The sequence below is a fragment of the Carassius carassius genome, chromosome 28, assembly GCF_963082965.1.
Source record: "Carassius carassius chromosome 28, fCarCar2.1, whole genome shotgun sequence".
NCBI classification, from domain to species: Eukaryota; Metazoa; Chordata; class Actinopteri; order Cypriniformes; family Cyprinidae; genus Carassius; species Carassius carassius.
Window position 1 is genome coordinate 12950911 of NC_081782.1, and position 143616 is coordinate 13094526.

At 37.0% G+C, this 143616-nt stretch overlaps 10 protein-coding genes across 17 annotated transcripts; 7 read left to right on the forward strand and 3 right to left on the reverse strand.

The window, feature by feature from the left end:
• The first annotated feature begins 690 nt into the window (after positions 1-690).
• Positions 691-12669, forward strand: LOC132107986 (amyloid protein-binding protein 2). The gene is made up of 13 exons (XM_059514390.1): positions 691-1080; positions 2388-2476; positions 2765-2916; positions 2998-3121; positions 3211-3379; positions 3460-3549; positions 3632-3699; positions 3803-3908; positions 4001-4125; positions 7029-7114; positions 7302-7492; positions 7658-7823; positions 9070-12669. The coding sequence occupies exons 1-13, from the start codon at positions 943-945 to the stop codon at positions 9330-9332; spliced, it is 1767 nt and encodes a 588-aa protein (XP_059370373.1). The 5' UTR covers positions 691-942; the 3' UTR covers positions 9333-12669.
• A 217-nt stretch (positions 12670-12886) lies between these two features.
• On the reverse strand, positions 12887-15471 carry si:ch1073-145m9.1 (uncharacterized). Of its 2 annotated transcripts, none has more exons than XM_059514391.1 (7): positions 15413-15471; positions 15208-15299; positions 14939-15034; positions 14196-14308; positions 13982-14105; positions 13599-13771; positions 12887-13504 (listed from the first exon to the last, which is right to left on the reverse strand). In XM_059514391.1, the coding sequence occupies exons 2-7, from the start codon at positions 15245-15247 to the stop codon at positions 13442-13444; spliced, it is 609 nt and encodes a 202-aa protein (XP_059370374.1). In that variant the 5' UTR covers positions 15248-15299; positions 15413-15471; the 3' UTR covers positions 12887-13441. The 2 variants fall into 2 exon arrangements, with proteins under 2 accessions (XP_059370374.1, XP_059370375.1); XM_059514392.1 differs by having other exon boundaries at positions 15208-15302; positions 15413-15439.
• A 1083-nt stretch (positions 15472-16554) lies between these two features.
• Positions 16555-78695, forward strand: LOC132107988 (ubiquitin carboxyl-terminal hydrolase 32-like). 3 transcript variants are annotated; one of them, XM_059514394.1, is made up of 34 exons: positions 16555-16776; positions 28007-28134; positions 48392-48497; positions 49046-49164; positions 51175-51334; positions 57803-57934; positions 58193-58300; positions 58491-58606; positions 58977-59039; positions 59831-59914; positions 60074-60135; positions 60560-60662; positions 60904-61087; positions 62015-62193; positions 62776-62916; positions 63828-63987; positions 67804-67958; positions 68272-68353; positions 68499-68573; positions 68981-69119; positions 69404-69509; positions 69604-69777; positions 70536-70710; positions 70787-70938; positions 71024-71135; positions 72344-72540; positions 72621-72805; positions 73863-73949; positions 74045-74165; positions 74641-74832; positions 75640-75883; positions 76004-76425; positions 76515-76607; positions 77897-78695. In XM_059514394.1, exons 1-34 carry the CDS (start codon positions 16719-16721, stop codon positions 78068-78070), a joined length of 4788 nt encoding a protein of 1595 aa, XP_059370377.1. In that variant the 5' UTR covers positions 16555-16718; the 3' UTR covers positions 78071-78695. The 3 variants fall into 3 exon arrangements, with proteins under 3 accessions (XP_059370377.1, XP_059370376.1, XP_059370378.1); XM_059514393.1 differs by having other exon boundaries at positions 16556-16776; positions 60904-61093; XM_059514395.1 differs by having other exon boundaries at positions 16557-16776; positions 60904-61093; positions 63828-63945.
• Positions 78696-80594: 1899 nt separating this feature from the next.
• On the forward strand, positions 80595-89188 carry LOC132107990 (fibroblast growth factor receptor homolog 1-like). 2 transcript variants are annotated; one of them, XM_059514396.1, is made up of 12 exons: positions 80595-80810; positions 80893-80960; positions 81119-81206; positions 81349-81547; positions 81690-81828; positions 81937-82035; positions 86961-87121; positions 87231-87368; positions 87439-87550; positions 87635-87734; positions 88571-88670; positions 88756-89188. In XM_059514396.1, the coding sequence occupies exons 2-12, from the start codon at positions 80951-80953 to the stop codon at positions 88804-88806; spliced, it is 1197 nt and encodes a 398-aa protein (XP_059370379.1). In that variant the 5' UTR covers positions 80595-80810; positions 80893-80950; the 3' UTR covers positions 88807-89188. The 2 variants fall into 2 exon arrangements, with proteins under 2 accessions (XP_059370379.1, XP_059370380.1); XM_059514397.1 differs by having other exon boundaries at positions 80595-80727.
• A 327-nt stretch (positions 89189-89515) lies between these two features.
• LOC132107991 (sigma intracellular receptor 2-like) lies at positions 89516-90801 on the forward strand. The gene is made up of 3 exons (XM_059514398.1): positions 89516-89745; positions 89837-89981; positions 90138-90801. Exons 1-3 carry the CDS (start codon positions 89572-89574, stop codon positions 90410-90412), a joined length of 594 nt encoding a protein of 197 aa, XP_059370381.1. The 5' UTR covers positions 89516-89571; the 3' UTR covers positions 90413-90801.
• LOC132107992 (intraflagellar transport protein 20 homolog) lies at positions 90674-92960 on the reverse strand. Of its 3 annotated transcripts, none has more exons than XM_059514400.1 (5): positions 92860-92960; positions 92236-92387; positions 92018-92103; positions 91834-91937; positions 90674-91364 (listed from the first exon to the last, which is right to left on the reverse strand). In XM_059514400.1, the coding sequence occupies exons 2-5, from the start codon at positions 92360-92362 to the stop codon at positions 91283-91285; spliced, it is 399 nt and encodes a 132-aa protein (XP_059370383.1). In that variant the 5' UTR covers positions 92363-92387; positions 92860-92960; the 3' UTR covers positions 90674-91282. The 3 variants fall into 3 exon arrangements, with proteins under 3 accessions (XP_059370383.1, XP_059370384.1, XP_059370382.1); XM_059514401.1 differs by having other exon boundaries at positions 92236-92383; positions 92860-92937; XM_059514399.1 differs by lacking the exon at positions 92860-92960 and adding an exon at positions 92553-92832.
• Positions 92961-93191: 231 nt separating this feature from the next.
• On the forward strand, positions 93192-95916 carry rad1 (RAD1 homolog (S. pombe)). The gene is made up of 6 exons (XM_059515123.1): positions 93192-93415; positions 93925-94138; positions 94217-94325; positions 94423-94681; positions 95339-95437; positions 95622-95916. Exons 2-6 carry the CDS (start codon positions 93944-93946, stop codon positions 95794-95796), a joined length of 837 nt encoding a protein of 278 aa, XP_059371106.1. The 5' UTR covers positions 93192-93415; positions 93925-93943; the 3' UTR covers positions 95797-95916.
• Positions 95917-106263: 10347 nt separating this feature from the next.
• On the forward strand, positions 106264-114945 carry bbc3 (BCL2 binding component 3). Its single transcript, XM_059514402.1, has 4 exons — positions 106264-106477; positions 107930-108167; positions 110705-110901; positions 113907-114945. The coding sequence occupies exons 2-4, from the start codon at positions 107942-107944 to the stop codon at positions 114006-114008; spliced, it is 525 nt and encodes a 174-aa protein (XP_059370385.1). The 5' UTR covers positions 106264-106477; positions 107930-107941; the 3' UTR covers positions 114009-114945.
• Positions 114946-117536: 2591 nt separating this feature from the next.
• sae1 (SUMO1 activating enzyme subunit 1) lies at positions 117537-128682 on the reverse strand. Its single transcript, XM_059514455.1, has 9 exons — positions 128426-128682; positions 128055-128166; positions 127560-127733; positions 122266-122411; positions 122083-122182; positions 121866-121971; positions 120118-120262; positions 118711-118780; positions 117537-117901 (listed from the first exon to the last, which is right to left on the reverse strand). The coding sequence occupies exons 1-9, from the start codon at positions 128524-128526 to the stop codon at positions 117809-117811; spliced, it is 1047 nt and encodes a 348-aa protein (XP_059370438.1). The 5' UTR covers positions 128527-128682; the 3' UTR covers positions 117537-117808.
• Positions 128683-129916: 1234 nt separating this feature from the next.
• Positions 129917-141530, forward strand: zc3h4 (zinc finger CCCH-type containing 4). 2 transcript variants are annotated; one of them, XM_059514404.1, is made up of 14 exons: positions 129917-130212; positions 132926-133157; positions 133687-133794; positions 133996-134227; positions 134480-134625; positions 134957-135077; positions 135172-135308; positions 135401-135502; positions 135698-135809; positions 135929-136038; positions 136134-136579; positions 136667-136998; positions 137223-137465; positions 138768-141530. In XM_059514404.1, exons 1-14 carry the CDS (start codon positions 130133-130135, stop codon positions 140384-140386), a joined length of 4020 nt encoding a protein of 1339 aa, XP_059370387.1. In that variant the 5' UTR covers positions 129917-130132; the 3' UTR covers positions 140387-141530. The 2 variants fall into 2 exon arrangements, with proteins under 2 accessions (XP_059370387.1, XP_059370388.1); XM_059514405.1 differs by having other exon boundaries at positions 134957-135053.
• Positions 141531-143616: the final 2086 nt, after the last annotated feature.

Below are 143616 nucleotides of genomic sequence, written 5' to 3' on the forward strand. Positions count from 1 at the left end.
AATACTTTTTAAATGTTTTTTTTTTTTTTTTGCAAAACTTGTACATTCAAAAGCAGGGCAGCGAGACATAAATACACTCCAACAAGAAGCAAACATAAAATAAAAAACAAACATTCTGGATTTGCATATCAAATTATAGATTTACTGATACATTAAAGTGTAAATAATGTAATAAACTTACATTCAATACTTTTTATATGTAACTTTAGGACTATGGAAACAGAGCACAACGCGTCATAATCTGAAGACCACGCCCACAGGGCACGGCATTTTTGTAAAAGTTGCTTAAATATATTTTTTAAGATTTTTTTCTCTAAGGCCTAGTCATGGCTTAAACTAAACCCCGTTTGTGAAACCGAGTCTTAGTAGTAGTAGGAGTATCCCAGTTCCGCGGGAAAACCGAGGACTTGGCAACACTGCGGCGGCCGTTATTTTGAACTACATTAGAGTTGCCAGGTTTTCACGACAAAACTCGTACAATTGCTACTCAAAACTAGCCCAGTCTCTTTAGAGGGGTGTCCCGGTAAAAATCGCGTTCCGGGGGTAAAATACACCTTTTTTGCGAGGTTATCCTGGTTAAATTCGCATTCCGGAGGATAAATACCACGTTATTTGGGTGGGTCGCATCCATAGACTGACTTGCACTGAACTACAGTCAAATGCGCGTTCACTGCGAGCTGAGCTCTGGCTCTACGTCATCGCCCAAAGTGCCATAGAGTGGGCGGGGCATCTCGATCGGGGATGAGCTTTAAACATGAGAGCATAACCTTAGGGTTGTGTTCTCTATCATAACAGTCCGTTTCGATCTCAAAAAGCGCTTCCAGCTGCGGGGGTGTATGAGGAGCATCAGAATAAAGAGTTTTAGCTCGATCAGGTAGCGAAGGAGGTGAAGGTAGGAGTGGAAGAGGGGGGCTGTGGTTGGATTTAGTGAAAGAAAACAATATGGCCGCGGTGGAGCTGGAATGGATCCCTGAGACCCTGTACAACACCGCTATCTCGGCCGTGGTCGACAACTACGGCCGATCGCGACGGGATATCCGCTCTCTGCCTGAAAATATACAGTTTGATGTGTACTACAAGGTAAGAAGAAAAGCGAATGGGTTCAGTGCGGAACAAAGATCAAAAGCATCTGACACTTTTTACTAGCAGCTCGGCTAACAAAAACTGTAGCGAGCTCTCAGTGGAGCGCTTGTTAGGAAGAGGCTCGAGCTACAAGACGATTTAGCCGTTCAGGTACTCGGTTTTGAGAGTCCACTCGTTTCTCTGTGGCAGTTTGGGTGAAGGCTGGTTGAAGTGGACACTATGTTCCAGTTATCTTAGCATGTACCTTATCTAACTTTACTGCTGTATGAGATACAGCTCTGTGGGTCAAGACTAATTAACTATATAACACCGTGACATCTATCTCTATTTTACCCTGTTAACCTTATTTATGGGTACGAGCCCAGTCTAATATGTTTTTATAATGTTATGTGAGTATTTAAACCATAACCGTGTTTTTAACGACTTCATAAGACAACTGACATGTGAAACTTTATGTGGTTTGAATGGTTTGTCACCAACCACTGTGAAAAGTATTAATTAAGACACTTATTAGACATAATAATAGAGGCTTGTAACCCTTAATAAGGTCCCTTGTATTAAAATGAACTAAAATTAAAAATACTTCTGAAACAAATATGAATTGTATTTAATGGTAATTTGAACGTATAGCTTATTAATACATTATTTAAAAATCTAGTTGGATCTTTTAATATCATTGAATGCACCATGAGCTTATATGAACTAAAAAGTTTTTTTTTTCCATACAAATATTATTGTTAGTTAATGTTAGCTACTGGTTTTATGTAATATACTTTATATTGTACTTTTTCTAGTTATGCCAAGTTCTAAAATAGCTTCTTGGGTAGAAATTGTGAGTACACAAATATTTAAAAAAGATTCTTATCCTTAAACCTTTTTTTTTTTCAGTAAATCAAGTAATACTGGTGAAGTTATGGGGCTTTTGAATATTATTGTGGACAGTTTGGGGCCCTGGAGTCAAAAAGGCTAATTTAGGATGATCATAGATTTTAGCCTCAAACAGTAAGGGTTACATTACTCTGTTGAGAAGATAATTTAACCATTTAATCTTTGCATTATGTTTTTCACAGCTTTGTACAGTCAGGCTATTTGGTTTCAAATACCAGATGTGCCATATCACAAACAAAATGTTTTTGGAACATGTATTGGTCTTGCACAAACTCTTCCTGATTGTACATTCTGTTTTCATAGTGGCTACTTTTCCTGGTTTTCTGGTTCTTGGCACCCCCAAGGGAAGACTTGAGTTGTCTTTGTGTCACATGTACAATAGGGTCAGCAGTCTCACATTTCTTCATGTGTTCCAGCTTTACCAGCAAGGCCGTCTCTGCCAGCTGGGAGGGGAGTTCTGTGAGCTGGAGGTCTTCGCTAAAGTCCTCAGGGCCTCTGACAAAAGGTACTTGATAATCAGTAGTGTATTATATGTAAAGTGTATTGTGTATATTTGCATTATATGAGCCATCCTGCTTTCTAGATATTAGCTTTGATTTAAAAACTATATTGATCCACCAGTAATAATCTTATATGAATTATATAGTATTTGACATTGCTTGAAGTTAAAGAAACATCCCTATGCGATCACCCTAAAATACAACTTATATACAGTATATGCATGAAAAAAATATTTTTCATAAGCCTCTATTGATACTTCTATGAAAGACTAAGTACATATTTTCTTTCCCAGGCACCTCCTACACCACTGCTTCCAGGCTCTGATGGACCACGGTGTAAAGGTCGCATCAGTCCTGGCCAACTCTTTCAGCCGCCGATGTTCATACATCGCAGAGTCCGACGCGCATGTGAAAGAGAAAGCTATACAGTTCGGCTTTGTTTTAGGTATGGCTCGTGTGGCTCACTTTTCTGCTTTCTCGGCTTGTGATAACAAGCTGTTGCAATAATACTTTGCTTGGATATCAGGTGGCTTTTTATCAGATGCCGGCTGGTATGGAGATGCAGAGAAAGTCTTCCTGTCTTGTCTCCAGCTGTGCACGTTACATGATGAGGTTCTTCACTGGTATCGTGCAGTGGAGTGTTGTGTGAGGTGAGTGAATGGTCAGCTTGAGTCTCTTCTAGCTCTAAAGGGTGAGTAAATTGAATTAGTATCTTATTAATGTGGAATTTGTGTGCCAGGTTGCTTCACGTGCGTAATGGCAACTGCAAATACCACCTGGGAGAAGAAACTTTCAAACTGGCCCAGTCTTACATGGACAAACTAGCCAAACACGGCCATCAGGCTAATAAGGCTGCCCTGTATGGAGAACTGTGTGCCCTGCTCTTTGCCAAAAGCCACTATGATGAGGTAAGTCCCATTGCAAATATCCCAGAGGTCTGCTGAAGAATGGCTGCTCTACAGCTCAATGTGTTCCTAATGTGTTTCAGGCTTATAGGTGGTGTATAGAGGCTATGAGGGAGATCACCGTTGGCTTACCTGTGAAAGTAGTAGTTGATGTTCTCAGACAAGCCTCTAAGGTCAGTGATTGTTTGATATTTGAGTTTTTCTAAATATATGTGAACTTCTTTTCCATTAAATAATGAATATTGATCCCTGCAGGCATGTGTTGTTAAGCGGGAGTTCAGGAAAGCTGAACAACTGATAAAACATGCCGTCTTCTTGGCGCGGTGAGCACTGTCAAGCGTAGTTCTTTTTTAAACGTGTGGTGTTGAAATTTTGTTCTGTTTGGCAGCAATGAAATGCCTCTGTCTTTGCAAATTTTGTTTTCAGGGAACATTTTGGGCACAAGCACCCGAAATACTCCGATACACTACTAGATTATGGATTTTATCTATTAAATGTGGATAATATCTGTCAGTCAGTGGCCATTTACCAGGTGAGCCAAAAACAAAAGTATGAATAAAGGATTTTCTCATTCTTTGAAAGATTATTTTTGATGTACTTGTTATTGATGTGTTCTACCTTCAGACTGCACTAGATATTCGGCAGTCTGTGTTTGGAGGGAAGAATATTCATGTTGCAACTGCACATGAGGACCTGGCGTATTCGTCCTACGTCCATCAGTACAGCTCTGGTAAATTCGACAATGCACTGTGAGTATCTCAATCCCGTCCTGGGCACATTAGTTACATGTTCAGAGAAAGAATGATTTTATATAATTTTAAACCATAATTGCATCTGTGTCTGTTGGGTATATGGACAGTGCAAGGGTTTTGTGCACCATTCTTGCACTCTAGATTTAGAGCAAATCTATTGCAGATGATTGATGGACCGATTGACTCTCATGAGCTGGTTCTTTTAAAGAATCATAAACAAAATCTCAATTGTTATCCGTTTGAATCATTCAAAATGAATGTGTCAGCCAGATATCATCAGTATCATCATTAACTGGTGGTTCATGTGACTAAGTAGTATTTTTTTAAAGTAATGATATTTATACATATACAAATATACACAAACATATATACCGTATTTTTCGGACTATAAGTCGCACCTGAGTATAAGTCGCATCAGTCCAAAAATACGTCATGATGAGGAAAAAAACATATATAAGTCGCACTGGACTATAAGTCGCATTTATTTAGAACCAAGAAGAAGAGAAGAGAAAACATTACCGTCTACAGCCACGAGAGAGCGCTCTATGCTGCTCAGTGTAGACTACAGGAGCACAGAGCAGCATAGAGCGCCCTCTGGTGGCTGTAGACGGTAATGTTTTTCTCTTGGTTCATGTAAAATTTATTTTGAAAAGTAAGTCGCACCTGACTATAAGTCGCAGGACCAGCCAAACTATGAAAAAAAGGTGCGACTTATAGTCCGGAAAATAAGGTGTGTATGTATATATATATATATATATATATATATATATATATATATATATATATATACACACACACACACGCGTCCTTCTCAAAAAATTTGCATATTGTGATAAGTTCATTATTTTCCATAATGTAATGATAAAAATTAAACTTTCATATATTTTAGATTCATTGCACACCAACTGAAATATTTCAGGTCTTTTATTGTTGTAATACTGATGATTTTGGCATACAGCTCATGAAAACCCAAAATTCCTATCTCAAAAAATTAGCATATTTTATCCGACCAATAAAAGAAAAGTGTTTTTAATACAAAAAAAAGTCAACCTTCAAATAATTATGTTCAGTTATGCGATCAATAATTGGTCGGGAATCCTTTTGCAGAAATGACTGCTTCAATGCGGCGTGGCATGGAGGCAATCAGCCTGTGGCACTGCTGAGGTGTTATGGAGGCCCAGAATGCTTCGATAGCGGCCTTAAGCTCATCCAGAGTGTTGGGTCTTGCGTCTCTCAACTTTCTCTTCACAATATCCCACAGATTCTCTATGGGGTTCAGGTCAGGAGAGTTGGCAGGCCAATTGAGCACAGTAATACCATGGTCAGTAAACCATTTACCAGTGGTTTTGGCACTGTGAGCAGGTGCCAGGTCGTGCTGAAAAACGAAATCTTCATCTCCATAAAGCTTTTCAGCAGATGGAAGCATGAAGTGCTCCAAAATCTCCTGATAACTAGCTGCATTGACCCTGCCCTTGATAAAACACAGTGGACCAACACCAGCAGCTGACATGGCACCCCAGACCATCACTGACTGTGGGTACTTGACACTGGACTTCAGGTATTTTGGCATTTCCTTCTCCCCAGTCTTCCTCCAGACTCTGGCACCTTGATTTCCGAATGACATGCAAAATTTGTCCAAAAGTCCAGTGCTGCTTCTCTGTAGCCCAGGTCAGCCGCTTCTGCCGCTGTTTCTGGTTCAAAAGTGGCTTGACCTGGGGAATGCGGCACCTGTAGCCCATTTCCTGCACACGCCTGTGCACGGTGGCTCTGGATGTTTCTACTCCAGACTCAGTCCACTGCTTCCGCAGGTCCCCCAAGGCTTCTCCACAATCTTCCTCAGGGTCCGGTCACCTCTTCTCATTGTGCAGCGTTTTTTGCCACACTTTTTCCTTCCCACAGACTTCCCACTGAGGTGCCTTGATACAGCACTCTGGGAACAGCCTGTTCGTTCAGAAATTTCTTTCTGTGTCTTACCCTCTCGCTTGAGGGTGTCAATGATGGCCTTCCGGACAGCAGTCTTACCCATGATTGCGGTTTTGAGTAATGAACCAGGCTGGGAGTTTTTAAAAGCCTCAGGAATCTTTTGCAGGTGTTTAGAGTTAATTAGTTGATTCAGATGATTAGGTTAATAGCTCGTTTAGAGAACCTTTTCATGATATGCTAATTTTTGGAGATAGGAATTTTGGGTTTTCATGAGCTGTATGCCAAAATCATCAGTATTAAAACAATAAAAGACCTGAAATATTTCAGTTGGTGTGCAATGAATCTAAAATATATGAAAGTTTAATTTTTATCATTACATTATGGAAAATAATGAACTTATCACAATATGCAAATTTTTTGAGAAGGACGCGTGTGTGTGTGTGTGTGTATATATATATATATATATATGTATATATGTATATGTATATATATAATTTTTTTTTTTTTTTTTTTTTTTTTAAATAATATTACAAAATAAATAATACTTTTGTGGGACTCTTTGCTGCAAAAACAGAATTCTTTAGGTAACACTAAACACTACCTAATAGGTCAGAGGCAAAATAGCATTGCTGTTTTTTTTTAAAGAAGACAAACATTCTTATTAGATCAGCATGAAAATATGAAAATTGAATTGGTGTTGTGAGTCACTTCTTCAAAAGCAAGCTGCCACATTGCTCTATTCATACCCAGACAAAACAGTATTTTGGTTGCAACTAATCCCATATGAACTTTTATACCATTTTATTTGTCCCTCCAGTGTTTATGGAATCCATGACACAGATGACCAGTAGTTGCCCTAAACTTTAACACAATTAAGATGTTTTTGTAGAACTGTTTTGTCTTGTGTTTTTTTTTTTTTCATGGAAGTGTTTATCGAATAACATGAACCCATTTCATACTTTGAATTTTGCTTTTAGATTCCATGCAGAACGTGCCATAGACATCATAACTCACATTCTCCCTGAAGACCATCTGCTGCTGGCCTCATCCAAGAGGGTGAAAGGTGAGACTAGCACTTTGAAAAGCTTTCATAACTCTTCTCATTCACAGCTGCATTACTAGAATGACAACATTAAGATGGCCCTTGACAGTTAAGTAGTATTATCTTTTCACTCATCATCCATATTTATTTATTTCTTTTAAATCACATTACGTCAAGCTAATTTGTATATCTGCTCTTCCATCTTAAGCCCTAATCCTGGAGGAGATCGCCATTGATTGCCATAACAAAGAAACCGAGGAACGCCTCCTACAGGAGGCTCATGATCTGCACCTCTCCTCCCTGCAGTTGGCCAAAAAAGCTTTCGGAGAGTTCAACGTTCAGACGGCAAAACACTACGGGAACCTGGGCCGCCTCTATCAATCCATGCGCAAATTCAAGGTGTTTATTTATTCTTCCTTTTTTAAACCCGTAGTATAAGTAATAGTGTATCATTGTGCAAGCTGTGTGTTTTTGTTTTCTGTTGTGTAAGCTTAACTCAGCTTAGAGTGCTTTTGAGGTCGCTCTTGGGCTGACTGAACTTTAATGGTGTGATTTGTAATGCAGGAGGCAGAGGAGATGCACATCAAGGCCATTCAGATCAAGGAGCAGCTGTTGGGACAGGAGGACTATGAGGTGGCTCTGTCAGTGGGACACTTGGCCTCGCTCTATAACTACGACATGAATCAGTATGATGATGCAGAGCGTCTGTACTTGCGTTCCATCGCTATTGGTGAGGGTTACGTTTGTCATTAACACATTTTGGGTGGGGAGTGCATGATATCTGTACCATCAGTTTCTTTTTGTAAATTATTCATATAACTTAATATTGTATGTATAATACGGACAAAAATTGACTTGGAATGCTCATTTCCACAGTTTTTACATTACATTTATCTTTGCTGTCATCTAATGCTTAAATTGAAAACAGCTTTTTGAAAAGATTAACGGTTTCGTTTTTTTTTTCCTTTTTCTTTTTTTACATTTAATTTATAATTTCAATTCATTTTTATATTTTAATTTAAACAGTGTTTATAGTTCAAAACTATTCAAAACTGGAAAAAATTAATAACCATGTACGTTGTAATGCCTAAATACTAGTGATGCACCGAAATGAAAATTCTGCGCTGAAACCGAAAATTTAGGATGCACTTGGCCGAAAACCGAAACTGAAGCCGAAAATGGCTTCTTTTAAAAACGTATATATATATTGCTTGGATTTAATGGATCTGAATTGAAGCTTTTGTGACAAGCTTTTTTTGATTGTGACAGCCCTTTGACATGCTTAATCTTTGATAGGCAGACGCGTGATAACAGCTCGACCGTGAGTGAAACCTAAGCGCTTGCTCACGGATGGGAGGGGCGGGTGACATTCATTTTCGGTTTACGTTTTCGGCTGTTTTTTTTATTTTCGGCGGCCGAAATTTCGGTGCACCCCTACTAAATACACTTTAAAAATTAAACTGTTCGTTTCAAATAATACTGAATTGTAATATCTGCCATTTTTCATGAAAATAATTATGAATCTGTATTTACCACAATTTCATAATCTTGCATTCATAATTGTGGATCATTTATTGTACTGTTAAATATGATTTTATGCTCGTAAAGGCTGCATCTATTTGTTCAAATATATAGTAATATTGAGATAACTTATAAAATTTTAAAATATCCGTTTTCTATGTTTGTGTATTTTAAAATGTTTTTTTTTTCTTTGATTGCAAAGCCAGCATAGCATCATTACTCCAGTCTGCAGTGTCACATGATCCTTCAGAAATCATTCTAATATGCTGATTTGATCTGCTCAAGAAACATTTCTTATTATTGTCCGTGTTGTGCTGCTTAATATTTTAGTGTAAACAGTAATATAGTTTTACTAACCTAAAACTTTGGAGCAGTAATGCTTGTCTTTTATCTTCACATGTAGAATCATGTTCTTAACCTAAACATAATATCCACACATCTGTTGTTTCCTTCAGGCAAGAAACTGTTCGGGGAGGGTTACAGTGGACTGGAATATGACTACAGAGGCCTGATAAAACTGTACAACTCAGTTGGAAACTACGAGAAGGTCTTTGAATACCACAATATTCTGTCCAACTGGAACCGTTTAAGAGACAGGCAGTTTGCGGTAGCCGATGCGCTGGAGGACGTCAACACGAGCCCCCAGGCCACAGACCAGGTGGTCCAGTCTTTCCTGCTTTCCCAAAGCCACGGAGCCGGGCGTCCCTGCTTGGCCTAACGGCCTGGAAGCCCACCTGAAACCTAGATGTGCACACCCACCTCCATTTCACACCCTCACACCCAGTTATTCACAAGTAGTCCAGGCGGGCAGGGAGTGTGATTATTAACTTGTACGATAATTCACTTGTACCAGCATCTCCCCGAGGCCCATTTCCTGAAAATGGGAGAAAAACCATGACATCTTTGCAACCATGCTAACACTCATGATGGAAAAGCAACCATTCGTCGAATTCATTCACTCTCCTTTGAAGAACCCGACCATTCCTTGAATAAAAAAAAAACAGCGCAGTCCGACAAAGACGGAAAACTTCCCCACTCTCTATTCTTTTTTTTACATTTTATTTTGTATTTGAAGGAGAGTCGCTCCACACTACAGGAATATTTTGTTTATCACCACATTGTCTGTTTGTGGAGGCAGTTGTCGAAATCGTTCATATAACCGAGTGAAGGAACATCCGTGTCCCCATTAACACGAGGATTAGAGCTTGACTTCATTTGATGCAAAGCTTTGCATTTGAGGATTACCTGTGTGCTCTCTGGAAAATGAGACCAGCCATGTTACATTATGGACCATTGTTTATTTTTGCTTTTTTTAATTATTATTAAGAATTCATGTCACGTGTGGAATTTACGGACCAGTGAGTTTATGATTGCTCTAGATACCTTGTTTTACCTTTCTCTTCTGGTTTTGTATTCCCTTAGTACTGACATAGCTTATTTTAAACTGCCAATAATTTATATGCAAGGTATGCTACAATTTGTAGGTGTAACGTTGCAAATGGATGAGCCAAAATGATTTCTTTTCATAATAATAATACATGTGCGACCATAGCTAATTGCCATAATATTAACTAAACCAAGTGGAAGGACGAGTTCACAAAGCTGGCTTTCTGTCACAGCGGAGCCTTATTCACGCACACACACACACATGATATAAGCTGAAGCAGTGATTGTTACGAGACCAGGTTTCCCAGGTCGTTGTTTTCCTTTCAGAGCTGGGCCCCGGGTGGCGTAGATTAACACCCCTGGCCCACTGCCAGCTGACTGGACACACCGAGAAAAGGGCTGAGCACAGCACCTGTCATTGTGAGAATGCTCCCCTGCTAGGGAACCTGTGGTACAGTGCACAGGGGTGTGAATCCACACACCATTGTGTAGTAGCTGTGCAATATTTGCTGAATGCACCTGTACCACTCCAAATCCAATCAGTCTGACTCATTTCACTGCCGCTCCACTTTAGATCCATATCCAAAACACACAGACTCCCAACCAAGTTGACAGGAAGAGCATTTTAAGTTTGAATGAGGACCATTCAGATTAAATTGGCATCCATTTGTCACACCTTCATAGTGAACTCCTTGCTGAAACAAAGCCTTGCTGCGGTCCAGTCATGTAGAATGTGCTTTCAGTGTCTCACCACATTTTAGCTCCTAGCCAGCAGCACCAGGACCCCAGATCGAGCTGAAGTCCCAGCCTTAGTCTTAAAGGACTCAGCTGGCTGGGATCTGCTTTGTCAGCTGTTTCTTTTTGAGTAGCTTGCTTTGAACGAAACCTCCACCTGCAGCTTTTCAAAAACCTTAAGCCCTGTAAACAGAGCAGTAGATTAGCGCATTGTGACTCCCTTCAAATCCCTTTATTGTTATGTTTGAGGTTTTATAGTGAAGAATAAGGTGGTCTTAAAAAAGAAAGTCCACCTAAACATTACATTTCTGTCATAATTTGCTCAGCCTCATGTCATTCCAAACCTGTATGCATATTTTTTTTGTGCTGTGGAACATAGAAGATATTTTGAAGAATGTTGATAACTGAACCGTTTTGATTTCCATTGACTTCCACCATATGGACAAAAGTAAATGGGAACTGTAAATATTTTCTTCAAAGCATCATCTTTTATGTTTCACAGAAGAGTGAAAGTCATACAGGTTTGGAAAAACATGAGCTTGAGTAAATGATAGAATATTCATTATTGGGTGGACTATTCCTTTAATATACCATACTTGAGGCAGCAAGGTAAGGACAGGAATTTGCCTTGGTTAGAGAGATGGAATATTCTAACAAATAAACTGTGATCTTGCAAACTTTGTAAGTGCATTTCCATTGACTGTGTGCTGTAAATGGTTCCCATATCAGATGATGAGTTTAGGAATATGAACATCAAATGTGAAAATAATGCACATGGGAAACAAGTAAGCTTGATGGATGCTGAATGAATTTATAATGTAGCTCGGATTGCTTCCTTCTGAATGTGGATTCAAGGGCTTATCTGTCAACCTCGAAGTGGTATTTCATGGTTCGAGAGATGGTTGATCATCGTTGATCAAATCCAAACTGCTTCTCCATCTGAATAGGCCACAGTTCCCCCCCAAAAATCAAAGGTGCTTCTGGGTCAAACATTCTCTATTTTTGCATGTTTCAGTAAATGTATATAGATGTAGATGCATAGCTACAAGTGGTTATTGTCCCAGTGGTGAGCTCTATAGTGACAGAAAATTAAATGTACACTGAGCAGTTAATAAATGTCCCATGAAATAAGAGAAAAAAAAAAGAATGCACTTGGCAACTCTGAAGTGTTAAACTGATCACAGAAATTAATAAATAGCATCCTCTGACAATAAAAGCAATCCTGTCACTTCAACTTTTCTTTGAAATCTGCCCTCAGAGAGTTGGAGAATGTAATTAAAGGTTGATAACTGATGCAGTGGGGCTTTTTATATGCTAATTATCTTTATGAAGTCCTCAGACGTGATTTAGCCAAAGTGCGGTTTCAGATGGACGATGGCGATCCTTGAACTAACAACCTATGAGTGGACGTGATCTCTTAGGACCTTCTTTTATTGTCTATATTCATTGGAGAAGAGAAGAGTTTTTGATCAAATCCAGTGACTCAGAGGAAAATGGTGTTATTTAACATTGAAACTGACTGTTACCCTGGAAGTGTGAGTAACCTGTGCCACAGTGAGCCTCTTCTTGGATACTCTTCAGTCATTGGCTTTATGTAACGCACCCTCAGTAGTCTTCTGTACACTGTACATCTGTAACCACCAAATCATTATTAAACTCATTTGTATCCACTATTGTGAAAATCTGTAACTACTTCTAACACAAAAAAACTATATAGAGCTGTCTAATAGACTATAACGAGCAATACTGCTTCTGAAGTATTAAAGTTGCTTTATTTTTTGCCTTTACATGATTATTCCTAACCTGTTTCTGAAGCCAGTGTGATATGTTGAGTCTATGAGTTGTATGACTGCAACAGGATCCTACAAAAACCACTCTTTTGGATGGATTGGTGACTAAACAAAAAAATTAAGAATAAAAGACTGTACTCAACATGTGTACGTCTGGAAAGATATTTACTCACTTTTTCACTATAGTCATAATTAATGACCAGATATTTCCTTTTTTAAAATCCCAAATTACTGTATCTGTCCTTGAAAGATTATTAATGTAATTTATATACACTACTGTTCGGTTTTTATTTTAAGAAAGTAATTTTTATTCCGCAAGGATGCTTTATGACAAGTGACAGTAAAGACAATCCTACAAAAATATATTTCAAATTAATACCTTTTATTCACACAGCTGTTGATTATTTTTACAGTTTTGCATTTACCAGATGATTATGTCTAGGCACATTTTATACATTTTATCAGTTCATGCATTTCCTGAGAATCAGACTCATGATCTGACTGGTACTAGTGCCATACATTGCTGTTTGAACTGCCGAAACAATAAAGTCCTAAAAAATAAATACAAGTGCAGTTTTTGCATCAAGAAAATCTAAAAAACTATGTAACTCTTACAGTGCAAAAAGCCTCCTTTCCTAAAAACTGCATCTAAAGACTCTTAGCACATATATAGCCAGAGTCCTTTAATGCAGTGTTAAGGAAAGGAAGCTTTTTTAAGGGTTTTCAAGAAAATATAAATAAATCCCTGCCACATTACTCCCTAGTAAACTGTTTTTTCTTTTCCATAAATTACATTCAATAAGCTCAGTAACACAAATAGTGTTTTTTTTCAGCTGCTTATTAGACCAGAAGCCTCATAAAATATGAATTTCAGTCTGAAACCCTTACTATATCCTAAATAAGCCTTTAGAGATCCCTAGTTCTTCTTTTCTTCCTCTTCATCCAGTAAAAACCTCAAATGGGTTACGATGCACCACATCTGCAAAATAACATTAATAGTAGTATTTACACATAAATGCCTTAATTGTGACAGTAAAAGCACATTAATAATGCTGAGTAAACATGCTCCTCACTTCAACTGCAAAGCCCAGTAAGCGTCCTGCCGTCAGCACCAAAATCCCCAGAATCTGTAGCCAGTTTGGGGCAAAGAGAGTCTGCGACAGCACCTCATACTGGTAGCCATACAGCCACACAGGTAAAACATGAAGCCCTGCTATTGTCAGGATGCCCAAAGGTGTCTTGAAGCCTGCAACAAGAATAACGGCATTCTTCAGGGCTTTTCACAATTAAAATGGGTCATTCTTAACCCAACGTAAATGGGGTTTATAAATTACAGCTGTGAAACTTTCCTCTAAAAGTGGGGTTTAGAATGACGATGGAGTTAAGTGCAATGTGAAAAAACATATGTGCTTTCAAACATTTTACAGTTTAAAAAGAAAAAAATAACTTTCTATACCTTTTGCCATCACTGCCTGGACCCAAACCGGGCTCTCCGTGAACGAGTTCTTCCATTGGGCACCTCTGGCATTGTGGTTGCACACAAATACACACCACTCCATTGAAGACACCAGCCAGCCCCACTTCACAAGCACAGAAAGCAAAGTCATTCAAACTAATAGGAATATGTTCGGGACAAACATACTGTACATACCTCTGCTGTCTGAACATACATCATAAAGCATGTTCCAGAGCATGCCACGTCCTACATTGTCAATGACCACATCCAGCCACGCTCCAAACCTGGAGGTCTGCTGCAGCCGGCGGGCCACCCAGCCATCCACCCCTGGCACAAAGATAAAATAATAAATCAAAAAATGTGGTTTCTAACATTCTTTAAATATACTTAAACTAATAAGTGAACAGGTAAAAAGTTTTGTCAAAACTCAGCAGTGCATAAGAAGCTCCTGGCTTTCCTTCAGAGTAAAAACTATGATGCATGTTACATTCTGCACCTGCATATTTTTAGCAGAATATATTATGTAAATAATAAGTAAGGAAGTACAGTTTTATTTATGTAGCATAGAAGAGAGTAAAAAAAAAACCCTAGTGTTTCTGGCCATTGTTGAGCAGCCTTTTTTATACTTGCTGATATTATAGTATAATATTATAGCATAATAATAGTGTAATAATATCCGATTTAAAAATAAAGGTTCCAAAAGGGGGGTTTCAAAGCGATGCCATAGAAGATCTATTTTGGATTCCTCAAAGAACCTTTCAGTGAACAGTTTTATTTGTAACTTATTTATTTATTATTGTGAAGAACCTTTGATTAATAATAGAATCTTTTGTGCAATGGAAAGGTTCCATGAATGTTAAAGGTTCCTCATAAAACTATATGCTAATAAAGAACCGTTATTTTTTAAGAGTGCATGTATTTATAATTTCCCTAGCTTTCATGTAATTAATTACCTACCATCCAATATAATTGATAACACATACAAGGGCACAAAACTCCCTGGGTCACTATACAGAATCCAGGCAGTGAGAACAAGAAGAATCCGGATATAACCTATAAAAACAAACATTTTACCTTAGAATTAGCAAAATACCATAAATAGAGTGCATTAAATATAGGCTGTGTCGTAAATGTAGTTGGAGTGTTCGAATATTTGTGATTCTTTAAAACGAATTCTGCTACTGCAACAAATACACGGATGACATATATTGATTACTCTGACTCACCAATTACATTGGGTACATAGAAATAGACATGAACCCCCATATCACAGGTGCTCCTCTCTGCTGCTTCTGCAGCCGCCGCCGCGTGTCACCGTCTTCTGTGTCGGACACAACACCTATCTTATTTAAATGACTTCATATGAGCAGTAGTACCTAATTAAAATGTCTTTATGATCATAAACATTTATATCGCTGCAAAAGAGTTCACCTCTTCTTTAGGTGTCACATTTATGTCAGGGCAGATAAACAGGACTCTCTTCCGGCTTTATGACAAGTTTTATTAGCGTCATTCGTGCTGCACAGACGCTAGAGGCCATGGGAGGGCGCTAAAAGATAAGAGTCTGAAAGATTGTATGTATGTGTGAAGCTTAATTAAGATTAATGAAAGGTTGGCACCAAATGTGTACTTGTACAGAAGGGTATATTTGCATTAATTACTTGTCAGAACTGATTATGTATAGATAACACATTCCTAAAAAAATTAAAAGACCAAACCTGTGTTGTTATTGATTGTTGCTGATTTTAACGTTTTCGTTAAGTGAAATAAAAGCGTCTGCTAAATGATTAAATGTAAATTATAAAGTACGAAACGTAAGAACTAATAAAAATGACAAAAGCACATAACAAAATTACGAAACCTTATACTAGAATTATAATCAAAACAAAAATATCAAATATAGGTTCAACTATATAGCACTGTAAAAAAATGTGTGTGTATGTGTGTGTATATATATATATATATATATATATATATATATATATATATATATATACATACATAAGGAAAAGAATAGTAAATAGCCCAATACTAGGCCACAATAACGCTAAACGTTACGAAAAAGGAATTTACTTGCAAGAAGATTCTAGATAACATTTTTAAGTAATTTTAATACTTAAAAATAAACTATTTGAGCCAAAACGTTTTTAAACACTTAATATCACATTTTAATTATATTTCGGTGTGTGATAAAATTAGTAGAAATAGCTGAAGGCTTCCCAGATCAAAAAGAAAAAAAAAAGAAAGAAAAAGACTTGACAACCAGGAAAAAGCTACTGGCCTATAAAAAGTCATAAATTCATTATTGACCATTTTATTCCCATATACACAATGTCATTGGAAAGTAAAGGAATGGTGTTGTTTTTCTGATGCAACAACGGTGCAAATTGGTTAAACTGGCTCCTCACAGCCAATATCTAAAAATCTAATATCAAGAACGGAAATTAAAGTCAACGGCACATCAGCCACATCTGGGCGCAAAGGCGTCGGTGCTGCGTTTCTTGCGCAAATCTGACGCTAATACGCCCCCTTTGCTCTGATTGGACAAAACTCACGTGATCGAGTATGGAGGCGTCGGCGTTTAGACGCGTCACTCGTTGATAACCCTAAACTCTACCGCTTGACTTGATAGGAACACCATACTGAAAAAGAGAAAAAAACAAAACAACGGAAAACAAGGCAACAAGCACCGGTCACACTCTGCGCATTTCTGCCGTTGCCATGAAATGAGGGTACCATGGGCGCCAAGGAGTCACGGATAGGTTTCCTTTCGTATGACGAGGCCGTTAAAAGAGGTAAGAGGTTTTGAGCTTCAGCGATTAACGGCGGTCAGTCAGTTACGCGGCAGCGCTAAGCTAGCGTTAGCAGCGTTAGCCAGCTACTTAAGCCTACATTTTAACTCTTTCTGCGAGCTAAAACGCCTTAACCTGTCGTTTCACAGAGCTGTTATGTGAAATAGCGGGTGTAAAGGGGCTTGGGGGGACGAAGGTGGGGCTGTTTTGACTTGTCTTTGTGTTAATGGTGTAATGTTGCTGTCAGTGACTGCGTCCCAAAACCTAGTGAGCTGTCTACTTAACGTAGATTCTTCTGCATCATATTCGCGTTCATAAGATGCCCCAAATCGCCTGACAGTGCACATCACACTTGGTTTTGACACACAGCAAGTGTCTAACTAGCAGCCGACTGGAAGTGTAACTAATCTGGGCAGTTCAGGAGCGTCCATACTGACAAACAGCTTTCACTAATCTGTCAACATTTCTCAACACCCTGTTCTTATTTATCATGTAACCTATCGCATTTTATCAGCTCACTGTTCCTAAGAAGAGAGTGGAAGTGCTTGTCCTGACACAATGAAATCTGAATTTTGCAATCGCTACTGACCAGTGTATTCCCACTCCTTTACCTTTGGTTATTATTAGGACGTTCAGTGTTATTTAAGGGTCATTTTCACTTTCACAGGGAAGTGGATGCTCTTCAAGAATGATTTAAGAAGTAATTGAGATATCATTTAAGTCTTGAGTTAAGTGAAGATTTTAATAAAGGCAAATTAATGACAGGTGGATGACCCCACAACCAAGGATGTAAACAAATATTTAAAGGGATAGTTTACCCAAAAATGAAAATTTTGTCATCGTTTACTCACCCTAATTTTATTCTAAACCTGACTTACTTACTTCAGTGAAACATAAAAGAAGATATTTTAAGAAATGTCAATATTGTGGAAGTCAGTTGGGAATCAAAATTGTGAACATTCTTCAGAATATCTTCTTATATATTACACAGAAGAAAGCCATACAGGTTTTGCATAGTTTAGGGTCAGTAAATGATGTCAGAATTTCCTTTTTTGGAGGGAATTGTGCATTTAATACTGGCGGGAAGCAAGGATAAATTTGAGAGTTTGTTATTGAATCTTAATATTAAAGAGAACCCTTAACTGTATTCGGTGGTTACCACCATCAGATTTCATTTTAGACAATATTTGAATTTGTTGACACCTTAAGGTCCAGCCATGTTTACTGTTTATTGGCAAATTTTTATCAGTGATATTTAGTCAAGAGGCACGAATTGTAAATACAGATTTGCCACATTGACCATCAGAAAGCTACTTGGTTTGAAAGTTACTCTGTGTGAGCTGTTTAATACATGACAATATTATTAAGAATAAACCCAATATTAGCCCATGAAAAACCCATGTTTAAATTGCAGTATAGCGTGTAAATTCATCACTGACATGGCATAAACATTACATTGGATTTGCTTTCTTAATACCAAGGCAGTACGCCTGGTTTCTGTTTAAGATTGTGCAAGTGAGGGTATATTTTGAGCATCACATTCCTAGGCTGCATATGCATTATGTCAGTATACTCTAGTATTTTTCTGGCAGTCACAATCACAGGTGTAACTGACTGCTCCAGTGACCTGACCACAAGTTTGGTTTCAGGTTTCTGTGTATTTACGATCCAATTTAGATTTCTGAAACTAAGATCTGAATGTCAGTGTAGTCTGATGCTAACAGGCCTGATGCTGCTGTGTTTATGTGTAGTGATAGGGGTGTTGTGAGCAGATACTGGCACCTGAGATCAAGTGCGTCAGCAGTGCTTATCTTTCCACACCTTGATGAATAAGCAGAATTTAGCTTTTGCTTTGCACAGGCATTATTTGCATCTTTGTTTCTCTTACCAGGAAACCACAGGCCAGGATTTACATTCTGGCCAAACCTATTACAGATACAGAGGAATTTCTTTTGCTCTGTGCTTCTTGTTGACATAATTGCTGATATAGTGTTTCACAAGCTAAATAGGGTGTCTTGTGAGTCACCTGAGAGTGTTGAAGGGTTAAAATGGTGTGATTATCATCGTACAGCACTGTGTGTGTGCGCCTTAATGTGTGCACGAGTGTGTTAGTGGGAAGAGAGAGTTAGCTGGCCCTGAGCCCGTTAGTAGAGGTAGAATTACTCTAATTGTTCCAGCTGCACACACACTGTGGTGGCACATTTATTGGAGCTTTTTTGTGCCATGCTGCCCAACAGCCAATGTTGCTGACATCACTTCGTCACAATAACATAGTGTTAAGGAGGAATGGCATTCACGTCAGCATTTTGTTGTTTTCTTTATTAACGGCTAGTTCTCGATCATGTAATAGTTTTCCTCAAATCCATCATTGTTTATCATGTATTGTAGATAATTTAAATGATAGTGAGGGCTCCATTAAATTACCTGACCTCAATAATAGTATATTTGTGTATTGTGATTGGCCAAACACCGCAAGCACTCGTCGGAAATGTTTGCCCCTTTCCATAATCGCGAGCTTCATCTTTCAAAATAAATGTTAAGACACAAAAGACGCCCTCGTCCTGAACGCCTTTCAACTTGCACGTGTCAGTGTTTATGAATAGATTAAATGAAACGGTACAAATTTAATCTTGACAATCTATGTATCATTATAAAGATCTAAGCCTCAAGCATCGATGACAGATCGCAGTTTTTCAATGGAAAGCTTATAAAGACTGTATTTGCTACATTTGTGTAAGCAGTACACATAAAAACATGAGCAATGAAAACGCTGTACATACCAGATCCGTCGTAATAAGGAGTCATAAACACATCCACAGCTGTAAATCCCGGTTTAGTTAGAAAGGTAAGGGTCCACTGAACGACATCTCATGGAGCATGTTTAGTCCAACGAAGCAACAACGTTGTAATATGGATCATAATTCCTTTGTTTATGTTTCAGTTCTTCAGCAACAGAACTGTTTGCGTCCGTTATGGAATAACTCACGTTTGGAAACTGCGTCTTGGTAGTAAAAACACGGCACGGTTTTGCAGCGTACAGTGTCACAAACAGAATGAGGCGATCCACCGGAAAAAAGAATGAATGAAAGATAGTATATTTGAATTTTGTCAGCTGATGGAGGCGGAACTTATAGCGATCACCTTTTTCTTTGTTTCTTTTATTTTTCAACAGTTTTTATATATGTGAGAGTGTGTTTTATGTTGAGTGCAAATCAGCCCAAATCAGCTCGCTATTACTGTATGATCACGGCTATCAAAGTGAACACGTCTATATGAATAGAGAGAGTGGATTATTTACTTTGTGTTATTACCATCTGTATGTGGCCATCAGCACATCAGCACTTATTTGCATCATAATTCATTGTAAATGCTACATTTCTAGCGTTCTCATGATTTTCTGTAATTGGCAAACAAAGTTAAATCTTTTTTTTATTTTTCTTATTATTCTTATTTTTCTTACTCCAATTATTCTTATTGTATTGCTCAAATAAATCACTTACGTCTAAGCTTCTGTCTAGTGTTTTATAATTGAAAAAACTATGCAGTGGTATGTTTACTGACTAAATAGTTTGTAGAAGCCTTCAATACTATTGGGAAATATATTTTTGTATATTTGGGGGATCGGGGGTCTAGACATAGAATTTTTTTTTGCAGGAGTCTCATTTTTCATGATATCTTATTCAGATTTGAAATAGAAATGGCTTTCAACCCATTACTTTTCTAGATTGCTCCAGGACTCATTTCATGTATTTTTATATCAAATAAAGAAAATATTGTAAATGTGTGGTAATATGTGGTAAAAAAAAATTCAAGGCACTTCAGTGTCTATAACTTTTAATATTTTTGAACATTATCAAATCTGGTTGATAAAAAGTAAAGCCCAAAGGGTCTTCTTTCCAAAGACAACAAAATTATGTTTGTAACACACTGAAGTAGGAAGGAAACTGTTACAATTATAAGTTAGGTAGAGCACTTTCAGCTGTGAGTCCCATAATGGGGGGTGCTGGCTAACAGGTAAATAAAGTTCTTAGTTTTACCATCAATTCAACCCGAAAGGGGATAAGAGTCACGTGTTAGACACAGTGATGATGTTCGTATGTGTTTGCAGTACACAAGCCAAAGATGTAGGGATATGCCGGTATCAAATTTTCATGTTGCGATTAATTGCTAATGCTTTTATCATGGTATACCATATTATCATGATATTGAAGTTTAGTTTCAATAAAGTGGTCATAATACAGTATAACAGGTTTAATAACTTTTTTATTTTAACAAAAATAACTGGATATTTAAATACAATAAAGCAATACAGAAAAATATAAAGTGCAAAGGAGCTTTAAAGACTGATAGGTATCACTTTACAATAAGACATCATTAATTAATCTTAGTTAATGTATTAACATTCACAATGAGCAATGGCAGCATTTGCTACAGAAGTTATTAATCATTGTTAAAAAAAAATACATACAAATAAAAAAAATTAAATAACACTGTTTCAACTTCAAATTTTAACAACATGTTATTAAATATCGGAATACCTAAGAATGTTCAGAAGAATTTTTCAATGTTTATGTTAACTAATGAAACCCTAGTGTTAAGCGTGAACAAACAATAAAGAATCAAAACACCCCTGATCTAGGGCATGTTGTAGTCCAGATTAAAATGTAAAAAAAAAAATTTGAAAATGAATAGCCTATTAAGTCTAAATTTTAAATATTTGGTGCTGTGATGAACATCAAAACAAATCCACAAATCTGAATTACTATTTAAATCTATATAAATATGTTTTAGAAAGTAGCACAGCTGCTTTATTTATGGGGTTTCCAGGGTAAAGGCCCGTTCACACCAAGAACGATAACTATAGAGTTTATAGTTATCTATAAAGATAACGATATAAGCGGATGCGCGTCTGCTAATTTAAAATCTGGACCTCATTAAAGCAGGATTGATTCTGATTGGTTGGCAATGTTTTATTCTTCATCAGGGGAAAAAAATCATTCTGAAAGTGATTCCAACGATATCATTTCTCTGTGCCTTTATCGTTATAGTTGTGGTGTGAACTCTGCTATTCTTTAATATTGAGAACGATTTTTAGAACTATATCTTTATCGTTATCGTTATCGTGCTTGGTGTGAACGGGCCTTAAGGGCTGCATTTTCTGCAGTTTAGCACCATCTGCTGGCAGAGAGTGAATGTGCTTTCATTTAGCATGTCTCTCATGTGTTCCCCATGTGTTTCTCATACATGCTTGTTTAAATCAGAGCACACACACGTCTTTCAAGCAGCATACAGTGGTGTTGTGCATTTTGAACAGTTGATAGGAAAAGTATTCTTAAAATGCATCCCAAATTCTGTTCAAATTGCATCAAATTTTCACTATATATTGCATTACAGAATACCGGCATATGTCTAAACGGACGGTTAAGATCGCCGACTCCACTGTGATGTTACCCTGTCTCTCTCTCTCTCACACACACACATTAATTACCTCCTCGCTTAGGTTCACGAAACGGTCATCCATAAAATGCATTGCTGTTCAGTTGTAATATTAAAGATTCCTAAATGCATCTACTTTCGGAAGGCCAAATAAAGTGCTTTTGCTTTCGCCTAGATACACACAGCATCACCCTGACATGACTGCTTCAACACTAACTGCGGTTACTGAAACAATGCCCCCTTTGCATGAACATTTGGGCATTACACAAATATTCCCACATCGTGACATAGACATGTGGAGTCGTGTTAGAACGAGCCATTTTAGGGGGCGTGGCAGAGTCTTAACTTTGATAAAGAATCTCTCTTTGGTTTTGAGACTTTATTCTTGGCAACTTCAGAGATCTCATCTATGCACAATCAGCTTGTAACACTCCAAAAAGAAAGGAAAACTTGGAATCGCATCACATGACTCCCTTAAAAGACATAAATACACAAATAGCCTACATGTCATGATCAAAAAGACCTCTTGTCTTCATTTGTTAGTATTGCTACTGTGTCATTCTTGAAAAGGTTTGCAAACATAATGTACTCTGGTTCATTTGAATGTAATATGAGGGTATCAGTCCAATGCTCATCCTCAAAATTTTTCAGTGACTTTCCTCCCAGATTGAACATTCAATACTGTTTTGTATTGTAAAGGAGTTTCTAGTATCTCAGCCCTGTCGTCTGTAGCTCCCAGTTGTACGGTGAGCCCATGCAGGCATTCCCCTGTCAGCTTGACTGAGAGAGGCTCCTGAGATTCCAGGCCATCGAATCCATCTGAGATAATTAAGTCTCGTCTTCAGGAATTCATGTTTATTTATGATACTCACCTATAAGCGTCAGGCATCTCTTTTGCACTCAGGCCGTCCTCTGAGTCCTCTGTCTCGAATGTAAGGTTGCCACCACCTACAGACCTACATTGGAGCAGCTTACTGGGAACTCAAAGTAGGGCATGTTTCTGAGTAGTAGCGCACTGAAATTAGTTTTACTGTAGGATACAGTGTATTCTGCAGGCTTCCATCAGTAACTCAGAGCATTATGGATCTAGCTGTCTCTCCTCTGAGGGGAAACACTCTGACTGGACGAGGAAAGGGAAAATCAAAGGCTGTGAATGCTTTAACAGTCTTTTTGATTATTATTTTCAAGGTAAGTTTAAATAAACACTAATTCAGTCAAGTATATAGTAAAGGTTGACAGTGTTATTGGAGAATAATTGAGTTAGTGAGTCAGAGGATATAGGTTACTTTGTCTCACTATAAGTACTGTTGCTCATAAAAAGGAAAACTTGAACTAGCCCTTGTGTATTTCAATCTATCTGTGATAAATTTTTTCCACCAACCACAGATTTCACTTTACATGCGTTTATTTTTATTTTATGCTATTTTATTTATGATATTGAATAAAAAAATGATGATATATATATTACAGTAATTATTCTGGAAGTTTAGTTAGCGATTCTAGTGTTTCATCTCCTTCATGCATGCTTTAATTAGCTGCACTGTTGTCTCCCAAGGGAAACCATCCCATGGTTTGCAGATATTACTTTGGCACCTTTGGAGAGAGTAATTTAAGAATTGCTTAATAGAATTGGCTTAATTGTCTCTTAATGACTTCAAAAACTGGTCAGGTTCTCTGTGTATATGCACAGAAAATATCTGCTGCATTAAGCATTGACAGTGTCATCAACTTGTCAGTGGGACATCTGGTATCATGATTGTGTTTATGAATTTGGGATGTCGTTCGCTTCATCTGATGCTTTTCTCCTACAGAACATTATACATAATAATCACACGCCCTCCAGGTCTATTAAAATGCCTGTGGAGAGCCTGCAGAGAAATATTGGTTCACATCTGCTGACCTGTCGACTTTAAAACATCTCAGATGCATCTGCCTATTCCACAGACATGTCTGTGCATTCTGTGTCACATGAAGAGATAGATGCCTCAGTGGTCAGCCTCACCTTTTGCTCTTAGCAGAGTGTCTTTATCTATAGAATGTGGCCTTGGAGAATGAATGTCATTTGGGGATTAAAGGCTTTCTCCTGCTTCATAAGAAAACCAACCTTCCTTTAGTCTTGAGGAATTTTTATGACCCTCAGAGCTCTAAATTGTTTTCTTAGGCAGTATTTTATGGTTCACCCCATGTTACGGCCAAGAATATGCAGTGTGTTTCCTGTCATCATATCTTCGCTGCACAAAATACCCTTTTCTTCCTGGTATTGTGAAGACTGTGACATGACTATTGAGAACATTCTCTGCATAGTGGTGAAGTGATATATTAGCAAGACTGATTACTTGGCTGAAAGGAGTTTATATTGAGACCAATAACATTACTAAATCCATGAAAAATGCCAAATAGTAAAAAAAAAAAAAACAGACCTTGGTGTTAATCACTTTTTTATATGGTCCTGTAGTGTATGTCACAATGCAGGACATTTCAACTTTCAAATAGTATTGGATGTCAACTAGGCCTACGTGTATAGGATGTAAATGGTGTTTCTTTCCATTGAATCATTGGAAGAACCAGTTTAAGTTTGGTTCTTTGAAAAAAAAAAAACGAAGTGGTAAACCATTGGTGAAGCTTTCTGTGATTTGTTAATATCCTCACCATTTGTCTTTAGTGATTTTTAAAAAGTGTTTCTGAGGCAGACAGTTGCATCTCAGAGTGAAAATGCTCTTTTTAATTCCCTTTCGAAAGCCAAGCGTTATGTGTATGAATGTGATTCACCATTATGTGCATCTCTTCAGATCCCTGAAACAGCTCACAGGCTTCATGCAGCTGTTTTAATGAGAGTGTTCTGGCTCAAAGTCTCACTTTTGTGCTGAAATTGTTCTTCGATTCCGTCTCGTCATAATCATAATTGTCATAATAATTTTCAGAATAATTGAAGTCACATCACAATGTGCTCAATCAATCAGAATTAAACTTAGACTGAACCTCGTTGTCACACAAGTAGGGATATGGCGGTATCAAATTTTTTCTGTTGCAATTAATTGCTTTTATCAAGGTATATGGTATTATCACGGTATTTATACAGTATATACAGTATATTTTTCTTATAACTAAAATAACAACATTTAAATAAAATAAAGCAATACAGAAAATATAAAGTTAAGTTTTACACAGATTAAAGTGCAAAAGAACTATAAAGACCAATCTGTGTCACTTTACAATAAGACCTCATTAGTTAACCATTAACATTCACAATGAGCAATAGCTACATTTGCTACAGAAATTATTAATCTTTGTTAAAAAATACAAGTCTTAGTTCATGTTTGCGCATTAACACAGCTGCAACTTTCGATTTTAACAAAGTGTTATTAAATCTTGGAATACCTAAGATTAATGAATGTTCAGAACAATTTTTCGTTGGCAGTTTGTTAACTAATGAATTAACTAATGTTAAAAATTAAACCCTAATGTAAAGTGTGAATGAATTATAAAGAATCAAAACACTTTCAAACAATATCTAGGGCATTTTGTAGTCCAGATTAAAATGAAAAAAATAAAATTTGAAAATAAATAGCCTCTAAATATTTAAGTATTTGGCACTGTGATGAACACCATAGCGAATCCACAAAATCTGAATGGCTATTTAAAATTATTTTAATAAAAGTAGTACAGCTGCTTTATTTATGGGGTTTCCAGGGTAAGGGCTGCATTTTCTGCAGTTTAGCGCCATCTGCTGTCAGAGAGTGGATGTGCTTTCATTCAGTGCATCTCTCAAAGTTCTACCATGTGCTTCTCATGTGTACTTGTTTACATCAGAGCACACAAGCTCTTTCAAGCAGAATACAGCTGTGTTGTGCATTTTGACCAGTTGATGGGAAAATTATTCTTAAAATGCATTCAAAATTCGTAATTATTTATAATATATTATTATTCATGGTATTTAGAAGTGCCCATGGTAACAATATAGTGCATATTCAATACCGTGATATATTGCTTTACCGAATACTGGCACACGTCTACACACAAGTGAAAATACAAGGCACAGATCAACTAAATGAACTTGCTGAATCAGTCAGATGCATTTGTTGAATTCACATTCTGACTCAATTAGTGAACTGCAAGTTAAAAAAAATATTTTCAGTGACATCGGTTTTGAAATTACACAAGATTTGTGAAATTTAAGCCATTATCATTGCTGTTTGTAACAATAACAATGTGTATGTACATTTGCAACCATTTTTTTTATATATATGTATAAAAAGAATCATTTTAGTTAAAAACGAACATATTTATTTTTAGGAAAAAAACAAAACGAAGGGCAGGAGAGCATCTGCTTCCATACTGTGACAACTCCATTGAGTCATCAGTGCATATCAGTTCTCAAATGGCTCTCTGAAAAGAGGGGGCTTTTTGGGGTCACAGTTGCTCTGTTTCAGTGATATGTTAACAACTGTTATTACAATGGAGTGGCATTTGTAGCCTTCTTTTGTTATGGATGTGCTATTTGCTGGATAAATCCAAGCCTCCTCCAAGCCATGGTTCACCCAAAAATTAAAATTCTGTCATTATTTTTTGAAGAGGAATTTTAGTAACTGGACAGTTGCTCATTGTAGCCATTGACTTTAGTATTTTTTCCATCTTCAAAATAAATCTTTAAAATATCAGCAGAATAAATATATTCATGCACGTTTGGAACAACTTGATTAACCATCCCTGAATGTCTATATTAGTGGTATTTCAAAGTCATAAAGCATTTCTGGAAATATCCCATTTGCAGAGAACATTATATTTTGGTTCTCTACTTTTGGCCCTGACCCTGTTATGGCAGAGTCAGATAGAACAGTGCTGTGGTTTATGAGCAGGTCTGTGATGTATTGTGCTAGGCAGTACAAGTTTATGAGTGGCGTGAAGCAGCAGTGGTCTCCTGTAAGTGTCTGAGTTAAATACAGGCTGCAGAGGCGTTGATGTTTTAAAAGGAATGTGTGTGTGTGTGTGTGTGTGAGAGAGAGAGAGAGAGAGATGAAAGCGCACTGGCTGTAGTCCTTCTCTGCCATCATAACTCAACATGCTTTGAGCTAGAGGAGAAATGTGCAAAGATGGCAATGACTTTGACTTATAAGAAGTATTCTCAGCAGCTACCTTTCTCAGGCCTAAGGCACTTTTGCACCAAACATGAATTGTAAAAACGCTTAAGTTAAATAAATGATTAACCACTTGATGCCAATTCGGAAATATAATACGATTCAAAGTTGTTTCTTTTGAGGTCAACAAAGAGCTCAAAGGGATTCAAGGTTGAAACTGGCATGGTGTTCATGTCTCAATTTTTCTACAGTTTCTTGTTTTGTTTTGCTTTTTTATACAAATTAATATTTTTATTCAGCGAGGATGCATTAAATTGATCAAAATGTTATTCAAATGTATTCAGATAGAAAAGAGATATTTTAAGTTGTATTTTGCATATCATGCATTCACAGTTTTTACTGTATTTTTGATTAAATAAATACAGTCATGGTGTGCATAAGATACTTATTTCAGAAGAATTTAAAAATCCTACCAGCTCCAAGTTTTTGAATGGTAATGTATATATTAATTTAATAGCCTAACTAAATTGTTTACACATTTTCAGAGGTTTTATTATTTATTTTATTTTATAGAATTCTTTCAGATATTCAGACATTGTTTTCCAGAGAATGAGGAACATTTAGCATAATTAAATGCCACATGTAAACAAAACAAGTAATTTATAGTGATGATAATCTCATATCCTATACAGCTTTTTGACAACTTCCTGCTGTGTTCACAGTTACCGATGTGGAGCTCAAACGTCTGCGAGATGCCTTCAAGAGGACCAGTGGCCTGTCTGTCTATATGACCCAGCAATGCTTCTACAGGGAAGTACTGGGCGATGGAGTTCCTCCAAAGGTTGCAGAGGTTAGTCAAGCTTTGATAAAACATAAACATCATCAGAATACCTCAAAGCATCATGATCTCTCTCCAGCCACCCACTGATTGTTTCAGTGCTATCTCTTTGCTTTCTAAAGCCCCCCTGTAGTCTAACATTTTGTCCCTTAAAACTCTACTTGACAATCAAAATTACACATTTAAATGTTTTTTTCTTGTGAAAATAATTTTCTCATGCCTTACAATAGCTTGAATGTAACTCTACACCCTTGCCTCATTTACTATAAGTAGATCTATGGTCCTCCTGATCCATGGATAATGACTGATAAAACAGTTTTTACTAGCGGACATCTATAGTGGGTACTGTAACAGTTGTTATAGTTAATTAATTGACAATGTTGTGTTCTCAAAATGCCTTGAAGACTCAAATGCAGCCAAGTTTGTGATTCTTAATTTGCATCCGCGAGCATGCACATGTGAAGTGTGGCCATCTATGCGGGAGAGGTTGGTCTGACTCCATGCTACTTTTCCACTGTTGCCGCGGTTATTATTCAAGTTAGGGGTTCTAAATTCACATTAAACCATGGCTTCATGACGTTTTTGCACCATTGGATATTTTGCATTCTATCTCTATGCATGTCAGATTTGTATAAATGGAGAAAGGGATATGGTAATGATAGGAATCTATGCCTTAACTTGGTTATTGAATTTTGAGATGTAGCAAACCGAGGTCTGTTTTGGGCACATGGTTTGTACAAAAGCAAATAAAAAACAACACATAGAAAAATAAACAACATCATTAGTTGATTTTCACTGCAGGTGGACTTAACAGTTCTGTGATTGATTGGCCTGTTACCCTGTGTTATTAAATAAGACATGATGGTAGGGTTGGACCAGAATATTCGATTATTCAAATATTTGTTTGGTGGGTTGTAGGGGTGTAACGGTATGCAAAAATCACGGTTCGGTACGTACCTCGGTTTTAAAGTCACGGTTCGGTTCATTTTCGGTACAGTAAGGGAAAGAAATGCAAACATTAAACTGCAGGTTGTTTATTACTATAAAAATTTTTTTAACAATTTGTTTACAGTTTTTTTTAAATACTTTTTAATAAAATATATATAAAATAAAAAAAAGAATAAGAAATAAAATACTGCTGCAAAGTTCTCCACTAAATAAAATACTCTCAGTCTCAAACCAATATCATATAATAAAATATAATGAAAAATATAAATAACTATGATCACAGTGCAGCATTACCAATTCCTCAGATTTCATTATTGCGTTGGATTAAGAGCAAAGGTCTGTTTAAATGCCGATGCGAGCTGCGTTTGAATTACAATAATTTTTTTCCTAGTTGTAGTGATGTTCACACTTGCGTGATGCCTTTTGAAAACCTTAGGCCGGTGACACACTGGCATATTGCACCTGTCAAACAAAGTCTATTTTGCCATCAATACTGTTGACTGTGTCCTTTATCAGAAGGCTTTATATTTATGCTCAACATGAAGTATAGATATTGTTGTCATGAAGACAAGATCCTGGTCTGTCGGCGGCCTCCCTCTACGTCACCTACAAAAGGAGCAGCGCTCCAGCGCCGCGTCATCAGGCACGATTCTGGTGCGCTGCTGCTGCAGGTGACATAGAGGGAGGCTGCCGAGAGACCAGGCTCTTGTCTTCATGACAACAATATCTATACTTCATGTTGAGCATAAATATAAAGCCTACTGTTAAAAGACACAGTCAACAGTATTGACGGCAAAATAGACTAAGTTTGACAGGTTCAATATTTGAAAATCGAGAATTATTCATTTGTTTTTTAAATGACATTTATATCTGAATATATGTCAACCTATAGACTTTCAAACATCAAAGTGTCATGAATTAATATGTATTTGTGTACAAAATGACATGTAAACATATTTTCCTATTCTATTTTGCCTGGAAACGCTTCCAACATGCTCGCGTGAAAAACAGGCGCTGGTTCTATTTCTAGCATGCACGCGTTTTCCGCGTGGCTCGAGACGCGCGTCTCACGCAGGCAGTCTGCAAGCTCTAACCTGTTATTAAGATGGGAGCCGAATTAAAAACGGACACGCCACGCAGCTGAGACACTTGCGCCAAGCATCCAATGTGTCGCCGGTCTTATAGAATCAGCTGCAGGGCGGGATTTGCGCTGAACGCTGAGAGTTCCGCCACTTAATATGTCCGTTTGGAAACACGAAAATGTACTTATGTTCCGTGCACAAAATATTGCATTCGGTACACACGTGCACCGTACCGAAAGCCCTGTACCGAAACGGTCCGGTACAAATACACGTACCGTTACACCCCTAGTGGGTTGGCATTCGATTTTCAATTTTAAGATTTAAATTTTTTTTTTTTCGAGCACCTGGCATCCCCTGCGAAATGGTTCTCATTCGACCATGAAAATGAATTTCCCATGAGTGAACGTCATGATTCCAGGGTGTCCGCGGAGTTGTAAAAGGTAGTAAATAAAATTAGCCAAAATTAAGGGCATTAAAAAGTAATAAACGTCATCTGACAAGGTATTACATTTTCGAGCCGAATTTCTTTTTAGATAAATTTTCAGTTTGTGTTAAGTGGAGGCCTTTCTTCTAAAAATTTGCGTGGATTTATTTATATGTTGAGAGTAAGACCTGAGCGATATCATGTGAAGTGTTCATTCGCACGTGCTGAAACAAACTGGGTACCCGGCTGGCTTGCTGTCAAACATGTAAGTGAGCTCGCTTCCATTCAGTTATTAAAACATGGGGAAAGTTTTCGGACCAATTTTCGCAAAAGATCGCAAATTTGCGCAATTGCCATAGCATTTCTGCAGAATTTGGGCTTAGAAGCATCCCGTGACATCATCGCAATGTGAATTCAGTCAAAGAAATGCCTTGTGTTCTCATCAGGACTGATTTACAAGAGCTACATTGGATAAACAAACCGAAAGCAGAACGAATCCGCACTACTAGTTCAGGCTGCGCAGACCGTTTATCTGCCTGAGCCGGAGCTGCAACACCGTTATACACAGTGCTGGGAGATACATTGTGAAGAAAGCAGTTGAACTCACCACAGAATCAACATCTCTGTGAAATCTTGTGAGAAGCAATTCAGCGAAGAATTCTGTTAAAGCTACAGTAATCAGAAACGCCACTGATGTGGAAACCAGGAAAAACATTGTTCAATAAACACAAAATCTCCACCATTCACAATGGATTTAACAGTAAACTACACGGCCAACTTGTGGCAGAAAAGGTCTAATGTTTTCAAGTGATTTTAAATGCTTCACACAACACTTCCCAGCACTTCAAAGCTTTAAGTATTACCGAAGTTATTTTTAATGTGACAATATTTGTTCATCTTTAATGGGTTTCCCCATGTATAAAACTAAAAGTTTCATAATGTAGGAAAGCAAACACTTATTTAAAAATAATAATAAAAAGATATTAAATGACCACTAATAGATGGCTGCATTTCCACTCACTAATATAGCCTATATATTTTTGTATTCAATAAAATAAATTTAGACATTATGAATGACAGTAATAAGCAGTTTTACATGCATTCTAATAAATGTCTATTTGACATCTGACAGGAAACATCTTAGAGATGTACTGCAGATGAACAAGCACTCTTAAAAATACATCTTGCATATGTTAATGTAGACATTAGATGTCTCCGAGATGTACAGTAGGTAGACAGCCTAATTGGGCTTTACCGCCGTGTGTACCGCCGCAGCGTGTTAAAATCATTCGCGAAACTACCGCCAGGTGGCGCAAAGGGACGGATTGCGAAATGAATGTAATTGTAAGATGAAATAAAAGGAAGAAGTAAAACAACAATAACATTATGATATAACATTGTAACGTCTTTAAAAAATATTCAAACATTTACAGTGAGTTAATTTTAAAACTTAAAATAGTCTTAGGCTATAGTCTACTCATCAAAAATTAAAAGAAGACCTTTACACAAAGGATCATATGCATGCTATTGTTATTAAACAGTAAATAAATATAAGGCCCATGTATATATATATATATACGGATAAAAAAACTACTAACACTTTGCATTTTTGAATTATGCCTTATGTGTGACCAAAAATTTAGTATTTTCTGTTTCTGCTGTTCTATCACGCTGGTGTCTCGTGCACATATTCACTGGAAACAGCAGTCATTCACCAGACATTCAGCGTTAGCAGCGGTCCACTTACTCCACATATTGTTAATTATGATTTTTTTTTCCATCGATACTGAAACACGTGTGAACAACAAAGCCTATTTTACCTCATGAATAATACTTAAGCTTCAAATGGGCAACATCACGAATATGAAAACGGATTTCTCCCGAGTGAGAGAATGAGAAAGCCAAACCTTACCTTATGCTTAGCTTTAAATTATTATCATTATTTTGTTTGTTTATAGCTAAGCCTATATTATTATATACTGCAATTATATTTATCCATTAGAATTCTATATTTTTAATTCTTGTTTTGTTCTGATATATTTGTTAAATTTAAAGGATTTGTTGTAAAGTGAAGGGAACTAAATATATCCTGTTTGTACATGATAACATTATTAGGCCAGCTGTTATAATTTCTAAGTGTAATAAAATGCAATTTATACATGAATTATATATAAAAAAATGCAGCAAACAAAAATAGGTGATTAATCCGTTAAAATTTGTTACTCTGGGTTAACAGTAATTATAAGTATAATATACTTCAGAGCAGAGCCTGCATGGGCCTAATCTAGGCTATTTTTTCCATTGCATCTGAAAATGACTTCGTCACATTCACTTCACGCGCTCTGGCGCAGATCCCCCTCTCGCGGTGCTCAGCTGTGGACGATTTCAAAATGTTTGATATAAAGGTTGCTGTCCCATTTTATACAGGAGTTTTTCATGTAAAAAAATCGAATTATATTGTTAGTTCTAATGATATTATTAACACAAGTTCATTTAGGCTATTTAACATGCACTGTGACATTTTATCCTTTTTAATTTATAAACTCCTTGATATTTTAAAGTTAGTTTAATAGTATTTAAATTCAAGTTTAAAAATAAGTTTTAACTGCTAAAAACCAACAACCATACTGCATGTGAATAAATAAAATGCATACTTTTCATAACATTTCATTATTCATAAAATGCATGACGTTTCTGGTGATTGGATTTGTAATTCAATATAATGAGCTCCAAGTTTAAGAATAGCCCTAGACTGGTTCTCTCTCTCTCTCTCTCTCTCTCTCTCTCTCTCTCTCTCTCTCTCTCTCTCTCTCTCTCTCTTTTTCTCTCTCTCTATTTAACAGCATTAGCTCAATAAAATACGTCTTCCTTCAGGTATAATGAATGTTTTCCTGCTTGCTAAATGTTGGGCTCGTGATCAATAAGTTGTATTCGCCTCAATCTGATTCAGTAAAGTCAAACCGCAGACAGTGAAGCTGCATCATTGAGCGCGAGTCCCGTGTGCTGTGAGGCCGGAACAGAGGATTCCGCTTGGTCTTAAAGCCTTCCGCAAACATCCACGATAACAAATAACAATGATTTTCGTAAAATAATGATTAATTATTAATTGATGATTTGTTATTATCATTATGGTCTTGTGAAAATAATAATATGGGCTGTGAGAATATAATGAATACAAAGAGTAGTGCTGCTGAGTGCAGGCATGTTTCAGCCGAGTAACACACTGTTCCTCAGAGCCAAAACACAGACCGAATTCTGTTCAGCTGGAGGGAGTTGGGTTTTTGGGGGTAGTTATGTATGGGTCGAGATAAACGCCCGTTTCACACATACTCTGTCTGCGGTGCGTATGCGATGCGTAATTTTTTACTCACCCATGTTAACGGATTCCAGCGTTCACACTGCACGCGGTTGTGGTCCGTTAATGCATTCCAGGAGCAGTGCGTCTGCAGCAGTGCAGCGATCGTTTACATACCGAGTCTATTTTTGCTGTGCTGCATGCGCTGAATTAAAGTGACAGCGCATTGTTCGCGGTAAAAATGAACATGGATTGACACGGAAATTTAGTCATTTCACAATAAATGTATACTAATTAAAGCCTACTGTGTTTCACACGCAACACATGGGTTTTGACTAAATTTAAAACAAGAAAAAGAGCAACTTTAGAGAAACAAGGCAACATTATATATGCACTTTTATAGAGGCAGAAAAACAAAGTGATTTAAGACCCGTTGGATTGCGTGTAATAAAGATTTAAATGCAAAAGGCACGAGAGTCGACTGTTTCTGTCAGTGGTGAGTTTTAATTTTAAATGTTTGTGATATCCTAACAAGAAAAGTAGGCTAATGTTGTGTTTAAATGTGTTGCAGCTTGTTTCAGCAACTTAAAAACCTAGCAGTCAAATGCATGAGTAATACGTTGTTTATATTTGAATTTAAATATGTCTATGAAAGATTGTTACTGTACTGTGATGAAAGAGTATCACAATGCTGAAAATTTTTTTGATTTTTTTTTTTTACATGATTTGATATCAAAATAATGGACAAATGTTGTTTTTTGTGGCTTAAACAGCCGCGGATCAGTAGCGGACTGCAAACGCGTCCTGTGTGAAAGCACAATGAGTCCCTGCTGCTTTAGCACCACATACGTAACGCACTCGGACTGCAGTCGCACTGCAGACGGATTATATGTGAAACAGGCGAAAGGTGTGAATGTCTTGCTCTTTCATATGGACAGTGTATGAGGCTGTAAGTTGCTGAACCGGTTTATATAGGACTGTTTTGGTTCTAGACAAAAAAATGGTCTGTCCCCACGGAAGATTTTTCTAGTTCTAGTCGTTCATTTGTTATATTCAACTAATCAGAGGTTTATATTAAATTTACATAATCAAATCTTAATATATTCTGTGCTCAAGCACATGCATTAAGTTTGCCACAAAGTACATGCAGAAGTAGCCTAATAATTGTGAAAAATGCGAAATTTTAATTATTTATTAATAAACAAATGTTTTCTTGTCTGCTGCAAGATGAAATTCACAGTGCTGGCTCTCTCCGATAGAGAAATGCAACATTCACAGATTGTTGAATGTTGAATATTAATGCACCCTGTCATTAATGCGCATTAATAATTTTTGCACAAATACTTGCATATGAATATTAATTCACATTTTGCATTACAACGTAAATTATTTTTTACATGCAATTATCCAAAATAAAACCAAACAAGATTTGTAATGAAGATAAAATAAATAAGAATAAAAGCTGCACATCTACCATCACATGTGCAGTGCAAATCTTGCACATATTTTACACACCTGCATTTAAATACAGCTGCATTTTTTTTTTTTCATTAAATAATATGAAAGCAAGTAGGGCTGGGTGATAAATCAATTTTATCAGTTAACTCGAATTTGTAATTTACATCGGTTTGTTTGAATGAAAATCGTTTTTCTTTTTAACATCCACCGACGCACCACTCAGTTCTCCCGTAGTTCTGAGTGGCTCAACCCTCCCCCGCGAGTCTGACAGAGACACGCCGCCGAGCAAAAGGATGAGCTGAGCGGTGTGATTCTGACTGGATCCTCCATCACGAGTACAATTCATGCCAACAGCCCGTAATATAACTGCATATTCAGCAAGAATTCATGTTAAACATATTTAGCTATGGCTTGATCAGGTTATAATGACTGCAATAGTCGAGCGGGATGTTAAAGGCTATATGAGTTAGTTTCTTTTACTGATTATTTTCGGGTTAAAGCATGATTTAAACAGATAAAGCACATTCACACGCAATTGCTTTAGCAATAATGCATTCAAACAAATGTGATCTTACAGTACTACATTATCAGTAGGCTATTTGATTTTGAAATCTTGAAGAAATTAATCGATCTGTTTAGATAAAATAATTGACAAAAATGTACTGTTATTTTCCTCTCAAACAAAATTTGCACAGCTGATGGGCTAGTATTAACAAAAAATAAATAATAATAAAAATAATATATAATAAAAAAATAAATCAATAAATAAAGTTCTTACCAGCATTAAGGTAATAACATTACAGTTTTTTATCATCTTGTCTCAGTTATAAGTTTATATTTGTAAAATAAATTTTCTGTCATTTGAATATTGATTTTAAAATCGATTTAAATCATAAATCTGACTTTTAAAATTTTTTTTTTTTAGGCCATATGCTATCGCCCAGCACTAAAAGCAAGTAAAGAAGGCTCCCTTTAAAATCACTTATGTTGTCAGTTAATGAAGCTCTTTTTTACATCGTGTGCAATTTGTTGATTATAATGAGAGAACTTGAGTTTAATCGTGAGGACGGTTCATTAATCCATCCATTCTTTAGAGTTTCAAAGATTTATCTAAATCGTGCAGGTTTAATTTCGTTTATTGTTTTAGGCTAATTAGGCATAATTAATGTGAACGAAATTATACAGCGCTTCACGTTTAAACATGCAACAATTTCTTAATCAGTTTACAGACAAATGTCTTTTTTCCAAGAAGTTATCTGTCAAAATAAAGGACAGGTAACAAATAACAAAAGTGCATGTTGTTTTATTAAAGGAATTTTAAAATATAAATTAAAATATAGGCACAATAAATGAAAATATTGACATTGCATATTAATCCCTGTAGCCTACCCCCCTAAAATAGGCTACCACTTTTAATGCTCAGATGCAAAGTAAACCACAATTTCTTTTGAATAATATAACACATAATTCATATAATATAATTAGTACTGCACACCTTTTTAAATGTATCAAATCTAAAATATGGTTTAATACCATGTAGCTTAGAGAAAATATAATCACAGGTTCAGGCACAGGCTTGACATTTATCCTGCTTGAATTCGTTCTAATAAATGCACATAACTTCATAAGTACCAAACTTTCATCTGTGAATATTACATTTTAAATATATTAAATATTTTAACTATAACTTTTTCTTTCATTTTCCGTGACTGAAGCCGTCAAATGTAACACATCATTGAGGCAAAACTGACGTCTATTTGCAAAAATGTGCTTTGATGCGCTTGTTTGATAACTTGTGGTTAAAGCGCCACTCAGCGGTCAAAAGCTGCAAATGCACTTTACAAACGCCGCGGCGGCCGTACCCGCGGTGGTAAAAAGGGCCTTTAGGCTGTCTACTTGGTGTACATGTGCGATTAGGGTGAGTGCTTTACTGTCAGGTGACACTAGTGCTGGTGTCCTCAAACGTTAGTCTGGAGACCTACAGTGGTTCTCTATGTCAGAAAAGTCATAACAGTGTTAAAAGAATGTTCTTTGTGGTATGTTTTCACTGCAAAACAATAAGAAATGCTGCAAATATCATCACAAATTTTGAGAAAAGCCACAGTAAAATCAGTCATTTTGATCGCAAAAATCACAAAAAAAAATCGTAAAATCCTGGAGGGACTGCCTAATGTTTGGTAGACCTATATGCTTACATAGTTGTTTGCATTCTAACATTTTCCATGGGGTCCTGCTCCACCTCTCAAATTTACTAAATATGTAGGTCAGTGGTTCTTAAACTTTTCACAGAGTACCCCCTCAGAAAATATTAGGCTTTCGGAGTACCACCATTCTGACTAACATTGACATGGCTTTTGATGGGCATAGTGTTATAGACTTACTGTAATGCTTAATAAGGGTTTAACATGGCTCTGATAAAGCCAAACATAAATTGTAGGGAATTTTGTTTTAATTATTTTATTGTATGTTTAATCGTATCCTGATTACCACCAATAGTGAGCCACAGCTGGAGAACCAATGATCTAACTTTGACAAACAGTCCTGACATATCTATCACTGTCAAATGTAGCCCAACACTTGTCTCATGTTTTACTTTAGGTTAATAATGCTATGATTATAGGCTAAGGTTGTCTAATAAAGCAATAAGCCCTGCGAAGCCATGTTTTCTGCGAAGCTTTGTCCAAAACGATGGACATAGGCCCATTGTGACATTTTGATTAATCCCTCTACTTTACTTAAATGTATCAGCTTAATTTATTTTAATAACACCTATGCTTAATTCACGGCCACCTCTTTTTTAGATTGCTCACACATCAGATTAACTGACTAATGATCTAAGAAGAAGATGTCTCCTTCCTCTTCTGTCTTTATTTCTATTCTTGTCTCTGTGGGCAGTTTTTTAGTCCAGTTTTGATGTTAAGTTATAATGACCTCGTTACATTGTGATGCAATATGTTATTCCATTTGAAAGATGGTATTAAAATATTTTGAAGGTATTAAAAAAGGTAGTAAAAGGTATTAAATTCAACTTAAGAACTTCTGTATATACCCTGGATTCAGTTCATCTGGAAGAGAAGACAAAAATGCAGAAAACCTCAGCTGTGTGGGAGCACTTTAAATTGAGTAAGGACAGGACAAAGGCAGTGTGCCAAATATGCGATTTGAAACTGCCTACCACAACAGCACATCAAGTTTGAAAAAAGTTCTGTGAGTAGTAGGCCAATGCCTATACTATATTGTTGGTGTAAAAAAAAAAAAAAACCTAACTGCTTTTATCCATCATGTTAATCAGTAATTTTACACATGATAAAAACGTGCACTTAATTTGCTTGGAAAATACTTACGAATACAGCAGTCATAAAAAAAGGTACAGTAGCCCAGCCTAATAATAATTTGTGTATATTAAAATTATTAATCTTAACAGACCTGTGTGTTTGGTATCACTAGTGCAGTGTCCGTTCTCGAACCATATACGCCCTGCCCGCGTGGGGTTCATGCTGTTCTGTAGTTTCTTAAAAATGTATTAATTCTGAACATGTTGCATGTCCATATTGCACTAAAATGCGACACTGGACTCCCTACGGTCTGCAGCAACACACCCGCCATGCATGAAGTCAATTGGATGAATGGTTCTCGACATAATAAAAATGCAAACAGACAGATACTCAGCGATTACTGCCCGTGTCTACACTGGACACGACAGTTGTCATGCTGCGCCACGCCGCAACAGCTAAAGTCTGTCTATAAGCGACCATTGAAAATCATTTAAAATTTGTGTCAGTACGTCATAAATAGAATGCAGCAGCAGTTTACTGTCGGGAATTTGTCAGACATTCCGCATCCAGTGTAGACAGCATACTAGGTTCTATTGTATTTTGTCGCACCGCTCGTGTCCAGTGTAGACACATGTTTGAGAAAAGAATATATTCAGCCCCCTCCCTCCGAAGCTTTGGATATTCAGTGTTGATTACTACCGAAGCTTCGAAGCTCAAAAAATGGTATTTGGACTACGGCCCTACATGATGCGCACAAAAGCTTAGATAAACTTTTACAGTATGCAGTTTTCTAATGTGATTCATTGTTCTTTGCATGGCTGCTGTTTGACTAAGCTATTTCCCTGTTTGTGTGCAGTTCAGTTTTGCTTTGCTGATGCTTCAAATACCCACAGTCATGTGGTTACCGATTGTAACCCAGAGAAATGCAAGCTGAAAGGTGGGGCTTTATGGTAAAACATGCACACACATTATCTTCTGACATTTAAAGACTTCCCCATGACCTGACCGCTGTAACCGTGAGTTCATGTGGCCCTCTCTACCTGCCTCCTGTAACTTTACAGGCTGTTCTCTGCAAGATGAATCATTCAGAGATCCCGCTCTATTTCTGCAGAAACACGTCTATACTTGTTGTCATAGGAACTAGTATTTGCAAGCCAGCCTGATTGGTTATTTTCGGCTTGTTTCTGTGTGGCTCTTGGCCAGTTTTATTGTGAATAATGTTTTGGATCAATACTCTAAAAGCACTTTGTGGGGGGGGGGGGCGTATCTCTTTGATGTTTAGTGTCAATTAAACGAAGACCTTAAAACCCTTGGAGGACTTCAGCAAGACTTGACTCTACAGTCAGGTTTGTCAGGTATTATGAACTTTCAGGCATGGCTGCGATCCAATTAATTTTTTTTTTTTTTTTTTTTTTGCAATATAAAGCTGCCACTCATCCAAGAAAAACAGAAAGGAGAGAGATGTAGTTTTGGGTTTATTTTTAGCTCTTTTCCCACAACCTTGTACGGTGACTAATCCTGATTTCTGCCAGCACCTTGCAAAGTTTTTATCAGGTGAATCTTCTGCTAAGATGATTCTTTCTGAGTGTTGCCTTTCTGAATAAATTGAGAATCCTGATTGTCCCACAGTCAGTGCAGTCTACCTTAAAAAAAATCTATATTTCATCAAATTATTATTTTTTAAATCTATTTGAATGAATGAATCAGTGACTCATTCATAAATACTTCATTGTTTCATTTCTAGATCAATCAGCATGAATCTTAATGAATCTCTTGATTGAGTGATTCAATGACATACATTTTTAACTGTGGCTAGTCTCCACCTACTGGCATAATGAATAATATGCAATAATAATCAGGCACAGGTAATCTACTAAAAACACTGGCACAAGGTGGGTTAAAACACGTTTTTTGGGGGCGTTTGATAATGGAGTAAATTCACAGTTAATTTTTAATTTTTATTTTTTTATAACACTACAGCAAACCTTGCATGATTCATCTAAATGCTGTCCCATAAATTTTGCATCTGAAAGAGAGACTACAAATCCATATACACTAATGTTTTTAGATATTCAAATCGGCTAAAACCTTAATGTTCTGGTTTGTTCATACTTGTCAGAGGTTTAATAGAAAAGAATAACCGTTGTCATTAGGGGTGGGTGATATACTGGTAAACATGTTAACCAGTAGAGATTTGTCAACCTGTAGAAATTCAGAATTGAAGTCTCTATCGTGGTTACATTCACACATGACATTGTTGTGCTGTCACTAAAATGTATCTTTTGCACATGTTTTTAAGCATCGCAGTTTAAAAACAAGTGATTTTAAGCCACTGAAACACAGTCAGTACTGAAAGAGAACTAATTACACTTATGTACACGCTGTCTGAGAGGCTGTCTGTTTCTGAGCACTGTCAGACAGGTGCAACCATGTGTAAACCATGCTCATAGTGTGCGGTTGTATTGAACGCAATTATTTTTGCTGCTTTAAAGGCCTTGAATGGTTAAATACACACACTTGTATCAAAATGCCAGTCTTAGCAAGTATCATCAATTTTTATCTATTTGTTCTACTATAGTTTTTTTGTCCTATTCCTTGTAATTAGTTTGTTCTTATTTAACCACTGACTGTTCACTTGTCTTCAGTGAGCTTGGGGTTTTTTTTTTTTTTTTAAATATATATATATATATTATAAAGACCTTATTTAAAGCTACAGCTCATAACTTTTGGCACTCTAGCAGTTAATTAACAGAACAGAACTGCGTACGTCTTGTGGAAAAACATTGTAGCCAGAGCTGCTTCTTTCTGTTTATGTCTGATGAATTACACAGGTACCGGGCTACTCCGCAGCAGAATATTAACAGGTATTCTAGGTGTACCGTAGTGATTCAGGACAAGCCAAAAACACAGTTTGGAAAATCGATTCATGGTGTACTCACTTATAATTATATAAATTTTTTAAATTTTGAACAAAAAGTCATGGACTGCAGTTTTAAAGCAAAAATAACTATATTGGGATATATATCATTATCGTAAAATAAAAGTACCGTATTTTTCGGACTATAAGTCGCACCTGAGTATAAGTCGCATCAGTCCAAAAATACGTCATGATGAGGAAAAAAACATATAAGTCGCACTGGACTATAAGTCGCATTTATTTAGAACCAAGAACCAAGAGAAAACATTACCGTCTACAGCCACCAGAGGGCGCTCTATGCTGCTCAGTATACACAACAGGAGCACTGAGCAGCATGGAATGCCCTCTCGTGGCTGTAGACGGTAATGTTTTCTCTTAGTTCATTTCTCTCGGTTCATGTCAAATGAATTTTGATAAATAAGTTGCATCTGACTATAAGTCACAGGACCAGCCAAACTATGAAAAAAAGTGCGACTTATAGTCCGGAAAATACGGTACTCAAATTAGGGCTGAAACGATTCCTCGAGTAACTCGATTACAAAAAAAGATTTTTTTTACTTTACATTCAGCTAGGAAACCAAAAGCCTCTTTTAATTTATTCTAAATATCACGTCAGGTTCTTTCGCAATGATTTTTTAAATGTGACACAACGCGTTTACGTCACCCACAAAGCGGAAGGAGACAAGCGCTGCGTCCGAAATCGCATACTGCAAGGAGTCAGCAGTGTTTTGATTTGAGGGCGCGGGCAAACGTAAAGAGAACGTCGTGGCATGTGTCCATTGCAAGATAGAGCTGGCATACCACAACTAGGGTCCTATGATTTCCGCGATGTAGAAAACACGGAGGGAATCGCGGAACCCAGTCATAAAAATGGAATTCACAGTTTAACGCGGAATGGCACAGAATTTGCCAAATTTTTAATGAATTAATCAAAAATAGGTCATTGCACTTACATCAAATCACGATATGGACTAATATCTGTAAATATTAAGCCGGGACAGTGTTTAAATATGAATCCTGCATGTTCTGCATGTCTCTGTTAATGAATGGAGCAGAAGCGCGACTTCCTTTTTGTCACACACACTGACGCTCACGTTGATTTCAGCGTCTGCTGTCTCACTAAATAAGGCCGGTGACACACTGGCTGCGTGGCGTGAGCGTGGCGTTTCTGCTGCGTGTCAGTTGCGTGGCGGCTGCTTCGTGTTTTCTGTGTCTTTACACACCAGAACCATGCCTGACGCGGCGCTGGCGTGCTGCTGCTGCTGTAGGTGACATAATAGAGGGAGGCCGCCGAAAGACCAGGCTCTTGTCTTCATGACAACAATATCTATACTTCATGTTAAGCATATATTTATAAAGTAGGGATGGGACGATAACCGGTTTTATTGATAACCGTGATAAAATGTGCTGAAGGTTAGTAATATCGTTTAAAAATGAATTATCATTAAAACCGTGTTTGATTATCGCGGTTTTAATAACTCACTATTAAATCATGTCCAGCCAGCAACAGTCTGACGCAAGCGCAGCGCACAATTTTTTTTTTGTTTTTTTTCGAGAAGGAATGGCGAGTCAGTGACTTTTCTATGCTTTTCTATGCTTCTACACTTTTCATTGTAAGGAAGGAAATGCCACAGAATTTAATCTTTCTTTAAATTAAGTGCATAGAGTTGCTTGTTTTATTAGTTGTTTGTTGATTATTAAATATAAAACTTGCTGAAATGTTTTCAGTGTGAGCATCAACTATTTTTGAACACTTTCATCTCGTTTCAACAAAACCGTGATAATATTGATAATCATGATAATTTTAGTCACTATAATCGTGATATTAAATTTTCATACCGTCCCATCCCTAATATAAAGCCTACTGATAAAGGACACCGTCAACAGTATTGACGGCAAAATAGACTGTTTGACAGGTGCAATATTTGAAAATCAATAATTATTTATTTTTTAAATTACATTTATATATGAATTTAAGTCAACCTATAGACTTTCAAACATCAAAATGTCATTAATTAATATGTATTTGTGTACAAAATGACATATAAACATATTTTCCTATTCTATTTTGCCTGGAAACGCCCTCAACACGCTTGCGTGAAAAATAGGCGTCGGTTCTATTTCTAGCATGCACACGTTTTCCGCGCGGCTCGAGCCTCACGCAGGCAGTCTGCAAGCTCTAACATGCTAACATGGGAGCCGAATTAAAAACGGACACGCCACGCAGCTGAGACACTTACGCAACGCATCCAATGTGTCGCCGGTTTAAGGACGTGAACACATGAACAACATCTCCAGAACTGCTCTGACAGTCACTTCATGAGCAGTTGACCATTGTCACATCACATACACAGAACTATAAAGGTACGTCAACCCGTCAAAATAAGACAAGTATTTGCCAGATATGTATTACTATTGTTCAGCAGAATGTACATAGCCTACTACTAAAAAAAAATCTAACATAATTTTTTTAAGGTTTAAATCACACATTTCTTCCATGTTTTATTTTTAATAGTAAATCCCCTTTGTTTACCAAAAAGTTAAGTTTGCTTAATTTTCAATAATTAAAAGATAAATTAAATTAATGTTTTATGTTTAATGTGCATCTCAGAAAATGCTTTATTTAAAACCCCAACTGAATGGCACTTAAATGCACTTAATTCATCTGTCAACTTTATTGTCATTGTTCACAATACAAATACAGACAGAGAAACAATGGGTAATAATTAAATTTTTATTTTTGATGTATGCATTGCATTGTATGCATTTAAAAAATAAAAATATTTTTTTCTAAAAAAGGAAACTTAGTTGTTCATTTTAAGAGACCCGGGAGTCTTATTTTCTCTTACATAATTAATATTACACTTTAATTAAGCGAAAACACATTTTATCCGATTAATCGATGGAATTTTTGGTAGAATACCCGATTACTAAAATATTCGATAGCTACAGCCCTAACTCAAATCGTGATATAGGATTTTGGTCATTACGCCCACTCCTAGTCATTTAGGAATAAGATCCTAAGGTGTTTGAATCAATATCACAATCTTTCACCAGTTAATTGTGCAACTGTTACTCCACCCTGTCTAACTACGCTACAAAATCAATATTATTCACTTAACCTACATGCACCCACATGTGTATGAATGGCAGATAGTCAGTGTCTGCGTCCCGTGGGTGATAAATCTATGGCTGCAGGTGACATCTCATGATGCATCCATCATCGGGAGGCACAGGCAGAAGGAACCCTGGGCACCCAGTTGCTTATTTCATCGCTGTGATAAGTGGGTCAGTTCCCTTGAACTCAGCTCGCAGCCAGCAATCCAATCACCTCACGCTAATCTTTAGCACCCAGCTTCATTAAATCCCTTGCAGCATCGCACACTTCCCCTCCTTTATTCCTCCAACTTCCTGTCTGTGTGCGTGTCAGCTTCAGAAATGCTCTAGTTGATCATTACCTCAACCTTCAGTCGCTCAGTATTTGTATTACATCAAAGGGCAATGATTACATGCTACGGAAGCGTGCTACATTATTCATTATAAAAGCAATGGCTTCTTTGTTTGTGTATATTATGTATCTGTACAATTTAGTTCTACAAACGAATGAAATTAAACCAAGCCGTTCTGTTACAGAAATAAAAAAATTTGTCAGAATATCAGAGCAGAATACATGCCACCTTCAAAATCGCAGTGATGCAGTGACTTATGTGTGTAAACAGCCCATAAGAAGTGAATGTCTGTACACATACCAGTATCCACCCAGCAAAAATACTTAAAGCTAAAGCAATTAAAATAATCAACTAAATATGTTAAGATGGAGGCTTTGTTGATTGATTTTAACATAATTGTAAACTGCATTCCAGACTTGTGCCGACATCTCCTCCAAAGCCTGAGCCTGAGCACTGACATCCTCTCTGCCCTCTGGCCAAGACTGAAGCCATCTTTGCACAGACAAATCCACACAAAACTGAGGCCAGAGCTGTAGAGATGGATGACAACACAGTGTTCATTAACCAGACCTTAACTTCATTCAGACTTGCCAGCAGAGTCCAGAATTAACACTCCCCCAGTGCCAACTAGTTAAATAGATTTGGGCGAGAATAACTTCCAGTTAATTTACTTTACATTCAGCTAGAATACCAAAAGTCAGAGGCCAAATTTTTAATGTATTTTTTTTTATTTTATATATATAGAGAATTTTCGAATTTTGCTGATATTCGACTCAAATGTTTGGGGGCAGGGCAAAATACATTGAGTCAGTTCAGACATTCGACAGCCATGATTACTGATGCTAACACACAGGGGAAATGTGTAACAAATGCCTCGCAGGTGAAGGTTGTTACCAGTGGGCCCTGTTTGAAATTGTTTAATTTGTATGTTCGTTTATTTTTATTTATTTGTGCTATTTACACAATGTTCAAGTTTTTTAAGTTTGTAGATGTCAAGGTACAGAAACCAAATAATTAAATGTAAAATAGCACTGGATAGTCTTCAATGTAAAAATGAAATATACAATCAAACCTACATTTATTCAGGCACCTTCAACATTTCTCACATTATTACAGTTTTGCTATATATATCAAAAATTATATCTGGTGTCTGAATAATTTTTGGTTTGACTGTTAAAACTACAAAGTAATTCAGTCAAGAGCAGTGAGTGATTTTCATTTTCATTTTCTTGGATTTGCATTACAGCAGCCAGTAGCTAAATTAGGCGCGGTCACTTTAAGAGACGATGAACGCATCCAATATAAAACACATCCCATTTTTTTCCTCAACTGTTTACTTTCACTTAAGAAATAACTGACTGTTTTTTCGAGCATAATTTCCAAGGTGGATATTTTGACATATTTTGTAAGTATTTGTTGGCACAAGAGCAAGAATAAGCAAATTCGGTGTTCAAGAGACGCCTTTCTCTGCATGAGCCCTGAACACCAGAACACCGCGAGTACTGAATTGGGCTCTTTCACATCTTTTTGTTTGTTCAAACTGCGATTTGTATTTGTTCGTTCAGGAGCAGGAGGGACTTCGAGGAGAACTTCGCAGAAGAGAGCTCAGTTCAGTGTCGCTGTCCGTGATACGCGGCTCTCTCTCTTGTGCGCACCGAACACAGCGCGCGAGTAACCAGCTCTGTTCAGCTTTTCCGCATCTTGTGTTTGGATGCTTTAATGTTTAAATCGACAAGCGGTAATGCTTAAAAACACGTGAAAAAGATAAGCTTTCGTGACGATGCGCAGCAGTGGCCCGTCAACTGTCCTGAGCATCTTTTTAGGCTGGCCTCAGCCAGTCGGTTATATAAAATATCAAGGTGAAAGTCATCATAGCTTGCTTAGTATAGACCCAGCTCCCAACCCAACTTTGAGAATAGATTAACGGCGAATTTTTTTTTTTTATCGCCCGATATGAGTCTCCCGTTAACACAGCACGTTAACGCCGATAACGGCCCACCACTAATATAATTATATATAATTTTTTTTTTTTTTATGTTTTTGTATTTACTGGTTTATTCACAAGTTATTTATTTATTATGTAGTAAATTTACTATAATTTAACTAAAAGGTCACGGACATAAATTCGATTTTTATTTAGTTTGTATTTTGTATTGGTGTTTTATTTTATAGTTATGGTTGTGCCTATGTAATTAAGTATTTGCTGGTTTCACTTATTTTTGTTATTTGCAAAAATGTGTGTAAATGTTTCATTGTCTGAAGTTCCTTGACAAGTAGCTAAGGGGAATAAATGGATTTTGTACCCTGCTCACCAGTGAAGCTGCAGTCTAACTTGTCAGTAAAGACTCATATGGACTTGGTCATGTACAATTTGACAGAAGATTGATACCACAGGGAAGGTACCTGTCAGTGTGTGGAAATCCCAGCTTTGACATCACAACATTGCTCAAAATTATAGGAATGATCTTGTGCTTTTTCCCTAGTAAATGTTTGTACTGTATGCTGCAGAGCGCTAGGCTGTGCAGTAGGCATCTGGGGGTGTGAACATTTTAGTTATATGTGGCGTTAAGGGTAAGACATGGTGTCATACCAGGCATAAAAGTGAATTATGTCTGCATGAGATGTCTCTGTGGAATAGAAATAATCAAAAACAGAAAGAAAAGTATTTTACTGGTAAGCCTCCTGCAGGGCCACATTTTGCGGAGATATTTTTTTTATACTGAAACACATTTTCAGTAGCCCTGCAGTGTGGGTAGAGAGAATTTAATGTTTCCTCTGTATTAAACGAAAAAATGTCAGCTGATTTATGGGGAGATATGTATCTAGAGAGCATTATCATTAAAAGTCTGATATTTCTCTGAATCTCAGCGGAAATAAAAAGTGTGAGATAATACCAGGCTGTCTGTATTAAGTGTGGAACACCAGTAGATTTAGTAATAGCGTACTTATGGGAAGGAATGAAGTTTCTTTGTTGTGCAACTGGTAAAATTCAAAAGATGGCACATTTTGTTTCATTTTAGTTGCATGGCTTTGTCCTGTAAATACCTGTAAAAACTTTTTTTTGCTGTGCTTACTGATAAATAACTTTTTCAATGTAATACTTTTATTATAATTATTTATAAACTCAACTTAGTTTGTTGTTGTCTGTATGTCAATGACGTTTGCATAATCATTATGTGCGATTCAATGTACTTCTGCATCGTTTCCTGTGTTCTTTAGAAAGAGGCATTCACACTGACAATGGATAAATCATTCATCTGAGCTCTTGGTTTCTAGAATCCTACTTACCTGAATTTAGTAGTGGAGAACTATTTTCACTCTCATTGGTTGTTGCTGCATTGCTGCTCAGTCGAGTTCCGTGGAAAAATCTTGCATTTTAAAAGGCCATGTTTAATGTGCATCCTTTTCTCATCTGTTATAGGTGATCTACAACTCTTTTGGTGGTACATCTAAAGGGCTGCACTTCAACTACCTGATCGTCGGGCTGGTTCTATTAACAAGAGGACGCGATGAAGAGAAAGCCAAATGTACGTTTACAGAGAGGCACATGGATATCCACTCCCATATTCTACCTATTATATACACTATACATTGTTCTTGCTCATTATTTCAATGATTTTCATAGAAATTAAATGTTCTAAATATTTTTATAAATTCTGTGCATGATGGATTACAGATGAATTACTCTGTGTAGTAGCTTTATTCTCAGGATTTAAAGCATCATTTTGAAATAGCCTTATTTAGCCTTACAAATGTTTGTGTATATTTGTTTGTTTTCCTTGTCACAAAAGGTGCTCGACTAATTCCATTTCAAATAGCAATCTAAACAAGCACACCTCAGCCTCGGCATATTCAGTTATCCAAATGTTATTTAGCTTTGTTTTGCTCCGTGTTTCTGTAGTCAAACTGGTAGCTGCATGCACACTCCACTTCACAGTCTGTTCCCCATAGATGTACTGTCTACTCCGTCACAGTGTCCCTGACAGCTGTGATTGATCTGAGGGTGCAAGACACATTGCCTGCTAGACTTTGATTAGCTGTTTGTGTATGAACCTGCATGTCCCTGTATCCACAGACATCTTCAGCTTGTTCGCTTGTGATTCGGGGACCTATGTGGTCCGGGAGGATGTGGAGAACATGCTGCGTTCAGTGGATGGGGAGGTCCCGCCCTCTCTTAGGAAGTGCTTCACTGAGGTCAGTTCAGGAAAACTAACCTGTGCTAATAACCTAGGTCTTACCAATCTCCTGACTTCTCAGACAAACCATCATGCCATACAGCCATGTAGTGTGTTTTTTTTTTTTTTTTTTCCAGGAAATTTATCTGCATGTTTTTATAATGTTTTTGAAAGAAGTCTCTTATACTCATCAAGGCTACATTTATTTGATCAAAAATACATTAAAAAAACATGAATCTTGCAAAATGTTATTACAATATAAAATAATGGTTTCTATTTTAATAAACTTTAAAATATTATTTATTTCTGTGATGCAAACCTGAATTTCCATCAGTTATTACTCCAGTATAAAGTGTCAAAAGATCCTTCAGAAATCATTCTAAAATGCTGATTTATTATTATCAATGTTGGCAACACTTGTGTGGCCAAATATTTTTTTGGATACTGCGATACTTTTTTCAGGATTCTTTGATGAATAAAAAGTTAAAAAGAACCGCATTTATTCAAAATATAAATTCACAATATAAATCTTTGTTTTCACTTCTTATGAATTCAACACATCCTTGCTAAATAAAAGTTTAAATTGAGATCCAATGTGAAGCACTTGAATCCGGCAAAGAACACAAATGACATTGGGATTTAAACTGTTAACTGTTAACACTATTCAAAGTGTTAAACACTGTGGCCAACGATAGTCAAAAGACTTTTCAATCTACAAATAACCATAATTTATCATAGATTGTAGTAACACTAAATGCACCATGGTATTGTGGCAGAAATGTGGGATATTCATTTGTAATTTTATTATTAATTTAGATGTGTATTAAAGGAGTAATGGAATATAATAACAGTATTTTTTGTGATTAAGCTATAGCATTTGTGCATTTACACTAAATGTATTGTAAAATAACATAAATTTACATCTGTATCCTAACTCAAGCTACTACTACGGTCTACTCAAGCTACTGTCAAATGTGCATTTCTAAGAGACAACAAAATGTAATATTATTAATATTGCAGCCTGCACTGCAAACTGTGCTGATTATACACATTATCCAAGTATGGCTACACAAACCTGTTTCATGATTTGAAGCAATATCACTCATTATAACTTGCACAAACTGAGAGAGTTTTCTATAAATGTTTATTTTATAAAAAAAAAAAATACTGGAAAAGTGTAAGAATTCAAAAGCATTAAGTGTTTGTCATGTTCTGACCATAAAGAGTAGTTTAAAACCACAATTAACAGTCTGGGTTCAACAACTTTCACTTAGGAACAAAAATCTGCCTTTCAACTTATAATAAAGAAATAAAGATTTAAAATTTATCATGATAATTATCGATATCAAGTGATATGAAAAATGTTATTGTGAAAATGGGAAAATTTGGGGCCATATCGCCCAGCCCTAGACTGAACCCAATTTGGTATTTGCTGGCTGATAAATGGATTACATGCCTTTTTAATCCAATCTGTCAGACCTGTGACTCTTGATTGCCAAAATCTATATATACAGCACCGTTTGAACCGTTTGCCCTATTTCAGCTTGTGTTTACAGAGAGAGCTTCCTCTGTGTTATAGCCCTGCTCTAATAATAAGCTTAAAAGGTTGACCGTGCATATGTTGCGGCCAATAAGGTCACATAATTTGCTTTAACATACTTTCCCTTCTTTTTCTCGATTAGCTCTTCTTAAGTTGCACTCTCTTCTCAGCCTTCATGCTTCCTGCTGCAGCATCACTTTCTTGATTTAGGGAAAAGCCACCCAGGGCAGCACTTTTGTTGGTTATCCCTTGGCAGCAGCTTTAAAATTCTCTCTTATCTCTTTACTCAACCCACTTACATAAATGTATCTGTATATAACAGAATTCAGTTCATATTAATAATGAGAAAGCTTCCCCTTCACTGCACAAGGGGAAGCAACTAACATGAAGTCCAACTTCTCAATTCTGCACTCTTACAGTTGGTCATGAGTTCATTAGAGAATTGCACTCTGCTGTTTATTTACAGTGTTTTTGTCTGTTTCTGTCCAGGGAGAGAAGGTGAATTATGAGAAGTTTAAGAGCTGGCTTCTGCAGAATAAAGATGCTTTCACATTCTCCCGCTGGCTGCTGTCAGGTGGTGTGTGTGTGACGTTGACCGACGACAGCGACACACCCACTTTCTATCAAACCCTGGCAGGTGTCACGCACTGTAAGTGTCACTATTTTCTATGAATATTATCTGAACACTTCCTCTCAATAAGCTCTCAAAACTCTGCCTGTATTCTTTGAATACTCTCTCACTCTGGTTCTGCATTTTCTTCTTGGTTATTAAAATGATTTTCAAACAAATTCTAAGCCTTGAACTAAAAGCAGTCATCTCTGAGTTTTGAAAAGCCTGAGAAAAAGAAGGTACATTCGTATACTTTTTTGAGGGACTGAGCTACAATTATAGTAAAATGACTATATATATATATATATATATATAATTATATTTAAAATAACTGTTGAAAGGTTTAGGGTTGTTAAAATGTTGAAATAAGTCTCTTATAATCACCAATTTATTTGATCAAAAATACTGTAAAAACAGTTATATTGTGAAATATTAGTACAAATTAAAATATAGCTTATTCATGTGCTGGCTGAATTCTTTTAACCGCTTTAGATTACTCAAGCTTCCAGTCTAAATTGCAAAAAATGTATATATATACAAATAAGTTGATAGTGTAAGTAGACACAATTAACTCATATATTCTTGTTTTTATGGTAACCACAACTTCTCTGATTGGTAGATAAATGAAGATCTCTTTAAGTATTATGGGGAGTGTAGTTCTTAAATTAGGCAACTGTTGAAAATCACACTAACTTATGGCTTTTGGAGAAGTATATACCATCAGTCTCAGAGCTCATGATGAGTCTGCCCTGAAAGATTTGTACATTATCATAAGACATCGATTTCTCTGTTTGTAGAAATGAATGGTATTTTTGTATTCAGAAGCCAACTTTGATGGCCTCTACTTCCTGAATACTCTCTCACTATTCCATTAGTACTTTCTGAATATGCTCTCAATGCTTTCTGGACTAGCTGCTTACAGAAATATGGGTTTTAATAAGCAATGACTAAAAGGCTATCATTTAAATGTACAAGACACACTGTGTGTCGCTGAAGCTGACAGTCGTCTGCTCTTTAATCGTCCATGATGTAGATGTTTTAGGCAGGTTGCAAGTCTCGTTTTGTCCACTTTCCTCTCCTCCCCGACACACAGGAGGCATCAGCAAATCAGCTGGCCTGTCCTCCACCGGGAAAGAGGCATCTGTGTGAGATAATAGCGAGTGACAGGCAACACTTCCCACTCAGTGAACACACACACAGCATTTGTACACACTCTGCCCTGCTGCAGCTGTCACTGCCACCCAGCTATTAAAACCAGACTGACACGGTGAAGGAAATGGCTGCATTCACTCAGAGACCCCAAGTCTGTACAGCATCTGAGCATAGAGACAATGATTTATTCAGGGGCTGAAGATCCCTCACCCACTTAGTCACTCAGTGCTTTTGCTATCATGAAATCGTAATGTGGGAAGCCTGTGATTTTTTTTTTTTTTAATTTATGAGTGTGCTGCATGACCCAATTGACCCACATTCACAAGTGACCATGCTGTGATAGCCATGATTTCAATTTAGATTGGTGTTTTTTATTATAATAATTATAATACAATAATATTATTATTTATTCATTCATTTATTTTTTACTTGTACAATTTTATTTATTTATTACCTAGTGAAAAAAATACTAAAATGTATTTAAAATACGTTTTATTTTGTGACCCGTGCTGGCAAAATGAGTCGGAAATGCCAGGTTTAATTTTAAGCTACAGGTTAAAGAAGTCAGTTTTAGTCAAATTTGAGGTTTTCACAAAAATGAGTTCATTAAGCCCTCGTCGAGCAATCCCAATGCTCCAAATAGTAATAAAACATCTAAAATTATCTTTTTTTGTACATTTTCTGAGATGAGTACCTTACTCTCTGCTGACTTCTGGACAACCGCTGCTGCTCCTCACCACATGTTATAAAGTGTTGTTGAAAAGTGCAGCATTCCAGCTTTGTGAACATTCATATTGAATCTTCGATGAATCCAAACCAGTGAAATATGATTTTTCAAACCCATGCTTTCGCGTTGACTGACTTTTGCGAAGCGCATGCATAAGACGCACCTTTCCAAGAGCCTGATTTCCTTATTATTACGAAATTTGTCTTGGCAAAATTCAAACAAACATTTTTCACGTAATCAGATCTGACCACATTCAAACAGTTGTACATTTTCTGTACACATTTTTGGAAGTGCTTTCTTTTTTATTCCAACTCATTTCGCAAGCACGGGTCACAAATACATTTTACTATATCCCGCAATTGTACTTTTAGTTTACTAAACAAGTATACTTTAAGTCTGCTTTTTAGGAATAAGTAGTTTTCTGCTTAATGCACTTTAATTGTGTGGAAGTAGTGCTGAAGTAAACTAAGGATATACTGAAGTCTATTTGATTGTGATTGTTATACAGAGATAATACAGTCTTTATTAATAGAGATATTAAAACATATTTTAGGCTTAGTATTAAGCAGTGTGCATTATGCATTAAAGAAATACTCTAAATAAAGTGTAATTATAATTTTATATCCGTAAGTTTGAAGTGATATGTAAATAAATATGTTAATTGATTCGGAGTATACTTGGTATGACAATAAATGTATTTTAAATCATGGCATAGGTTTTTTTATTAATAGGGATTTTAATGACTTTACGTAGGTTTATTTAAATGAAATGAATTTTTAAAAATTATGTCTAATGTCTATCGATCTGTCTGTCATTCTATCTTTCTACCTGTTATTCTGGTTATCGTTGTCTTTATCCTTTGTTAGCCATTTTTAAGACTCTTCTCAATTATTATTTTTGCATTAAATTTAAACAAAGGTAGCTTTGTTTGACTGCAAAAATCTGGATAAATGTGTGTTAGACTGCACTGTAAATGTATCTCTCTTTTTTTTGTTAGGGGGTTTGGATATTTTTACTGGGAATGAGAAAAATTAATTTGACTGATTCAGTTTTGTTCAGATGTTAGAATTGATAATGCTATGCAAGTAGCCAGCTCAGTAGGCTTTGAAACACAACCTTTAGTGCAGGGCAGGAGCAAACCAATATCGACAAGCCTGCTCTGCTTGTGATTTAAAGCAGTTGCCTATAGGTTGCTTCAAAGAGCATACACAGCAGTTGTTTGCCTTTGTCATTAATCAGTTGTCTGTATACAGTCATTATTGGAAAGTCAATTTATTTGCTGTATATTAGTAAGATCCTGATCGATTCTGTCTATTGCGTATTTCTCCATTACAGAATGAATGCACAAGGTTTGGCTTTATTCTTTTCACTGTGTCACAGAGACAAGATACATTTATCCTCAGACACAAGATAGAAAGTAAAAAAAAAAAAAACTAAAGCATGTGATTATGCAAATGGCTCCGTAAAATTTAAATTAGAAGTTTGCTTTGTCAATCAAGGACAGCTTTGGCTCTCCATCTCTAGCCAATCAGAGAAACTACCTGGGCAACCCATGGTAATCTGCGGCCCGCTCCAGATTATCCTCTTAGCTCAGTGAGAGGGCTGTGTGTGTGCCGTTGGTGTGAAGTAGTCATGATCTGTGTGATCTGTGTGAGTGAGTGTGGGTTTATGGGTTCATGCGCCTTCCAGAATATGCCTCACACCAGGCCAAGTGCAAACAGGCAAGAGGCCTATCAGAAAGAAGAAAGTGAAGGCTGGGTGACAGTAATCTGTGAGAAGGAAAGGGAGTTGGATTGCATATGGAAATGGAGAGTAACTGTATTTTGCCAACATAACGTTTGCTATGGTACATGCCATATCTAACATCCAGAGCCGTGACATGTGCTGTGGAATATGGTATGGTTCTTCTGTTGCAACTCTGATCGAGTCGCTCCTTTAGGTGAGTACTAGCATTTGGAGGTGTGTAGTTTACAAATAATGTGTTTATGTAGCTTTATGGAAGCTATATATAAATATAAAAGCTTTATGCTAACCATGTTTTGTTCTCACCTAGGGTGTATTCATTTGATTAAAAATATGGTAATATCACAGTATTACTGTAAAATATTATAAAAATTTAAAAATATCTATTTTCTGTTTTATTATATATTTTGAAATGTAATTTATTTCTGTGATGACAGCTGGATTTTCAGCAGGCATTACTCTAGTCTTCAATGTCACATGGGCAATGATCCTTCAGAAATCATTCTGATGATGAGAAATTATATGCTGATTTGGTTCACAAGTAATATTCCTTTTTTATTATTAATGTTTAAAACAGTTGTGCTCGTTACTATTTTTGTGTTAACTATGAATAATATAATTTTTTTTTTTTGTAATCAATATAAAGTTTAAAAGAACGACATTTATTTGGAATATAAATGGTAGACGTTATCAGATATTATTTCTTTGTCACTTTTAATCAAATTAACGTGTCCTTGCTGAAAAAAAAATAATATATAGAGAGAGAGAGAGAGTGAGAGAAAAATATCTTTAACCCAAACATAGGTACACACTTATGTATTTACTTATGTGCTTTTTTTTTCCACTAATATTTTTTATTCATCGTTTTGGCACAGCTCACTGACAAATGCATTTTAAAAGTATAAATATTCTGTGTCTCAGCCTTGACCTGTAATTTCTCCTCTGTCATGGTCTGTATGTGTTCTGTGCCTTCTTACAGGACAGTAAAGTTTTGACCGCTTCAGAGGCCCCACAGTGTCACGCTAGCCACTAGTAACCAGAGAAACAATGCCATAATGCATTGCACGACCAGAGGATATCACAAGCTATGGCTAGCTTCAAATTAACTGCACATACTGCCTCATATTAAGATGTACATCAACGATCAAGGCTGTTAACATTCAGAATAAACGATGGCTCTTTTCTTATACATACGGCACGTAATAAGTGTTACAGATTATCATTTGCTGTCCAATGCTCATCAGTGAATAACACTCAAGCAGTTATTCAGTTCCCAACAGCTATTCTAAACTAATTATTGTTCTTAGTAATAATAATAACGTTGCTCTGAATAATGATCATTCTTCGTCACTGCATTAATTACGTGGTGTACTGTAATGACTCTTCATTCCAGAGGGAGATCTGTTGTTAAATGTTGTTTGGTGTTATGCTAAATGCATCTCAAATGGGTTTTATGGTTTATATTAGGATTAGAGTTTCTTTAGAAACCACTTGACACTGAATCATTGATGGTGATTTGTAGTGAGTGGGCTCGTACCCCTATAGATCCCTTGTGTTTCTGCTCTTTCAGTTTTCAGCCCTCAGACAGTAAACCTGCTCTCCCAGAGCACTATGGGAAATAATGACTATTGACCCAATCCAATCATACTCCCAGTTGTCCATCAAACCACAGAGGTTTAACTGTGGTGCTGGAGTCTGATATAACAGGGGAGTTTCAGTGTAATCCAGCGGCTGTTCATTAAGATGCCTTTTATTCCTGTCCCAAGAAATCCCCAGGACATTCTCTCTCTTTCTCTCTCTCTCTCTTTCTCTCTCTCTCTTTTTTGTATGGATCTGTTCGCTTATTTATTTATTTATGGAGTGCATTCTCTGAAGTGTATTGTGTTTTGAATGATAGATGTGGAGGAGGCTGAAATGAACATCAGGTTAAACAAAAGATCAGATTTGCATTCCTGTGTTTTGACACTTGTCTTATGTGTGACAGTCAGTGTGGGAGGGGATAGACCAATCCTATTAGCCTAAGCTACAGATTATGGCCAAGCAAGAAGAGTTGACCTAGGTCCTCTTAACCCCAGCAAACTAAAATGACTATTTGTGGTGTTTACAGTGAGTCATGCTTTCACCTAGTAGCTGTTATGTAATCAATCATAAATGTTAATCATCTAATAAGAGCCCATGTCACACCTACAGTCTGCTACAGCTGTGGTTTCTAATTTATTATGAAAATGTTTCCTGTCTATTTTAAGAATATTTCTTCCAAACAATAAACATTTAGTCAGTTAGATTCTGGTAAAGTAGTCAATATTAAGATGGGTCTTTTTATAAAAAAAAAAAAAAAACATAAAAAGGACAGACTAGTGCCATAAAACTGGAGTCTATATGACTTGTATGATAATATATTTCTTTTATTTTTTTCTTAAACCATATAATAGCATTGTATGAGGAAATTGTCAGTGTCAGCAGTATATTTTCATTTTAATTTGAGTTTTTATGTGCTTTAGTCATTTTTTTAAATATATATATTCTTTTAATATTTTTAAGTATTTTATTTAGTTTTATTTTTAGCTCGAATCTTATTTTATTTCAGTAAGTTGCCAAAATTCAGCATTCTCTAATATTTGACATTCACAAGTTATTAATACTTTATTTGATTAAAAAAAAATATATTGTCAGGTGTAGTAAACATGAGGGGGAACAACATAAAGGTGAATAAATAATGACTTTTTTATAAACTGCTAGTTTAATGGCATTATTACGCAGATATATGGGACTGATATTCAATTACACAAGGAGCATATGCTCCACTGATGCTTGACACTTTACACTAAAAGAAATTATTAAACAGAAAATCAGATTTTTGTGTGTGTGTGTTTCCTTTCTTGCAGTAGAAGAATCAGACATTATCGACTTGGAAAAACGCTACTGGCTGCTGAAAGCCCAGTCAAGGACAGGCCGCTTTGATTTGGAAACCTTTGTCCCTCTTGTCTCGCCCCCTATTCACGCTTCGCTTAGTGAAGGTAAGGCATAATTCATTACAGCAATTTTTAAAGATTCTTAAATGCACCGAAACACACAAACACTCACACATACATTCACCTGCGAATCATACGCTTATAACATTTGCGGGTCCCAGAAAAGTCATGGTTTATCTTATTTTAATAGTAGTGGGTCTTTGCTTTTAAAATGTATTGGATCATTTGTGATAAAAGATCTCCAAAGAATCCAATTACACTTTCTGGCTAATCTGAACACTGACATTTTCTCCCATTTTCTAGGCTTGTTTCATGCCTTTGATGAGAATCGGGACAATCATATTGACTTTAAGGAGATATCTTGCGGGCTCTCAGCGTGCTGTCGGGGCCCTGTAGCAGAGAGGCAAAAGTGTAAGTATTTTCTTTCTATCATCCTCTCTTGCTCCTCTTATTCCATAGCAGATGCAGGATTTTTATTTTTATTTTTGAATAAAATCCTTTTGCTTGTTGAAGCCAAATACAAACAGTTAAATCAATATTGCATTATTTTTGCGCAAATGATAAAAGTTTCCCATCTTATTTTCTCCACCTTGTATTGCAGTTTGTTTTAAAGTGTTCGATGTAGATCGGGATGGAGTTCTGTCCAGGGATGAGATCCATGAGATGGTGGTGGCGCTGCTGGAGGTGTGGAAGGATAACCGTACAGACACCCTCCCTGTAAGTGCAGAACAGCTGATTGTCTAATCTAACTAACCTTTTACATCCACAGAAACAGCAATAACAACATGGTACAGTTGAACTAATCTGGTTAACCTTTGTTACTAAACAAATTACTTCCATAGCATTAATAGTCATTATTTTGTTTGTGTATATGCTTATTAGGTGATTAATGCAAATGAGATGCAGTCATGTTGTTGCATATATGCACTAATGTGAGATTAAACATTTAAATGAAACTCTCAGTCAATTCATTATTGATTTGTGCATCCTGAGCTGTCAGTGTGTTTCTTACATCTAATGGAGTTGTTTCATGTCAGTTATAGATTTCATGATGATCTTTCATGATTTATGCTTCTGTATGTTTCAGGAGTTTGATTCCAGCGTGTCAGACATTGTAGAGGACATATTGAAAATGCATGACACAACAAAAGTAATTGTTCTTTCATTTTCATATTGCATATAGCATATCATGATTATAACAAATGCATTAGTTAATACCAATTCTGATTCAATTTTACTTCACTTCCAAACCACAGCGAAAACTAATATACACACCCCCTTTTAATTAAAATCTAAAATTTTAATAGAAATATTATGTAAAATATAATGCTTTATATATTTAATATAAATATAATGTAAGTATTAGCAAATGCAATTAAAACATTGGCATTTAAATTAAATTTACATTTGGTCATTTTAGCAAATGCTTTTATCCAAAGTGATTTACAAATAAGGACAATGGAAGCAATCAAAATCAACAAAAGAGCAATAATACACAAGTGCTATAACAAGTCTCAGTTAGCTTAATGCAGTACACATAGCAATGTTATATATATATATATATATATATATATATATATATATATATATATATATATATATATATATATATATATACAATAAAAAAAGAAAACAAATAGAATAGAAAAAGAATAGAGCAAGCTAGTGTTAGAGGCCTTTTTTGCTTTTGTTAATTGTATAATAAATATAATACAAAAAGATTAGAAAAGTAGTATTTTTTCTAAAAAAAAAAAAAAAAGAATAGAGTGGAAGTCTAAAAGGGACAAATTATTTTTATTTATTTATTTATTTATTATTATTACTTTTAAGAATGGAATTATGATAGAGAGTGCTAGAGTTAGAGGGTCAAAAAAAGATGGAAGAGATGTGTTTTTAGCCGATTAAGATGAAACTAACCTTTATCTTGTGTTTTATTCACAGCTAGGGCACTTAACCCTGGAGGACTATCAAATATGGAGTGTGAAAAGTGCACTCGCCAATGAGTTCCTCAACTTGCTGTTTCAGGTATGATCCTGCTGTTTGTAGCATTTTTGGAGAAAGTAAAAAAAAAAAAAAAAAAAAAGTGTCTAAATGCTTCTAAAATCTGTAAACACTAGTGAATCCAATAATGTATACATGTCTTGGGTCTGGCCTGAAATTGCTTGTTAATCTGTTTGTCATCAGGTGTGTCATATCGTCCTGGGCCTGCGTCCTGCTACCCCTGAAGAGGAAGGCCAGATCATTAGGTGAGAGTAGGACACAGCATTACTCGTTGTCTGCAACTCTGCTTCATTTCAAAAGCGTCCCTACAGGGCACTTTCTCAGTGTTTTAAAACAAGCTTTATGAGGGCCGTATTGTATTTCACTTTCCCATAAGCCTCATGATTAGGCTTTGTCTGTATATAAGCATCCATCATACCTCCTCTGCCTCTAACAGTGTTTTAAACCAGACAGAGATTGAGAACACAGTTTTATTTTCAATTAGATTTTTCAGCAGGACTGATGGTGCACAAAAATATGCTATAAATACTGTATCACATCAGTGTGTCTGTTGTATTGCAAGTTTAGCATTGATGTCTTGTGATGGAAGGAGAGTTTGGTTGGGTTATTTTGGTGCCTGTGTATAAATATGATAGTTTGACTGATTGACTGTTTTGTTTGACGGCACAGGGGTTGGCTGGAGAGGGAGAGCAGACATGGGCTACAACCCGGTCAGAACTGGTTCCTGATCTCCATGCAGTGGTGGCAGCAATGGAAAGACTATGTCAGATATGTGAGTCAGCAAAATGCCTGTTCAGCCTCTACATAACAATGAAAAGGAGTCATATGAAAAATCACTTTCCTTTTCATTTGTTTTGAAATAAGATTATTATAAACATACTGTGCAACTAACTAAACTATGAACTATGATTATAAGTGGACAACAGAAAAGACTAAACTGATTTAAAAATCTTGTTTCTGTCAGGCATCAGCTGGTTCTTCAGTTTTGAAATACAATCTGTTGTGTTAAACAGGATAATAAGTCGATTGTCATGGAGCAGCCGTCAATGCAAGGCAGTGGGATGAGAAGTTCTCAGTCAACAGCACCTATAGACCCCATCTTGTACAGAATTGGAATAGTGGTCCGTTCCCCCAGTTCCCCAGAAGAAAAATTCCCTGATAACATCTCCAGCTCATCGGAGGCTTCAGAGAGCACTGGTAATAGTAAGTACAAACTCAGTTGCTAGAGTGAAAGGGCTAGTTCACGCAAAAATGAATGAAAATTGCTTAATTACTCACCTTCAAGTCGTTCTAAACCCGTAAGACCTTGGTTCATCTTTGGAACACAAATTAAGATTTGTTAAGATTCAGAAGAGAATAAATTCATAAATTTTTATTTTATTTTATTATTTTTTTTTGCACAAAAAGTATTCATGTAGGTTAAACCACTGATTTCACAAGGTCTTTTTTAATGATGTCTTTCTACCTTTCTGGGCTTTGAATGAGGTACAGTACTGTTGCGTTGCTGTCTGTGCAAGATCAGAAAGCTCTCGGATTTCATCAAAAATATTAATTTGTGTTTCGAAGATTAAAAAAAGATTGTATTGGTTTGAAACGACATTAGGGTGTGTAATTAATGACAGAATTTAGATTTTAGGCTGAACTATCCCTTTAAGAGGACAATTTAAGACTCAATGTCTGAGCCTACCACATAAGCTACCATTCAAATGTTTACCATCAGTAAGACTTTTTCTGCTATTTTTTTAAAGAAATTAATACTTCTATTTAGCAAGGTCAAGTTAAATTATGACAGTTAACAGATTTATAATGTTGCAGAGTACTGGAGTACTTGGCTGCTGAAAATTCAGCTTTGCCATCATAGGAATAAATTACTCTTTAAAATACATTACAATAGAAAACAGATAATAAGATTCTAGTAATATTTAAGTTTTTCCTGCATTTGATCAAATTAACTCAGCCTTAGCATTAGAGTCTGCTTTCAAATACCATATTCCAACACTTTCAGCTGTGGTGTTCGAAACAAAGAATAGTAGCCCTAATGGGAAGTGCTCCGGTCCAGTAAAATGCCATAAAGTCTCAGATACAGTGTTTAGCCTCCGTTACACAATGTTTTCACTTCCCCAGGCCTGACCCCACACGCCACTTCCTCTGCCACAGATGTCTGCTTTGCTCGGCAGCACAACATCTCTGACAACAACAACCAGTGTTTCTCCAGCGCCAATGGCCATTTGCCCAACAGCATGGCTGTGCAGAGACCTGGTGCCATAGACAACCAGCCTCTGGTTACCACCGAGCCCATGAAGGTGAGTGTACATGTGCCCAGAACACCCACCAAAACCAGGAAGCCACTGATAATCCTCTTGTCCATCGAAATGACTGCCAAAGTGCATTCAATAGACCTGCAGGGACCTGCTGTTTTTCTTCTATTCTATCTAATTATAGCTTTAGAGTTCAAAACGACACTAAAGTGCCTTTTTGGAAATTGAAATCACCTAGAACAAATTAATCCTGTGATAAATGGTCTGTAACATTTGTGTTCTAGAAAATGAATGCTTTTATGTGAAGCTAAAAGCATTTTTAAATAAAACTACTTGCTTCTGTAATGCCTTGTCACAAACACATTTGCAGTTTTGTATTAATGTAGCATCCCGTATTATCAGGCTTTCTGTACTCAACACCATGCATAGCAGTATTTAAGTCAAAATGAAACCTTTTCGCTCTTATCCGCCTTTTTATCCATCCTCCCACTCTCAGGGTCATCGGAGAAGACCGTGGTGAAGGACTCTTACATCGCCTGTGATTTATTCACTGGAGGTCGACTAGTCGCTACAAGTTGCCATTGCAAATTGCTGTCAATATGAAGTGTGTGACTCTGTTTTGTCCAGGCGCCCACACTGACCATGGAGGGAGGCCGGCTGAAGAAATCCCAACAGCTGGTGGCTTGTCGGGACTTTGAGACGGTGCCAGAGCCGGTATGGAGGGCACTTTACCACTGGTATGGGGCCAACCTCAGCCTTCCCCGACCGGTATGTATGCCATCTCCCATCAGAGGTGCCACCCTGGGTATTTTATTTGTGCTTCTGCATCAGTGAATGTCATTTGCTTTGACTTTTTTGTGTTTGACACACAATATTCCTGATGATGTGACATTTCTTATTGAGTAACCTTCATTGTAAAACGTTAGGACTCATTACAATTATTTGCATATGAAAAATAGCTGTTTTTTAGTTTTTTTTAAATCTTTTTTTTTTTAATATATTCAGACTAAAACTTAATTTAATTTAAAATAAATTTGTTTAAATATGTTGCATGTCATTTATTTAATAATTTTGGCAGCATGTTTAGTTTTTTATATATACTAGTAAAACATAATTATATATAATATTAAAATATAAGAAACATGCACAAACAAAACCAAATTGAACCCTGCGGCTCGTGACGATACATTGATGTGTAAAGACACAAAACAATCAGTCTGTGCAAGAAACTCAACAGTATTTATATAGTTTTTTTTAACCTCTGATTCAAGCAATGTCCGAAGTGTTTGAACACTCTTAAGCACGTCCTCCTGAGCGCGTTCTCAAGCAGTCGCGTGAGGCGTCATCGTCTTGTTGCTTTTATATATATATATATATATATATATATAATATATATATATATATATATATATATATATATATATATATAATATATATATATATATATATATATATATATATATATATATATATATATATATATATATATATATTTAGCCGTGATTCCCATTCATTCCATTATAAGACTGACAGACTACAACGGTCTGTGTTAAAAATCTTCTTTTGTGTTCTACTGAAGAAACAAAGTTTGGGTGAACTGTACCTTTAAGAAAGCGTGTCACTGTATTCAAGCCCAGTGCATCTCTCCATTGTGCTTATGCTGTCTCCTCTTCCTTCAGGTCATCATGTCTACAGTCACAGCTCAACCAGAACTGGAGCTCTTTCCCCGCTACCTCCTGTTCCTGCGCCAGCAACCGGCCACACGCAGCCCTCAGTCTAACATCTGGGTCAATATGGGTATGAGCAGCCTGCGAATGTTCCCTCCACATATGAACCGAGGTAACGTAAGCCTGCAGCAAGAGAGAGGCTACCTCCACTGTCTTGACCGCCTCCTCTAATCTTCTAAAAACACCCAACTCGGTCTCATCAAAATGATCTGTCTGGATAACTAAAGAGCCAAATCCTGATGCCAACACCTAGAGTCATCATCTGAGTTCAAAAAACTGTAATGACAGCTAAATATAAAATGTTGAATAGATACAAAAATATATCCAAATATTTAGTGAAAGTGAAAAAGTATGGTAACCCATACTCGGAATTGGTGCTCTGCATTTAACCCATCCAAGTGCACACACACAGCATTTATGTTTATAAAACAAACAAATGCATATAAGTGATTGTGAAACATAAAATGTAATGAAAACACAGCGCTGGCCTAATAGTGGGCTTCCTTATTGTTGAGCCCTAAAAGTGGTTAGGCGATAGTATAATTTATGAAGTTGTCATGGCTTTGCCAAGCTCAGAAGACTGTTTGGTGTGGGTAATAGGGCTGGACGATATGACGATGAAATTATATTATCGTATATCAACGTATCATTATATTATCGTATATCAATGTCTCAAAAGTATTGTGATGTCGATGTCAAGAGTCAGGTAACAGATGATTATCGACATTATAGAGAGAAAAAAAATACTAAAATGATAATCCTAGTATGTTACAAAAAATATTTTACATAGCCCATATTCACCATACAGGTTATTTTGCTTGCAACAATGAAATAATTTAGTAGGAGTGAAAAAAGCTATTCCAATTTCAGAAACCAGATCAGATTTGTAAGATCAGGAATCAAATTACTTGTCACTTGCTTTTCGATTTCTGTATGCACATTTATTGTTATCTCAAAAGATTCAACTGCAAGAAGACGAAATAGAACTCACTTCTGCACTCGCGCATTGTTTTCTGTGCTGTGCAAACACACAAAAAGCGCATATTATATACACGAACACTGGACTGAGCTCTCTTTCTCGCATTCTTACTGGTGATGCACCGAAATGAAAATTCTGCGCCGAAACCGAAAATTTAGGATGCACTTGGCCGAAAACCGAAACTGAAGCCGAAAATGGCTTCTTTTAAAAACGTATATATATATTGCTTGGATTTAATAGATCTGAATTGAAAAATCACAATATAATAATCAAACTTTTATTAACAGTTACATAACAAAACATAAAATATTTTTAACAATAAATATAAATAATAATTATTCTTCAAGTTTTATGTTCCATCAAATAAAATAGTTTTTTAAAAATTGTGCAAAAAAAATCCACAATTTTGGAGATTTTGCAGAACAAATGCTACATATTGCAACTTTGGTGTCCTCTCATATAGGGCTGTCACTTTTGTGAAAAAGAAATCCTGTTCGATTTTTGAGACATAGGCAAAGTGTTCATTGAATCGTTAGTAAATTGCCTATATTTGGCGTTGATCCGTTTTTCAACGCCAAATATAGGCAAATCCACCGACAACTAAACAGGCATTAGGGCGAACGTAAAGAGGGCGCTTGAGACGCACACAAGTCAGCAATGTGGACTGCCATAACATCAATGAAAAACATTACTGAAGGCTACATTGATATTATGCACTAATAGGCTGTGTGTGTGTGTCAGAATCTGCAGTTGCTGTGTGACGCGCGTTCGCTGCGAGCGTATAGTGGCGAGCTGGACGCGCTCCGAGAGAAGGCCGTTAAAATCGATTCCCTATTTTCGTTTTCGAAACTTGTGTTGGTTGGTCCGATGGATTGTGCAGCTTCTGTGACAAGCTTTTTTTTATTGTGACAGCCCTTTGACATGCTTAATCTTTGATAGGCAGACGCGTGATAACAGCTCGACCGTGAGTGAAACCTAAGCGCTTGCTCACGGATGGGAGGGGCGGGTGACATTCATTTTCGGTTTACGTTTTCGGCTGTTTTTTTTTATTTCGGCCCGAAACCAATAATGCCATTTCGGCCGAAAATTTTCGGCGGCCGAAATTTCGGTGCACCCCTAATTCTTACACATTCGAATGGATAAACACACAAATAATTATATTAAAATATCCCATAAATACTATTGGTTATGTCTTAAAGGGGCATCTGATGCCCATTTTCCACAAGTTGATATGAATCTTTAGGGTCTTAATAAATAGTCTGAAACACAGTTTGGATAAAATTTCTCAATTGTAGTGTAAAAAACTGTTTTTACCCTGTCAAAAACAGCTGTTCTCAGAGCAAGCAGTTTTGTAGCATTTTCCTTTAAATGTTAATGAGCTCTGCTGACACTGCCCCTCTCTTCCGAGCTTCTCTCTGAGGGACTGTTTACTTTAGAAACTATAACGTTTTGTTGCATTTAAATACATTAGTAGTCTCCGCTCACCTGCGTTCGAAGATTTGTCAGCCCAACACAGAATAATATATTGTGGGCGTTGTATTTTGATTAATAAAATAAAAATTATTAAAATTACAATACAAAAATTAAATTTAAATTACCCTGCTTATTGCTTAAAAATAAGTTATTTTTATTTGATTAAAAACATGCCAAGAAAGAACTCCGAACTAGTAGGCTACCAGAAGAGAGAAAAAAACCTTAACAGTTTTACTCCAAATTAGTTTTTAATCCCTGCATGATTTTAGTCATAGGCCTACATGATAAATATCAAATACATTATAGCTTGACTACAAGTTTAAAAACAACACTGCAATTGTTATAATTAAGGAAATTAAACTTGCCATCATGAAATGTGTTTACAGAGGCAATGATGCCAAAAGGAAAGAGAAACCCGGAAAATAGCCATATTTTATTCAAGACATTATTATATGACATGCATTACATGCATCAACATGCATTTATCATTCTTACGATCAACCCCAGAATGTCCAGCTTCACTATGATAAACTTAAAAAAGAGTTCTTTAATTTTTTCTCAACAGTTCTCCTCACAAAACGAAATTAATTTCAAACACAAATTTGATAAGAGCAGAGTGGAAATTATTAGCAAAACCAAAATAACAGCAAAGCTAATGTTTTCTGTTAGATTAAGCACAAACTAAGAAAAGTCAAACCAAACTTTGTGGCAATAATTAAGACCAAACTGAACATGACGTGTGTCTAAGGTGCATGTCAGCAATATTGTCTCGTCAGGGTGTGGTGAAGGTGGGGCTAAGGTAGATGATATTATCAGATACCGCAAAATTTTTAAAGGCGATTATCGGTAAGATATTTTTGACATATCGCCCAGCCCTTGTGGGTAAAGATGAGCGCTCTCTGATTTCCTATAATTGTTTGCTTTGCAATCATACCAACCTTTTTTTTTTCTTTTTGGTCTCCTATGAAATCAATAATTGCTGTGCGAAGCTTATATGTATTTTTATTTGATTCGTTTTTTTACAAGACCGGAATAATAAAAAAAGAATTGACATGATTTTTACTTAAATCACCCAGACTAATGAATTGATGAATGTTCCTTTTGAAAATGACCTTTGCCCTTTCTTGCTGCTACCTTACAACTAATCATCAGTCTGTCAATCAGGTATTGGGGCTGTGTATGTGTGTGTGTTTTCTGTATTGATCTGTGTGCTCCTTGTGACTGGTTGATTTAATAGCATGCTTATTAGAATCTATGGATCGGCTGAAACTTTAAATTTTCTTTATTGCATTAAAATGAAACCATAAAAGTGTTACTTGACAAATTTAGCATAGTAGGTCAAATTAAGTTAAGTTTTTGAATATATAACAACACAGTAGGGTGGAAAATCTCTAAGGGGTTGTATTTGAAACCGTATTAAATATTTTATTGTATGTGACAAAGAGAATGCTAAATGCTGCTTCATTCCCAACTCAGGAAATGTTCCTTCTCCGAACGCCCCACTGAAGCGAGTGCTGGCATACACAGGCTGTTTCAGCAGGATCGGTACCATTAAAGACATTCATGAGTACCTGTCCCAAAGGTTACGCATCAAAGAAGAGGACATGCGCCTCTGGCTCTACAACAGTGAGGTGGGGACCTCCTTAACAGATACTGAAAAAAAGAACATCAAACTCTGATCAAAGACATTCATATGCAAATCTGTCCTCATTATAAAGTTACAGATGTCACCTCACAGCTGTGAGGAAACGCTTCAAAATGAAAATTCCTGTTCTCACAAATTTCCAATTTAATTCCGAATATTTGAGAGGAGCATCTCAAAAATAGCCATTGGTGGTATTGGGGGAGGAGAATTCTGATTATAGAGATCTTTAGGTCTTCAATAATTTATGACCCATCCATTATATTGTATGCTAATCTTGATTTATATTGTCTTTTTATCAGAATTACCTCACTCTCCTAGACGATGAAGATCACACTTTAGAAAGTTTGAAAATTCAAGACGAACAGCACTTAGTCATTGAGGGTATGTCTGTGACATTTATCTGTCTCAATTAAAGTTTTATCTCAATTCACATTTGCTGAGCTGTGTGGATTAAATTGTGAAGCATGCATGGCTTTACTGATGGAAAAAGAACAAATATTAAGATATCTTTACCCCCTCTCTCTAGTCCGAAACAAAGATATGAGCTGGCCAGAGGAAATGTCTTTCATTGCAAACAGCAGCAAAATCGACAGACACAAAGGTAATGTCAGAGGTCTTGGAAAGCGTTGGAAAAAATCTATGCAAATTGGAGGCTGGCCAAGCTATCTACAAATGTCAGAATGTTTATCTGAGTTTGACCTTGCCTAGATGGCACTATAATACAATTCTTTACACCAGTTAATTGTATCAAAGCACATACCAAGTAGATTATTAACACAGAGCTGCAAGCAGCAAGAGTCCAAGAAGCAATTACATAAAGCAACATAGAAGTCATATCAAGAGAGACATCAGCTGTGACACTGACAATGTTGCTGTTGAACTCTATGAAATACTGAGTAATTGAACTTCATGGAGATAGTACTCACGTGGTTGAGCCAGAGCAGTATAAATTTAATCAAACATTTAGTCTCTAATAATTGTGTATACATTTTGTTATTTCTCTTGCAGTTCCTACAGAGAAAGGTGCCACAGGTTTAAGTAACCTGGGTAACACATGCTTCATGAACTCCAGTATTCAGTGTGTAAGCAATACCAAGCCCCTCACTGAGTACTTTATCTCAGGACGACACCTTTATGAGCTTAACAGGTAAGGAAATATGGTCAGTGCTTTTTTTTTTACTCAAATCACTTGTAACTACTAAGTTAATGAGCAGTCACGATTACCATTGTTTTTTTTTTAATTTGTGGGTGAAATCCAATCATTTCAACTGAAATCCACACAATCTGGATTTTTGTGCAAAGCTAAGAAGATTTTGCTCACGTTCGAGTTGGTCATGCCATGTTGATCAGCAGAAAACTACTTGTTTTGAAATTGACTTTTGTTATATATGCCATAATTCTTGACCAATGAGCTGTGTCTTGCCTTTGCAGAACCAATCCAATAGGAATGCGTGGTCACATGGCAAAATGCTATGGTGATTTGGTACAGGAACTCTGGAGCGGCACCCAGAAGAACATTGCACCTCTGAAACTCAGAGTGAGTTGATAACATCTCTATTATCATGAGTACCAAGCCCAAATGTTTCCATTAAAAATGTTATTCTATTTAAAAAAAAAAAATGTTTTTGTAGTGGACGATAGCAAAGTATGCACCAAGATTCAACGGCTTCCAGCAACAAGACTCCCAGGAGCTTTTGGCCTTCCTGTTGGATGGGCTTCATGAGGACTTGAATCGTGTGCATGAGAAACCGTACGTGGAGCTCAAGGACAGCGATGGTCGGCCAGATCATGAAGTGGCCACAGAGGTCAGTTTCATACTACTGTTTTTCTGCCCCATTTTTCTGTGGAAATTAATGGCGCAGACGCACGGTTTTGTTTACAAACATACAGAAGCGCGTGGGACGCTCTTGGTATTTTCAGCCTTTGCATCCTCTTTATATGAGTATGTAAACACATAAACAAAATCTCTAAAACTACTCTGATAGTCTTTTCATGAGCATTTCACTGTTTGAGTAAAACAATTGTCGATAAAAACAGAAACGTTAAGTTTTTCCATCAGCAATCCATCAAAATAAAAGTTTGGTTTAACTTGAAGAAATTGTAACAGAAATATTATGTAATGTAATTATAGTACTACTACTGCTAATAAAGTTATTAAAATGAATATTTACCAGAATATATTTTGCAGAAAAGTTTTAATTACAAATTATTTCACAAAAAAAAAAAAATAATAATTATAGATTATTTGATTATTAATATTTAATGTAATCATTAAAATGCAATCCAGAAAATTAATGGAAAACAGAATTTGGTAAAACAAAATAATAATAATAATCACAAAATGGAAATTTACATTGTTAAACTTGCTTTTTCTTGATTTTAATTAATTTGACATGCTTTTTGATTTAATAAAATATTTTCTAAAGAGTCAAAAAAAAATTTAACGGAAAAAAATTAATTTGGGAATAAATTAAATCTAATGAACCTATATGGGCACACTGATGATACAGTAATGGGAAGCAGTCTCTTCACCCTAATGACATCTGTGTGTTTCTCATCACAGGCCTGGGAAAACCATTTGCGGAGAAATCGTTCTATCGTGGTCGACCTCTTCCATGGGCAGCTCAGGTCCCAGGTGAAGTGCAAGACCTGTGGCCATATAAGTGCCCGCTTCGACCCCTTTAACTTCCTGTCACTGCCGCTTCCTATGGACAGCTCCATGCACTTAGAAATCACAGGTGAAGCCAAGCACAGAGAAAACATAATCCATCAGCAGATATTCCATTCTCACATAAAAGCTTTTTTGACTTGCAGTTATCAAACTTGACGGCTCCACTCCGGTGCGGTATGGACTGCGTCTCAACATGGATGAGAAGTACATGGGCCTAAAAAAACAGCTGAGCGAGCTGTGTAGCCTGAAACCTGAGCAGATTCTACTGGCTGAGGTTCACACGTCCAACATCAAGGTCAGCTCAACTCACCAGAACAACAACACTGTTGATGCAATCAGTGTGGCCTGGCTTTTAAAACAAATGCTTGTCTTTGGTCTAGAACTTTCCTCAAGACAACCAGAAGGTGCGACACTCAGTGAACTGCTTTCTCTGTGCATTTGAGATCCCTGTGCCTGGCTCGCCCACCTCAGTCATGTCTCCAGTTATAACAGGTAACAAGAATTAATTACATCTGTCCTTTTACTCATCCAAATGGCACCCAGATTTAGATGAGTTCGTTTCTTTGAGGTTTGGAGAAATGTGACTTAGCATCATATCACTTACTCACCAATGGATCCTCTGCAGTAAATGGGTGCCGTCAGAATTAGTCCAAACAGCTGATAAAAACATTACAATAATCCACACGACTCTAGTCCATCAATTAATGTCTTCTGAATTCAAAAGCTGCATGTTTATAAGAAACCCATCCATCATTTAGGTGTTTTAACCCTAAAATGTCACTTCTGGCCATTCTGTTACTGGAGAAAGCAATTTTATGGATGGAGGATCTGTATTTTTTTTTTGTTTTTTATAGATTTATTACAAATGTGCAGCTTTTAACTTCACAAGGATTTAAAGGGTTAGTTCACCCAAAAATTAAATTTAGCTGTGTTTTACTCACCCATGAGCCATCCTATGTGTATATTACTTTCTTCTTTCAGATGAATCCAGTTTGAGTTGTATTAAAGATTGTCCTGGCTATTCCAAGCTCTATCATTGCAGTCAGTGGGTGTTATAGTTGAACAGTCCAAAAGAAATTAAATAAAAAGCACCCATCAATAAAAAAAATTTTCACATGCATGCATGAATTCACTACAGGAGGCCTTTGTCCACCCCCCGGAGCTGTCTGAGAACACTTTTTTTTTTTTTTTATATAGATGGGTACTTTTCATTTCACTTATTTTGGACTGAAGCATTGCAACATCTGCTGACTGCAATGATAGAGCTTGGAATAGCCAGGACAGTTTTTAATATAACTCTAATATAACTGGATTCGTCTGAAAGAAGAAAGTCATATACCTAAGATGCCTCTGGGGTGAGTAAAACACAACCTAATTTTATTTTTTGGGTGAACTAACCCTTTAATTGATGGACTGGAGGGTGTGGATTATTGTGATTTATTGTTTTTCAACTGTTTGAACTCCCATTCTGATGGCACCCATTCATTGCAGAGGATCCATTAGTGAGCAGGTGATGTAATGCTAAATTTCTCCAAATCTGTTCTGATGAAGAAACAAACTCATCTACATCTTGGATCACCTGAAGTTGTGTAAATATTAAGCAAATTAAATTGTTTTGGTCCGCTACTTCTTTAGAAGAGAAGTTTTCGCTTTACCATAAACACTCTTATTTGTCATTGACCCATAAATGTCTCTTTTAGAAAAACCACCTGTGGCTAATGGGACAGCAGGGAATAATCACATTGGAAAGTCTGGCCTGATTCCTAATGGCATGCCAAGCACAGTGGTCCCCTGCACCGCAGAGAAGCCCCTCGCCAATGGGATTCCTAATGGTCATGCCGTGCCAGTGCAAGACAGCCCCTTCATTGGCTACATCATTGCCATGCACAGAAAGATGGTGAGGATTTACTGATATATTCACTGTTAGACTTCACATGATGGTCATAAGCATCCTAAGTGCAAGGTCTGTCCCCTCAGATGCGGACAGAGCTGTACTTCCTGTCCTCTCAGAAGAACAGGCCCAGTCTGTTCGGTATGCCGCTGATTGTGCCATGCACAGTTCACACGAGTAAGAAGGACCTGTATGATGCCGTGTGGATCCAGGTGTCCCGACTTGCAAGCCCTCTACCCCCACAGGAAGCCAGCAACCATGCTCAAGACTGGTCAGTGGCATCTGCAGCTCACAAGGGTTATGTTGATGATTAGTTTGGATATTTGCCAAAACAGGTTTGAATTGCGCTACCATTCAAAAATGTAAGGTCTGCAAAATTGATAAAAGACGTCTTTCATTCTCACCAAGGCTGCATTTATTTGAATAAAAAAAAAAAGTTATATTGTTTCATATTATTACAATACTTATATATGTTTAAATTGTGTTTGCCATGAAAATAGCCTAAGATACTGACATGGAATTAAATAAAAATATACTAATATTATTACGATGTAAAATAATGGTTTACAATTTTAAATATATTTTTATAATTTTTAATTATCCCTGTGATATCAAAGCTGAATTTTTAGCACCCAATAATGTATCCCATCTTTAGTGTCACATGATCCTTAAGAATATGCAGATTTGGTGCTCAAGAAATATGTCTTACTATTATTAACAGTTGTGCTGCGTTAATATTTTTGCGGAAAGCATGATACCTTTTTCAGGATTCTGTAGTGAATGAAGTTCAATATAAAGAACAGAATTATACTAAAAATAATATTTTGTAACAGTATGTTACAAAATATTGTCTTTTTTTATCAATTTAAAGTGTCTGGGCTGAATAAAAGTATTAATTTCTTTAAAAAATAAAATAAATCTTACTGAACCTAGACTTTTGCAAGGTTGTGTATATTCTGATAACAATAAAGATTGTTCTGACAGTTACTTTTTAATGCAGTCATTTCTAGATCCCATTTCCCTTCACAATTATTTCCTTTCTCTATTGTCTCTGTCAGTAGAAAGTAGTTAAGGTGACAAATGTACTGATAATTTATTAAAACATGTGGGAAAGAAAACTGCTTGAAATTGTCATGAAATTGCTTTTTTTTTAATTTAATACAAATTATAATATTATCATTATAATTGAAAAATTCACAATTCCTTAGTTTTCTTAGCTTAGCTTAGGAAATAGTCAAGAATCTTAAATATTTAATATTCATTTTACGTCGTAACTTGTGTCCAAAATTTCTAAGTTTATGTAAACTTGTTAACACTCTCTCTTTCAGTGATGACAGTATGGGCTACCAGTACCCCTTCACTCTGCGAGTGGTACAGAAAGATGGTAATACCTGTGCCTGGTGTCCCTGGTACAGGTAAGGCTTTAAATTCAATGGTTGTGCAGGCACACATCTCGCAACACAGTGTGGGGGTTGTTGTGACTGACAAGGGTTTTCGGTGACTTTGCCAGGTTCTGCAGAGGCTGCACAGTGGACTGTAATGAAGACAGAGCATCTTTGGGGAATGCTTACATTGCTGTAGACTGGGACCCCACCGCTCTGCACCTTCGTTACCAGACCTCTCAGGAAAGGGTGAGTGCTATAAGGATGTTTAAAGATTTTAAAAGCCATAAAGCCAGTCTATTGAGATCTCAGTCAGTTCAAGGTTTGTCCCTGTGTGAAGGGTGAGGTCTTTATGTTACTGGATTCAGTCTGATGCCGCAATGAAGGACTTGATTTATCTTGATATACACTTTCTGAAGGCAAAAGCTCCTGCAAAGTCATAGTAAATGAGTTGCTTAAAATTTCAAGATGATGGAATGAAATCAATGGTTTTGGCACTACTTTTTAAGGTACTTTTGAGACTAAAACTGTTTTTATAACTCATTCAAATGTTAACTGTATATATAAAAAAAAAAAACTTTTAAATATAATTACAAATTAAATCCTAGTTGTATGATTATTGAAATCTTATACATTATCTCTTTGCATAGTCCAGACTTCTGAGTAGTTATTTAATTCTGTTAATGTGTGTCAGGTAATCTATTGCTAATGTTTATGTGGGCAGATAGTGGAAGAACATCCCAGTGTCGAGCAGAGTCGGCGCGCTCAAGCAGAACCCATCAGTCTGGACAGCTGTTTGAAAGCCTTCACCAGTGAAGAAGAGCTGGGAGAGGATGAGCTCTATTACTGCTCCAAATGTAAAACTCACCGCCTGGCCACCAAGAAGCTGGACCTCTGGAGGCTACCTCCCGTACTGGTCAGAAACACAAATTATTTCTGTTTCCTCTTTTTCTGTATGAATAAATGTATCACATGTCTCTTGAAAAAAAAACGCAGTTTTTGAAATGTTTAAACTAGAATGTGTTTGCAACTTGACCAGCAAGAAAAATCTATATCAGGGTTCCTGCGAGTCCTTAATAAGTCTTAAATTGTATAAGGCTTAATTATGATTTCAAGAGGCCTTAAATCTGGGTACAGACCAGAATTGCGGTACACTTTACTGTTTATTAGTACTTTAATAAATGTCAAATAATTTTAATACAAAAACTAATTCACAACATCCAGCAGCACGGTGAACTGTTTTGCACAGCTAAATAGGCTAAATGTACATAGCTGTCACCCCCTCGAACATTCAGATTCACAGCTCTTACAATAAAAATTAGAAATTTGCATGTGAAAATCATGTGTTTACCCTACAAACACGCAGAGCTGTAAATGTGAACTGGTGGATCGAAACGCAAATAACTCAATATAAAAATCTAAACAGTAAAATGTGTTTGTATGTTAATTAATATAATAATTTATTGATAATAATTGTTAAAATTTATATAATAATTAATACTTTTCACTCTTCTTAGAAATGATTTAAAGGCTGAAATGTGAAGTGTATATTTTATAAAAAATAAAAAAGTTTTTGTGAAAACTTGTATCTGAACTGTAAATCATGCTTTTTACAGTGATGTAGAATTAGAATTTTTTTTGTATGACAAAAACGTGAATTATTGTGCATCATTACAAATTACCCTTTGTTACATTTGACAAGTATTTTTCTGTGCTTTTTCAGATTGTTCATTTGAAACGCTTCCAGTTTGTCAATGGTCGCTGGATTAAGTCTCAGAAAATTGTGAAGTTTCCACGTGAGAGCTTTGACCCCAGTGCGTTCCTGGCCCCACGGGAGGTGTCTCAGAGCATGGGCAGCCTGCAGAGTGGAAGCCTGGTAGATGAGCTCCAGAGGCTGGAGAGAGGAGACTCCTCTGTGTCCTCCATCTCCACTACTACTGCGGCCAGTCCTCCCACCTCTGACAGAGGTCTGTCTCTCTTTCTCTCTGTCTCTCCCTCTCTCTCTCTCTCTCTCTCTCTCTCTCTCCTCTTTGTGCAGACCTTTTGAATCAATATGAGATTCTCTAATCGTTGCATTGTTGTTTCAGGCACCCCATGCTCCATCAGGAGGGTGGGTAGCCCACTGAGCAAAAACAGCAGCCCTGGCAGCAGCCCCAGGAATACAGGGCGGAAACAGGGGCGCCTGCGTCTTCCCCAGCTGGGCAGTCGACATCGACTCTGCAACAGCAAAGAAAACCTGGAAGCCTGTAGCAGCAGCAAGGAAAGTGAGACTGAGCCAGAGCAGGGCACAGTGACGGACGGGGAGAATCAGATCACATCTGAGGCAAACGCACAAGACACCTGGTCACTGGACGCCTCAAGCAATGACTGCGATGTGATCATGGTGAATGGATTGGGACAAGACAGCAGTCAGAGTAATGGACACTCAGAGGTCAGCGCAGACCTGGACACCCCTCACCAAAGAAATGACATCTGCCTGGAGCCCCTGTACAATTTATATGCAATCTCAGTAAGTGATTCTTGTCTACATGATTTGTTGTGTAGTAATTGCATTTGGAAGCAGCTTTTCTGACGCTGGGATTATTGTTTTTCTTTCAGTGCCATTCAGGAATAATGGGAGGGGGGCACTATGTGACTTATGCCAAAAACCCCAATGAAAAGTGGTACTGTTACAATGACAGCAGCTGCAAGGTAAGATCTTGATATTCTTTGACATCTCCGTTTCCAGTATTTTGCATTCTTATTGCACATACAGTACAGACCAAAAGTTTGGAAACATTACTATTTTTAATGTTTTTGAAAGAAGTTTCTTCTGCTCATCAAGCCTGCATTTATTTGATCAAAAATACAGAAAAAACAGTAATATTGTGAAATATTATTACAACTTAAAATAATAGTTTTCTATTTGAATATACTTTAAAAGAATAATTTATTCCTGTGATGCAAAGCTGAATTTTCAGCATCATTACTCCAGCCTTCAGTGTCACATATAACATCCAGTCTATCACATGATCATTTAGAAATCATTCTAATATTCTGATTTATTATGAGTGTTGGAAACAGTTCTGCTGTCTAATATATTTGATGAATAAAAGGTTAAAAAGAACTGCATTTATTCAAAATAAAAAAAAATTCTAATTATATTCTAATAATATATTTTCTTTATTATCACTTTACTGTGATTAAGTGATAATATAACACTTTACTGTGATTTTCTTTTAAAAAAATTACTGACCCCAAATTACTGACCAGTAGTGTATATTGTTATTACAAAATATTTATATTTTAAAAACATAGCTTCTTTTTTTTTTTACTTTTCATTCATCAAAGTATCCTAAAAAAGTATCCCATGTTCTGAAAAAATATTAAGCAGCAGAACTGTTTCCAACTTTGATAATGAATCATCATATTAGAATGATTTCTAAAGGATCATATGATAATGATCCTAAAAATTCAGCTTTGCATCACAGAAATAAATGATAATTTAAAGTATAATTAATTTAAAAACAATTATTTTAAATTGTAATATATATCACAATATTACATTTTTTTTCCTGTATTTTTGATCAAATAAATGCAGGCTTGATAAGCAGATGAAACTTCTTTCAAAAACATTAAAAATAGTAATGTTTCCAAACTTTTGTTCTGTACTGTATATAAAGTGTATATCTGCAAAGTTAGAAAATGCTTTAACAAAGTAGAGATATCAGAACTATCAGTACTTCACTGTTAAGTCAATACTAAAATGAACAAATTGGGCACTACAACCTTTCTACAGTATCTGTCGTAGCAATAACCATCTGAATTTGACAATTCAACATTTTTTTATTTGATTTTATTTAAAATTGAAAAGATCCACTTTTTTATACTCTTGAAACTTTTCTTGCATTAGTGATGACTACTGCAAGTCTGGTTTTATGACAACACTATAGAAGAATTGCGCAGCACTTAAGACAAACTGTTTCTTGTCGTCTCTTCAGGAAGTTCACTCAGACGAGATTGACACAGATTCAGCGTACATCCTGTTCTACGAGCAACAGGGAGTGGACTACTCACAGTTTTTGCCAAAAACAGAGGGCAAAAAGATGGCAGACACCACTAGCATGGACGAAGACTTTGAATCTGACTACAAGAAGTACTGTGTGCTGCAGTGATGCCCTGCTCTTCCACATCAAAGACACTAGGGGGGTCTGTCAGTACGCCAGTGCAATGAGAACTGAAACGCAGTGCCGCCCCAGAGGACCATCATTTGTGAAAGCACAAAATATCAGTTAGCCGACAGGCACAACACCGCCACTGACTGCGCTTTCAGAATAGAGGTACCTGACACTTCAGATATACACGAGGGAGAGGGGAAAAGAGTGAATCAGAGAGAACTGTAGCGATCATGTGATTGTCACCAAGCAAACAAACAGCTGTTAGCCAATCCCTTGAAATCACCGTTATCAGACAGACAGAACTGCTCTTTCACATGCCAGCCCACACAGGTGAATCCAGAAATTCCCAAACAAGAGCTTATGCTTCTGTATTGACAATATTTCAAATGCTAATTGGCACATTGTTTCAATTAGGAAATCAATGGTGAAGGTGGCATTGGTATAAATTATAAAGGTTTCTCTAAAGCTTTTGTTGGCTTAGTTTTCTCATGGTTGATTTTTTTTCTTCAGTAAGTTCCATACACTACCTCACATCTTTTGCAGTTGGTTAACTGTTCAGAGAAAATCATTGACAGTATTATATCATCTGAGGGCAGTTCAAATTACTTCTACTTTATACCCCCCCCCCAAAAAAGTTGCTTATTTTATTTAATAAAAAAGATTGTTTCTACCAATTAATAAAATATCCTCCCACTCCTCTGCTGCCAAATTATGCACATACTATTTTTGTTGATTTAAGTTTTAAATCTTATTAAAGGTGGTTAATTTCAGGCTTTGTTTCTCTTTAGAAGAGTAAATGTAGATCTTTTTCTTTTAATTTCTTTTATACATTTGTTTTTATCAGTGATTTTTTTAATGCAGTAGTTCACTTTGCCTAAATGCATTTGCTTACAGCTTTAGTCTCTGATCAAACCACGTCCTCTCAACAAATGCACAGCTTTTCCTGTTACCACTGTATTTTTTGCTTCTAAAAATACTGTTGATCACAGAGACTAAAAACGGCAATCATATACAATATCCAAATAATGTTTTCTCATCATGTCCAAGCCAAAGTGTTCAACTAGTCATGTACATAATGTGCGAGAAGCATTGCTTACTGTTAGACGAGAGGGCAAGAGGTCTGTTGTGTGGACAGTATTAGCACAGAGGAATATTACACAACCTTTGCTTTTAGAGAACAGCATTCTCGCTAAACTGCTGAACGTTCTGAACCTTCTTCTGTCGGAGGGGGTTCCAGGTTATTAGTAGCATTTCTTCAGTGACTCTTGATAAGAGAGCTCACCTTAATTACCACTGTGAAAAGATTATCTTATTTTTCAGCAACTCATCAGCTGAATGAGCTCCTCCTGTGAGGAGCCATAAAACCCTTGGAAATCGCCGGGAATCATTCGCAAACATCCATTTTGCTGCTGTACTTTTCAGATTTCCATGTCATGGATATTCAAACTAAATGTTTGCCATCAAACAAAGGTTTATTCCTGTCAAAAAAAAAAAAGAAATGTTTGTGAAATAAACATAGCTGTATTACTGTAAGGCAATTGTTAATCATCATAATGAGTAATGCAAATATGATATATGGATTGTAAACATTTTTAGGCATTTTAATGTTCAAATAAAAATAGATATCCAAAATCAAAATATAATATCACCATTCTCCAATTACAATTGGCTGTTTGAGCAATTACAATTACAGTAACAAGCTTTTTTGAAACCCCAGACATGTTTTAAACCTTCACTGATTTTTTTTCTCTCTCTCCTTTTTTTATACAGGGATAATTTATTAAAATGGCAAATATATCTCTTTTCAAGTAGTGCAATCAACTACTGATGTCTGTCTTTGTCCGTGTCGTTGGTCCTAATTTTGTTAAATTAATTTTGATGAACTGCTAGAGATGTATTAATTTAATAAACTGTATTTTGTAAAGTGTTGTTTAAAGAATAAAATTGGCATTGCACTGACTAATGTACATAAATGTTTTGTAAATACGCCAATGAAAATAATGTATTTGAAAATGAACTGTACAAATGTACTTGTAGTTGTATATGGAGTGACACTGTTGATCTGTAACGATTATTCAAGAAACAAATTAAATGCAGCCAAATGCACTTTCTTCTCATCTATGTTTATTTGCTGGCGAATGATGTGAGGTGTTTCCTTCAGCAGCAAAGAGGAAACCACACACCTCCCTCTGTAGAGCTCTACAGAGTCCACTGTCATGGCCTACTTCCTTGAATTCAAGCCACATTTGACATTTAAACTAACCATTTGTAGGACCATTCCACTTGTCTGACACAATATTTTCCTCCAAGAGTATTTCCCTTGAATCAGATATACAAATTAACTTACTGAGAATGGCCTCAAGACCTTTTTACACACTGTGGGTCATGCAGTATTTCACACTTTATATATTTGGAGACTAACATGCTGTAGTCAGGAAGTGCGTCGGCATCATGTTGTACCACTTATAGAATTGTTCTCTAAACCACAGGCGCTGAAGAGTTGTGGCTTATTGCTCTGAAGAGCACCTCAGCCTCAGTGGTCTTCATGCATGCTCGCACATTATTGTCTCATGCAGAAGAAGGTTAGACAATGGTGTGCATTGCATAATGAGCTCAGCCTGGGGACCTGCTATTTTAATTGTCTTTTCTACAAGGTGATAAAAACATCTTTAACACATTTGCTTTTCAGGTCTCACATTTAAACAATTAAGGAGACGTCATCTAGTTGACAATGAAGGTATATGGTATAGTATTTTCAAAAAAGTCAAATTTGAATTTGTTTTTAAATAACATTTGTCTTGCATTTTCTTCTCTTTCAGTTCTGATGAAACATCTCACTCAGATTTTTAAACAACATGTGATGCTATTGGGGTCATTATGGAAAACAGTAAGCTTTTCTTCTCGGTGTGTGTGTGTGTGTTTGAATCTATCTGCTTTTATCAAATTATGTAACACATATGCATGCTTCAACATTTTATGTTTCAAATTATACTGAAAAAAATTATACAAATCCATCACATAAAACTTATTTTTCTTCCTTTTCAGAACTTGATATAGGACACATCATTTTAATCTGCATCTACGCCGTTACCGTTTTCTTCATGGTTGCACTTGGATGCCTTTGCATAAACAAGTACATTTTAACATCTACATATTTAACAAAAAAATGTTTTTAATAATTTAAACAAAGCATTAGATTTAACTCAAAACTCTTAATATTTATTTAAACTTGTTTTATATATATATATATATATAAATCATATTTCTTTCCTCAGGTATCGTTCAATGAAGAAGGTCATATGGGAGCTGAGGCAAAAGAGGCCGTCTGTCCCCCAGGTTGCTTCCCAAGATTCTCCCCCTCCATCTCCCAACATCCTGAATATTCCTGAACTGCCAGACCGTACTACAGAGAGTCCATTACAGAGACAACCAACTAAATCCAGCTGTAGATTTCCCTGGAAGCCTCCACTACAGGTTTACTACATATTTCTTTAAAAGAAAATTTACTCAAATTAAATATTTGTTGATAAATGTAAATAAAAAGGCATAATAAGTATGAAATGTGATTGACTTACTTAAACAATGCTTAAACAATGTAACTTGAAATGATTTTCAGGTTCCTCGGTTTACAAAGGCAGACCTAAACCTCATTCAGCTCATAAAGGCAGGTCGAGAAGGAGTCTTCTACAAAGCAAGAATTATGAGGGGCACATGCAGAGGCCATTCACTGGTCACTTGCAAAATTGGAAAAGAAGGTAGAAAACGACACGCAAAAGCATTTCTGTTAATTAAATTCATTTACCAAAATGTGTGAATGTCTAAATAACGATCCAGCAGTTGTTCAGATCTGCCGTTGTTTGCAGGTATCACCTCAAAGCAGATGGAAAATGAGGTGTCTATTATGAGAAAGCTGGCGTATCATAAAAATGTGATGCAGCTGCTGGACTGGAATACAGCGGAAGGTAGGATGTGTTGTGCTTTATTATTGTATGACCCTATTAAACCTTGAATCGATCCTTGCAGCTAGACAGTAAAATACAGACTAGGTCTTGCCTGTGCATAACTCACTGACACAGTTGTGTGATAGATGCCAGGATGTTGCTTAAGTTTTTCTGAATGTTTTACCATGTTGCATTCTGGTTGCTTGGGTGTTTAGTATGGTTATTTACTGATCAAAATCAAAAGAGCTCACCCCGAGTCTGTGATAATCTCCTCCCAAAATATATATGGGGACAAAAATATATTTTTCATGGCTACAGATCCTAAAAAGTAAGAATCAATTTGTAGTCAAGATTTACTAAAACATCGGGAACAAATTATTAATCTGTGACCACTATTTATTAAAACAAGGGAAGGTGTTCTTAATTTGTAACCACTCTTTATTAAAACGAGGGAACAAATTCTTAATTTGTTTATTAAAACGAGGGAACAAAATCTTAATTTGTAACCACTGTTTATTAACTCAACTTTAATTTATAAAGCACTTTTTGCACAGGGATAATTAAAACTCCAAAAAATAACATACAACTTACAAACCAACACAGCATGACACCAATATAATTCATACAATGAAATCACTCACAACAGACCCACTCAAACGGCAAAAGCCTGATGAAATAAGTCTTTAAGTTCCTTTTAAAAATGTCTATAGTTGACGAATACTTAATGAAAAGCGACAAAGCATTCCAGAGTGTGGGAGCCAGAACTGAAAAAGGCTCTATCTCCATTACACCTTTAACGAGACCGTGGAACAGTTAAGAGCAAGTTCTGAGAGAGCAGATGATTTACAGGAAACCAATGAAGAGAAATCAACACAGGTGTTACATGATCCCATTTTCTGGTATTAGTTAAAGGTCCCATATTGTACACTTTTCTGGAGTTTTATTTTAGGTTTTGATGTCCTTAAGAATATATATTTGTGGTATAATTAGCAAAAACCATCTCATTATATTTTTACAACTCCTTTCTCAGGAGGTCTGCTAAGAACAGGTCGATTTTAGCTTGTCTAATTAATATCCATGAGCCTCTCCTCTGATTGGCCTGTTGTTTTCTGAGTGACGCACGGCCAGACCAACCACGTCACACCGCTAGCTGGAGGCAGCAAAAGAAAGGGGAAACTGGAGGCGCCAGATTTGACGTAATACTGCCTCAAATTAGAAATTTGATCGCATATCTGCTGCCACTGCCAGACAAACAAACCGATGACAGCTATGGTTAAACGTGATAAAACGATCGGACTGGACAGAAACGTTCATCAAAAATGCTTGTGTTTGCGGCGCACACTTATTGAAAAGGTTCAATATGTTTCTTGAATCTCGCGATGTCGTGTATGAAAAAATGTCTGTGCATGTGTGTAAAACAACAAACTGATGATTTATATATAATCATTTGTAGTTGTATATACATTGTTGTGATCTATTGTGGCTGGAACTATAATGTAGATGTAAAAATTGTTGCCTGCTGAAATTGAAATGTACAACATTTCAGCATGCTAGAGAGATACGATGAGTTTGTCTTTACTATATATGTTAGATGTGATCCACCTCATAGTAACAATCCTGTCAGATCGTCCATCCTTTGAGTGAAAGTGTAACGTTACAGGTCGGCCGATCTGGTTTTGTGGTTTAAGTTAACCTTTCCGACATGTTTCAGTGCTGTTGTTGCTCAGTGCTCAGCAATGCCGCACGGACTCGATGTTGTCTGTGGGTTTGACAGAAGGAGAGTGGGACAGTGGGCGGTGCTCAAGGTGGTGAGTGTGTGGCTCTGACGTCAACTTTTTACGGAAGCCACAACGGTTCGTGAAAAATCATAGATACTTTATGTAGGCTGTGTGCATTTTACTGCGGACTGACTGTTTTGAAATTTATATGGTAGTTAAATAGCCCTTAGACCTCAGTTATCATGAAAAAGGCCAGGAAATTTCAACTTTGACAATATGGGACCTTTAAAAGTATTACTGCAGCATTTTGAACACTGAAGACGAGTAACCAGAGAATCATTTAGACCTAAATACGAAGCATTGCAATAATCTAATCTTGTGGAAAAGAAAGCATGTATAACAGTTTCCAGATCCTTGGTTGAAAGGATAAATTTAAATTTAGATCATTTCCTCAACTGAAAAAAAGATGCTTTTCACAACACTGTTTGAATCAAAAATTTTCTTCACAAAACCATGCTTGTTGTTTGATAAGAGACCTAACTCTCAACCAGTTCTTTCTCAGGGAGTTGATTCCCAAATATAATAAGCTCGATCTTATCCTCATTCAGTTTAATTAAATCAAGGGAACAAATTCTTTATTTGTGCTCACAATTTACTAAAACGAGGGAACAAATTCTTAATTTGTAACTACTATTTACTAAAACAAGGGAACAAATTACAACCCGAATTCCGGAAAAGTTGGGACGTTTTTTAAATTTTAATAAAATGAAAACTAAAAGACTTTCAAATCACATGAGCCAATATTTTATTCACCATAGAACATAGATAACATAGCAAATGTTTAAACTGAGAAAGTTTACAATTTTATGCACAAAATGAGCTCATTTAAATTTTGATTTCTGCTACAGGTCTCAAAATAGTTGGGACGGGGGCATGTTTACCATGGTGTAGCATCTCCTTTTCTTTTCAAAACAGTTTGAAGACGTCTGGGCATTGAAGCTATGAGTTGCTGGAGTTTTGCTGTTGGAATTTGGTCCTATTCTTGCCTTATATAGATTTCCAGCTGCTGAAGAGTTCGTGGTCGTCTTTGACGTATTTTTCGTTTAATGATGCGCCAAATGTTCTCTATAGGTGAAAGATCTGGACTGCAGGCAGGCCAGGTTAGCACCCGGACTCTTCTACGATGAAGCCATGCTGTTGTTATAGCTGCAGTATGTGGTTTTGCATTGTCCTGCTGAAATAAACAAGGCCTTCCCTGAAATAGACGTTGTTTGGAGGGAAGCATATGTTGCTCTAAAACCTTTATATACCTTTCAGCATTCACAGAGCCTTCCAAAACATGCAAGCTGCCCATACCGTATGCACTTATGCACCCCCATACCATCAGAGATGCTGGCTTTTGAACTGAACGCTGATAACATGCTGGAAGGTCTCCCTCCTCTTTAGCCCGGAGGACACGGCGTCCGTGATTTCCAACAAGAATGTCAAATTTGGACTCGTCTGACCATAAAACACTATTCCACTTTGAAATAGTCCATTTTAAATGAGCCTTGGCCCACAGGACACGACGGCGCTTCTGGACCATGTTCACATATGGCTTCCTTTTTGCATGATAGAGCTTTAGTTGGCATCTGCTGATGGCACGGCGGATTGTGTTTACCGACAGTGGTTTCTGAAAGTATTCCTGGGCCCATTTAGTAATGTCATTGACACAATCATGCCGATGAGTGATGCAGTGTCGTCTGAGAGCCCGAAGACCACGAGCATCCAATAAAGGTCTCCGGCCTTGTCCCTTACGCACAGAGATTTCTCCAGTTTCTCTGAATCTTTTGATGATGTTATGCACTATAGATGATGAGATTTGAAAAGCCTTTGCAATTTGACGTTGAGGAACATTGTTTTTAAAGTTTTCCACAGTCTTTCACAGATTGGAAAGCCTCTGCCCATCTTTACTTCTGAGAGACTCTGCTTCTCTAAGACAAAGCTTTTACAGCTAATCATGTTACAGACCTGATATCAATTAACTTAATTAATCACTAGATGTTCTCCCAGCTGAATCTTTACAAAACTGCTTGCTTTTTTAGCCATTTGTTGCCCCCGTGCCAACTTTTTTGAGACCTGTAGCAGGCATTAAATTTTAAATGAGCTAATTAAGTGGATAAAAGTGTAAAATTTCTCAGTTTAAACATTTGCTACGTTATCTATGTTCTATTGTGAATAAAATATTGGCTCATGTGATTTGAAATTCCTTTAGTTTTCATTTTATTAAAATTTAAAAAACGTCCCAACTTTTCCGGAATTCGGGTTGTAAGTTGTAACCACTGTTTATTAAAACGAGGGAACAAATTCCTAATTTGTGACAACAATTTACTAAAATGAAGGAACTAATTCTTAAGTTGTAATCACTGTTTATTAAACGTGGAAACATTCTTAATTTGTAACCTCTATTTATTCAAATGAGGGAACAAATTGTTAAGTTATAGCCAATATTTACTAAAACAAGGGGACTAATTCTTAAATTATAACCACTGTTTATTATAAAGAGGGAGCAAATTCTTAATTTGTAACCACTGTTTATGAAAACAAGGAAACAAATACTATTTTGGACCACTATTTACTAAATTGAGGGAACAAATTCTTAATTTGTGGCCACAATTTACTAAAATGAGGGAAAGAATTAAGTTGTAACCACTGTTTATTAAAACTAGGGAACAAATTCTTAATATGTCACTACTTTTTACTACTTTTTAAAACAAGGAAATTAATACTAATTTGGACCATTATTTAATAAATTGAGGGAACAAATAAAAAATCCTTAATTTGTGGCCACGAATTACAAAAAAAAAAAATTTAATAAAATGAGGGAATGAATCCTTAATTTGTTTCCATGATTTACCAAAACGAGAACAAATTCTTAATTCATGGCTATGACTTAATTGAAACAAGAGAACAAATTAATAAGTCATGAAATGAATTCTCAATTTATGGTCGCGATTTATATGCATTTTTTCCCCCATACAGTATGTGCAGCGCTCTGTACTCAAGTCTATCATGTTTTTGGGGGGTTTTGGTGGGGGGGGGGCTGTTTTATCATCATCCAAGTGAAAATTATAAGCCTGATCAATAACAAAATAAATATTTTTCTCTTCAACAAGCCACGATTTGTGACATCAACAAATATCACTAAATAGTTGTTTCCATCATGTGACTAGAACACTGTTTCCTCAGAGCCGTATATGCTGATCATGGAGTTCATGAGCTACGGGACCCTGCGCAGTTTTGTTCAAAAAAACAAAGATGAGCTAATTGCCGACCCTGAAATGCAGAGCCAATTCACCATCGCTTCCTACCACATCGCCCTGGCCATGGAGCACTTACGCTCCAAAATGGTATCACCATCTGCCACAAACATAAAACAGCTGTTCTAAGTCATATTTACACTATAGACATGAATGGTAAATGGAAAGAAAGATTTAGAACGTTTTCTGTATCATTCAGGTGGTGCACTGTGACCTTGCCTTAAGGAACATTCTGGTGAGCCAATTCCCATGGGAGGTGAAGGTAGCAGAGTTTGGCCTGGCCAGAGACTTGACCCGTATGAGGAGCAGACGCAGCAGCAGGAAAAAACAACACAAGGTGAACTAATCGCACCTGTCCATCCCACGTCCTCATTGCTCATCTCACTGATATGAATGTGATCTCACAGGAGCGTGTGCCGCTGCGCTGGTATCCTCCAGAGTACTTCAGGAACAACTACTACAGCTTCAAGGGAGACGTCTGGGCATTTGGTATTGTACTGTGGGAAATGCAGACATTCGGTAAGAATTATCTAAAATGTTTGGTTGACTTGTTAAATATTTTTTGAAGAATAAATAACACATTTAAAATTTTATGTTTCACAGGCACCTTGCCATATTCAAGTCTGAACACATCTGAGCAAGTGGTTTATAGTATCTGTGCTGGATGTAAGAACACTGTGCCCAACACCTGCCGTCCAGAAATGTTAGTGACAAGTTTTGTTTCCTCAAATTTTATATATATATATATATATATATATATATATATATATATATATATATATATATATATATACACCGTAATTCCTCAAATAAAAGCTGGGGCCTTTATTTACCTGAACTGCAGAAGGTAACAGGCTTTTATTAGAGGCAGGCCTTTATTTCCAATTCCATCTGTTTGATAAGTAATTGTTTTAAGTAACCCAATTTAAATTAAAAGTGATAGCGTTCCAGTGGACAGAGATCATAACATTAGCACAGAATCAGTTCAGAATCAATCAACAAAAGAATCAGTTCGGTTCTCACGCGCTCTGTGTCAGTCTGCTTCACGCTGAATCACATATGCGCCGAATCATCAGATCCTCGGTTCTCGAATCGGACGCGTCCGACGGAAACGCTTCTCGGTTCAGTGTACTGTTGATCCAAAAACCGATATCTGGCTCTGCTGCACAAATTTACCCCCGGCCTTTATTTAAGACCGGCCTTTATTTGTCCGTGTTGACCACGCCCCCGGCCACTATAAGAGGGGCCTGCGTTTATTTGAGGAATTATGGTATATATATATATATATATATATATATATATATATATATATATATATAAGATAAATAGATAGATAGATAAATAAGAGGATTATTTATATATATATATAATTATATTAAGCATATAATATATATATATATATATATAAAAATAAATATATAGAATATATACTACAAATCTAATAATAATAAAAAAGCTTTATTTTTGTTATTAATCTGTCAGTATTTTAAATATGGTGCTTTTTTGTTTTCAATAGTTAATTTCTTTTTTTAAATGTAGAGAACAGATCATGCAAGACTGCTGGATGGATCCATACACAAATAGACCTTCATTTACAGACATTGTCAAGATCCTCGAGAGTGTCGTGGAGAGTGATGGGGTGAGTCATATTCGTCCTTGATCTACTTCTTAAGCTTTACCTTTGTCCTATAGATAAGTGATAAAACATAACTAATACGTTGCAGGATTATGTGGACGTTGACAACCAAAGGATCATGAATGCAGAGGAAAAGTGAATTAAAAAAATATGTAACTAGTTGTTTTTACATTTCTGTAAGAATTTTGTAGCAATTGTTTTATCTTTGTTCTCGTGTAACACCAAACTGTGTACAGACATACTTTTTGAATGTTTTTAAGGATTTAATTTTAAATATGCTTCATTTGTTAGCAGGAAGACATTACACAACTCTAATAACCAGCTGACAGTGTTTTTGACATGTTTCCAAGGATTGTTTTGACAATAACATCATCTAAAAAATAAAAAAGTCAGTGTTTGTTTTGATTAACATACTTTTTTATTCACACCAAATTATTTCACAAAAAATAGTTTGATATCAGTTTTCATAATTTAGTATTGTTACAATAGTAATATATGTAATAATAATAAACATTTAATTAATCAACATGTAATTTTTAAATAATTGAAGAGTCGTTGTTTGACTGAAGGTCACTGCAAATCCATAATCATTTAAAGTGGGATCATGTTTAAGTGTAAGTGTCTTTTATTATTTATTTATTGTTTTTTTTTATTGACACTGGTTTTAATTATAATTTAATTATAACTGCAGCATTCATTTAGAAAAAAACTTGAGTTGCTATGCTAGGTTTAGCAAGGCTTGTGTTTACGCTTCATGTTCATGAGCCAATGTGCAATCAGGAATCCGGCCACTTCAGGAATCAACAGAGCCGATGGACCAATGGAATGACAAAGATTAGATATGACCGAGTTGAAGGACCAATCAGAGACAGAGGAGTAACACGCTGCTCCACACTGACCACTGATGCAGTCTACTGCTGCTGCAATTCTGACAAGGAGCAACTTGCCAAAAACGCTTACCATAATGTTTCTTCGCGCTTTAGAAATTATATTTTTCTTTTACTTTTTGTCCCACATTCCAATTACTCTCATGATTGATCTTCAACCTTTGCTTCCTGAACATCTGTATCCTTCCAAGGTAAGTTTGCACCTTGTGCTGCACTCACTAATGCAACCATATAATATCTAGGTTCCATATAATGGTAAGTTAAATCTTACTTGCTTTACAGCTGAAAACCCTACTGCATTGGTATGCTGCTGAATTCAGGGATCCGATGATGATGGGCCCTCCTGTGTGGTTCAGATCTTTTATATTCTGCGAGGCTCTCGTGCAGCTGCCCTTTTTCCCAATTGCAGCATACGCCTTCATGAAGGGTCAGTTGGGTTCGAATAAAATTCGATAATGTGTGTTAATGATTAGTAAAATGAGACTTTTTAAGTGGCACACAGTGACATCTAGTGGCCAATCTCTTGTGTGAGTGGCAATGGTCACATTATTCCTACTAATTGATGTATTTCTATATTGAATAGGTGGATGCAGATGGATCAGGACACCAGCAATCATTTATTCTGTTCACGTGGCAACTACTTTAATTCCTATTTTAAATCACGTCCTGTTTCACAACTTTCCTCTGGTTCCACATCCAGGACCCCAAACTCTTCAAGAACGCCTGACCCTGGTGTCAATTTATGCTCCATACCTCATCATCCCTGTCATGATACTGTTCACCATGCTCTTCAGTTCAACATATAACTCAACCTCTTTGAAAGGAAACGCTTCCTCAAAGTCCAAGAAACAAAGATAGAGACAGTTCATCCTTGCTATGTATTCATTCTACACTAGTCAATATTTGAGGTGGATCAAAACCAAATTGCATTCTTCTCTTAGGACAACTTTGATGAACTTTTTTGATCCACTCTAAATGTTGACTGCTGTAGTAGTTGCTAGTAATTACATGTGATTAAATATTTTAATATGTGCCAGGATATTTAATAATAATTATATGTAGCATGTATTCTATTACAAGATTTTTGATCTCATAGTAATTGTTTACCGTTATGACATGTAAATGAAAAATATATTTTTATTTAATCATTCTTCAAATCTGTATGAAGTTTGTCGAATATTAAGATTACACACTTGATGATCTAAACGGTAAATGTAAACGAACAATAAATGAATTTGCGGAAAATATTTTGGTTGTGGTCCCATGAGGAAATAAAACTGGATGAGTTCAAGTCACAAACAGCAGTTCAAATACAAATCATACAGAAAATAAACATTTTACCTGATGATGTCTCATGATGGAATTATTTACAGTAACATGCAAATACTGTATTTTCCTGCTGTAAAAAAAGATCTGATTTACAAACTAATTTCCATATAAATAGTATAAATAACTTTTGTTGTATATAAATAGTATTCATCTGAGATTATGATCTGTGGTTGGAAAGATTTACGAATATGTGCCTCCTTCGAACTGGCCATGCAAAAGCACTCAATGTTAACACAATAGAGTCAGAGGTTGAGGCTGAAACCCACGTCTGTTGTCACCTATTAACTGGTCAATTCAGTTAACCTAGGTAGGGACCCTGAAATTATTAGGAAGTCACTGTAAATCAAGATGCATAGCATCACTTCTCCTGTCCAAACAGAAAGAGGAAACCCAGTACTCTTATTTCTGCAGTATAAACTGATCGATGAATTCATTCTGCTCCGCTTCGACTTTTTGAAGTGCTTCATATTCTATTCGATACCTGCAAAACAAACAATAATTATAGTCAAGAATTAAAGAACTACTTCAAAAAAAAAAATACTCCCACTCAGGCCATATGAGATGTAGTTAAGTTTGTTTGTGGATGCACTGCAGTGAATGGGTGCCATCAGAATAATAGTCCAAACAGCTGATAAAAACACAGATCAAGCACCGTTTAAAAGTGAAACAGTCTCTAAACAAATATGTCGAAGGATTACTTGTGGATTATTGTTTTTATCTGCTTTTTGGATTCTAATTGTGGCGGTACCCATTCACTGCATAGGATCCATTGGTGAGCAAGTGATGTAATGTAAACTTCTCCAAAATTTGTTCTGATGAAAAAGCTAACTCATCTAGATCTTAGATGGCCTGTGGGTTAGTACACTGTCAGCAATTTTACATTTTTTGGATAAACTTTTCCTTTAAGAGTGCAATAGTCGCAGTCTGATTACAGTTATAAGACTGGTTACCTTTCCAACTGCATTTTCTTTTCCGCAATCAGAGCCTGAAGCTGCTGCTGCTGAGCCTCCCGTTGCTTTTCAACTGATTTCAGCAAATTTCTTGCACCTATAGCCTGTAGAATAATAATTGGAGCAATATGATTGAACATAACACACATATACACCACTGTTCATTTAAAATGCAAGACCATACCTTCATTTTTTCATTTTCGGCTTCCTTCGCTAGCTCATCCACAAGTTCAATAAGGCCACCTACAATTTTCTGAAAGTGACCAATCTCTGTTTTTGGGAAGAATAAAAAAAAAATCAAAAGGATTATTGATCTGTACTGTGAATGAAGCAAAGAATGCTGTTCAATCTGCATGAGGGGTAAACTCCACAGTAAGATAAAGAACAAAACGAAAAACTCACTGTCAACAAATTCCTCGCACTCCTCTTTAAGTTCAGTGGTTTTCTGGCTCACATCAGGCTCGAGCACTCGCAGTTTATTGAGTTCATCAAAATGAAGACCAGCTTCTGCCAACGGGTCTTTAGCCATGACCAGAGGCCCCAAACCTGCCTAGCTTTAAACGAAAATCACAGAAACACACGTATCTTAAAAGAAAGAATACGTGCATCATTTAAGCTCGTTCAAACTGTCAGTCCCTGTAGTGGCAAAAAACAAATACTAAATTGAATTTCCGGCACACGGTGCCCATATGTCACCAGATCACAATAAGCTAGCTTACCGATTAGCTAGTTAGCTGGTTAATTAGAAATACATGAAACCACCACTCCGTTACATTACATAAACCATGTAAACTGATAACGTTAAATAGATAAGAGAGGAAATGCTACAGCTCACAAATATCGCTTTGTTGCTGGCAAGGTCTGGTTGCTATGAGATAAACAAAAACAGACCAGCAGGGAACTCCAGAAGCTTGGTAAACATTGTTGAAAATAAAATTACATTCCTTATAATTATCCCCTGAAATTATTACACCGAATGAGACATTACAATAAAGTTAAACAGACCAATGGCCGCTCCAAACCTACCGGACTTTTGTTTGATTATGTGGCACTTCTGCTGGACTGACTCTAACTGTCTCGGCTCGGCTGCCAGGTGACGGCGGGTCCACCTCATGATGACAGAGAGGGGTGTCCAAACGCATTATATATACTTATTTTTGACATCTTACATTTTTGAAAAGGAAATAAAGCATGATCATAAATGTTAAAAGTTTAATTAGCTTTTTTTGGTTTTAATTATGAGAGACTGTACATATTTGTACATATATGCCTAATTTTTCATACCAGATACCCCCCTCCTAATATTGTAAAGGTCCGTTTATGAGCTCCCTCTGCAGATCCGCTTCTGACCACAGCGGTGCGTGCGAGGGACCGGATGAGATACTGAACTCTGCTAAAAACCCCAGAAGAAGAGCAGGACACTTAAGGGCGCCAAACTCTAAAAAAAATGTTCATTTTTATATTTCATATCTATCTACTTGTTAGGTTTAACGTATACAAAACATATGCTGTTTAGGTTTAATGTTTAATGTTTAGGTTAATGTCTTTAGCCACCTGATTGTGAGTTTGACCATCTCTGTGGGTAAGAAACCTGCTCAACTTACTGTCGTTATAAAGGAGAATTTGTAAACAGTTAACTTAGTTGCAGCTTGTTAATGTTAGCCATACAGTAGTTGTCTTTAACCTGTCGAGCCTGTCATGAAGTATAAATCACAATAATATATTTACCAAGATGAAATTGTGATATAATCAATATAGCAAACCTGATGTTTTAATTTGATACTTTTCACACACAAAAAAGAGTAAATATTAATCTTGAAATATTACAATTTAAAAGTTTTCTTACAATTTTATTTATTTTATTGTTATTTGATGTTTTATTTATTATTATTATTATTATTTTTTTTGCTATTATACTAGAAGGACTCTTAAATATTTAGTATGTATGAAAGATAAATCAGACAAAAGATAGCACCTGTACAGTAAGTTTTTTTTTTCTTTTTCTGCAGTATTTGATCATGTTGACAATTTAGAGGCTACTGAAATGTATGCATCAAACTGTTGGATTTATAGATGTAAATATTATTTCAGATGCTGACAACGCAGAACCATGCCTCTGTCCACTCAGTCCCAAGCAGACATTGACCAGTACATTCTGATAGCCAGTTTAGATAATGCAAGAAATCTGTCCAACATCCTGAAAGCCATCTCCTTCAGGGACCATGCCATCTTCAATGCAACGCAGAATGGGTTAAAAGTCACTGTTGAGGACTCCAAATGCCTTCAAGCCAATGCATTCATTCAGGTTAGTGTTGGATGACTGCGTCTTACAGGTTCGGTTGACAGAAGTTGGGTTAATCAGTTTGTGTGTCTGATTCCTCAGGCTGACATCTTTCAAGAATACATAATCAAAGAAGATACAGTTGGATTTCAGGTTAACTTGACCGTTCTTCTGGACTGCCTTACTATCTTTGGGGGAAGCACAGTCCCAGGTGTGTATCACAATGATGATCCAATCTTTTTTTTTTTTTTTTTGGAAAATGAATTTAAAAGACAAATCAAATTCCTGTTTTTAATTTTACCCTTAAGGTGTGTGTACCGCCTTGAGAATGTGCTACAATGGCTATGGATATCCACTGACCTTGTTCCTGGAAGAAGGTGGTGTGGTCACCGTATGCAAGATTAATACACAGGAACCGGAAGAGCCCATAGACTTTGACTTTTGCAGCACAAATGTAACCAACAAGGTGATTCTGCAGTCAGACAGTCTCAAAGAGGCTTTCTCTGAGCTTGACATGACCAGTGAGGTTCTGCAGATTACTATGTCACCAAGCCATCCTTACTTCAGGTACAGTAACATGTTTGTTCTTCAGTTTGCCTGCACTACAGCTCAAAAGTTGGGGGTCGGTTATCTAAGTCTCTAAGACTGCATTTAAAATACAGTAAAAACATTCATATTGTGAAATATTATTACAACTTCAAATAATGGTTTTCAATTTTAATTTATCTTTTAAATATAATGTATTACTCTGATGCAACGCTGAATTTCCAGCAGTCATAAACTCATTGCTCAAGTTTTTAATGTCACATGATCCTTCAGAAATCATTGTAATATGCTGATTTGCTGCTCAAGAAATATTTCTTATTATTATCAATGTTGAAAACCGTTTTGCTGCTCAATACTTTTTTTCAGGATTCTTTGATGAATAGAAACTAAAATAAGAACAGCATTTATTTGAAACAGCATCGCTGTCACTTTTGATTGGTTTGATGCATGCTTCCTTAATTAAAGTATTATATAGTAAAAAGAAAAATTTTACTCAAGCCAAATTTTGAACAGTAGTATATGTAATTGAATCAACAAGTTATAACTAATAGATACGTATTTTCAACTCCATTTATGTGATTATTAATTTGGCCTATTGCTGACAGTGGAAAAGAAACTGTGGTATTTTCAAGTCAAATTTAATGGCAAAACATTTCATTTAGTTCCTTTGCACCCTAGATTATCCACATTCGGGAATTCTGGAAATGCTCATTATGATTATCCCAAAGACTCCGACATGATGGAGCTCTTCCAGTGTACTAAAATTCAGACCAGCAGGTAGGAGGAACTTACGTTTTGGACTGTATTACTTATCATTCATAGCTCTGCATATGTAAATTCAGACTTATAACAACAGCCTTATGAACTGTTTATAGTTGTGCTTCTGAGGCATTCACTTGTAAGTGGTAAAAGAATAATAAAGAGTCACTGAGATTTATTTTCTCTTGTTTCATTCTTAAAGGTATAAGATGTCCCTGTTGAAACCCTCTACAAAGGCCTTGGCTCTGTCCTGTAAAGTCTCAGTGAGAACTGACAGTCGAGGCTTCCTCTCTCTACAGTATCTTGTGAGGAATGATGACGGTCAGATTTGTTTTGTGGAATATTATTGCTGCCCGGATGAAGAAGTAGAAGAATAATAAGACTGGCAAGGACAAGTGTTTGTTTTGTTTGACATTTAGTGTGCACTGACCAGTTGGTTCCTTAATCTGATTCTGATTAATATAAATATTTAATAAATCACAAATATTTCTATATTTTATTAGTATTGTGGGGGGTGGTTGAATTTGAAACAATACTCTGTTTAAGCAGGGGGCGCAGAGAAATGCTAATTAGGCTGTTGCATACAAAATTAGCAGGCAGATATTGGTTTAGTGTGTATAGTAAGTGGTATAAAAGATAGAAACCCTAGTTTAAGCATATATATGTATATGTGTGTGTTTTATTGAATATACAATTAGAGGATGAATTCAAAAAGTATATAAAAATATATATAAATTAGGAGTGTTCCCAAACAAATTTTTAGCATAACATATGTCTGTAAATGTCGGTTTATAACAATAAAAAATGTAGTTTTCTGAATTAAAAGAACACAGCAGACCAGTTGAAGCTATTAAACATGTAAATGTTTAATGCATGGTCATTTTATTAGACGAATGCGTTGCGAGGCAAACATGTAGTTAAGCAAAGCGGCTTGATGTTGATGCTGGTTGACGCACGCACTCCTTAAAGAAAGTCCCAGAACAGCGCGCGATGCTTGAACTGCCGCCTCGCGACCAATCGCTTCTCCGCTCGCAGCTCTCGAGGCAACACTGTTTCCGGGCAGAGAAACATTACAGGAGCAAAACAAGCGCACTTCTGTCACTCATCGGGTTACTGCGCTCATGATTTATGTGCTACATGCAAGCTGCCTTATATTGAAGATTGATGAAAGCTTTGGATTCATTTGAATTGTTTTTCCTTTTAACTGAGAATGAAGAAAATTGTTTGAAACCTTAACCTTGAGCTAAAAAGCTTAGTTAGAAAACAAGTACATCTCAGGATTTGAATAGGCCTGATGAAGTATCAATAAGGTCCAGCCAAAACTTTTTCTTTCTGGTGGCACCATGTATGTTGGTCGTGGTACACTCCAAAAGAGTAATGTCCAACAAGTATGACATCCACGTCAACCTAACTGGGGTAGATGGATCCAACCACAATTTAAAAATAGCATTTTTAAGAGCAGCAAACAGAATCCTTTTTTTTTGATTGACAGACGATGACACCAATGAATAATCCAGCAAAAGAAAAAGCGGTGGGTCCTTTTGGATCTGAGTCTTCAGAAGATCTGACAATAAGTCCTGTTCCAAGGACCAGAGCAATGTAATTCGGGAACAGTCCCAGAACATATGTATACATGTACCTTGACTTGAGCTATACACAGGTGACACAAGGGGTCAGATTTTCTTTTCATTTTATTTCATAAACAGGGCGTGGCATATGCCTTATAGATTAATTTATAACAAATCATTTGGTGAGCTGGGTTTTTAGAGTTAGCAAAATCGTTTCTCCAGACATTGTCCCAATCATTCACAATGTTAAGTTCTATGTCCCAGAAACCCTCAATTGGAATGTTTGAATACTGTGGTACCACAAGTGATTTATAAATAATACTCGCAGCACCTAGAAGCAATACTAGAATCTATCCAATTTACCATAGGATAAAGAGATTGAGATTTTAATCGACCAGGGTACTCTGTAAGCTTTCAGCACAAATCTTAATCTTAAATACAGGAAAAAGGAGAATCCTGGGAAAGAGAACTGCTCCTTTAGGATTTGAAAGGACTTGAGCCCATAATCATTGTACAGGTCTTTTAAAGTGTAAATATCACAGTCAGCCCAGCATTTGGAAACCAACGATTTGTTACCAGAACAAAGCTTATTATTATTATGCCAAATGGGGGTAGAGTCATTGTAAGAATCTGAAGCGCCAATAATAATTAATAATCAATCCAATTTCTGCTGCTTTCCAGGTTTTGATAGGATGGCATATATTTGGACTAAACTTTTCCAGAACTTTCTTAGATATTACAGTATAGGGTATCCTGTAGACGAAGAGGGTATATCATATTTGTTTCTAAAGTCTGCCATGGGGCAGGGAAGTCAACGTCTAGCACCGTCATAAGTGGTCTCATCTGGTATGTTAAATAAAATAGGATCAAAAATCTGGTAGAGATAAGGCACCATTAGGTTTTAGCCTATGCATAGATTTATGGCAAATTCTAGGCCCTTTATTATTCCACAAGAATTATGATACTTTTGTGTTGATCTCTTTAAAATAGCCAGTAGGTGGTGTCAGAGGTAACACTGAAAATAAAAAGCTAAGCCTCAGAAGTATATTCATCTTAACAGTGGCTATCCTTCCTACTAGAGCCAAACAGAGTGGAGACCAACACAGAAGATACTTCTTAATCTTATCCAAAAGAGACTGATAGTTCCACTTGGAAATGTGAGATAATGAAAGAAATACTCTAAGAGAATTAAACTGGTCACTGACAGGAATCATAGTGGGTAAAGTCAGAATCTCTGATTTAGCAGCTAAACGTCATCAGGGTAGAGTGAAATTTTATGGGACGTATTTATACAACTTATTGGAACTATTGCGGGACATTGTCTGATCACTTGGGCCAATGGCTCTAATGGTGAATTAAAAAGCAAGGGTGACAGGACAACCTTGACGAATACCCCTGCCAAGAACCAGTGAGCACTCTGGCTGAGCATTCTGAATAAATAGTTCTGTGCTTCTAGAAAAAAAGACCAGTTAATATTTAGGATGAATAGACGATCAATGTTCATAGGAACTGCAGATTTATGGATTAGGATCCTCGGATTGTCGTAACGTAACCGCTACAGCTTTCTTCAGAGAAGATTTTGTGGCTGGATCCAGATTGAGAGTGAACTTTTCAACCTCTGCCAGTGTCTCGAGAAGAGAAATCTTCCCTCTGTGAGAAACTTTTACTACCGCGGGGTAGACCAAAAAGGATGATATCCCCAGCTGAGTTAGCTTCCTAGAATTGTCCAGTGGTTCGGGCTCCATTCAGGATTGCATTCCGGTCTCGTTAACTCAGCATCTTGAAGAAGAATGTACAAGGGGTTGATTTCGAATGTTTACTGCTATAAATATGGTGGGCTCTTTCTATTTCCATTACTTTGCCAGCAAGAGAGGGAATCCACTTAGGAAGAAGATTCCGTATAAATCCCAGAGGGTCCTCTTACCCCCTCTTTCAGCCCCACTAGATGGATATTGGACTGGCGGCTTTTATCTTCGATTCTCACTTTTTCCTGAAGGGAGTCCACTGCTAGCTTAACCTCCACTGTGTCTTTTTTTTGCATGATGAAGAGCTGTTTGCATGTTGTCAAAATGATTTCCTATCAGACGAGTATCCTCTTCCAGAACTCCCAAGTGTTTCCAAGCTATTGCTATCGGTGGGTCACATGATCTAAATTAAGATATTTTTTATGAAATCTCAGAGCTTTCTGACCCTCCATAGACAGCAATGCAACCACATTCGAGACCCAGAAAGGTAGTAAGGACATCATTAAAATAGTCCATGTGACATCAGTGGTTCAACCTTGTGTGCATTTCTCTTGCAAACTGTTGCTTGCCAACAAGGCTCAGCACATACAGGTCTACGTCAGAACACCGGCTCGGTGTCAGCAGCACCCCAATCATGCATCGTGATAGAAGAGAAGAAATTGCTTAATAAAAACATTATTTATATTTTATTTGAACACAAAAAGTGTTCTCGTAGATACTCTTAAAATTAAGGTCAATCCACTGATGTCACATGGGCTATTTTAATGATGTCCGTACTACCTTTCTGGGCCTTAAAAGTGGTAGTTGTGCTGCTGACTATGCAGGGTCGGAAAGCTCTTGGATTTGTGTTCTGAAGATGAACGAAGGTCTTACGGGTTTGGAACGACATGAGGGTGAATAATTTATGACAGAATTCTGTCCCTTTAATTGTCTTGAACAAAGCTAAAACTCTTAGGTCTTAATTCTCAAATGATTTGTGATGATTTCGAAGATTTTCATTCAGTAGATATAAACTATAAAAGTAAATATCCCTCACAAAATCACTCAATTTATGCACACAAACTGACCAAACAGGCTGCATCCAACAACAACATTCAGCGTAACCAAGTAAACACTGTGCACAGAGCAAGCCCAGAGTATCATTTGATAAGGGAGAGCAACTTGATCCAGCCAGAGCTCCATCACTCACAGCAGGTGATGTCAGAGGGATGGCATCACTTTCTGCACTTTAAACACAAGCCTGCTCGATGATGAAGTGGGTGATCCTCTGCCCGTTCCTCAGATAAACAAGCTAGCACTGCCCCGCTGTCTGATGTCTTGGCCCAGCAGTGAATCAAGGTGTGTCAGGTTCTAGGTTTTGTAAACATAAACTCAGCAATGACCTAATTGTTGTTACACTCCAACAATTAGCAATGAGAGCCCATGGGAGATGAAGAGAAGGTGCACAGCTTTCAGCACGGCCTCACGAGGGACAGTGAGTCATATTGTCTGTTACATTAAGTGACGGAGGTTATATAAATTACAAGAAGAAATGCGGGCAGCTGTTTGCACTGCGCAACCTTTACTACTGATGAAGCTGAATGGTGGTTGAAAGACTGGAGTAATAACGATTTTTAAATGTTTTTTAAACAAGTTTTATGCTCAAGGCTGCATTTATTTAATGAAAAAAATACAGTAAAAACAAAATTGTGAAATATTACGATTTTAAACAACTGTTTTCTATCTGTATATATTTTCAAATGTATTTTATTCATTTATATCGTATGATCCTTATTTGGTTCTAAATTATTAACAATTATTATTAATAGTGGTTCTTATTTTCAATAGTAAAAAGTTTTTGTAGCTTAAAACCATGATTTTTCCAGCTGTTATATATTACTGTCACTGTTTATCAATTTAAATGCATTCAATTGCTTTAATGATAAAATTACAAACTAAAGGTTTTTTTTTTTTATCTATCTTACCACAATTTGTTTGACGAAGTATATCACAGTTGAAGGATCATGTAACACTCAAGACGAGAAATTCAGTTTTGCATCACAGGAAACAATTACAATTTTAAATATATTAAAACAGAATTTATATTAAAATATATTCTAATATTGTTTCATAATATTGATGTATTGCTTCATATTTTACTGTATTTGTGATCAAATAAATGCACAATTAGCATAAGAAACTTATGCTTAAGAAATTATTCCAAACTTTTGACAGGTAGTATAATTCAAAATTGATTACACTAAGTAGATAAAAGCTTACAATATGTAATGTCTGACTTTCCACAAAATAAATGACCGTGAAATTGATACGCCAACAAATGCACCGTACTAACTCCTGCCTTGTCAGCAGAAAGGCACCCTGCAGTGGGAAACTCCACAGTGCACAAACATGATTTGAGTCTAACATTCCTTCACTTTGTGTTAAAAATACCCTACATCAACAAGCCATTGTTTGGGGATTGTGGGTGTCACATGGGGTCATGGTAGCAACAGCTGGCCTTAACAGCCCTCCGCAATCCACCCTCAAACCCATTAATACTGCTCTCCCTCTTCCTCAGCTCGCAACCATGTGTGAAATGATCCTTGATGATGGAGATGAGGTAATGCCTTCAGCAGCTCTGACATCACTATAGCCTTTCCCATCTAGAGCAATTGACCATCACTTCCACAATGAGCTTTTTGTCTTACACTACCTTTCTGCAAGGAGAAAGTGATGAATGTCACACCTGTGAATATTAGATGTTGAAATTGCCATTGCACTAATAGATGATGATTAGATGTTTAATTACCCCCAAAAGTCATCATTATATAATGAGCACACACACACACACACACATATATATATATATATATATATATATTTATAGTACAGACCAAAAGTTTGGACACACCTTCTCATTCAAAGAGTTTTCTTTATTTTCATGACTATGAAAATTGTAGATTCACACTGAAGGCATCAAAACTATGAATTAACACATGTGGAATTATATATGAAATTATAAACATAACAAAAAAGTGTGAAACAACTGAAAATATGTCATATTCTAGGTTCTTCAAAGTAGCCACCTTTTGCTTTGATTACTGCTTTGCACACTCTTGGCATTCTCTTGATGAGCTTCAAGAGGTAGTCACCTGAAATGGTCTTCCAAAAGTCTTAAAGGAGTTCCCCGAGAGATGCTTAGCACTTGTTGGCCCTTTTGCCTTCAGTCTGCGGTCCAGCTCACCCCTAAACCATCTCGATTGGGTTCAGGTCCGGTGACTGTGGAGGCCAGGTCATCTGGCGCAGCACCCCATCACTCTCCTTCTTGGTCAAATAGCCCTTGATGCCTTCAGTGTGACTCTACAATTTTCATAGTCATGAAAATAAAGAAAACTCTTTGAATGAGAAGTGTCCAAACTTTTGGTCTGTCCTATATATATATATATATATATATATATATATATATATATATATATATATATATTAACTTGCATATTATTAACTAGTTGATTTAAACATATTAGGATGGCATATATTAGTATTTTTAAAGCGCATATTCTGCATGGCCATATTCAACATCCCCAATCCTACCCAATACCAAAACTTAATAACTACCTTTATAACTATTAAAGGCAGGGTAGGTAAAAAAATGTATAAAAAACTTTTTTTCCAAATTTGTTTAAACTTTATTTATATATCAATACATAATTAAAATGTAAGTACTCTGAAAAAGAAAGTATAAAAATCGAGTGTCTGTAGACCTCTCACGACTGTTTTAAAGACAGCTCATTATTTCCATTCACTCCACCCCCTCCCTTCTGGGTTCCTTCCAAAGCCTCTACTACGGCTCGCTAAGTAATGTTATGTTAGCTATATTACGCAGCTACGTGTGCTAATGACACATGCTTCATGAAAAAAATATGTATGATCAAAATACAAAAAGAAAGATTTACCTGTCCAGCAGAAATAAAGCCATCAAGGAGTCACTTTTCAGCCCCTTGAGTTCCCTCAGTTCTCGCCATCGCTGGAAAGCCACGCCGATATAAACTCGCGTTTTATTTCTTTGTTTATCCAAAGACTTTTTGTTCATTGCCTTTTCTTGTACTGTTACTGTCTTCCTTTTTTTGCCTGGTTTGCCTTCACTAACTGCATAGGCTGGTACTGTGAAATTTGCTTGCTGTTTCTCTGCCATTGTTTTGGTATTCCTAGGATCCGTGCCTGTTGAATTCCTCAAATGAAACGTGCACGCGCAAGTGGGCAGGTCATGTGTGGCAAAAGGGTGGTTGCCATGGTTGCGAGAGAGTGACAGTCGCCTAAGCCAATCCTATGTTTCGTCCCGAAATGGAAATAATGAGCTGTGTTTAATACAGATTAAACGGTCTAGAGTCACTCGATTTTTATACTCTTTTTATCAGAGTACTTACATTTTAATTATGCATTGATATATATAGAAAGTTTAAACAAATTTGGAAGAAAGTTGTTTATACATGTATTACCTACCCTGCCTTTAATAAGCAGCAAATTAGTAGTTAATTGAGGCAAAAGTTGTAGTTAATGGTTTGTTAATAGCAAAAATTAGATCTTAAAGTGTGACCGACATCATTTAATGGGTGATAATACATAATTAATAATGATCTTGTAGATTCCAGTGCATGTAAGAAGGCACACTGATCAGCACTAATAACAACAGCTTAATGTGGTTACAAGTGAAACATTCTCACTGTGGTAAACAAAACATGGTGTTCTCTGTTAGTTCCTTTCCTTTTTTACTATCCTTTATGTAAACACTCAAATGTGACTGAAACTGGGTTTCAATCGAATGTTCTCTCACTTCTGTTTCTTTATTAAGAATATTTATGTAAAAACATAAACAATAAACTAACATGAACATTTTTGCTTGATTTGATATTGTTGCTATCAGTACAGACAATTTAGATCCTTATGACTAAAATGATAATCAGGAAGTATATGCATAATATTTTTCCTGCTCTTTCCCCTTGACATGAAAATGAACCCTTCTGTTACAATAATGGAGCTTGATGCACATGACTACAATCCACAAGTACATTTCAAATGGGATCTAAATGTAACCCCAGTCTTGTTGTTTGTCAGCCTTCTGGAACTGCAGATCATTTTCTAGGATCTGTCACTCAGCACCCTTCCATTACCTTGAAGGGTGCCAGCTGTGGCCCTGCGCCACTAACAGAGACTGTTGATCAGGCAATTAAGGTGACAACAATGAAAACTAATACTTGAAATATGTGTTATGGGAGGGACGAGCAGTGCCCAGGACAGGTTTATCAGATATCATGAACACAGAACGAATAAAGGAGGTAGAAATGAAGTAAAGGATGATGTCACCGGGACACAGTATACTTGAGCCTCGCTCTCATGTCACCACACTCACACACACACGTGGATGTTGTGTTTTGGTAACGGATGAAGCCGTTGCAGTCACAGAAACATGCGCATGGATCCCTTCGCACACAAAAGGCAATCTATATCTCTAGGTAGTGAACTTTGGTAGATGAATGTATTGTTTGCAGCTGACACTGGAGCAAAGGGAAAAGTTATTTATTTACAGTTAAGATACTGTGTTACTGTACTTAAACGTCACCACAGATGAGATGGGAACAAACATGTAACTTGTTTGACCATTGAGCTTTTCTGTCAGCTGTTCATGTTTATGTCACTTTTTATGTGCTGGCCTGAACTCAGGGTATATAAAAAAAACAGAAGTAAAAACGCTACACCATGCATATTCCTAGCAATAACAATAGCCTAATAATTCCAGCATTTAAAAAAAAAGTTTATTTAAAAAATCTCTCTCTCTTGCTCTCTCTCTCTCACACACACAAACACACACTATTGGTAATTATATAATAAAGCTTTTATAATATTAATAATTGTAAATATTGATATAATGTTATTATTAATTAAGATTATATTAATTATATTTATGTGAATTGAAATGTCTTTTGTCTATCTAAAATGTAATACTTGGCCAGTAAATGTTGTTTGATTGATACATACTATTGCTAGTACAATATTATACTGTTAATAATTATATAATACAATTGTTGTTATATTAATTTTTCAAATGGAACATAAAAATAAATTTGTAAGACTATTAAATCATTTTATGTATATTAATTTTATGTGATCACTATGGAAGCTCACAATAAACAATATAAACGTTCCTAATGAATACATTTCATAGCAACACCCCTATGCATTTAACAGTGAGACAACATCACAAATGCCATCCCAGAGCAGTCTGCGTGGGGCTGTATGCCCAGACATGTACCTGCGAGGGGATTCCCCTCTGTGCTGTCGGACAGCCTCATCTGCTGTGGGTAACAGGTCCCCAAATTTCCGCAGCCCTCCATCATCCGCATGGCATCTGCATTTAAAAAAGGGTGCAGTCGGAAGCTGCTGGACAGAGGTCAAAGGGGCTGAAATGGGGAATTCCGTATTCAATTAACACAATTAAATCGACTATTAGCCAAGTTTGTTATGAGCGATGCACATCAATGATCAGAGACTGTTTGATGTTAACGATTAAACAGGCCTATACTTTTTACATTTGCATAATATTTCGTGCATGACTTAGAAAACAGAGAAAAAAGCATATTACAAAGGGGAATTTTTTGTTTGTTTGTTTTTTAAAAGGAAAATAAAACACGATGGGGAAACTTTATTTATCTGGAAACGAAATGCTATATTAAATAGGATTTTTTTGGGGCAAGAGAACAAATTTACTTTCTATTGCATATGCGATTTGCACGGTTTAATAATAAAATAAATCAATAAATAATAACACGTTTAATTCTGTTTGTTTTTACAGTAAAGTCAGTGGAAAGTCATTCATGTTCAATGTGTGCTGTCATAAAAAAACAATGGCATAAGAATGACACGGTCAACACACACACACACACACACACACACACACACATGGCCTATATATATATATATATATATATATATATATATATATATATATATATATATATATAGGCCAAGTGTGTGTGTGTGTGTGTGTGTGTGTGTGTGTGTGTGTGTGTGTGTTATTTATTAATTCATATATCTATTTAGGCAGCAGGTGTGCACTGTATTTCCACAATAAACATACATAAACACTTGTTTACTTTCTGAATTTGAGGCAGATTTGTATTAATTTGAAACAATAATTAATGCCGTGACACAATTTATTTATTTATTTAATTTTCTTATATTAATGCTGTAAGCAGTAGGCTATTGTATGCAAAACAGCGATCCCACTAAAGCACTTTATAAACCTATAAATAAGCATCGACAGGATCTACGCTGAAGCCACTCGGATCGTGAATCGACAAACAACAGTGGGCGTAAAGGGCTGTTGTTAGTTCCTGTGCTGTCTTGGCTGCAGTGTGTCTCCGCGCGTGTGTGTGTGTGTGTGTGTGTGTGTGTGTGAGAGAGAGAGAGAGAGAGAGAGAGAGAGAGAGTTTAGCATGTCAGGACTTGTTGTGAGACGGGCGAAGGGGCGTGGCCTTTAATGCGAGCATTTCGCGGGAGTGAAAGCAACTTGCTGTCATCATAAACCTACAGCTTCATCTTCACAAGCACGCCTCACTGCCGATCTGACTAAATTGACAGTTTTTCTTTCCTCTAGTTGTGGAATAACATGAACGGACGTCTAACGAAGTGTTTTTAAAGCACTACACATATCTGCTGTCAGAGCATTACAACCCTGGAATAACATTACTGACTTACAACACATTTTGAAGGTAAGCATAAATGTATTTTTATTGTTGTTGAGCTTGCATCTATCTTTTCGTTGTTTGCAGACATCAATGTAAGATCACTTACATCGAAGACAATATATGTAGCACATTACTGCTTTTAATTGATCAAAAATATTATTTACAGAATTAGCCAGACTGCATTAGGTTACACGATTAAAATAATTTAGGGTTCGATCAAGTAGAAACATGTCGTTTAGTCAACAGCATGTAACCACTTTTTTCAGTTAGTGTAAAAGGGGCGGATTTGATGTTTTCCTCCCTGCTGAAAACCCCGCTTGAAGATAGTAGCTGTGTTTTGGAGGACAGTTGGTTCGTGGCCGTCTGGGCTTCAGGTGCTCCACCAGCAGACAGGGGGTCAGGCGAGCTGGGTTTGGTAGCTGTAGCTGGTCAACCAACAAACTAACAGTTAAGACCGTCTTAAAAAAAACAGCTGCAAAACGCATCTAACGTACCAGCTTATGTTCGAAGAAATTATTTCTGTTCAACACGCAAAGTTGTAGTATGACAACGGGTTATTTAAAGATAATAATAATAATAAGATAATAAACAAGCATGCCATATATCCTGTATGTCAAAGAACTGTCAGTTTCCAAAATTTTCCATCTCTTTAAATCTTTAACCTTGCATCACTCAGCAAGTCGCCGGCTGTGCGTTTGTACGTGCCACTTTTCCGACGCTTCAACATTTCCACATCAGACCTGGTTGCCAACTGAGAAAAATCGATAAAATCATAGTGTCGTAATAAGGAAAATATAATATGCATTCCAGTGGAATGAAGCTTTTAACATGCATTGAGTGTTAAAAAGACTCGCGGTGGCGTGTGAGGTCGAGTTCAAGCGCGGGAGAAGCGGTGCGTAACATCGCGTGCACGGATTTGTTTACAAACACATCCCGTGAACACGAGGCTCTAGTTTCTGCCATCTTGTGGACGCCCAGAATATAGGTTGCTGGCTCATATAAAACAAATGCATTGCTAGGATGTTTTTTTTTAATCTTTCTGAAATGTTAGTACATTGTTCTTCTGCTTCTTCTTCTTATTATTATTATTATTATTATTATGTAGCTTATTCAATTAGGTCTTAATATTTGTAAATGTATTTTCATAATTACGTGGTGTTGATTTATTTTATAATATATAATTATTATTATAATTTTTATATTATTATAAATATTATTATAATTTATTCCATTAAGTCTAAATGATTGTTGAATCATTATTTAGGTCAGATATTTACATTTTTATTTAAATTAAAAAATAATTTATTATTATTGTTTATTCCATTAAGTCTATATGAGTGCAAATTTATTTTAATCTTTATTTTGGGCTATAGAATAAAAACAATTTGACTGCTGTCCATTTTAAATTTAATTTGCATTCAATAACATACAATATGATGTCATTTGTGTGTGCTTTTTTTTTTTTTTGCTTTTCAGGCAGTATCTGGTATGGCCCGTCCAGAGATGGAAAGAAGGGCGTGTGATCGCAACCCTGGAGCCCCAAACAGCTGCAGGATGGAGGTGCTACGTCAGGAAGCCTGGCCCTGCCACCGACACCGAACCATCGCTACACAAACCAGCACTGTCTTGCCACCACTAACCCAAGTCCCCACACAAGATGCCTTTTGCTCGGACAGCATCCCGCAGCAGGACAATCCACTCAGGGATAATACAGGTAAGGTGATGCAACACAGAGATTCGTGTTTATGTGATGTGCATTGGTGGAAATCATTAGCATGATATATTTAAATGAGATTCAGAAGGCAAAATCACTGGCTTTGACTCCAAGGGTTAAAATGTACCAGGAAGTGCCCTCCTCCCCTCCCTAGTCAGAGAGCTCTTGCTGAGGCATGTTTAGACATGTTCTTTGCTGTTGGCTTCCTGTCAAGTGCTGCGCGGTCCACAATGGCAACCTGTCACACAGAATCATGTATCATCTGAATGTCTCTGTGTCTCTCACTCCTCACACTCTCTTTTCCTCATGTTTTTAACCTCACTTTAGCAATCAGTTAACCTTATCTGACACTTCTGCTGACACTCCTCCTTAAAGGCTTTCTTCACTAGCTGATAGCCTGGCCCTGGTCCCTCCCTGTCCTCCAACTGTCCACCCTATCCCAGCCCACCCCTCATTCCTGTCCACCAATGGCTGGATATTAGCTCAGGCTCCACAGGCTTGTAGTTACCCTGGCAACAAGCCAGAACCCAGCACTCCGGCTCTCTCAAGTCACCTGCACCGAGGATCAGCAGATTCTTACGGCTGCGCCACTAATCCTCTGCTCAGAGGCATTTTCTCTGTGCACACTTGCACGGAAAGCAAGAAAATGATATTCTCACTGGTGTTTAATCGTTTAATTTAGTAACACTTTTGAATGTGATATTTATTACATCTCAAAATGAACATTATAATGTTGCAAAACCTAAATTCAGGTTGCATTTAAAACAATTGATTTTGAATATTTTTAACTGATTTAGTCAAAATATCGGGCTTTTATCGGTTATTGGTCAAAGATATAACTATAATCCTGTTAGTATTAGTCAGATTTTTTATATTCATGTATCCCTATTTTGTAGATTAGAAAATGAATGCAAACTTTCTTCACTTTGAAGGGCAGAAAAGATGGCCACGACTGAGATGTAAGATGCCTTAGACTGACAGATGTGTGCCACTGAATGTGCACTTGAAGGGTACTTCAAATCTTAAAAGTGTATTTTTAAAACACTGTACTTGCATGTAATATAATATTAATAAAATCATTAATAAAATCATAATCATTATGTGTAATTACGAATAAATTTAAATACACAACATACAGAGTTTAATAGAAATGATAATAAAGTATATTTTAGTTCATCTTAAATACTTGTCGATTCATTTAGCAGTGTACTTTTTAAAGACAAGTGTAATTGGGAAATAAAATATACAATATACTACAGTTATACTTAAGAAGTAAAGAACACCTACATTTAACTAACTGCATTTAATATAAATTTAAGCTGTAATACATTTTTATTTAATTGTAAAAAAAAAAGTGTACTTTAGTGTACTTGTTTTTCACAAGGTACTAAGAATGAAGGTTTACTTTAAAGGCACAAGTGTGACAGGTGGGCACTGGGATTTGAAAGTACGTTAGCTATTTGCTGTTCGTGGGTGTTTAATTGGGTCAGTTGGATGCCAGATGTCACATAATAAAGTTAGAAAGTCCACACTTCACATCTCAAGGAGCTACCAGTAAAAAATGTCAGTGAACTATCCCATGTAACAATAGCAGTACTCATTCAGAGATGATATATTATTGTTGTTGTCCTGCTGTCCCATAAACAATAAGGACTTGAAGTTTGCATTTAGTCAATAAAGTTAATGAGCGGTCATACGGTTACCCAGATGGCATTGGTGCTACCGTTACTGTAGAGAATAGAATGTGAATGTTATATAGAGCTTAAAGAACTGACCTAACAAAACAAAACAAACACTGTGGCTCAACGCATGACATCACATGCGTACTAAAGTACAAATAGAGAATTTGGCTCACCATTGTGTATGAAATCTCACCACTATTGTAATCTCTGCTGAATCTGTATTTAGTTAGATTGCGCACTCCTTTGCATGTCGGCCTGTTAAATGCTTATTAAATACTAGTGGCCTCAACTGAACCTGTGCAACAGTCCCATACATCACGGTTTTGTCATGAGAGTACTGTTAACATTGCAACAGTGGCGTCTTTACTCAAAGTAGTAACCCGAAATGATCCTTGACACAAGTTTGACAGAACTACCAGAGAGTATGACAACAAATGATGACTGTCAATGGATCAGGTGCACAACTAGTCCTTTAAGTACAAACAGTATGCTTAAACAGCCACAAGTGCTGAGGAACATGAATAACTGAATGGGTCAATCATATGATTCCTTTTTAGCTGTTGTTGTTGTCTAAATGATTCATATATTGTGAAACATAAAAACATAAAAATGAAATATGTATTTAAAATGGCTTGAACTGACCTCTTCTATGATGAACGTTTTCTCAAAATTTCATATGTATTGATATTTTATTAAATAAAATGTTGTAAAATGTAATGTTGTGTGACTTGACTCCCCAAAAACTTACTGATATTTGTGGATGATACATTAATCAAACTAAAAAAGAATAATGGTTGATATGTGTACTCTCATCTATTTTGTACAATGAATATACTGTATATTCTTGATTTTTAGGTATAGAACAGGAACTCTCCAGCCCCCGGCTTCCCCTGCCCGATCTGCTCCCAGACAGCCACAGCTCCTCCGAAGACTCAACTTCCAGCAGCTCTACGGCTGAGGACGATCCCAGGCTGGAGGAGCAGGCGGTCGGGAGGGTGGCCACACAGCTGAGGACCATCGGAGACCAGATGAACACTGTTTTTCTACAGAGGGTAAGGATCGCGTTTGTCTAGTTGCGTCAGTTTACATATGCCACAGCTTGTGCCAAAGTGTCATTAAGTGCGATAAAGTAAACGGGCAGTGTCTCTTTGTTAATATGAGGGCGTGTGGACAGGGCGTTCACAAATCTAGCCTCCAGTGGGTCTTCTAGTAAATGGATCAATATGATATTCACGAGGGTGTAGTGAGTGTTGTGACTGGAGTCGAGTTTCCCTCCCTCCCTCTCTGGCGCTCTGGATCCCTGTTGTATCGCGTGAGGAGCTCTTCGGTGAAGTGAACAGGAGTAAACAGAGGCTAATCTCCCCTCCCCCCTCAAGCAAACCCACCTCCCCCTCGTCTCCTCAGACAAACACACATGACGTCACCGCTTTGCCTCAGCATGCAGCTCTCCGCTCTTTTATTTACCTAGTTTGAAGGGTGTGCACCACTTTTATATGTGGATTTAATTGCTTTTACACATTCGTCCCAGTTTCCCGCATATGCACCGACAAAAGCAATGTAATAAAACGCAGTAAATGTCTCGTCGAGGCAGCTGCCGGCGCGGTCACGTGTAGAAAGCCTGCGACCTGTCGTGTGGCCTCTCTGAACTCTGATAGCAGTGTGTTTTTACTGGATGACGGCTTTGTTTACTGAAGCCGGCAGAAGAATGACATGACAGGGACTTCCCTGGCAGGGCAACAAAAGCTCAGTGTGAGTGTGCAGCATGCATGCTCACATATAGCCTTCTCTTCCACTGTCAGCATGTGAGACTGGCAAACCACAGATCCTCCTCCCACCAGCTCAGTCACTTCTCTCTGTTCCTTGACCTCTTTGGTCCCCTGTAGGTGTAGCCTTCAGTCATGCAGACACTTTCTCTTTAACAGCTTTGTGTTCCATCTTCTTCATCTTTGACTGTTTCACCTTCCAGGGATCCTCAACAAAATGTTTAAATCATACACATTAATAAATCTTCAAGTCATGGAAGTTTTTATTTTCAATAGAATTTGTTAATGAATTATTTCACGTAGTATATTTATCATGGAAATTAATTGAATCTATATGAATTCAAATTATTTTTGTAAGCTGTATTATTAAAAAAGCACTAAATAATTATTATAAAATGATATTTTCTATTATAATATTTTTTTGCATAGGATATTAAACTTGGAAATGAACAAAATCTTAAGTCATGGATGTTTCTATAATCTAATTTGCTAAAATTATTCTAAAATTTGCTAAAAAAAAGTGATTTTACAATATAATCTTACATCTCAGTTGTCTTTATATACTGTGTGTGTATGTATATATATATATATATATATATATATATATATATATATATAGTTTGAAAAATCTTGAAAGTTTCTATAGTAAATATAATTTGTTCCTAAATAATTGATTCAATAATAATAATAAAAAAATATATACTATTTATCTTAAGCTTTTGATTTGTCTGAGGTAGGTGTAAACAAAAGATGACACAAAAAAGTATATGTTTCACAATTTTGGATCTGTGCAGTGTAAATGAAGCCTAATAGGCCTGCCTTCATCTGTAATGTTATTAAAATGATTTAAAACTAAATATTGACAAGAAAACCACACTGTTCTTAATGTATTCTTTATTCTTAAGCACTGTTTACTTGTGTGATTACTTGGAAAAAGTTTAATGTTTACTTAATTGACAAGTTATATAATCGTTTTAATTAATTTTATAATGTTTATCTAAATATTTAATCTTTTAAACAAAGATTCTAAATAAACGTGAAAAGGTGTGGTAACCCTGAACTTTTCAACACCGTGTCTGTCTATATTATGCATCTTGCACCTTTCTCTGCGTGTAGCTCATTCTTTCACTGTCACTCTCTTATTTTCCCTCTCTTTTACTTGATCCCCCCTCGGAGGAGTTATTTTTAGCGGATGACTCATAGCAGCTGTTGACAGTAATGTGCTGCCTCTCCTGATTCCACTTTGCAGACATTGTCTGTCTGGGACTGCCTCAGCCGTCCTTGTGTCTGTGTGCAACCTTGACACACACTCCCACTCAAACCCACCTTCACAGCTTTATGCGAGCGTTTCTAATGGTCAAAAAGGTTTAAGATATTACCTCATAGCTGATTACAGATAGAAGAGTTGGAAAAAGTTAATTACACAAAGTCAAAGTTTCAAATTCAGTTTCCACACAGGAAAGGAACTGAGGCACAGACCTAAATTGACTTTGGCAGAGTGTTTAGCTTCAGACCATTGTAGAAAAGAAGTGCGCTAAACATTATTCAATATGCAATTGTAGGGAACTTCAAATCTCAGGTATAATTTTTTTTAAACTATTTACAGATATTATATTAATGACATAAAAGGCCACTTAAGTGTACTTAAATTTAGTACTTGACTATGTTTCTTAACAGTTCTGCTTTTAAAGTACATTTTAAATAGTTTTAATAATCTTTTATCATGCTTTAAAAAGTACACTTGTTTTGATGTGTTGACTAACATACATGTAACACACTTGAAAATTTGAACTGTAAAGAGTTATTTGATATCACATACAAGTTAAAGTCTTGAATTGCAGTTTTTCAGTTGAAGTTTTCAATAGTAATGACATTAAAAGTACTGTTAGTTTCCCAGTACATTTTAACCATATTTCAACGAATATAGAAATTATTTTGAAATTACATAGTTATTTTTAATTATGATTAACATGCAATTTAGTGTCTGAAAACATTACATTCAGTTTATACACAGTAGTAGATTATTATAATAAAATTAAGAATATTATTTAAAGACAACTACAAAAAGAGCCCTTTTTTTTGTACTGTAAAGTGTGCATCTTTTTCACAATGGTAGGCAGGTGATTAGAGCGAAGTCTGAAACTTAATTAGGTCAGCTGTATGGTTTTACAGTCCCTGAGTGCTTTAGATGCAATGCACAAAAACAAGTTTTATTGTGCCTCTTATGTTCCCTTTCACTTTTTGCATTACATAAAACGCATGATGAGCTTATTCTTCTTACATCTTTGTTTCAGAATGCCGTCCCAGGCTGGCAAAACTGGAGAGGCCTGTACCACGGGCTCTTCGCATTCGTCGCCGACACTATCAATGCCCTTTATCAGCACGGCCTCAGATAAACAGACGGGTTACGCCACAGGAAGAGTGCAGGCGCTCTCCTGCCGAACACTTAAAGACTATGGGACTTTTCTGCAGGATCGGATGTCACGTTTGTTTCTTTATCTGTCTTCTGTTTGTTTGTTTTTTTGGTTGGTTTGTTTTGTACATCTTTTCCCATGGATTCTCATGTAGCATTAGTGACTGAAGTGTGTGTCCCGATATAGACGTCAGTAGGAGTGTGTGCTCTCTGTGCATTTGCATCGTTCTCTTTTGCATCTTTAACTGCAATGCTGGGGAGTTGCATTAAGCCCGGGTTGCTCTCAAGCAAACAAATTGATTAGATCTGTGTAGCGCCTCAGGCCCAGAAGTGCTTTATGTCGTGGGTTCTCCTCTCAGCTGCCTTACAGGAGCAATAACTGCGCTGCACTATCAGTGGCGCAGGCCACACACCCGCACACCATTAATGGAAAACGGGTGATAAGCGAGATAAGGGAATGCTCACGCACTATACTAATGGAGCACAGTTGGATCGTGCCTTGCTAACGCTGTTTTTTTAGCTCTTTGTGTACTAAAGCCATCAGGGACAATCACTGGATGGTGTGAGGGTTAACTGAACCTGTTGCCCCATATCTGAATCTATACTTCGGGACACGGATTTGCCACTTAATTCAAAGATTGGTCACCTCCAATGGAGGTATGGGAGAGAGGCTGAAAGCCTTGTGGGAATGCCAGACCAATAGTTATTGAAATGGATGGAGAGCAGTGTTAATATTTGTATGAATTACACGTGTACATATTTTCGAGAAAAAAAAGACAGGATAGAATAAAATGAGAGTTTTGTTTCTGATGTGGTTTGTATATTTTAATTAAATGACCTTAAAGTACTTATGATTAAGTTCCATTTTCGGTTTCTGTTTTTTGTTATTTTTTTAGACCGACACTGGAAATCAGTTTCTGCCTGTTCTTTGTTCAAATTTCATTGGATTTAAATTAAATAAAGTGGCGTCCTGTAAAAAATCCCCATAAAAATATACCTTGCGCAAATATTTGAGAAGCACAAGCTAATTTATTTTGTATGTCAATCATTTGTACTTTTGGTTATTTTGATGATTTGTTTTTGACAGAAAATGTTCTGCGATGAGCAAGTGGATTAACTAAGCATGGAGATATTCATTAGTGTTGTGTCTTATGGACCAAATATCTCCCCTCAAAAGTTGTTAAATAAATCCTTTCATATGTTTTTCTGCTGTAATTTATTTGTCTACATAAAGGACTAAACTGAGCCAAAATAGCATCATACTTGAACAGACATGTTCTCTATGAATCAACGTGTCAGATCCAGGTCTATCTGGGATTTTTAACACTGTTCGGGGTTTCAAGCACTTCCTTTAGAAACCACATTTGAAAAACTGTGGCAAGTCAGTGGGAAAACTCTTTAAACCACTCACATTTCTGCATGAGTCGGCTTTGTAATGTTGGTACAGAGATTTCATGGCATATTGTGGAGCAGAGATGTCTTTCCTGTGGCTGCCTGTCTCATGACTTCCTGTAAAACAGTTGCGTGGTCTCTTTCCTGCGGCCACCTTGTGACTTCTCATCGATATGTGTTCTCAGATGCAGAAAGGCCTTATTTGTACGTTCAGATTTACACTAAACTCATGTTGCTCATTTTCTAGCTTTGTACTTTTGCCATTCGAAATTTTCTATGTAAAATTCCTATATAAATTTTGTATTGTTTTTTTTTTCTTACCATTTTCAATAAATATGAGAATTACAAGTGTTTTGGATGGGGTTTTTCTGTATGATTTCCCTCACACTTGTCAATCAAAAAGGATTTGACAAGTTAAATACAAACATTTTTAAAAACTAGTCTTTCTGTGACCCCTTCAGTAATATATTAGATTAAAAGTCTTTAACATGGGGCCAACAAAAAACAATTTTAGAAGCTTGTTTCCTCCATGGGATAAAAAAGGTAATTGGGACTTTTTATCTCACCATTCTGCTTTTTTTTTTTAAAGTCACATTTGCCTGAAACGCGTTTTCTTACAATATTAATTCTAACCAATTCAAACTTCAAACAAAGTTAAGTAAGCTAAATGTTTCAATTTCCCTTTCACGTTAAAATAAAACAAAGTCTTTACTAAAAGTTAAATCTAAACATAATTTAGAAGTGTATGACTCTTCATCATCTGTAACAATCATGGCTTTGCAATGAAGCCATAATATCATTACGTGTTCGGATTATCTAAAAGAACAAAAAAAGTGGAGCAGGACTTCTACTTCAGGTTCTATTTATCGTTGTTGATTGGATGGCAGCAGATCTGAAAACGAGTTTGAAGAAAGGGACAAGGTTTAAAATGTTTGGAGAAGTACAGCATGTGTCATCGGAGAGAAGTGGGTCATTTCACCAAAACATCGCTTTTTAAAAATAAAATTTTTTTTACTAAAACGATTAATATTTCACAACATTTGTTTAGAAAATAGATTCCATTTCATGGCAACTTTAATAAAATGTCTTATTTTTGGCTACTGAATTTCAATCAAGATGAACATTATACCCTGACTTCATTTTGAAAGAGACATCCTGTCTGTTGTGGGAGTTTTGCCTTTCAGTGAACTTTACTATAGCTGATTTGTTATAATTAGCACAGAACAGTTAAAAATCTTTTCCATACTAATGCTTAAATCTGCAAAGATAAGAATCTTTAAAAGGTTTGGCCTATTAGTGGTACTTAGTAACCCATGTTTCCACTGTCAACGAATTTTAAAAAATGAAAAACGTTACATGACTTGCTGCCCCTCCCACTTGAGCACCTGCTCAACCGGTCTGACCAGTCTTCTCATCTGACTCAGACTGACTCACTGATGCTGTGCTGTCTTTTGAGGCTCATGTTTATTATCCATGTAAGGCCCGAAGATCTGATTTTGCATGTCTGCAGTAGAGTCTCAACATATTCAAACATCATAATACACCTCAACTGAAAGGCAAACAAATGTGACACATTCAGTACGGTTTGTTCCAATACTTTACATACGTACGTGTTTGGACTATCAGTCATATCGAATGTTACATTACGTTCTTTAGCATTCCTCTTTGGCTCTAACTGGACAGGCAGGATAATTTCCTTCTACGAAAACATTGAAATCAAAACATGAGTTCTATAATTTGCCTCGGGGGTCATAAAACCTGTAGCACCAGTCCAGTAAATGACATACCTGTGCTGAGCTTAAAAAAATAATAAAAAATTAAGAAGCAGTTCCTGTTACAAACGTCTCCAAAAAAAAAGAAAAAACCCTAGACCTGACAAGATACGTCAAGATACGCCTACAATGTCAGAATGATAACAAGCCTCCTGATAACAATCCTCCCGGCCTCATTTCAGCGCAGGGATTGGATGATTTGTGTGGTTTAATTTTCAAAATGGCTCAAGGGAGCACAGGACACTTTTGCATTCATTTTAAATTCCCTTTAAAGCCGTTTGCCTAATTTTTTGCAATTTAGCATCACAGATTAGAAGAAATGATTGAAATCAATGATGTTCCACACATTTATTTTCTAATAGGCTTTTATTATTTTAATACAAAACGTAGAAATCACATAACCTTGGTGAAAAACGTGTGTGCATGAATATTTAAGAGTGTGTGTACAAAATGTTCTCGTTGTTCTTGGCATCGGTTGATGTGTGGCATACTGCTATGCAAAGGTACCGTCCAAAAGACAGATTTGGATGCCTGCGGCCCCTGGCAGAAGATAAACTCCATGGAGCTTCGTGAGCACACATGCATCGCCACACATCTCTCCGTGTTCTCCAGGGGCCACTTATTTGGATCCGAAGTAGTCGACCACCCCGCTGCCCTTCATGCCGTCGAAGAAGAAAAAGTTCCTGTGTGGAGCATCTCTCTGAGACAGCGCCTGCCGGAGACATGCAAACAAATCTTCAGACACGTCTGACGCCACAGACCTTGAATTCTGTAATTAACGACTTTAATCGAACATGTTCTCTGTTGTGGCGACGGAGAATGATGGGCGAGGGGCAGCGGGGAACAGAGAGCCATATGTGAATTGCAGTCTGTTTCATCTCGCAGGCTGGCGAGACAGCCTGGCTTCACTCCACTGCCATGTGGGTTCAAGGCCTGCCCAGCCACCGCCTCTGAGACCACGGCGCTCACTCCATCACCCCCACAGCCCGGTCCGGGCTATGACATCACCCTCTTTACCATTTACTGTATTCTGTTGTGTTAGAAGTTAACAGTGATTTTATGGCCTACACTACAGCAGATCCTCTTTCTTTCTATAATCCAGGTGTAATTATCCACTCAATACTGACTGATTACATCACTACACTAAGTTATTTAATCTTTTTCGGTTTATGGATTCAAATGAGAAGATTTCAGGTGCTCTCCGCTGGATTTCTTCAGTGACCGGAATATTACCTCGTCATTTCTGGCATTTACACACAGTCAACAGATAAAACTTTTGGACTTAACCCAGATTCTGATGGAGTGGGCAGCTGCCATATGCTACTCATCACACCTCATCAGAAAAGTCACTTTCGCAGCTAGTGAAAATGGAGGGTTTCATGGTTGTGTGGAGAACCAGATTGAAAGTTTGTATGGAAAGGGAAAAGCCATTTCATGTACAAGTAGGATGAAAAAGTAAAAGAAAACAAAACCTACAATGAAGACTTCAGACATGTAAATGGATCAAATCAAAGATCTCACCTTGACTATCTCTTGTCCAAGAACTCCTCCGACTACAGCGCACACTGGAGCCATCTCAGAGAAACAGTAACTGTGAGGACCGAACACAAGTTGGAGAATTTTACACTTATGGTGCACTCAGGTCATGTTGGAAAGGTTCTATTTATGAGTTGAAGGGACATGAATGCCAACACAAATTCGGAAAACTGAAACACCTTTTTCAAATAAAATAAAATAAAACAAAATAAAAAAAGCAAAACCTGGGCCCGTGTTCACAAAACTTTTCAGCTTACCACTAAGAATTCTCCTAAATAGCAGTAAACGTTTTTAGCTAAAAAGTTTCTCTTAAAACCTATTCATAAAGCTGCTGAGACAAACTTTTATTATTAAGAAATAGAGAGAAGTCTTAAGGGAAAAGGGCAGGGTTGAACTCGTTGCACACAGTGATTGGCTGATAGTCTCTGTCAGAGATTTATTCACAAAAAAATATAGTGGAGCATGATATAATATTCAAATCAATTTTAATTGCCATAGTCAAGTAAAGATTTTAAGATGCAGGGTAAGTGTCACTAATTAAATATAGTACATGTTCAGCTAATTGTCAGCCTCTTACATGTATGCTTGTCATAATTAGTGAATATGCATATGAACAGCATTTTAATTGACAGAGTGGAATAATCATGACTGATAGTAAATCTAAACTGAAAAAAGAAAACCAAACTTGGCCTAAGCTGTTACTTCTTGCCCAACTGGTTCATGGCGAAAAAGGATATAATCGCAGGACGATTTGGAGTTGAGATAACCTCTAAAACCAAAGGTGATACCCTTTTAAAAGCTCATTAAAAGTTTCTAAAACGTTAATGTTCGAGGCAGATTGCTCGCAACAGACACCGTTTGTGGCTTGGCTTGTCATTCCATCTAATCCATTTTTTTTTCCAATGTGAAACAACAGGCCAGGCTAGCTAGAGTTGCCACCTTGTGTAAAAAATAATTTGTGCAAAAAATTAAGTTAGAGAATACTGGTATTAATGATGGGTTGGCTAATCGTTCTAAAACTACCCGATTAGTTAGTTAGCGTATTTTAGCTGTGGTGTTTTAATTAGCATGCTGTGCTTACGTTGTTAGGTTTTTTTTTTTTACTTGTTTTGATCTGTACACTAAAATCTGTAGCTATTTTGACATTTATGAAAACAAAAGTAGTTAAAAATAATCCATCTTTAAAAAAAGCCTCATTCAGTTCCATTCTGTTGCACTCTGTCTACTTGAGAGACACCCAGTCGGGTTTGGTGAACCTGAAACCAGACTTATTATAATGTTCAACTAGTCGTCTATGCAACCCACCCACTAGCTTTTCACATCCTTGCTTGTTAAGAAAGAAACATGTTGGATTGAATGAAGTGAACACTGAGTTTTTACATCTGTAAGTACCTGACAAAGGTATTGGGGAGCAGCTCCGAGCTCAGGCCCATGGTCTCAAGAACATCATCACGGATTTGCAAGAGTAGCTGAGAGTCTTCAGCAAAGCTGTCTGGCTGAGGATCACGACCTTTATCTGTACGAAACTTCAGAAGCACTGTTGGAGGAAGTAAGAGAGACTGAGTGGGGAAGAATGGGGTTTCCACATTTAAACAGGACGTAAGTGGAGGAGAGATGCGTTTAAAGATTTGTGTAGCATGTGAAAAGGCATCAAGCCCCTTTAGGCTATTTTCCAAAGTATCACTTCCCCTTTTTGACTGCCCACCAACTATAACACAATGAACCCCAGCCCACTGCTTTTCCACCAGGCAGCGTAGCACACACAGTCAGATCAAAGAAACACACACCCACTCACTCTATCTGGCACAATTTCAACTTTCATAGCTGAATTTCACAGCTGAATTAAACCAACATCTGAGGGTTTGGAAAAAAAATCATAGATGTAATAGTTGCACCACTGGGGTGATAAAACCTCAAATAAATCAGTGAGTTAAGACAGAGGAAATGGCTCTTCCTCAATAGTTGTTTGAACTAATGTGTGGTATTTTTGAGCACAGCAATGTATTTAAAGTCTTGCTTCAGTGCACAAATAGGAAGTGTTATTTTTTTCCATAAATGTAATACTAGATGTTGAGGGAGGGGCCGAGGTTTAGTCAGTGTCTGTTCTAATGATAGAGAGGTGCGGAGTCTGCATGTTTTGTTTATGAGAGCCACTGCACATGACTGGCCATGGACAGCCTGTGGTGGAAAATGAGCCAGTCTCAGTGAGGACATCAGGTGAGCACTAGTATAAAAAGTTTAATTACACAGATCAACAGGCGCTCCCCTGATAATGGTGTATGTCAGACTGTAGGAGGAAACGGCAATGTCTTCAGCTGCCTAGACAAACTGTAATAAAACTAACTACTTAAATTAAAATTAAATTAAAAATTAAATTTAAAAAAATTAAAAAATTAAATTAAAATTAAATTAAATTAAATTTATGCATTTAGCAGACGCTTTTATCCAAAGCGACTTACAGTGCATTCAGGCTATCAATTTTTACCTATGTTGTGTTCCCAGGGGAATCGAACCCCCAACCCTGCGCTTGATAGCGCAATGCTCTACCAATTGAGCTACAGGAACACTAACTACTAAAGCTCATATTTACACCTGGTATAGTATATATAATATTGTTTCTATTTTTGTTGATTATATGCGAATGGATGTTTGGGCTTGACATAATCTGTCAATAAGATTTAAATACTAAAATGTTTTAATACTTTAATGAGTAATGACACATTAGTATAATACTAAATAAGTAAGTGCATTTATAGTTTGCAAATTACTTCTATTTTAATCAAAGGATCCAGAAAAAAATAATAGTAATAAGAAATGTTTCTTGAGCAGCAAATCAGAATATTAGAATAATTTCTAAATGATCACAAGCAATTGAAATCTGGAGTAATGGCTACTGAAAATTATTATTTTTTCTATCACAGGAATAACTATATATTTTAACACATTAAAACAGAAAAAAGTAACTGTTTAGTGTGTTTCTATCCTATGAAGGCAGCCTTGGTGAGCAAGAGAAACATCTAGAATGTAGTATGTACCTGAAGATCATTCAGTACTGTACAGTTTAAGAAGGAAATAGCAAAGCTTTACTTTTTCATGAGTTATTGGATTAATTAAATGTAAAAAATATTCTGAGGGTGTACCTTGCAGAAGGAAGTAGTCTGCAGGAGTGCGCTTCAGACTGCTTTTGGCCTTCTCGCTAGTCCAGTCAACCTCCAGGGCTTCTTTGAGAGAGCCGAAACTGATGGTCTATATAAAGAGAGATGGAGGTGATATCAACTTAACTTTAAAGGGTCATATAGATTTGATTAAAAATTGAAAAATATAGTTAACAGACACCAAATCCAGCAACCTACCCACCTTTTTCACCATTGTAGTCACATTGGGGTCAATCTTTGGTTTCTTTGCCTCAGGACCATCATTGGCCTCATTTGACCCTTTCACCACTTTGGGCTTTTCTCTGGCGAGTTTGAATGGGACCGTCAGTTTTTTCCAAATGAAAATCAAACACAACCACATTTTCCTCCACATTTCCTGACTTACTCTACATATTGATGCTCCTGGCCAAGGTTGGAGAACATGTATCCATGATAACCATACACATCTCCACAGAAGACCTTGATGTTCCTGGAGGCACAGAGCTGGTCCACTCGCACCATGAGGTCTTTGGAGCACCTGGTCAGACAAACCTGAACAAAACAATATGCATTAATATGTGCTTGTTTTCAAACCAGTGAATGTGATCTTATGAGTACAACCAGAAACTTGGAAGAACAAAGGTTTGGCAATGACAGACAACTGACTGAAAACACTGGCACTCTTATCCAAGGTCCCAAACCTCTCACACCCCTAATTTTGGGTTTGAGATAAGAATGGGGTGGCGTAATAATTGCCGTTTGACATATTGATGTCATGTGCCATGATGCGTTAACTGGGTGAATCTTCAAGAACAGATAGTTCTAGATTAAAAAGCAGGCCTTTTTTATTGAAAGGTTATGCAATCTGCACCAGAATATCAACAACACCTCTCAGAAATACAGTTGCAATGAAGTGCCCTGAGGAGTAACATATTACTACTGTTCAAGTTCATCTGGGAACAGGGTACATTGAGAAACATTATGAAACATGCCGCGAGACATTGTCTTCTAACACATTCTTCCTGTCAGCATTATGTGCCTCCAGGCAGCCAGAGACTCAAAAGAACACATCTTTATCAAGCAGTGACCCCTAGAGGATGCAAAGAAGAAATAAATTATGCCACAAAGGAATTTAATCAGACCAACCAGCAGCTACCATATGCCTTCACTTGGCATTGCATGATCTTTGTGCTGGCAAATCTTTAATTCAATTTAAGATCTTGGCTTCTGTCCTCCACTATCTTCAGTCCTTCAAAATGTGCATCCCAGTCAGGCTACTGTGAACGCTCCCTACATGATGGCTTTCTGCTTGACCTTGTCCTGAACCTCAGTGTTTGTTTTCTTTTGGTAAATGGACTGCCGAAACATCCGACTCTCTCTGACTCTTCATAAATATTCAAGTTAAGCCTTGGAACATAAAGAGATTTTTTGAAGAAAAGCCACTATTTCTAAATAATGAGAGTTAAAATGTAAAATTACAAAGAGCACTATAAAAGTATCATAAAAGTGGTCAATATGACTATATTCCAGGTCTTCCGAATCAATATGACAGCTTCGTGTGAGGACTGAAATGGAAGTTTTATGGCACGCTTGATTTATTTTTAAAGGCTTGAGAGCTCCTGTGACCATCACGTGTGATTATGGAAAAGATTGATCTGTACATTATTCAGCTTTTCTTTCTTTAAAATAAAATCATTGAGGTTTGGAAAGAAACAAGAGCGACTAACTTATGCTAGATTCCTCTTTTTTTCATCAGGATTTAAACAATCATCTCACATTGATGTATCAAAGCGCATTTTCGCAACATAAGAAAAAAATATCATGCTTGGTAAATTACAATAATGAGATTAAAGTCAAAATTATGACATAAAAAGTCTAAATTACAACACGAGTCATAATTTCGGAATCTGTAAAAATTGTCATACAAAGTTTGCAATGACAAGAAAGTTGACAGATGAATTAAGTGCATTTAAGTGCCATTCAATTGGGGTTTTAAATAAAGCATTTTCTGAGATTCACATTAAACATAAAAAATTAATTTATCTTTTAGTAATTGAAAATTAAGCAAACTTAACTTTTTGGTAAACAAAGGGGATTTACTATTAAAAATCAAACATGGAAGAAATGTTGTGTGATTAAACCTTAAAAAAATAATGTTTGATTTATGTTTTTTAGTAGTAGGATATATACATTCTGCTGAACAATAGTAATACATATCTGGCAAATACTTGTCTTTAAACCGGACTTTAATTTTGACGGGTTGACGTACCTTTACAGTTCTGTGTATGTGATATGTCAAATCAAACGGTCAGATGCTCATGAAGTGACTGTCAGAGCAGTTCTGGAGATGTTGTTCATGTGTTCACGTCTTATTTAGTGAGACAGCAGACGCTGAAATAACCGGAGCGTCACGCGCGCTCATTGTGTTAATAAAAGGAAGACACGCTTCTGCTCCATTCATTAACAGAGACATGCAGAACATGCAGGATTCATATTCAAATAGACTGTTCCGGCTTAATATTTACAGATATTAGTCCATATCGTGATTTGATGTAAGTGCAATGACCTATTTTTGATGAATTAATTCAAAATTTGGCAAATTCCGTGCCATTCCGCGTTAAACTGTGAATTCCGTTTTTATGACTGGATTCCGAGATTCCCTCCGTGTTTTCTGCATCGCGGAAATCATAGGGTCCTAGTTGTGGTATGCAAGCTCTCTTGCAATGGACATACGTTTGCCCGCGCCCTCAAATCAAAACACTGCCTGACTCCTTGCAGTATGGCATTTCGGACGCAGCGCTTGTGTCACATAAAAAAAATCATTGCGAAAGAACCTGACGTGAGATTTAAAATAAATTAAAAGAGGCTTCGAGGCAGAGGAATTTGCCTCGATCATTTTTTGTAATCGAGTTACTCGAGGAATCGTTTCAGCCCTAGCTGTAATTATAACTTTTTTCTTAATTTCAGCTTTGTCTCACAATTATGACATAGTATGTCAAATTCAACTTTGTATCTCATTATTATGACTTATTATTTTTATGGCCTATTATTAGTATTATTTATTTATTTATTTTTGGCAGAAACGTGCTTCCAAAAACATAAATAGCTTTTTTTTTTTTTTTTTCACAATACATATTTTATATATTTTACCTCGACAACTGCACAAACAAAATTCCCTGTACTTGCTTCACAAAAGATCCTAGTACTTGTTGTCTCAAATGATCCTTTCATGCATGTACAGTTCATCCAAACAATGAATTAATTCAGTGTATTGTTGGCTTCCTCCTGACTAAACTTGCACGTTTATTAAGAAATTGCCTGAAAATAACACCACACATACACAAGAGAAGACAAAGACATTCACTCACAATATTTCCTGAGCACTTCTCAAAGAAATATCAAAAGAAACAGATAACAGAGAATAGATGATGTTAAACCCCCCTCCTCTTTCTGTGTCCCACCATCTTTTCCCATCCTCCTGAACTCTCACTAGCACTCCCAGAGGGAGGCTTCAGACAGCTCCCAGACAGACAAAAGATGAAAGACTGCCTGTCTGCGCTTTGAACAGGGTATGTACACTCGTGGCCAAAAGTTTTGAGAATTACATAAATATTAGTTTTCAAAAAGTTTGCTGTTAAACTGCTTTTAGATCTTTGTTTCAGTTGTTTCTGTGATGTACTGAAATATAATTACAAGCACTTCATATGTTTCAAAGTCTTTTATCGACAATTACATGACATTTATGCAAAGAGTCAGTATTTGCAGTGTTGGCCCTTCTTTTTCAGGACCTCTGCAATTCGACTGGGCATGCTCTCAATCAACTTCTGGGCCAAATCCTGACTGATAGCAACCAATTCTTTCATAATCACTTCTTGGAGTTTGTCAGAATTAGTGGGTTTTTGTTTGTCCACCCGCCTCTTGAGGATTGACCACAAGTTCTCAATGGTATTAAGATCAGGGGAGTTTCCAGGCCATGGACCCAAAATTTCAACATTCTGGTCCCCGAGCCACTTAGTTATCACTTTTGCCTTATGGCACGGTGCTCCATCGTGCTGGAAAATGCATTGTTCTTCACCAAACTGTTGTTGGATTGTTGGAAGAAGTTGCTGTTGGAGGGTGATTTGGTACCATTCTTTATTCATGGCTGTGTTTTTGGGCAGAATTGTGAGTGAGCCCACTCCCTTGGATGAGAAGCAACCCCACACATGAATGATGTCAGGATGCTTTACTGTTGGCATGACACAGGACTGATGGTAGCACTCACCTTTTCTTCTCCAGACAAGCCTTTTTCCAGATGCCCCAAACAATCGGAAAGGGGCTTCATCGGAGAATATGACTTTGCCCCAGTCCTCAGCAGTCCATTCACTATACTTTCTGCAGAATATCAATCTGTCCCTGATGTTTTTTTTTTGGAGAGAAGTGGCTTCTTTGCTGCCCTTCTTGACACCAGGCCATCTTCCAAAAGTATTGGCCTCACTGTGCGTGCAGATGCGCTCACACCTGTCTGCTGCCATTCCTGAGCAAGCTCTGCACTGGTGGGACTCCGATCCCGCAGCTGAATCCTCTTTAGGAGACGATCCTGGCGCTTGCTGGACTTTCTTGGACACCCTGAAGCCTTGTTTACAAGAATTGAACCTCTTTCCTTGAAGTTCTTGATGATCCTATAAATTGTTGATTTAGGTGCAATCTTAGTAGCCACAATATCCTCGCCTGTGAAGCCATTTTTATGCAACACAATGATGGCTGCACGTGTTTCTTTGCAGGTCACCATGGTTAACAATGGAAGAACAATGATTTCAAGCATCACCCTCCTTTTAACATGTCAAGTCTGCCATTCTAACCCAATCAGCCTGACATAATGATCTCCAGCCTTGTGCTCGTCAACATTCTCACCTGAGTTAACAAGACGATTACTGAAATGATCTCAGCAGGTCCTTTAATGACAGCAATGAAATGCAGCGGAAAGGTTTTTTTGGGATTAAGTTAATTTTCATGGCAAAGAAGGACTATGCAATTCATCTGATCACTCTTTTCATAACATTCTGGATTTTCATAACATTCTGGAGTACATGCAAACTGCTACTATAAAAACTTAAGCAGCAACTTTTCCAATTTCCAATATTTATGTAATTCTCAACTTTTGGCCACGACTGTATACTGACAGAGTCCTGATTTAAAGAAAATATAGCCTGGAATATATCATATGCTTGGAAAAGAGCAGACGTTTGGAACAGACCAAATAGATAAAAGTCTGTGTCTAGATCTGACGCTGGCTGCTCATAGATGGGTTCACACTGAACTTGAGGGAAAACGAGGCAAAAAAGAAGTTATAACCACATGAAAAGAAAATGATCAATTGTGTATAGAGACATCTAGTGGAAATGATAGACAAAAAGTTTAATTATCTATAACTGATACACAAGAACAAACTGACAGTTCCTGTCCATCAGACTTTCCACAGAAATCTTACATTTCTTATGGGATTTCTGTACAATAAGTTTGCTTTGGTTTTGTAATATGCGCTATAAAGTAGAACGACAAATTTGGCCCATGGCATTTTGGAAATAAAGACCTATTGTACTTACAATACTCACGTGTCTCTAAAATATTTGTGTGTTCTTTTTTATTTGATGAACAATCAGACAGTAGCTCACAACAAAAGATTGCCTGTTGGTATTGTGTGCTCGTTCCAAGACTCACCGCATCAAACTGGAAGAAAAAGTCATCCGGCTTGCTCTCCACTGCATCGGTGTCAGCCTTCACTTCCACCATTGGGTTGAGTAACTGAGCTCTCTCCAGAGAGGCCTGGGCCTGGTTCTGACCATCTGCATCCACAGGGATGAGGAACTGAGCACGTCGAGACTCCTCGGTCACCTGAAGCCAAATAACACTTAGTCATGTAAATTTAAAGCAATAATTCACCCAGAAATCTATACAATCTTATGTCATTCCAAACCTGTAACATCTTCAGTGGAACACATGTTAAAGGTCTAGGGTCTGACAGCCTCAGTCACCATTCAATTTCATTGTTTTCACATCCAATTAAAATGCATGCTGACTCAACTCGACTCTACCTTACATCTCCTTTGACATTCCACAGAAGAAAAAAAGTCAGGTTTGGAAGAACATGAAGGACATGTGATGATGAAATATTGAGGTGAACTACTATTTTAAGTCAGTCTATCTATATGATACCTGCTCATGGTCCAGGAGAGTCAGTCCTTTGACCCCAGCCAAAATAAGGTTCTTTGCTACTTCTGCACCAAGACCCCGGAGACCAACAAGAAGAACCCGTGATCCCCTCAGTCTGAAAATGTAAAATACATATGCATATCATTAATTGTTACATTATATTGCTTATTATTTATGCATACCTAATCTAGATATGTATTGTGTGGATGACTCTTATACACCATTTTATTTCAGAAAAAAGGCATGCATGTGAAAGATACTAAACGCATTTGAAATCATACTTAAAAGGTTTCTGCGTTATTCTTAAACAATTAGCCAAATATCCCTTAAATTAAGAGTACAGTTGTTCTTTGTGTACGAAATTATCAACAAACCTCTTTTGAGCATCGAGACCCCAAAGGCGAATCTGTCGATCATATTGTGCAGCCTCCTCCTCGCTGATAATATTGTCCTCTTTTTCGATGGTATCAATCATTTCTAAATATTTCCGTTTTTAATATAATAATATCCTGTAACGAATTAACTGTTAGTTTGACTGTTCTACGCTGTTTTTTCTACTGCCCATTCAATGGGGAAAAAAATGCCGCTTTGTGATCCTCGTTCAGTCGCGCGTTGATGACGTATGAGTGCAGGGAACGCGCCAGATTCAGAGCGTAATAATAAACACGTCACAATCATCCAGCTGCTCTAAACCTTTCAAATCCATCAACTCGTATTGAGATTTGTGAATTCTTAGAATGTATGTTTGTATAACTGAATGATTGTGTACTGTGTATTTATCACCATCGTTTCTAATAACTAACTTCATTATTTGTAACTATTTTTTTTTTTTGAAAATATTATTTCTAACGTTATAAGGTAATTATGACTTAGTTTATGTACCATAATTGAAAATGCTGTCCAATGCCATTCTGTTATAATCTAATTACATATAAACTGAATATAAAAAATCAAATAATAAAGTGTCTTAAATAGCCTATTTATTACAGTCTTAACCAAACAGGGAGGTAAAATTAAACATTTTGAAATTTAAAGTATTAAATTATTGTTTAAATGCTACATGCTCACAAAATACAATATAAAATAGTCTATGCAAAACTATTTCAGGAAGAGTTGAATGTCACCTCATCAGTCAGTTTAAATAAAATAACTGCTCTTGAGCCCTTTGTCACTTAATCAGACAAGCTTTTTTGCACTAAAAATCTTTTTATCTGCACTGTTTGTTCACTTCTCTGGTTTGTATTCTGCCATGTGCCTTGCACTGCTTTATTTAACTGTATTTTTATTATATGTCTTTTTTACATGGCCTAATTGTATAGTTGCATCTTATATTTTACATTTGATCTAGATTTTTAGGCTCTACTGTTAGTGTTATCTGTATGTACCGAGGGTCTGAGAGTAACGAAATTTCGATTCTCTGTATGTATTTACTGTACATGTGGAAGAATTGACAATAAAGCAGACTTGACTTGATGTCACATTTAAAACAGTGGCTCTCAACCAGGGGGCATGAGCAAACTTCCAAAGTGGTCCCAGAATGACTTCAAATTGTTTAAATTATTATTATTATTTAGTTTACATTAATAATATGATTAATATGTTAAATCAATCTAACTTAAAACGATTAAAAAACGCAACCGGAAAACTGAAATTATTATTTGTATTTTTTAAACTGAAGATCATACAGATCTTGAAACTTATGGAATCACAATATTAATTGTTGGTAAATAATAAAATGTATTATACAGGGGCCTCCGATTAGAAAAAAACAAAACAAACGTATTTGTTCTTCGTGACCCGATCGGTCATTTCCGTGACAAGCGACGTCACGTCGCATCAGCCCGCCCCTTCTCCTCGGAGAAGAAGCGTCGCCATTTTAAGTGAATGAGTTTCATTTCACATCGCAACTGTAGGACGGAGAACCTCAGGAACGTTTTCAACCTGTTTCTCTTTTATACTGTTAGTGGGGAATTGACTGCTATGAACTGAATCTCTTCCTAGAGCCAATCAACAAGTAGCTCAAAGTCAAGTAACGCATAAGACAGTTGATTTTTTGCACTGAATGTAGTACGTTAGAGGAAATGGCTGTGGAAAGCATGACTGTCCATCCAAACTCCCCAACAGCCAACCACGAACACAACAGTCTTCTCACTGACGAAAGGTCGAGTAATATCATCATATTTCTATCCAACTATTGATTTGTCCTTTGCTTTTTTTCCAAAAACAAAAAGCAAGGGCATTTGCTTTTTTTTTTTTTTTTTTTTCAAAGGGATTAAAGTCGCCTTTTCTGGGAGCGTGCAGAGGTAACGAAACGCCATCTTGAAGCGTTACAGTCTGGAAGGTCATTAGCGAATCAGGAAAACATTCAGAATATGATCAAGTTTACATTTTATCAGCTACTTTTCGAAGCTTTTGTAAGCGAAGACCAAGGGGCCACTGACTACGCCAAAACATTGTTTAAGTAACTCGATGTTTTCATCACAGATACAGAACAGACGGACAAAAGAAAACACGGTTTTGGTTATTAAACACAAATTACAATTCGACTTAATGCCAAAAGCGTACTTTATGTAATGTGGCGGGTAAATGGTAAAATACATCCGCGGCAACGCATTAATGAATTTGTATCTTTAACCATCGCGAGCCCTGGACGACGCTAAAGCTAGCAGTGCTAACAGTTAGCAGACGAGTTACAATAGAAATACAACAATAACACGGCTAACGGAAGCTAGCGAGAGGCAACGGACAAGCATGGTTTAAAACGTGTCCGATTGATTAATCATCGCTTTATTTAATTTAACTTATCATCGAATAAACGATTACGATTCAGTTTATCTTTACGGAATAGCATTATTTACCCTAGGCGATGTTAATTTGTATCGGTTTAGCACTTAGCATGTATGGTGACGTTAAGTGTCACGAGCTGCGCACTTAGATTTATTGGGGATGTCAATAAATATCTTAAATCTATATATGCTTATTTCTTCAGGGTTTTGCATGTTTGAGTTTTGCGTTTGTATTTTAAAGTTAATGTACACTCTTATACCGCTATATTTCCTAATAACACGTTCTTGGAGTTTACCGTCAGTTTTAAAATATTAATATTTTTCGTAAAGCTGTAAAGAAATCACAATTTATCGTCTCATTAATTTAGCTTGCAATATTTCATTAACAGTACGACATTTGGACGATACAAACTAATAATGGAAATCATTTGTTCCCATAGTTTATAGCTCTTTTGGCTCATTAAGTGCTGCTCCTCAAGTCCTCCAGGTCAATCATTTGTTGAGAGTTCAAAAAAAACACTGTCGCTTATTGATAATTTGTTACACGTGCCACAACAGGTTTCCCTGTTTTTTCATATTCTAGTTTTGTTGTGCACTGGTTAGTTTTGTGTGCACATGCATCCCTCATGAATCTTTACTTGCTCCAATGTGTCAAAAGCATTCAAGGTCTTACCAAAACATGAAGCAACACACGAAAGTGCTTAACCATACCACCATTGTCTGCATATGCCCAAAAATGCAACCTATCACCTCCCTTGAAAGTCATATTGAGAATCATAACTAAGTTATTAGTATTTCACAGTAAGTATTTTTTCAGTTCATTACCAGAAATGTAAAGGCCAACATTTTGTCTTTGCATGAAATGTGCCTTATTACTTGGATACATGTAGTAAAAAAGAGGTAGTTTGTCAAATCTGCAAGGTGCATTATTAATATAAGCAAATAATACAAGTGTGGCCCTTATAGAACTTGACTAACTGTTCAGAGAAGCAGATGACATGAGTTTATCTTCATTTAATGAAAGATTAGAGTCACACAGTCAGTTGAAACAGAAGTTTGTATATTTATTGTAACTGTAAAAAGCTTTTGGAATCATCTTGTAAAATATCCACAAGTTGAAGATTTAAATTGAAGTAAAATGAGTTTTGTTTTCCAGTAAAGTTCATAGAAATGGGTGGATTAAGACCCTCATGCAGATTTTAGATTGTTTTTAACATGTCTAGGTGTATTAAATTGTCATCACACGATGGTTGCTTTTTTATACTAGTTAAAGAGACTGGGATACATAAGAATTATGCAGATGTGTCAGCTGATTTACCTTCTGTGGTAATAATTTAATCTTGTATTGTTTGAATTATTTCTGACCCAGAGGTTTGCATTGCGGTTTGTCTGAAAGCACATGTGCTCTTGTCAGAAGTTGCATTGCACAGACCTGTTGTTTTTCTAGGCCAAAGTTGAGGGGTTGGTTAGGTGATAATGTTTTTTCAGTGCTTCTTTGTGTTATGTGGCAACTCCTTATCGCTGAATAGGAGTTTTAAAAGGCTCTCCTGCCTGAATGTAATGTCATTGTAAATGTAATTTATCCTTTAAATACTTATATATGTGTTAGATCTCCTATGAACAGAGTTGCTTTGAGTTGTTCTCAGCAGGGCACAAATGAGCAGTGAACATTTGACACCCTTAGTATGATGACTGAAGCAACTAAATTAAAGTATTGCATCTGTAGATTGGCAGCCCTGTTTATAAAGAGATCTCACTTGACCTCACTGTCTATAGTTTGAACATCAGTTAAGACATCTCAATTTTGCTTAGTTATCTACAATGTGTAATGTCAAGTGAATTGTTATTATCTCAACCAACGGAAATCGTCTTGTCAGAATTAAGAATGAAGGCCCACTTAAAAAGCATTTAATAGATTGAATGTTCTCTTCTGCATAGTTTATGACAACAGCATCCTTTTTGAAATTTACCAGTTATCATAGACTAGAAGTAAATGAGTTCTCCAATGGCAATGAGTCAAATAAAAAAGTAATTTCCTGTGTAACGCTGTTCTGAGTTGTGACATTGTTTTTGTATTTTGTCAAACAGGCAAGAAGATGGGGAACTGGAAGAAGGTGAGCTGGAGGATGACGGCGGAGAGGCAGAGATGCCCAGCGGTGAGGGAGCTGATCCCCAGGATAAACCTCGCCGAAGCAAGGAGCACCATGCCAGTGAATCAGATGATGAAAAGTCTCATCGGCGGAGGAGAAAGAGAAAGAGGGAGAGAGAGCGTGAAAAAGAAAAAAGGAGGGCCAAGAAAAAGCGTAAATCTAAGCACAAGGTAAGTGTTTTTGTTAATATGTTTTTATAATAGTCCCTTATGCTTACCAGGGCTGATTGTATTTGATCAAAATACAGTACAAACAGGTAATATTGAGAAATATTAATACAATAACACTTTCTATTTAAGTATATTTTAAAATGTAATTTATTCTCATGATGGCAGAGCTGAATTTGAGACCATTCCTTCATTTTTCACTGTCACATGATCCTTTAGAAATCATTTTAATATGATCATTTGCTGCTCAAGAAGCATTTGTTTTTATTAATGTCAAAAACAGTTGCTGATTAATGTTTATGTGGAAACTGTTATAAAAAAAATTTCACCAGGATTTTTTGATTAATAAAATGTTCAAAAGAGGAGCGTTTATTTAAAATGAACACTATAAATGTCTTTAGTCGCATTTTATCAATTTAATGTGTCCTAGCTGAATAAAAGTATTAATTAATTTTTTTTTTTACCCTGCTGACCACAAACATTTGAATGATTGTGTATGTCATCTTCTCAAATATATTTATGTGTAATGCAGCGTCACGCATCCTCCAGCGATGACCACTCAGACTACAGCGACGAATCAGATTACAGTCCCAGTGAAAAGAGAAAATACAGGGAATACAGCCCTCAGTATCCTCCCGCTGTGAGTAAAAGATTAGTTTTGTTCAGGGCTTGATTTATTTAAAGTAACACTCATGACACAACAACTTCCTTTACTGGCCAGCCAATCATGGGCGCTAACTATGGTTGTTAGTTCCATTTGAATTTGCGATCATATTTGCTTCTGGGAAATGCACCCCAGATTAGGTTTTAATCCCAGTCTGTATTATGTCACTATTTTTAGTCTCAAGGAGGTTACCCTCCTGCTCCCTCTGGTCATGGAGGTCCCATGCCAAAGAAAGTTGGCTATATGAAGATGGACAAGCAGGGTTATGGTGGCTATGATGACTATGAGGAGGAAACGTATGAAGGAGAAGAGGATGAGGACATGGGTGATGATGACTATGATGATTTCACCAAGGAACTAAACCAGTACCGCAAGGCCAAAGAGGTCGGAGGTGGTCCACGTGGCAGAGGTGAATGTTAATTTCATGGTCTTGGTTGAATGTTTTGATGCATATTAACAAAAGTGGTATACTTCATTTCTAATAATCCTTAGGTAGGCTAGATGTTTGGAGTTTGTCCTTTAGTTACAATGTCAAAAGCATGACAAGCATCACATGTTCAGTGTCTGCATACTTCATTTTTTGACTCAAAGTGTGTGAATTCACATCAGTGTGTCAGCATTTGTGTGATTACATCTGGTGAACCTTATTACTGTCACACAGGTGGCAAAAACCGCATGAAGAACCACAGAGGTCGAGGCAGAGGAGCAATGAGGGGACGTGGTGGGAGAGGAGGAGGCAGAGGGAGAGGACGGGGCAAAATGGGAGGAGAGAATGATGATGGTGATGGCATGTACGATGAGATGGAGGTTGGTCTTAATTTGCAAGTTATTAACTTCCTCAAGTTATTAACAGCGACTTTTTTGATTTCTAATTCTAGAAAAGGAAATGACCAAAATCTTAAGAAAACGCTATTGAAAGTTATTTAGGAGATATGAATCTGCTACAATTGCATTTTACAATCTATAAAAGTTATTTGCTAAAAATCATGAATGACTGACAGAGACATGATTCATCAAATATTCCAGCTATCTCACACCTGGGATTATCCTGTGTGCCATTTACTATTTGGCAAGCTGTACAAATTTAACAAGTCATTTTGTCTTTTACTTAACCTTAAGACATGTGTTTTTTTGATAGTATGGAGATGATGACTTTGACAACATGGGAGATGATGACTATGATGATTACTCAAAAGAGCTAAATCAGTACAGGAAATCAAAGGACAGAGGACGGGGTGAGTTCTACTTAAATAATAGATGTAAGAACACACCTAAATCTCAGATCAGCATTGAAGGTAAAGTATTACTTGTTTGAGTGTTTATCATTTCTAACCTTATTTTTGTTTTCTTCAGGTGGAAAAGGTGCGCGAGGTCGTGGGAGAGGCAGAGGAGGTCGAGGAATGAACAGGGGGAGAGGGAGAAATCGAGGGAGGGGCCGTGGAGGAGACCAAGGTCCCGATGAAGATAACAGTGGAGATATGGACGTGGGGGTAAGACAGTTCTACAGACTGTCCGCTTGGTTCATAATCAATCAGCAAAACCTAAATTAGCAACTGAATCATTTGTTCTCTGACTGCTTTAGGATGGATCTGGAGGCTCGAGGAGGAATGATCAGGAGAAACACGGACCGGACAAGAAGGGGAAAGCTATCTGTAAATACTACATTGAGGGACGCTGTACATGGGTAAGCTTACTTTAGTGGATGTTACATATAAAATTGATTGTAACACAATCTAGATGTCATTGTCTTTAAAAGCATTAAAATAAATGATCGTATGTTTAAATCAGTCATGTCTGACTTATAAGATGATGCAAAATCACATATGACTGCGGACAACCTGACTTATTTCTGTATTAAATGCTGTCATTGTATCATCAGGGTGACCACTGTAACTTCAGTCATGACATTGAGCTGCCAAAGAAGAAAGAACTCTGCAAGTTCTACATCACTGGCTTCTGTGCACGAGCAGAAAACTGTCCTTACATGCATGATATCCTTTGGTCATTTTGCTTGATTGTATTCTCATGAGCACGTATCATCTATATAAAGACATTTTAATGATACAGTCATGCACTCTGATGTTGAAATAACTCCTTGACTCCACTGCACGTGATTTCCCTTGCAAGCTGTTCCATACAACAGGGAACTGTGTGAATGGTGAGGAGTGTATGTTCTCCCATGAGGCCCTAACAGAAGATACTCAAGAGCTGCTGGATAAGGTGACCTTCATCAATATTTTTAATTCAGATGTAGTTCTCTCATTGTTGTTTCTATGCACGTAGAGTAACCCTGCTCCTATTTTTTTTCATTGAAGATGCTGGCAGAGGATGCAGAAGCTGGTGCAGAAGATGAGAAAGAGGTTGAGGAACTTAAAAAGCAAGGCATTAACCCTCTTCCAAAACCACCCCCAGGTGTTGGTCTTCTCCCAACTCCACCAAGACCTACTCCAGGGGATTCCTCTGCACCCGGAGACTTTGGAATACCTGGTGCCCCACATGGTAATATCCCTCCAAGTTGTCCAACAGCTCCAGGCCCTGGTACAGGCCCTGTTCCTGGTCCTGGAGTTGGGCCATGCCCAGGCCCTCCTCCTCCCTGCCCAGATGGAAGCACCTTCCAAGGGCCACCAAACCCCAATGGCGGTCCTCCGCCACCTATGGGTCCACCACCTTCTTGTGGAGGAAATGCTGGAAAGAAGATTCCATCCTTATTTGAGATTGTGGTGAAGCCCACAGGACAGCTTGCACAAAAACTGGGTGTCAGGTTAGCTATTTTTTCTTTCTGTCAAGTCATCTTGGTTTACTTACTAGCCGAGTACAGAATGTACTGACAAAGACGCACTCTTTACAGAGGACCAGGTCCTGGCAATGCTGCTGCAGGACCTCAGGGACCTCCTGCAGGTCCCCCAGGTGCACCTCCGCCTCGCTTTCCTGGGGCCTCACCACCAGGACACATGGGTCCGGGCGGTCCTCATGATATGCCTCCGATGGGCCCATCTAACATGAATCAAGGCCCTCCATCAATGGGTACAGGACTGCCAATGATGCAGAACTTTGGCCAAGGAGATGGACCACCAAACCCGGGCATGATGCCTCCAGGTGGTGGAACATCTGGTAGCAACTTTTATGATAACTTCTACCAGCAACAGCAAGTTATGTCGATAGATGGAGGTGGAAGAGATGGTGAGTTCATTTTGTATTTTAACTTCAGTTCTTTATTAAATTCCAAATTAACTTTTATCAGTACATGCATTGCCTGAGACTCGGACTCGTGTCCTTGTTGTTTTGTTGTTGCTCACACCATGCTGTACCATTTGAGCTAATGTGAGCTGCTTTATTGTCCTACTCTGTTCTACTTCTGAAACAAGAGATTAGTATTTAGCCTCATTCTTCGCTTCCTTGTACAGGTGACAACTTTCAAGGTGTGGGTGGTGGAAACTTCAATGATCAGTCACCTGGGAACCAGAACTCTGGAAGCATAGAGGGTCCAGCTAATGTAGGCCCATCTAATCAGCCTGGTACAGCAGTGCCAGATTTCCTGCCCCCAACGCAGCGTGTGCTGTTTATGAGACTCCAGCAGAAACAACAGGAGGATGAGGAGAGAGCCAGGAGGCTGGCTGAAGGAGGAGGAACTGAGAGGGAGAATGAAGGTACTAATGAAAAACATTATGCCCCCTTCATGAAACACGAGCAGAATTAATTTTTGTGTAAAGTGTTCATAAAGCCGTTCTGACATAAACTTTCAAATTCATGAAAATGTTCATATTTTCAAAATGTACTCCTGCTCGCTACCATGTGTAAATGGTGCGTAAAATGTTCTGTGTTCTTTTTGGCAAACTGATGACACAAAATTTTGATACACTGCAATAATAAAGTTAATTTGCCTTTGGACACTTTTTTTTTTAATTATTATTATTATGATTGTTTTATTTTTATTTTTTTGCAGCTGAGTTGATAATTGTAAAAGGCAGCTCAATTTATTATATTTGGCAAATTTCTTAAAAATTAAATACTAGTAGGCTAATACATTGCCGCTGTTAATATTACTTACCATAGCAACTAAAGCGTCTCAGCTGGAAATACGCTGTTCCACCAAAGCCACCAGCTGGTGGTTTTAAGAAGAGAGCCTGACATTTTTTCCGCTGGCTGAAAACACTTTGGTGGTCACACATTATTGAATATTTATTGATAAGCATATGGCCTAATCTTTTTTTTGCATTTATGCAGTATACTGGAGCCAGACCTGAGAAAGTAGAACAGAATATTCCACTGCGTTCCTGTACACGCAGTTTGCGTAGCTGTAATTCATAGGTGGGGATCATGCTAATTGTGAATGATGCACAAGCACCCTGTTCACGAAGGATTGGAATTCATTATCATACACGTTTTACTGTCAAATCGAAGAGTTTGTGAATCCGGAGGAGAGTTTTCGGGAAGGTCCATTTTATGCTCAAATTACTCAGAATTTACTCATATATTTACGCAAGTTTCATGAATGAGGACCATTGCCTTTGCTTGCAGCATTTAATACAATATCACATGACATATTTTCTGCAGAATCAACGTGCATAGCTTTTATACAAGATTGTTCACTCTTTACCAAAGTACTTTTCAAGGAAGCTGGCTTTTTAAGATTAAAATTTTTTGTCATACAAATAGCTGAGGTTTTCAGAGCCCTAACTTTAAATGTATAAGTTGCCAAGGCTATTTCTGGGAAGGAAACATTTCAAGGGCTCTGCTCAAAGCTTGACCCTGCCCAGGACCTCGTAATACTGTAAACATCCTCTGGCCTGGGGTTGCGCAATCTTGCCATAAAAAAATCTTGTCCCTCCACTAGATGGTGCTTTCTTGCACTGAGTCAAACTTACATAGGCTGATGTTTTTAGATTAGACTGCCAGTTAAAAGAAAGTCCCACTGATCTCTGAATCTCTGCACTTCCATTTACTTGCAGGAGATTCAGCAAACTGGTATTCCAGTGAAGATGAGGATGGTGGTGGCAGTGTCACTTCCATTCTTAAAACCTTGCGGCAACAAACACAGACCCAAGGCCCAGCCAAGCCGGATGGAGCTCCCAGTGACCCTCGTCTACAAAAGTCTCAGCCTGCACAGACACCCACCCGACCAGCAGATCCCCGTCTAGCGCGAGACCCTCGACTATCCCGCAACACAGACTCCTCTCAGGCACCTGAAGCCAGTGCTTCATCCTCTCTATCTCCTACCCCTTCAGATCCCCGTCTTGCCCGGCATGCAGCCGCCCATGCACCTAAACCAGAGCCCCCACTTGTGTACAAACCCCCGCCATTGACCGCCCCGGCCAGTAATGAAGAAGAGGAAGGTGAGAGGATGCTGAGGGACAAGCCCGTGCCCATCCCCCTTGATCCTTTAATGGGCATGGCTTTGCGTGATCCCCGCTCCCAACTACAGCAGTTCAGCCACATTAAAAAGGATGTAGTACTACACAAGCCTTCATTTTCTAAGGCAGTGCTGTGGAGTCCTGAAGACTTAATTCCTATTCCCATTCCTAAACAAGACTTGCTCCCACTGCCCCCTGGCATCCCTCCAGTTACCGCCATGGATCCTCGTTTGTCCCGTACACAGCCACCGCACCAATCTGTCTCTCTCCCTCCTACTGCTCCTCCTGCTGAGCAGTCAAATCAGTCCTCCTCTTCCCTACCAGACTTTGAACTGCTCTCCCGCATCCTCAAAACTGTCAATGCCTCTTCATCCAGTCCTTCTCAAGGCGCTTCTACAGGAATCTCTTCACCTCCGTCCGTCTCTGCCGAGAAGCCCGTTGACCCTCGAATGGCACGAAAAGCCACTGCCGACCCCCGACTCCAGCCACAAAAATCTGCCCTAAAGTCCACTTTGGAGGCATCTGCTCCTCAAGGATCTCCCCCAGCTGCCTCCTTATCTCCACCTTCCTCCAGCCCCAGCATCGCACCCTACGACCCTCGGCTGCTATCAGCAGGAGGGTCAGTTCGAGGTGTTGGAGCTGGTGGCGTAGGTAGCGGCAGCGGCAGCAGCAGTAACGTGCTGAGTGGCATCAGTCTGTACGACCCTCGGACTCAGGGCTCAGACAAAACCGAGGGTTCAGGGACCTCTAGAAACACTAGTCCTCCCCCTGAGCCCAAGTCAAGTGAAAGTACAGCAGCTTCATCTAAACCCAAGTCTAAAGAGCCCCTGTTTGTGCGCAAGTCTGCGCTGGACCAGCCGGAACCGGAGAAGAGCTCGACGGAGCAGACTACGGATCGCTACAACAGCTACAACCGCCCTCGACCCAAACCTTCACCTTCACCCAATGCAGGGACTGCTGCAGGGGCCCCTGCCACAGGCAGTCCATCCGCAACTGGTCAGGGCCCTACTGGTTCTACAGAGCAGCCCGCAGGAGTTCACAACCTTCCTGTTTCCACACTGTTCACTATGGTAAAGCAGGTCAACAAAACAAGTGGCACTGGCAGCCCTTTTGGCGGCAATAGCCCCGCACAGCCTGACGTGGCTGAACAGGACAATGGCTCTCTAAAAGATGTTTTCAAAGGCTTTGACCCCACAGCGTCACCGTTTTGCCAGTGAACTCTTCTAAGCCGCTTTAGGACTTTTAGGTGTGCGGCTTCACAGATACCCGATATATAAAGATATTCACTCTTGCCAGGTTACACACCACAGTATTCACATATAGATTTCTATTGGACGGTTGGGATTGGGAGGGATTATATCTGTACTAGTGAAGAGAAAGAGAAAAAATAAAACGCTATTTTAAAACCGAATGAGAAACGTTTAAATAAAATGTTCATTTTAAGGACCTCTATGCGTGTATACATCAAGAAAAACTGAAATACATTAATTTTGGCGTTACGAAAGACAAACACTTTCATCATCCTATACTAAACAGGTTCATTGGATTATGACCCATTACCCTTACCAAATCATCCTGCTCGAGTTTGCCGGCTGACTTTTTTTGTCCACCTGGCTTCAGGGAGACTTTATTTACTGCCACTCCCTTTGCCTCCTGCGGTGGAGCTGAACTAGTTCATGTTGTTTGCTGTCACTTTTCATTTGCTTCCCACCAGTGATTTAGATCTTTTAAAAGACATTTTAGCTAAATTTCATCTCTGCTTAGACTAGTTTGCTAATTTTTCACGTCTGTATGGATGCCGCTTATATTCCTATTGCTTCAAAATCGTGTTTAGTCTATTGATGCCACTCCACAGATGAGACCTACCATTGTATGTGTTTGTGTCACATGTGAAATCATTTTAATTTATTTTTTATACTTAAGCGGTCTGCTTTTTTTTTTCTTCTTCTTCTTCTTTGTAACGTGGCTGTCAGATTGAACAATTTTATGAATGTGTATATATATATATAAATATAAATATATATACATGTGTATAGAACATATTCTTCCCATTTGGTTTGTAAATTAACTTGAATTGTGCAACAGCTAATGTTGATGGAATATATATCATGTCATTCTGTAGTTTTCTCACAGCTCTGTCATGCCTTCCCTGAAACAGGTGGTATGTCTCAATGACTGCTCTGAAGTATCTTGGGGTTTTTTTTGTTTGTTTTTGGGTTGCCTCTCTGCAAATGACGGCTTTGTAAATTGAAAAATGTCCATATTTGACAAAAGGTAACATTTTGTAACCATTCATTGTAGGTAAAGTTGTGAAGTATTTAATAAAGGCAATACCAGATTGAAAACGAGCAGGACCTCAAACAGTGAGTGAATCGGTGGTGTTGGTTGTATCATGATTCTTTTGTCCATCTGTGTGAGCGTGATATGAGTCATTTCCTCTAGATTCCAGGTCTACGACATTCCTTACTCTTTATTGTTGGTAGGGTTTTACAAAGGTATGGCAAGAAGGATGATTGTGTCATTGGTGTTTCAAACCTGAATGAATTTATTTCATCTAAAGAACAAAAAAAGAACAAAGTTAGTAACCAAACAGTTTTGGTGACATTTGACCTCCATTGAATGGAGAAAAGAAAAATATTTCTTAAAATATCTTCTTTGCATTTCCACAGAATTAAGTCTTACAGGTTTTAGAAGGGCATAAGGAAGATACAGAAATAATTTTATTCCTTTAAGTGCAATGTAGGTTACCTTTATGGCACTTCCCTCAGCACCAATGTAAACTGAAGAAATCTCAGTTAAGTTAAAGTTGTGTCAATTTATCACAGGGCTTAACAGTGTCTTTGCTGTTACGCTGAACCTCCCTAAAATGAGAAACCACATAAAAAGATCCTATTTGACTTTGTTTTACATTAGTCGGTTGTAAACACATTTCTATACAGGCTACCGCCACACCCTGCTGTTTTTATAAATGTAGTGGCCACTAAATTCTGCTTTTTTTCTGCCCATGTTTTATATTTTAACTGCTACAATCTGATTCAATATACAGCAAGATGATCCAAAAAGCACCAAGTTCATTATGGATGACTCCACTCCAGTATTTACAAATTCTATATAAATATGAAATAATGTATACTGTATATTTAGCTATTTAAAATGCCTGAGACATCTGAAAGGTTGTGCTTGAGTAGCTCTGAACCTAAGGAGTGCTGATTTTCTGTGGCAGGGGAAACTGGCCTTGATTAAATGGAGGCAAAATTCGCGTAATGCTCTTACAAAGTAGCTTATTTTAGCCCAGATCCTTTGTTTCAAACTGTATGCAAAGCTTTTCTCAGAACTAAAATACAGCTGCCTGTCACGGATACCTAGTGTCAACACCAATTGAAAATAGAATAGCTGAACCTTCATAAGAATGATGCATGGCATATATTTTGTAACTAAACCTTTTCAGCTAAATTTTAAGGCGCAAGTAAACATGATATCAATCTAAAAAGATTATAGTTGCAGTATTAATTTCTTACATAAAAAATATTTTTCTGTACTTTATAGGGCATTAAATAAAATAATAATGTGGCATTTAATTTACAGCTATAACCTTATATAATTATTTTTTATGTGGAAAACAATGTCAGAGACTACTATCAATATAAACATTTTACTGTCATCCTATTTTTAGTGTTACTTTAACTGGAAGCCCTGCTCTCAATCTAGAGCTGTTTAGGAGATTAAGTCGTTCTAAACGTCATGCCAAATTTCTACAGCCATCATGTTTGTGATTCCCATGTGGACACAACTACAACCTTGTCTTTGGTCCCTCCACCCTATTTCCTGCCCTCTTTGAGGAATTCCATCCAGTACTCATTTTTCTTGGCAAGACAGATCTGAGCCAGGCACTAGAGCGGGAACGAGATGTCTGCTTAAGAGACCTCAAAAACAAAACCGTCTTCCTTTACAAAACAGACAGGGAAATTCATTGAGTCAACGAGTGGAGCCTTCCTTTTCACTTGAAACGCTTTCTTCCTATTATTCCACTGGTGTGGATAAAGGGGAAATAACATATTAAAATAGACTATGTAAAATATTCTCTGGTTTGACAAAAATAGCCCGGAATAGGTTTGAATTCCAAAATTTGAATGGGTAGGCAAAATGTTTGCAAATAGTCATCATAAAATTGCTAAAATTGTCCTGCTTTAAAAAAAAAAAAAATAATAAAAAATCTTATTATAATGGCCAGCATCTTATGAGAGTAATATTATTTATTTTGATATAACTACACTCTCTAGCATAAAATCATGCATTTATGTATACCTAAGCAAGCAACTTTTTATTTCAACTCAACATGTGTGTGAAAATGCTGTTTAATGATAATTACCGCGGTCAATTCAAACATACTATATACTGAGTTCCCACAGCAGCCCCTCGGCCCTCTGGGAACTATCTGCACTAAATG

Excerpts from the sequence above, each read along its gene's own strand:
- LOC132107986 (XM_059514390.1), top strand. The coding sequence starts at position 943 with ATGGCCGCGGTGGAGCTGGAATGGATCCCTGAGACCCTGTACAACACC. Across the intron at positions 2,477-2,764 it reads CTCAGGGCCTCTGACAAAAG|GCACCTCCTACACCACTGCT; the intron begins GTACTTGATAAT and ends TTTCTTTCCCAG. Across the intron at positions 3,122-3,210 it reads GCAGTGGAGTGTTGTGTGAG|GTTGCTTCACGTGCGTAATG; the intron begins GTGAGTGAATGG and ends TTTGTGTGCCAG.
- si:ch1073-145m9.1 (XM_059514391.1), bottom strand. The coding sequence starts at position 15,247 with ATGGGGGTTCATGTCTATTTCTATGTACCCAATGTAATTG. Across the intron at positions 13,772-13,981 it reads CCAGGCAGTGATGGCAAAAG|GCTTCAAGACACCTTTGGGC; the intron begins GTATAGAAAGTT and ends TTCTTGTTGCAG. Across the intron at positions 13,505-13,598 it reads TACTGGGCTTTGCAGTTGAA|ATGTGGTGCATCGTAACCCA; the intron begins GTGAGGAGCATG and ends GTTATTTTGCAG.
- LOC132107988 (XM_059514393.1), top strand. The coding sequence starts at position 16,719 with ATGGGCGCCAAGGAGTCACGGATAGGTTTCCTTTCGTATGACGAGGCC. Across the intron at positions 71,136-72,343 it reads CATGTCTCCAGTTATAACAG|AAAAACCACCTGTGGCTAAT; the intron begins GTAACAAGAATT and ends TGTCTCTTTTAG. Across the intron at positions 75,884-76,003 it reads TCCTCCCACCTCTGACAGAG|GCACCCCATGCTCCATCAGG; the intron begins GTCTGTCTCTCT and ends TTGTTGTTTCAG.
- LOC132107990 (XM_059514396.1), top strand. Across the intron at positions 81,207-81,348 it reads GGATGCCTTTGCATAAACAA|GTATCGTTCAATGAAGAAGG; the intron begins GTACATTTTAAC and ends TTCTTTCCTCAG. Across the intron at positions 81,829-81,936 it reads TTGCAAAATTGGAAAAGAAG|GTATCACCTCAAAGCAGATG; the intron begins GTAGAAAACGAC and ends CGTTGTTTGCAG.
- LOC132107991 (XM_059514398.1), top strand. The coding sequence starts at position 89,572 with ATGCAGTCTACTGCTGCTGCAATTCTGACAAGGAGCAACTTGCCAAAA. Across the intron at positions 89,746-89,836 it reads AACATCTGTATCCTTCCAAG|CTGAAAACCCTACTGCATTG; the intron begins GTAAGTTTGCAC and ends CTTGCTTTACAG. Across the intron at positions 89,982-90,137 it reads AGCATACGCCTTCATGAAGG|GTGGATGCAGATGGATCAGG; the intron begins GTCAGTTGGGTT and ends TATATTGAATAG.
- LOC132107992 (XM_059514400.1), bottom strand. The coding sequence starts at position 92,362 with ATGGCTAAAGACCCGTTGGCAGAAGCTGGTCTTCATTTTGATGAACTC. Across the intron at positions 91,938-92,017 it reads CCGAAAATGAAAAAATGAAG|GCTATAGGTGCAAGAAATTT; the intron begins GTATGGTCTTGC and ends ATTATTCTACAG. Across the intron at positions 91,365-91,833 it reads AAGAAAATGCAGTTGGAAAG|GTATCGAATAGAATATGAAG; the intron begins GTAACCAGTCTT and ends TTTGTTTTGCAG.
- rad1 (XM_059515123.1), top strand. The coding sequence starts at position 93,944 with ATGCCTCTGTCCACTCAGTCCCAAGCAGACATTGACCAGTACATTCTG. Across the intron at positions 94,326-94,422 it reads TGGGGGAAGCACAGTCCCAG|GTGTGTGTACCGCCTTGAGA; the intron begins GTGTGTATCACA and ends TTTACCCTTAAG. Across the intron at positions 94,682-95,338 it reads CCAAGCCATCCTTACTTCAG|ATTATCCACATTCGGGAATT; the intron begins GTACAGTAACAT and ends TTTGCACCCTAG.
- bbc3 (XM_059514402.1), top strand. The coding sequence starts at position 107,942 with ATGGCCCGTCCAGAGATGGAAAGAAGGGCGTGTGATCGCAACCCTGGA. Across the intron at positions 108,168-110,704 it reads TCCACTCAGGGATAATACAG|GTATAGAACAGGAACTCTCC; the intron begins GTAAGGTGATGC and ends CTTGATTTTTAG. Across the intron at positions 110,902-113,906 it reads ACACTGTTTTTCTACAGAGG|AATGCCGTCCCAGGCTGGCA; the intron begins GTAAGGATCGCG and ends TCTTTGTTTCAG.
- sae1 (XM_059514455.1), bottom strand. The coding sequence starts at position 128,526 with ATGATTGATACCATCGAAAAAGAGGACAATATTATCAGCGAGGAGGAG. Across the intron at positions 128,167-128,425 it reads GGTCTCGATGCTCAAAAGAG|ACTGAGGGGATCACGGGTTC; the intron begins GTTTGTTGATAA and ends TTACATTTTCAG. Across the intron at positions 121,972-122,082 it reads TGACTACAATGGTGAAAAAG|ACCATCAGTTTCGGCTCTCT; the intron begins GTGGGTAGGTTG and ends CTCTTTATATAG.
- zc3h4 (XM_059514404.1), top strand. The coding sequence starts at position 130,133 with ATGGCTGTGGAAAGCATGACTGTCCATCCAAACTCCCCAACAGCCAAC. Across the intron at positions 134,228-134,479 it reads AGGTGGTCCACGTGGCAGAG|GTGGCAAAAACCGCATGAAG; the intron begins GTGAATGTTAAT and ends ACTGTCACACAG. Across the intron at positions 137,466-138,767 it reads AACTGAGAGGGAGAATGAAG|GAGATTCAGCAAACTGGTAT; the intron begins GTACTAATGAAA and ends ATTTACTTGCAG.